Source organism: Coffea arabica, chromosome 11c (genome assembly GCF_036785885.1).
Source record: "Coffea arabica cultivar ET-39 chromosome 11c, Coffea Arabica ET-39 HiFi, whole genome shotgun sequence".
Classification (NCBI taxonomy): Eukaryota; Viridiplantae; Streptophyta; class Magnoliopsida; order Gentianales; family Rubiaceae; genus Coffea; species Coffea arabica.
This window is the reverse complement of record NC_092330.1, coordinates 32,069,430-32,184,298: the sequence shown is the minus strand read 5'-3', so window position 1 is coordinate 32,184,298 and position 114,869 is coordinate 32,069,430. Positions and strand designations below refer to the sequence as shown.

Below are 114,869 nucleotides of genomic sequence, written 5' to 3'. Positions count from 1 at the left end.
TTCGAATACCCTCCAAATAATTATAAAACTTAAATTACATAAATAAACCATAAAAATGCCTAAAATATTAAAGAAATAAATAAAAATACATACAATATATAAATACATAAGATCACATATTTTCAAGAATTTAAAGGGTTGTAGGGTTAACTCACTCTGAAGAAATGACTAAGATGAGGGAATATTGACCTATCTATGTTCAAGAATCAACAAAGGGTCAAGACACCAATTTAATTAAAAATACTTTAATAAAGAGAGTTAAAATGTAGTAAATTCACATTATTAAGCTAAACACAAAGAAACTTAAACCATCCAAAATCGCAAGCTAAATGCATTTAAGAGAAGCACAATTAGCAATTAAAGAAAAAAAAAACCATCCTAATTGAGAGATTAAGAAGCTATCAGAGTCAAAATATATTTTTCAAAAGATTAGGGTCTAAAATAAAATAAAAATAAAATTTTGGGGTCAAATTATAATTAAAATAAGTACCTAAATGAAAGAAAGTTAAAATTTTTGGATCGCAGCAGAGTTATTAAGAAACTCATGGGGCCAAAATAAAAGTTCATTTTCTTATGGTTTAAACCATCACGGTAATTGTCTGGACTGTCCCACTTAAGGCCCGATAAAGTAACGATAGATTACCTAGAAAAAATTGTAATGACCCACTTAAAAAAAAAAAACTCAAACAATTCAACTTTGTTTTTAACCCAAATAGACCAAATCTAAAACTAAATAAACCTAACCAATAGCTTTTGAATTGTTGGCCACCACCAAGTCCTTGAGGCTTAGTGGGGGTGGGAGGTAAAGAGTTCAAACCTTGCTTCCCACCAATTGTCACAATATGTGATTTTCGTAAAAAAATCCAGACAGGTGCGCTGATCCGATGGTGGTTCAGTCCCTATCAATTTTCCAATAATATAGATAAAGTGACGATGACAAAAAAAAAAACAAACAATCATATTAATCCAACTCCTTAAAACCCAAACAAGCTTGACTTAAATCTAAACAAACCCAAAGACTCAAATTAATCCAAGTAAAAAAAGAAAAGGAAACAAAAGACAAGGTAAGCATTAGCAAGTTTCGTTGGCCTCTAGAAATATTCCGACAAGAATGGTCGGAACTTCGCCGGGATCAAGCTCTGGTAGCTTATTTTGGGAACCAAAACTAGAGAAACAACCTCCACGTCACAAGAAAGACAGCCTCACTATCTATATCAACTCAAGGTTCATGAACAGGGAACAAATAGATAGATTTCCTTCAAAGCATCCAAAACCCAAAACACACAAAATGTCATGAAATATGCACTAAAATCTATTTTAAAATATGCTATAGATTCATCAAACATAAAGAACAACCTTTGACCAACTATCAAGTATAATCTCATTTGCCAAAAGTTGCCAATAACAACATACCCAATTCAAAGTTCAAGGAGCTAACTTTTAATTTTGACATTTTCTTATTTAATCAAGGGTTAATTCCACTTTGTCCCCCCAAACTTTGGATGATTACCCACTTTAGTCCCTAAACTTCAAAATGGGACACTTAAGTCCCTAAACTTATAAATACCTCCCAATTAAGGAAAATTGTTAACAAAATCCTGAATGCCGTGGTGGTCGAAGTGTCCCATTTTATAAGGGTTTAGGGATTTAAGTGTCCAATTTTATAAGTTTAGGGACTTAAGTGTCCCAATTTATAAGTTTTAGGGATTTAAGTGTCCCATTTTGAAATTTAGGGACTAAAGTGGGTAATCGTCCAAAGTTTGGGGGGACAAAGTGGAATCAGCCCTTTAATCAAACATCAATAGACGGTTAAAAGGGTCTCTATGAGGCTATAATGATCATGAAACGGGCACAAATAAAAGCAAAACATGAATCACCATGTCTAATCAAAAGATAAAAGCTTAGAACTCCTTTATGATGGATTTAACCTTTTACCTAAATTTGAATACATGGAAAAGAATAAACAAGAGTTACCATTGGTGCTTGGGAAGTCAGATTGAGCATAAACTCTGGTAGTGTATAGATTTTGAACACAAAATAGACCCAAAGCGACAGCTTCTTTGGCAACAAGAGTTGCGCCTAAGATGAATTCAATACTCCAATTTCAAGCCTTTAAAGCCGCTTTCTCCAGATACTCTCAATAGGGAAATCATTCTATTATGAATCTAGAAAACATAGGAAAAAGAATCTAACCCAAAAGGTCTAAAACAAAAGAGAAAGCTGGGGACGAATGGGGCTGGTTCATTAGTCCTAATGCCTTTTCTTTTCTGAAATTTTTCTTCTTCTTTCTTTTCTTTCTGATCTTTTGCTCTCCTATTTGTTTCTGTTACTGATCCTTTGATCACCCTTTGCTTCTGAAAAAACCTAAACTCCTTGTTTAGTAACTATTTATATAGAATAAGAACTAGATACAATGGTTGAGATCAATTCTTAGGGAGGCAGATATAGGAGGTGGCATTTTCTTGATCAATTGATCAGAAATCTTGATAAGATTTTGTATTAGAAGTGGAATGGGAAGGATGGCTGGTATAGGTACAATATCCAATGAGAAAAAATGAGAAGGAAAAAAATAAGAGCCTCCAGTGCTGTTTCTGTGATGCAAAGAAGAGGAAGTATGTTAGGATTTTTTTATGTGGGCTAAGGGGTTTTCTTCAAACTTTTCCTATCCTTTTTGTTGGGATTTGTGTGAGATTTGTTTTGAATTTGTTTTCATTTCTTTTGGTTTTTGGAGTTAGGTTTTGGGGGTTTAAGGAAAATGGGTTTTTTTCTTGATTTTCTGAATTTCCATTCTTTTGTTCTTTTTTTTTCTTGTTTTACTTTTCTTTGCACCAAACCCACAAAAACAAAAATAAAAATGAATACTTGAGATAAATAAAATAAATAAATAACTAATAATAATAACAAACTTAAGATAGACAAAATTTTACTGTATACATCTCAAAGAATGAGCATTTGAAAAACTAAGCAAATAAGGAAAAAAATTTCGATAATTATTCCCTATGAGTAAACTAGGCTAATTCTATTTTTCTAGAATTTTTTGAATTATATAACCCTACTAACTAAGACTCCTAAAATTAAACCCTACGCTAAAAACTCAAAATTTGTACTTCGAAAGGAAAGTTGACTTTTTATCCATTATAAATTTGCCCTTGAAACTATTTTTATTGAATCCAAATAGGAGGTACTTTCTTATTTATGTGTAATATCTTAAGTAAATGGATATTACACTATATAAATCCAGAATGCTAATAATCTAAACTACTTGTGGCCTGAATATTGTTTACACAAACCTAAGGGACCAACCTGTCAATAACTAAAGTTCTTACCATATTACCTTTTGTAGAGACACGTGTCCTAACACGTGTCATCACATCTTGACACATATTATCAGTATGTGTTGTAGTGACACGTGTCACCAAATGTTGACACGTGTCATAATACTATGACACATGTGGCATATTCGACCCCTCTTAGTGCTGACTCATCACTTTTACGTTTCCCTATAAATAGGGCCCGTCTTCATTTACACATCAAAAATTAGAAACTCTTACCTATACTCTTGAAAGGATAAGGAAAAGTGAGCTAAAGAGGAGAAAAGAAATAACAAAAATTGCCATAAAAGATAGGAGAATGATGCCATAATAAAGAGATAGTGTCATGAAGATGACAACCTTACCTAACACTAAGAATATTCAAGTGAGTGCCCATTTACATTTATGTAGGTATATATTGTGTCTATATAATTGTTATAATGATCAAACATTCTTACATTATAAGCATATAGTTTTGAATCTAGGCTCAATATAATAAATTATGCTAGATCCATACTAAAATCGAACCAAGTAAAATTTAATATTACTACTCTTGTGTGTTTAAATACTACTATAATACATGTCCTTACTTTGTTTAAGTGATAAATGACAATGGGACAGTGTCGAGACAGTGACAAGCTAACTTAGGATAAGAAGATTTAGGTAAGTGTCCACTGCATTCATGTAATGATAATGTTGCATTCGTATAGTTATTATATGATAACTTTCTTTTTATATATTAAACATATAGTTATAGACCTGCATTTATAGCAGTAGTTATGTCAACCTCATATTAAAATCAAACAAAGTAAAGTTAATGATTGCTATTTTTGTAAGTTTAAAAACTAGTATGATGTATGTTTTGTCTCATTTAAATGATAGTTTCTTGTTTAAGGTGAACATACTTTTCAAATTACTATATTACATATGGGATTATTTTCTTATCAAGCATGCTATTGTTTTGTGAATCTAGGTGTGTACTTTATTGCATAATAAATTTTATTTGCTTGTCTAGCTAGCTATTGTCCTCGTGAATCTGGACATGTATTTTATCACACCGAAAAGTGATTGATTGAATCAGCTTGCAAATACAATGAAGCATTTACCGGTTATGTACTTTATCGCATTGGAAAGTGCTTGCGACTTGTTTCGCCAAAGAATTGTCTCATGATTGCTTGTGCTTGGCCATACCAATTATGTACTTTATCATACTGGTACAAGTGTTATACCAATAATGTGTCTTGATCCGTTGAACAAGCAAATGGCTATGTTGAATATCACTTCACACATTGATCCACAACCCACTATTTGGGTAGGAGGTTGTCCATTTACTGATTAGTGAGTGAAAGGCATTTCCAAAATTAACGTAAGTGATTATTGAAGTAGGAGGCTGAGTTCGCGATTGCGGTATAAGGCGGAACCGGATCATCACTAATAATTAGTGCAGTATCCTTCCATTATGTTGTGATTTATCTGTTTTATGTGTTTCTTATGTGCTTGAATATACATATTCTTGAAAATTTAATCTCACTTATACAGACAGACCTCACTGGACTGTTGAGTTCATACCAAAACACTAACATTTCTTTAAGGATCGAACTATTCAAAATAGACATGAAGAAGAGATCGTCCCAACATAGCTATGGTAGTTAAGTGTATTAAAGATATATAGAATCTAGTGAATTCAAGTAGAGCATAATTTCTGCTGTATAATAGTGTAATACTATGAGTTGTAAAAATATCTTTACAGTAAATGAAAACTATTGTTAATTTTCAAATTAGTGATTGAGTGAGTCCTGATAAAAATTAGGCAATCCACCGCTAATAAAGTGTCAAAGAGGGATGGAATGCTTTATCGTTTAGGTAGTCCACTAGCAAATGCTTCGTTGTACTTATAAGTTGAATCCACCAATCACTTTTTGATGTGATAAGTACACATCAGGATTAAAGATATACAGAATCTAGTGAATTCAAGTAGAACATAATTTCTGCTGTATAATAGTGTAATGCTATGAGTTATAAAAATGACTTACAGTAAATGAAAACTATTGTTAATTTTTAAATTAGTGATTGAGTGAGTTCTGATAGAAGCTAGGCAGTCCACTGCTAATAAAGCCCCAAAGAGGGATGGAGTTGTGGTGTGACAGATGCTTCATTGTCTAGGTAGTCCACTGGCAAATGTTTCATTGTACTTATAAGCCAAATCAATCAATCACTTTCCAGTGTGATAAGTACAGATCAGGATTCATGAGAATAATAGCAAACTAGACACGTAAATAAAATTTTTGGTGCGATAAAATAGACACACAGGTTCACAAAATATATAATAGCATGCTTGATAAGCAAATTCTAGAAAAATAGGATTAGCCTAGTTTAATCATGGGGAATAATTACCAGAATTTTTTATTCTAATATTAAAGTATTTTAAGTACCTAACTTTTTGTGGTACATAGTTTTTACTGACTAGTCAAACTTGGGCGAGTATAACCCCGAACCTTATTGTACCTTGTGTAACTACAATTATCCTAGTGATATAAATTCTACTTACTAAATGCTTTATTATGTCAAGAAATCCTCCTTCATATTAAGACTATATGATCCAATTGTAATATGACATCTTTTCCCGTTAAAAGAATTTCATCCTAGAAATTCATACCTATTTTTGAGAATACTTCTGGGTATTTTCTTTGAATCTCTTCCTCTAACTCCCAAGTAGCACTTTATATTTCATGGTCACTCCATCATATTTTAATCAATGGTACTTCTTTTGTCCTCAACTTGCACACATCACATTCCAAAATCTAGATTGGTTTTTCTTTGTGTGTCAAGTCAAGCTGCAGGTGTAGTACCTAGTAGTCTAATATATAATCCTTATTTGGTTGGTACTTTCAAAACACGGAAACATGGAAAACATCATACATTCCTACTAGGTTTGGAGGCGAAGCTAATCTATATGCTACTTTCCCAATACATTTTAGTATCTCAAATGGTCCTACATCAAATGGTCCTACATCAAATGGTCCTACATACCTAGGGCTTAGCTTGCTGCCATTTATATGCTTGATGATTCCTTTCTTTGGCAATACTTTTAGAAAAACTTTGTCCTCTTCCAAAAATTCTAGATCCTTATAATAATTTTCAGCATAACTCTTTTGTCTATCTTGGGTAGTGGTCATCCTTTGTCCTATTAGGTTTACTTTGTCAATCGTATCCTCCATCCAAAGAATGGTATTTGGTATAAGAATTTTCCTTTCTTCTACTTCCTTCCAATGTATTGGGGATTGGCACCTTCTCTCATGTAATGCTTCATAAGGTTCCAGGCCAATAGTTGATTGATAACTATTGATATAAGCAAATTCTACTAGAGCCAAATACTTATCCTAATCATCCTTGAGATCCATCACACATGCTTGAAGCATATATTCTAGTATCTAAATGATCCACTAGACTGGCCATCAGTTTGGGGATTGACTAAGGTGCTAAATCTTAATCTTGTTCCAAAGGTTTCTTGTAATTGTTTCCAAAGTCGTAAGCTAAATCTAGGATCTTGATCAAAGACAATGGTTTGAGGTGCACCATACAATCTAATTATTTCATCTACTTACAGCTTGCCTAACTTGTCCATAGAATAGGTCATATTAATAGGTATAAAATGAGAGGATTTGGTAAACCTATCCATTACTACACATATTGCATCATGTTCTTTATGACTCCTTGGTAATCCACTAACAAAATCCATAGTCACTTCTTACCATTTCCTTTCTAGAACCGGTAGGAGTTGGAGCAATCCAGATGATTTTCGGTGATCTACTTTCACTTTATGACAAGCCAAACAAGTGGACATACAATGTGCAATATCTCTCTTCATGTTGTTCAACTAATAGTATTGCTTTAAGTCCCTATACATCTTATTTCCTCCTGGATGTATTATATACTTTGAACATTGTGTCTCTTTCAAAATTCTTATTTAACATAGTTAATATTTGGAACACAAACCCTATTTCGGAATTTCAGCATCCCTTCTTCATTAATTTGAAAATCCAGTAGTTTTTAACATATGAAGAAAAACCAATCTAGATTTTGGAACATGATGTGCAGAAGTTGAGGACAAAAGAAATATCATTGGTTAAAATACGATGGAGGAACTATAGAATAGAAAATGCTACTTGGGAGTTAGAGGAAGAGATTCAAAGAAAAGACCCAAAAATACTTTCAAAAAATGTGTGAATTTCAATGATGATGGAGACTAAGTACCATAAAAGTTAGGTATTTAAACTACTTTGAAAATTGGAATAAAAATCCTAGTAATTGTTCCCTATGAATAGACTAACCCTAGTTTTAAAATTTTTTCTAAGCGTATAACCCCACTAATTAAAACTCTTAAAATTAAATCCTGAGCAAAAACTCGAAATTTGTTCTTCAGAGGAAAAGTTGACTTTTTGCCCATTAAGAATTTGACTTTGAAATATTTTTATTGAATTCAAATGGGAGATACTTCCTTATTTGCATGTAAAAGCTTAGGACGTTTACTTAAATGATATTACATGGAAATAAAGTTTTGAATGTTGATAGCCTAAACTACCAGTGACCTAAATATAGCAATCAAACTTGAGAGACCAATGTGCAAATTAGGGGTGAGCAAATTCGGTACATACTGAATTCATAACCGAATTCAAATTCAATTTAGTAATTTGAAATTGGTATTTGGTAATTTGGTACAAATTCGGTATGTACCGAATTCACCAAATTTTAATATGGTATGAAATAGGTAATGAGATTATGAATTTGGTAATAACCGATTTCGCATTCAAATTCGGTAAAATGAAATAGGGTACCACATTACCGCATTCGAATACCAAATTAGTTTATAAAATTATATAATATATAGATAAATGCTATTTAGTATTAGTATATACTTCTAATATATTATTATATTATATAGGTAAATGCTATTAATAATAGTTAGTATATGGTATTATCATGTACTTATAATAATAATAATATATAATAATGTACAATATATTATTTTAGTATTTGTTAATTGTTATATGACTATAATAATACAAATATATAGTAATACATAACAATATAACATAACTATAATACTTATTATTTTATACATGAGTAACATGACTAGAATTAGATAATAATTAATACATATATGTATAATACTAAATATTAAACAATAAACATAATTAGTAATTAGAATTTAGATATTGGTAATTTGATACATCATTCATGTTTGAATTATTGAATATTTGAATGCGTAACCTGTAACTTGCAAGTATTAATGTGCTCTAAATTTACATTACATATTTAACATAAAAATTCATATTCTCTATTCACTAATCTTAAGACTTTAAGTATAGATAAGACAACTAAGCAGTATGAGTGAATGCATATAAATTGCAAATCAATGTATTAGTGTATTGACTTTCACAATAACATATGTAAGTAAATAAGTTTTATGTTGATCTGAAATAAATTATAAGTTTGTAACTAATATAACTTATCATTAATCATTGTAATTTGTAAGTTTGTAACTAATATTACTTATTATTAATCATTGTAAATTATAAATTCATAAATTATCACTAATCATTGTATAGTCTAAGGTTTATTCTAGTTTAAATTAATCACTTTTTATGTGTTTCTTAAATCATAGATTAAGGATTCTAGGTATAAGTGATCAAATAAATGCCAATTAAATTAAACCACAAAATGATTAGAACATAAGTAATGTGTTAAATTATGAATAAATTTGGGGATCAAATCAGTAATAATTTTAAAAAAACAGTTTTTTTTATAAATGAATTCGGTTAACCGAATTCATTACCATTTCCGAATTCGAAATCAGTTGCGAAATGAATTCGATTATAGCCAATTCAAAATTGAAAGCGGTTTAGATTTCTATAAGTCAAATAACCGAATTCACCGAATTCAGCTAACCGAATTACCGAATTTGTACCGTTTGCTCACCCCTAGTGCAAATAATAGATAATTCTGCCACATTCCTTCTTAAAGTGACACATGTTACATCGGACATGTTCCACACATTTTGACACGTGTCACACCATATGTGACGTGTCATCAAACATGACACGTGTCATGACCCTATAACATGTCGCAATTCTATCGCTCCTACTAATTCATCACCATCCTATCTTTCTATAAATAAAGTTCCTCCCTTCATTTACACGTCAAAAATTAGAAACTCTCACCGAGACTCTTGAGAGGGTAAGGAAAAGTGAGCTTAAAAAGAGATAAGGAAAAGCAAAGAGGGTCGAAGAAAAGAGGGAAAAAAAGGCCACAATCAAAGGAGATAGTGTTAGAAAAAGATCCACCTTATCTAACATCAAGAATGTCCATGTGAACGCCCATTTACATTTATAGAGATATATATATTGTATCTATATAAATGTTATAATGTTCAAATATTGTTGTGTTATAATCATATAGTTTTAGATCTATAATCCTATAATAAACTATGCTAGATCCATGCTAAAATTGGACCAAGTAAAATTTAAGATTAATACTCGTGTGTCTAAATATTATCATAATGCATGCTCGTATTTTGTTTAAGTGGTGAATGACCATACATGATTAATATATGATTGTTATATTATATACATAATGATTATATTTGATCATTGAATCTGTCTGCGTCTTAAATTAATTATCCATTGTGTACTTTATCGCACAGGAGAATGTTCATGTACTTGTCTTACCAAAGACAGATATCGTGATTGTATATGCTTGACAATACAGTTATGTACTTTATTACACTGGTATAAGTGTTTTTGCCAATGTTGTGCCTTGATTCATCTAGCAAGCAAGGGTTACGTCAAACGTTAGGATAGGAGGTTATCTACTTATTGGGTTGCGAGTGAAAGGCACTTCTGAAATTGACCTATTGCTCGGGAGTAGGAAGTTGAGCTCGTAATGATGGTACACGGTGGAATCGAGTCGTCACCGAGAACTAGTGCGTATTCTTCATTGTGTTGTGGTTTATTGGTTTTTCTTGTCTAATATTACTTATATCAGGTCTGACTATCTAATATTACTTATATCAGGTCTGACTATTTCCAAGTAAATATAACGTACTTACAATCCAAAAAGGAAAACATATCTTTAGCAATAACAGGATTCCCAGCCATAGGTGTTCTGAATGTATGATATACTATGCTTGGGAATTTGCAGCTGGGCTTGAATTTCTATAAGTTCTGTTGTTTGTATCGTTCAAATTTTTTTTTTCTCATAAACTTGATCAGCGAAATTAAGCTTTCAATTTTTGTACATAATCTTATGTCATAATATTGTTCTAGAATACAGTCTGTTAAGCAATGCACCATTCTCAAAAAACCGAGAGCATAATAATCCCTAACATGGTCCCTGGATCACCTGCGATGATGCTTACTTCCAGAAAGATCTACCACTAGTTCTAAGTGTACTACAAAGGTCAGTAATATCTATCCAAATATACAACTAATCATTGCATTTTTACAACAAAAACTATTGTTGGTGAACAGTTACTCTATGCAGCGAACTGACACCACAGACTGCTCAGCCTAATTTCTCCGTGCAAAGGAATCAGCTTAAGACGAGGTTTGTAGGCACAGAAATGAATTTCTGGTGAGGAACTTCAGGATTATTCCTGGGCATAACTTGTGCCAGAGGCTCCTCACAGCCTAGCTTCATGAAGGCAGCATTGGAAAGCACTGGAGCTGTACTTTTTCTGAATTTCGGTAATCAGTTCAAGCTGGTGGAGACAAAAAATAAAATAAAATAAAATAATAAAACAACATATAAAAAAAGGCAGAGAGTATCAGTTCACAGGAACAAAACACCTGATGCTTTGTAGTTTAAGCTAAAAGATGCATCCCACACATTACCTAATTTATAGTAGCTATACAATGGAACATATTGACAACTAATAGCTACCAACCAAAGAGGGGGTGAATGACTGGCTTTCATAAGTTGTCATTTAACTTAAATACAATCTAAGCAAGCACATTTTGTTTCAATTACCAAGTACAGAAAATTTGCACATCTTTGTGCGCCATTAAACACAACATTTGGGTTAAGATGGAGGAGCTTTAAGAATTCAGTGCAGGAATAGGCACTTGACATTGCAGAAACAGAAGCAAAACATGCAAAGGACAGGGGCTGAAAGAAAAAACAGTCTTACCATCAAATATCCAAGCCAGTGAAACATTATCTATTATAATTTTTTGTCAGTCTTCCCATTACAGGGGCTGAAAGAAAAAACAGTCTTACCATAAAATGTCCAAGCTAGTGAAACATTATCTATTATAATCTTTTGTCAGTCTTCCCATTATTGTCCATTTCCTGCTTCTCATCCTCGCTTTGCAAATCAAAGTGTAGGAGTGCATCCAGACTGGATATCCATAAAAAGGACATTGTTAAGAGATTTAATGTTTTAATGACAACCTTCACAAACCATGCACAACCATCAACAATAATTGATAAGAATAAGCATCCCACTAACCTGCAATTCTGAGGAACCCTCCATGATACTAAAGGTGATCCCTTAAATCTAGGTGGCAAAGACATATAGCTTTTCCAATCTTGAAGCAATATCCTGAGATCGTGAAGTTTACTATCCAGCCCAAAACAACAATTTGCATGCATGGTACAGACTTCATTTAAATCTCGGCTAGGTTCGCAAAACCCACCAAAGTATGCAGTACTCAAAAATCTCATTTTTAGTCCAATATCTTGGATAAAAGTACCATTTTTTATTATGTTAAGTACATCCTGATCATGTAAACCAGGAAATTTCTCTCTTGATGAGTACCAATACTTGTAGAACTCTATGGATCGATTATTTGACCTTACAAACTTAAAACCACCATTAGGTTTGTTTTCAACACCATCAGATATCCCTGAAAAATGATCACAAGCAATCTGAAAATCTGCATCGAAGTAGAAATGGGGAAATGGATCCCTAAACCACATTACATCAGCATCCTGGAAGAAGAAAATGAATCAGAAAGTACTAAATATGAATGAAGCAAATACTTCTAAAGTTCACATATATTTACATGAAATATCACGTTATTAAATGAAATAGGAAACGGCACAACTTAAGTATCATAATTAAATAAGTGAACCTCCACAACAATGTTTAAGTCTCGAAGATAAAACACAAACTAGTGAATGTCCCAATAAATGCAAAGAAAAATATCCAAAAGACACGTAGAGAATCCTTTCTCTATGAATACCTCTGATAAGTTATATTTGGTTTTGACTTCCTATCTTTTGAGGATTGAACATGAGATAATCTTAGAAAAAAAATTAAATCATATGATGGAGTATCTTCTCACTCTATCTAGTCCTTAAGATTCCATAAGCCTCAAAATAACACAATAGACAAAGTTAAGTACTACTATTCTCCCATGCAAAGCAAGCAAACCACACACAAACACCAAAATGACACGTTCATCAATTATGAGATGCCAATACCAAGATCCAGCCACAGACAAAATGTTGGTTCTCTGGATTAGAACTACAATATATGAATATTAAAAACGTTAATCAGCAGAATAAAAACTGGTAACCATGGACCTAATGACCTTAAAAGACCTTGGACAGGGGATTATAAATAAAAACACAATTACAGAAGAAATTGTTAAGCGCAACTGCTTAAGATGATTACAAGTGTTTGTTAATGCATATGCAGCTACCTCAAATGAGAATATTTGTGTGCCTGTATGAGAGGGGGGGAGGGAGGGAGGGAGAGAGAGAGGGAATACCGTGAAAACAAAGTTAAATCCCAACTCCAGAACAGATTGTAGGAAAAAAATCCTACTCCACATCATCTTTAAGTACGCTGGAGTCATGAAATAGGCCTCACTTGAAAAATTGACTCCTTCATTAACTAGGGCAAAGCAATGTGTATGTATATCCAAACATCGAGAAAATGCTTTCATATCCAACGCAATAATCACCAAATGATTAAGAAGTTTCCGAGTGTGTTCTCCATATCTGAAGCTCTCAAGAAAGAGATCAATAATTGAATTTGGTGAAGCCCACGCTTCATTCAAAGTAGTTAGAATTACTGTTTTATCTTCCATTGCGGCATCATTCAACACTTTTTCAAGCCTAAACTCCTTGCTGTCCTACAGTAACCACAGAGGTCAACAGAGCACGAGCATTTTATTGTCTACCATGGACAGCAAATAACAATGAGTCAAAGCATGGAGTTCTGCAAAGATATTAAACCAAGAAAAATTTTCCCTTCATGCGTATCAAACTATATTTTTTTCCAATGAACTCATGAATTTCCAGAAGAAAAAGCCCAATACCGCATTATGTGAAAACTCTGGCACCAATCTAGAGCTGCCTTGACTAAACTATAATGAGATACAACGCGAGCCAGCTTAACCACAAAGGTGAAACAAGAACTACAGAATGTACAAGTATATACAGAAGGACTTTACAAGAAAATTTTGCAGCAATAACCAAAAAAGCAACTGCAACCACTATCATTTTCCTATCTCAGTATTGACAAGTAAAATATTATTCCATTTATTTCCATTTTCCATCATCCTCTGAGAAAATTGTCAGAAGCAATCGTGCTTATATAAATCTTCTTCTTTTTGATCGTGCTCATATAAATTGTGCTTATAATGCCCTCATTGGATCAGTAAACCTTCTTCTTTTCAGCCAAAATGGTTAGTCAACTGATAACTCAGTCACTCATATAATAAAGAATCTGAACATCATCTTTATTCGTTGAATGAACATTTTGCTTAAACAATAAGTTAAGTAACCAAAACAGGATATTTCAAATAACTCAGCGATCATTTGCTCCATATGCTGTAAATATTTCTCGGAGATCAAAATTTTTAGGGGCAGGCTAGTAGGCATGGATTCTGCAGAATCACTGTTCATGGTTCTTCAACTAATCAAATTTCTCAGGATAACTAAGCATGAAGCCAAGGTTCAAAGGCCCAAAAAAAAAAAAACCAAACCCTTTATGGAGTCCGAAAACACAGTAAAAGAAAGGCCAACAACTAACAAATCAACTGATATTCCCTTCTTCTATTCAACTATATATGGAAATCAATACAATGGACAGGCACGCACTCACCGCCAGACGAGAATTATCAGAGGAAACATCGTCAGAGAGTAAGTCAGGGTTCCCGGAGGCATAGTAGTAGTAATAAACCATCGGCATTTTCAACCCAACAGAATCAGTAGCTCTATAGAGAACAAAGCAGGACAAAACCACAGCGCTTAGGAAAACAATCGCAGTAAATACTCGCCGGAGATACACGGCGGAATTAGATGCAACATCCGGCTTAATCTCGCCGGAATTTGAGGGCAGCGGCGGTTTTGGCGGCGGAGACGAGAGAGGAAGAAAAGAGGGAGAAGACAATCGACGGCGAGGAAATATATAGGCGGAGGAGAGTGGCGAAGATGATGGCGATGACGAGATCATGATGGAGAATTGGTAGAGATTCGGGTCGGATTTGTAGGCATTGGGCGTAGAACATAGTAGTCGTTACCGTGCGTGAGTATGTGAGACAGAAAGTGCGGCGAAGAGGGTAGATGCGGACTTTGTCGGTTTTGATTTGGTTTTAAAGTTTTGCGAGATGTTTTGGTTGTTCAAGAGAAACAGTAAACGTCTATAAAGAAATTTGTACCGCGGAAATTTTGAAAATTGGTGGAAATTAGAAAGTAGTGAAAAATTAACAAATAAATCTAGACATTTTTTTATACTACCTCCGTTCCACTTTGATAGTTCTGATTTTTTTTCACACAATTTAAGAAAAAGTAGTTAACTTTATTGGAACAATCAATTTAGGTAGTTATTTTTCTAAAATACCATCACATTAATTAGAGTACAACTTTATGGGAATTTGAATTGATGGTGAAAAAAGAATCAACTCTCATTAAATGGAATAGGTCTATAATAACAACAACTTACATTGAATAAAGGTATTTTAGGAAAATTAAAATACAACTACATTTTTCAATTAAAAAATGAACTACAATTTGGGACAGACGAAAAAAGAAAATAGGACTATCAAAGTGGAATGGAGGGAGTATTTAAATTTACCAGTACTCAATGCACACCCAGTGTGTGTGCAATCAAAAAATACATAATATTTATGATCAAATATTTTAAATAAAATTTTTATTATTAAACCAAGCTTTAATCTTTTAAATATTTTCCAAAAAATAATTTTATATTGCTAGTTATAATATTCAGGGGTAATTATGTTGAAAATATATATTTAAATAGTTGAAAGTAAAATTAGATGAGTAGTTATAGATAGCCCGCGCTGGGTTGGTCTGCTGGTGGAAGTAGCCTCCTTAGGTGAGTTCCACCTGGGTTCGATCCCGGGCAGCAACCCAGTTGTTATCTTCTTCAGCATTGGTCGGGCCCGCTCTGCTGGAGCGCTGTGGGATTAGTCGGGTGTAGACCCGAATACCCACCGTGATGAAAAAAAAAAAGTTATAAATAGTTAAAGTAAAAATAGTTTTTATAAGAGTAAATTCATAAAACGACAATAAATGTTAACCCCGATGTTAACACCAAACTCCTTTCTCAGGCTTTATATATAATATAAATTTTGTTAAAAAGAAATAGTAATTGAATTTCAATTTTACAAGTGTCCAATAGGCATTTTTTAGATGAACTTTTATAAGAAAAAAGTTTTTTCTACAAGTTAAAAAAAAAATATATATATATATATATATATATATATATATATATATATAGAATTTTATATCGTGTAAGTGTGTAAAGTGATCATTACACCCTTCAATCCACTGCAAGTCCATCTCCTCCACGCTCTAGGTGTCAAAATTTCAAGCATAAAATGACCATTATGCCCTTCTATCAACCTCTTGCTCAATCTACCCCGTTTACGCATAGTCAATGCCCACCTTAAAGTGTTTTAAGGGTAAGAAATTTCAAGGATGAGTGTCATGTTTGCATATTGTAAAAATATTACTAAAATGGAAAGAAATTAGATATCAAATATAAGTATACTATTAATTTATACATTCAATAAAAATTGCTAAATAAGTATTGTGAAGAATTCTTATACTTCTTCTTGCTGTTTGAAATGTTTTGCTTTATTTTATAAGCAATTGAAGTGCATATCATAGATAAAATTTAGTATAAATTTTATTAAATTTAGAGTTGTTGATTATTGTTTGCTTCTAATTCGTATGCTAAAATTATTGGCCTTGTTTGGCATATAAGTTTTTTGTCAAGTTTGTCTGCTATAAGTTTAAAAACTTTAACTATAGTAACTTCAAAAAGCTTTTCAAAGTTTTTAAACTATACACTTCAAAATATTAAAAAAAAAACATACTTCAAAATTTTTTTTTAAAATTTCTATAGTAAGTTACAATAAAATTTTAGACAAATACCTAAAAAACTCACTTGCCAAACGGGGCCATTGTCTTTTCTTTTTCAGAATGTGGAGGCTGTGAAACATGGAAACTTTTGGGGTTTTTTAAACTCTAATTATGTTTTAATCAAATTGGCCGTCTTGAGATTTTGGAGTTGGCAAAGGGATGTTTAGAGATTCAGTAGATGATTGCTTCTTCATTTGCAAATTATATAAGCGCAATCTTTTTTATTTCCATCTAAGGTAAGCTTGCCTTCTATAGTTTTTCCTAGGGAAAATTCACTTTGAGTTAAGGACACATTTCATCTCCAAACTTTTTGGTGCAACACATTTAGTACATGAATTAATGGCCCCATTTGGCAAGTGAGTTTTTTCGATATTTGTCTAAAACTTTATTGTAGTTACTGTAAAAGTTGTAGAAAAAATTTTTGAAATGTGTAAATTTTTGGATATTTTGAAGTATATAATTTAAAATTTTTGAGAAGTTTTTTGAGATTACTGTAGTTAAAGTTGTTAAAAAAACTTATAACAGACAAACTTGGCAAAAAACTTGCTTGCCAAACAAGGTCATATAATTTCTAACCATATTTAGTTCAAAACAGTAAATTGTTTAATTTGGATGGAGAAGACTCATGCGTATAGCACGTGGCCGTTGATTTGGATTGAGAAATTATTTTTACTTAATGGCCACGTGCTAAACACGTGAGTCTTTTCCATCCAAATTGAACAATTTATGGTTGTTGGACTAATATGGCCAAAAATTATTAAATCATGTATTAAATGTGTTGCACCTAAAATTTTGGGGATGAAATGTATCCCTAACTCAAATTTTAGGGATGAAAAGTGGATTTTTTCCTCCTTTTTCCTATCTAAATGGCTATTTAGATATGGCAAGCTTACAGAACCGACATGTTCCAAACCGGACATCATGGCATACTGTGTGTAATGAACTTCAGCCTGTTTGCCATGAAGAACAGAAGGAACTTGATGCGGTTGAGCTACTGATTCGTGGCCTTTTGGTCACTGTTTTAGGGTGTTTTGGTTGTTGTCTTGGTGTATAGGGCAACCCTCAAATTGCAGTCTAATCGGTTCACAAGGTGGTACTCAACAGACTAAACTTGCGGGCTGGTTTGGTGTAGTGGTTGGCACTTGGTGGTTTTTTTTTTTTTTTTTTTTTAAACTGGAGGGTGTAGTGAAGGGGCTATTTAGGTCTGTTAAGGGCTTTGAAGTTGAGTAGAAGCCTGGTCGAATGGGTTTGGAAGCCACTAATCCAAAGAGAATTAGGATTAGTTGTAGTTCAAGATGGGACTTTGTACTTGATTAGAAAACTAGGGCCGCAACTTCGTTTTGTTTTTTTTTTCTTATCGTTTTTGAGTCTGTTTTGTTCCCATATTCGTAGCTACATGTAGGGTTTTGTCTTTGGTCTAAAATCTGTCTTGCGTGTGTCCTTTGTCGCAGATCTGTTTTACTAAGTTATGCATTCTCCAAGGTTCTATTCGTGACTTACTTGTCCATGAGTCACACAGTGGCGGACTAATGGGACACTTTGGTGTCACCAAAACTTTAGCTATGTTGCAGGACCATTTCTATTGGTCACGCATGCGCAGGGACGTGGAGCGGATTGTTGAAAGGTGTGGTGTGTGCCACAAAACTAAATCTTGGGTCAACCCAAACGGTTTGTATACTCCTTTACCTATACCTCACCAACCTTGGATTGACATTTCCATGGATTTCGTACTTGATTTACCTCGATCTAAACGTGATCATGATTCTATATTTGTTGTGGTAGATAGATTTTTTAAGATGACTCACTTTATTGTATATCATAAAACGAATGATACTTTGCACATTGCTGACTTATTCTTTAAAGAAGTTGTTTGTTTGTATGGCATACCTAGAACTATCGTGTCTGATAGAGATGTCAATTTTTTGAGCTATTTCTGGAAGTCTTTATGGGGTAGATTGGGAACCAAATTGTTGTTCTCTACTTCTAGTCATCCTCAAACGGATGGACAAATTGAGATAGTCAATAGGACCTTATCCACACTCCTATGTGCAATCATAACGAAAAATCTCAAGTCATGGGAGGAGTGTCTACCTTATGTTGAGTTCGCATACAATAGGGCTATGCATAGTATTACACAATTCTCATTTTTTGAAGTTGTGTATGATTTTAACCCCTTAACTCCCTTAAATTTGTTGCCATTACCTTCTTCTGAGCATGAACTTAGATGGCAAGAAGAAAGCTGAGTTCGTGAGATCATTGCATAACAAGGTTCGTACCAACATCGAGAGGAGAACGGCCCAATATGTCCAATAAGCTAATAAGCACAGGTGCAAGCTTATCTTTGAACCTGATGATTGGGTCTGGTTACATTTGCGCAAGGAGAGATTTTCCAAAAAATGACAAAGCAAGCTGTCACCAAGAGAAGGTGGGCCTTTTCAAGTCATTGACCGCATCAACGACAATACATACTGGTTAGATCTACCTGGTGAGTATAATGTTAGTGTTACATTCAATGTTGCTGATCTAAATCCGTTTCTTGCAGGGGACAAGCACGATTTGAGGGCAAATCCTCTTCAAGAGGAGGAGAATGATACGGTTGAGCATGAGACCCATGGTGCTTAGGTAGACCCTGTAAAGGTGCCCCAAGACCCAATGACACGAGGACGAGCTAAGAGATTCAAGGAGTTGCTTCAAACCTTAGTTCATGTCGTCCAATCTCAAGAGAAACCGCCTATTGAAGGGATTGAATTGGAGGATCCTTGCAAGACTACTAAAGTGTTGCTGACAATTGAAGATGCAAGTGTTCAACCTCCAAACGGCGGATTGGGTCACTGACCTTACGGTCTATGTATTGTTGAGATAAACTTCGGCCAAGTAAAAGAAATGGGCTAGCCAAATTTCCTTAATGTTTTTCTAGCTTTATTAGGGTTTAGTCAAAACAATAAATAGCCTTAAGTGATATTTTACATTCAGTTTTTCGATATTATTCAATAAAAATTCCAGAATTTCGTCCATTGAGTGTGGCAAATTCCTTTAACTTGTGAAAGTTAGTTTGAACATTCTAGAGTTGATCCTAGGTTGTTTATTCACTTATCAATCAAGCAAACACACTTGATTGTGGCGTCCTCTACCGTTGAATCCGTTCTTGAGTGGTCCAAGTTTGGGTTCGACTCCATTCGTCTTGCAACGTGTCCTCTAAGATCCTAAGATAGCTTTCGCGCTCACATCAGAACTTCAGTTTACCTTAGACCATTCATTAAAGAACATCCTTTAATGGAGTCACCATTTTCAGGCTGGAAGCTCGAAAACGAAGGCAATGAAGCAAGAACAATATTGCATGATCTATGCTCTGAGCTTTTGAAATTTTGGTCTTCAACTTGTATGTTATGGTGTGCTAATATTGATTGAGATAAAAATCCATTATTCTTACATGGTTCATCAACTGAGTCAACAACTAAATCAACTTAATTATCTAATTGATTTTCCCTTTCTTTTCACTGTCAAAAGTTTAGCTGACAATGAAACAGACATTCAACAAGCTTAACTATGCATCAAAGAAAATAAGCAAGCAACTTGAATATCAACAACCTAAAAGTGCTCACAAAAGCAAGAAAACAAATCTAAAATGATGAAACGGTTTTAGAGTTCGTTGCCAAAGACTAGAATCATAAGTTATAGAGTATATACGATTCAATTGACTTCCTAGCCAGTGCTTTTCTTGGAATTCAAACTTTGAGATTGGATTCCAACTACTATAATACTTGTTTAAATAGTAAGCAACTACCAATAGTTTACTGATGAAACTTGTAAATACCAATCAAACTTAAGTGGCATTTTATCAAAAATTAGGCTAGTTAGTCATAAGTAGTGTGACTAACCTAAAGGAAAGTGATGGGCAAAGCAAAAGTCTTGAATACCCAAGTTAATGCTGCAAAATCGAAACATAAAACATGATGCTATTACAGTGAGATATGAATGGATACATATGTTGAAGAAAAGCTGAGTGGGATGAAAGCAAGAAACTGAAAGAAGCCTTCTCTGTGCTACGTTGGAACATGAACGAAAAGAAGCAAAGCAACCATTGGTAATGTATCTAGTGGTCTGTACTACATAACATTCAAGTTTTGCTTGTTCATAACAATTTCATCTCTAAAATGGTAGTTTATGATATCTAAACTAATCCAGTACTTTGTATTTCAATTTAATGGTTATGAATATGGTTCAAAGTCGCGGTCGCGATTGCAGTTGCGGCTTGGACCGTTCCACATCAGTATCGACATATCGGTCACGGTCTCGGCGAGATGTGAATTTTTGAAATATTTAATATTCTAAAAATTGTAAAAAATATGATAAACAAAAATAATTAAAAATTAGTAAAAATAATAAAAATTCGAGTTGACTCCGGATAATTCGGAGTGATTCGGTATGACTCGGCCATTTCAACTCTTTACGGTGACGTCTTAACGAGTTGAGTGGACTCGGCCGAATCGTCGAACCATGGTTATGAAACGATGAAGTACAACTGATAATTCATGAAAAGTTGAGATTGCTGTGAAGGACAATCTAACTTTAATGGAAAAAGTAACTATCAAATCTGACTAGGTAATTGGGAAAAAGTAGAGCAGTTGAAGAATGTTTGCATGGTTGACTTACAGGCAAATGAGAGGGAAAAGAGGAGAACCTGACATAAAGGAACCGTTTACTGTTTTTAATCTAAAATTGAACAAAAGAAATGTAAGCTTTGTTGAATAATCTATAATTCAACGGCAAGTAAAATCGTGGGAAAAATAAATACAAAGCTAACATCCAGCATTGAAGCAACAAGAAAGAACATCTTAATAAAATAATATGTGTGTGTGTGTGTGTCATTTAGACGTTGATGCATTCCTTTGATGAACAAAGGAAAAAAATTTGTCGTAATAAAGGCAAATATTAACATATAAATGAATTAAAATAAAATTAATATGAAAAGTGCATATTATATTAGGTGGCAATTTAAGTTCATTTGTACAACTTTAAATGCTAATAGAAATACGAATGAGTATAAAGTCAAATGCTACTAAATATTTTAATATGAGCAGATTAAAATAAAACAACAAAAAGAAGCATCTTAATATATATATATATATATATGTATATGTTTGTCATTTAGAAGTTGATGCATTCCTTTGGTCAACAAAGAAAAAAAATTTTGTCGTAATAAAAGCCAGATATTAATGTTTTAATGAATTAAAATAAAATTGATACAAAAAATATATATTATATTAAGTGGTAATTTTAGTTCATTTGTACAACTTTAAATGTTAATAGAAATACGAGTAAACATAAAGTCAAATACTATCAAATATTGTAACATGAACAGATTAAAATAAAATTGAAACGGCAGAATATACATTATGGCATTAATAATCTTTTTCTTTATAATAATATGAAATCAAATTTAAATATTTCTTTTCATTTTTGAAAATATGACAATTCAAAAAATACTCTCTCAAATTGACATCATAATGAATATAAATTAAAATAATGATAATAATTTGTAATTGAATTACATCTCTCAAAGGCCTACAAACTAAAAAGTCCAATAAAAATAATTGGACCTTATACATGAATACCAAGGCCAGTCCAATTTTGGTCATTGTGCCTTGCAATCCAATCTATCTACCCTTGCTTTAGTTGCTTATGAAAAGAGAGGGAAGGAATGAAAACTCATAAATTCACCAGGAGTGCCATGCGTTAGTGAAACAGCATGCCATAATAGCAAGTAGAAATTGTTATTGAAAAGGGGAAATTCGTACAAGTTTTCTTGGACTGTCAACTAAAGAAGAGGAAGAGTTGTCCTCTTGTTCTCATCTCTCCATCGGGCAAAAAAATGATTAAACTTGCTACGATTAGCAAACTCACCACGTAATTGCCATTAAAAAAAGAATCCAACAGCTAAACCTCATTAGGTTGAGCTATTCATGGATCCAAAAAAGATAATGCAAATGTACCGATGTGTTGCCAAAAGACTTCAAACAGTTTCTTTTCATTTTAAAAAATGTGACAAATTTTCCATCACTTTTTTTACGGCTTCTAAAATAGCAAAAGTTACATTAACAAAGTAGCAAAAAATAAAGAGATTGCTACAGTAACTTTAGGCACTTTTCTACAGAACTAATTGAAACTTAAGTCAATCTATCAAATATGACTTCAAATGATAATATAAATAGTAATAAATATAAATTCAAATAATGATCACGATGATAATAATATTATTGTAATTGGATTACATTTGTCCAAGGTCTAAAGATTCACAAGTCCATTAAAAATGATTGTATGACTAAAGATTCAAATGTCCATTAAAAATAACTGAATCTTATACTGGAATGCCAAATCCAGTCCAATTTGGGTCATTGAGAAATGCAGCCAACAGGTTCATGATTGCACATCCAAAGCGATGGAAGCTATATGAAAGCACAAAATTCACTTATACTGCCACATGTCAATAAGGGAAATTGCTATAGTAATTTTAGATGTTCGCTTATCTTATATTACTAGTAGGGGTGGGCTGTGCTGCGCACAGCCAATGCCCATTGAGATTAATTGATTGCTGTCAAGAAATAAGGAAAATTTATAAAACAATATGAAAAGGGAATTTTTTTTGTTTAATGTTATAAAATAGTTCATTTTGAAAAGTAGTAAATGGAAAGAAAAGTATTTTATTGAAATATGGCTGAAAGTTAAGTAAAGATATCAAAAATTTATTTAAAAGTGAAAAATCTTAAATAAACAAAAATCATGAAAAGTTGTTTTGTTTGCTTTTTAAATATTAAACGTTTTGAATTTGACAAAAACTATCACAGTTATGTTTAGACTACATTTTTCAGAAAGTTAAATATCTATAAATGAATGAACATATGTAAGCTGTTCATTCTAAATTGTAATGATAATAGAATTTTTTTTTCAATATAGCATGACATTGCTAAGCCCCACAAAAACAGGTACACTGGATTTTGAAAATAACAAAACAATATTGTTATAGCTAATGAAACTATTGATAGCCAAAGTAACGCAATAGTTTCATTATTTGATAAAAACTTAAGACTATTCCTAAGCTCATTTTATTCCTAAGCACATTTATTTTGTTATAGCTATGTCACCTTAAGTTGAATCACCATATTCATTCTCAAGGTGAATTGTGAAAAATCTTTTGCAAATTAAAAGAAAGTCACCACCAGAAAATAGAACAGTACATAACCATCTAAAGTGCAAATGAGTGAAACTCTTTTATTACCAGAAGTACTAAAAGCATATTTAAGAAAATAATAGAAGACAAAATGCTTAAATCCAAACAACACTTCTGCCTTATAGAAAGAAAAAATTCCACCATGCACAAAATGAGATTTATCATTAATTTTTTGAAGTCAAGCATCCCATGAAATTATCATCAAAAGTCAAGCCCTTTTAGGCCGTAAACAATTCCAGTCAACAACTTACATATTGGAAGGTTTACAAATTGACAGAAACCTTTTGCAAGCTAATACATGAAAAGGGATTAAAGATAAAAAAAAATAAAGCAAGATTTGCCCCAGTGGAATGAACCACTGATTATTTGCAAGCATCAAACGCAAAGCATTATTTATTGTCTTCATTCAAATGAATTCATTGAAATTAACAAATATGCAACTCGGCAAACTAAAATCAAACACCCAATTATTAGCAAATACATGAATGTCAATGGTTTTAATAATCAGTGCACAAGTTAAGACTTGAAAATTTAGAAGAAATAGAGTCCTATTTCGTATCACTTAGAACATATTTAACATAATACCAAAAGTATATAATTAAATACAAATTTCTGATAATACATAGTTGCAGTGGACAAACAAAACACATACATGTTGTAAAAGACCCACAATTTCTTGATAACTATTAAAGAACAGAAAGTATGACACAAAGTACCTTAACTAACCGCCGAATGTTAGATAACAAATCATAATGTTCGTCAGCTCAGTATAGAGACCTGACAATACATATTGAATTAGGTAAATTGGAAAAAAGAGATTGAAAAAAGGTAAAATCATCTATTGAATGTATGTGATAAATGAGATGGAAAGAAAAATCCATCTTAAAAGGCAATAATACATATTATTGAGGAAATTTGGTGTCTCCATAAGGAAAAAAAAGAGTTCTGGGAACAAAAAATTTCTTTTACTTTCCTGCAAACAATCCAATGAGGTTGTCCATGTTATCCTTTTTTTTTTTTAAGGTTTTGTAGAACTTCTAATGGTTTTGTAGTCTAGAAACATAAGAGAGAATATCAAGAGATGGAATGATTCATGACTTAACAAAGTAGAGGGGGAAAGGACCTTTTTTCCCCCCAAAGATAGCTTTGAAAAATTAATTTCCAAATCTTGATCAATTCCTAAGATTATCAAAAAAAAAAACAATTTGCAAATTTCAATAATAGGAAGCCTACAAGTAAACATAAATACTAAAGTCACAACCTATTATCCTCAATCTTAGTAAGTATGGAACTCCTAAATTGTTACATCCCTAAAAGATAATGAGCAAAAAAATACAATTTATTGTCTCATGAAATTCAATCGAGTAAAATAATAAGAGTTCAAAGAGGAAATTTTATACAAAAAAATATACAACGAAATTACTAATTTGTAAGGTGGTTTAAAAAACATAGGGAAAGAACCGGGGACGATCATGAATTTTTGGGTCCCAACCCAAGTCGTCAGCCACCAAAACCAAAGACCATCAACAAATAAGTCGCCGGTGGTACTTATTCATGGATTCTTCGCCGACGGCATTCTTACGTGGCTTTTCCAAGTTCTGGGCTTGACAAGAAACTACGCCGTTTACGTCCCTGACCTCGTTTTCTTCGGGGACTCCATCATCGGCAGACCTGAACGGACGGCAGATTTTTAGGCCGAGTGCTTGGCCAAAGGGTTGATGAAGCTGGGAGTGGAGAGGTGCAGCGTAGTGGGGTTTAGCTATGGAGGGATGATTGCATTCAAACTGGCGAAACTATATCCTGACTTGGTGGAATCCATGATTGTGTCCGGATCAGTTCCGGAGTTGACGGAATCAATTAGCATGGTGACATTGGAAAAGCTTGGGTTCTCGAACTGGTCGGACATTTTGTTGCCGGAAATAGTGCAGGGACTCAGACGGCTTCTTTCAATCGGGAGCTACGCAAGCTTATTCACCAGGTTTCCTAATTTCATCTTTAAGGATTTTCTCCAGGTACTTTGCTATATTCTTTTCTCTCTGTACTTTGCTATATTCTTTTCTCCAGGTACAATGACAATATTTTCTCCAGGACGACCATGAGAATTACCATATGACTGCTGCCTATTTTTAGGAAGCTTAATATTGTCATTGTTTTCAGCTTGAGAGCCATTTTCCAGAAGTTTTCTATCAATATTCAACAGAGGAATATTGACTGGTTCATTAGAAGATTGTTTCTTCATTTGAAAATGATATAAGCGTAATCTTTTTGATTTCCATCTAAGGTAAGCCTGTCTTCTGTAGTTTTTCTTCTCTAAATGGCTACCTAAATGTGGCAAGCTTATAAAAGGAATGCCTTGAAAAACAGACATCATGACATAGCCATTTGTAGTAGGCTGTTTGCCATGCAGAGAAGGAACAATTGTGAGAGTTAAGTTAATTATGAAACAGACATTCAATAACGTTAGCTATGGATTAAAGAGGTAAGCAAACATATTGCAGATGAACAAGTAGCTGACAATAAGCAGTTTGAATATTCATCAGCAGCCTTTGACAATCACAGGCACACAGCATATATAAATCAACAATAAGCAGCTATCAATGCTGATGAAAAGTTGTAAATATGAAGCATCAAGAAAGGCTAACAAGCAATTTATCAAACATTAGGTAGGCTATTATAAGTAATAGAACTAACCGGCAAGTAAAGCGGGGTTGCAAGCCAAAACGTTAAATCCTCAAAGCAATGCTGCAGTGTAAAAACGGAAAACATGTAAAAGAAACTGTATGTTACTACAATAACACATAAATCCACAAATACAATGAAGGAAAAGCTAAGAAAAGTTGTATTACCAAACGATGAGAGAGCAGGAGAGCAAAGGAAGGCTTGTTTATGCAGTCTGCGAACGGAGGAAAAACAAAGGAGAACAAAAGCTATTAATGTACGTAGTAAGCATGGACTGCACTATTTAATCTGACCAAATCTAGTACTCCGTATTTGAATCTAATTGCCATGAAAAAATGAAGTACAGCTGATAACTATTCAGAAGATTGACGTTTCAACCTAACTCTCACAAAAAAAAGTTGTTGTCTAATCTCATTAGGTGAAAAAGGGAGTAGTTGAAGAATGGCTGTCCTTTTTTTGACATTGTTAGAAGAAAACAAGCGGGAAAACTGGACAACCAAACAATAATATGTAAGTACATTTCTGGAGTGTTCTTAGCCGGAATCGATAACTCTGTGACCTTCTTCAATCTTCAATAGAAATAAGTTGGAATTATTTTCAAGTTTTGACTGGAACTATTGAACGTTTAATTGGAGTTGACAACTTTAAGAAACAAACGTTTAAATGAATTAAAATAGAATTGATAACAAATATATATAGCATATTAAGTCGTAATTTGAGTTCAATTGTATAACTTTAGATGAGAATAAAATAAATATAAATACAGGAAAAATGTAGATTTTATTGTGAGGTTCTAGATTTTGTGTATAATAGGAAGAAAAATGTACATTACACTAAAAAAAATAATTTTATTCTTTATAATAGGATAGGATAATTTTAAATAGCCAAATATAATTTTAAATAATACGGTTAAAAAATGAAATTCAAATATTAAAAAATTGAATTAATTTGTCAAATATAAGTTAAAATGTCAAATATAATTTTCAATAATGTTAAATAAAATGTGATATATAATTTTTAATAAATATAATTATAAATAATTTAAATGATAAGATTGAAAACTGGAATAGAAATAAATAAATTTCAAGTTAATCTATCTTGAAAGGTTAATCTACATAGAACATACTCTTATGTTTTAACAAATAGAATTTTAAATAATTTAAATGATAAGGTTGGAAACTGAAATAGAAATAAATAAATTTCAATGATAAGGTTGGAAAGTGAAATAAAAATAATTAAATTTTAAGTTAGTCTATCTTCAAATGCTAATGTACATATACTATAATTATATAAATTGTATAATTAAGTCTGTTCAAAATAATGCATCTAATTTAAGTCATTTAGAAATAATTAAATTTCAAGTTAATCTATCTTCAAATGTTAACCAATTTACTATCGTCAAATGTTAATATACATATAATATACTCATATGTTTTAACAAATATAATTTTATAAATAATTTAAATGATAAGGTTGGAAAGTGAAATAAAAATAATTAAATTTTAAGTTAATCTATCTTCAAATGTTAATGTACATATAATATAATTATATAAATTGTAATAGAACATACTCATATGTTTTAACAAATAGAATTTTAAATAATTTAAATGATAAGGTTGGAAACTGGAATAGAAATAAATAAATTTCAATGATAAGGTTGGAAACTGAAATAAAAATAATTGAATTTTAAGTTAGTCTATCTTCAAATGCTAATGTACATATACTATAATTATATAAATTGTATAATTAAGTCTGTTCAAAATAATGCATCTAATTTAAGTCATTTAGAAATAATTAAATTTCAAGTTAATCTATCTTCAAATGTTAACCAATTTACTATCTTCAAATGTTAATATACATATAATATACTCATATGTTTTAACAAATATAATTTTATAAATAATTTAAATGATAAGGTTGGAAAGTGAAATAAAAATAATTAAATTTTAAGTTAATCTATCTTCAAATGTTAATGTACATATAATATAATTATATAAATTGTATAATTAAGTCTACTAAAAATAATGCAACTAATTTAAGTCATTGAGCACATCTAAAAGAATGTTAACTTCATATGGCAAAGTGAAGCTTATATCTACCAACTAGATAAGAGAACAACTCAAGTTCTCCATTGATGCCAAGTGTCAAGGTCTCATTTGAGGAAACAAATTTCATTTCTTTATTTTGGACATTAATGAGAGAGAAATGTCTATTTGAGCCTTGGTATTGAAGTTCAAAGGCCTAATAGTTCCTCACTATTTTGGGGCTAATTGGTAAAAATAGTTGAATTATTTTCATTTGATTCTTTTGTTTGGTTTTTAATTGGTAAGAAAGGTCAATTGAATCCTTTTATGAAAACTAGCTTTTTAAATAGTTGCTAACTATTTAGGGTTATTTTTGTCCATTTAAAATTATTCCTTTTATATTTCTTTGGTCAAATGTAAATAGTTGTAGACTATTTGGGTGTCCTTTTATCACATGGGGTCCTAATTAAATATTCCAAATGTAAAAGCCGTTAGAACTAACGTGCCAGCCAAAGTCTTCCAAAGAAAGATTACTTCTCCACATCTTTGTTCCCTGCAATATAGAGCTATGACGAAGCACGTGACTTCAGTTTTTTCTCGTTCCAAACTGTGGGCCATTTTTGTACTCAAAAACAGTGAGAAAAGGAAAAGGTTTCGGCCCCTTTCTTTGGTTTGACAGGAACCAACAAAGTCAAATAAATGGTCTTATTAGTCATTGAAGTTTTTCTTCATTTAGGCCGAGTTTCCTTCCTCTTTCTTTGCGTCGCATAGCCTCTTCCTTTTCGCCGATTAGTAGCCAGCTATATGCGCCTGCAAAATGTTGAGTTTTCAGCCAATTCCTTCAACAACTTTGTCCTTCCTTTTGATTGCAACCCACAAATTCCTCCGCACGCACGTGAATTTTTGTTTTCCCCCAAAAATTAGGTCATTGAAATTTCTTTCCCCAAAATCTGCGAGCCTGCAAAATTTTCAGTTTTCTGCCAATTGTTCCGGCAACTAATTGTACTTCCTTTCGATTCACTTCCAAAAAATCCTCCTCATCCACGTGAATTCTTCTTTTCCCCCAAAAACAGCTCATTTTAGGTATGGCTATTGTACCGAGTTATCATCCATGGTACAGCTTTCAGAACTTATTATTTCCAGCCTTATATATACATTTGTTTCCCATTTTTGCCTGTATTCAGAAGAGGAGCAAACAAAATCTAGGTATGTTTCTATTTTCTCTCTTCTTATTTTTGAGTTGCAATTTTTTTACTTTGAATGTTCTTCCCTCCTGTTTATCATTGGCTTCCGTTAATTAGACACTGTCATGTGTTTCATATTATGCATAAAAGAATGATTATGATGTAATTTATCGATTAACTTATGTTTATTTTTTTCTCTGTTTTTATTGATTTCAAATGTTGCCCGACTTTTGCCAACATTCAGCCGAGCAAAGAAAATATAGGTATGTTTCTATTTTCTCTCCTTCCATTTTGAACTGCAATTTTTTTGTTTCATTGTTGTTGCATCTGTCTATTGCCTTCCGTTAATTAACGACCTCCATGTGTTTCATGTTATGCTATGATGGTTATTTTTCGGTTTAGCTTATGTTTATTTTTGCCTCTTTTTTAATTTCAAATGCTGCATGATGTTGTTACCTGTTTATGTATTGAAAAATTACATAATTTAGTGTTATTGTAGTTTGGGTTATTAAGGTAGTCATTCTATATATATTAGTTAGTTTTAGTTATTCCAGGATGCTTTGATTTTGTCATTGTTAGTGCTTTTCGCTTAGTATCTTACTTCCTTTATAGTATTTATAGTAAAATTAGATTTTGATCTTTTGTGTTTCATAATGAAGAAAAAAAGAAAATTTAGTTCAAGTTTTAGACTGATAGATGAGATATTTGATTATGCTTTTGATCTAAGCATGTTAGAAAGAAGCAAAAAGAAAAACTTAAATATGCTGACTGAGCATATGAAATTTACTGTCGATTCTTCTGTTTCTCAGCCATATTCTCCTTTTGTAATCAACAGTGAGAATGACATTTGTGAAAATCACTTTGTTGAAACATGTGTTTCACAAAATCACATCGATAGGAATCTAATTCTGCCAACTGATTGCAGAGGTAAAAATGTTTGCTTCCCTCCAGAAAATGCTGGAGGAATTCATTATACCTCTGATTTTACTGACAATCATTGTTTGTTTGCAATGAGTTCATCTTTAATCAATCTGTCTGATGTTCAGCCTGCTGGTTCATCACAAGTGAATTGCAATGAGCAATCATTTGTTATAGGAAGTCAGTTTCAGAGTGAGCAAGTCACAAATGTTAAAGGGAGAAATGGTTATTCTGAAATACCAAATCTAGACATGCAACTAACTAATTATACTCCTCCCCTCTTTGTGAATAAGCATATACCTATAATAGGTAGTACTCCAGTTATATCTTATAATAACAGGCCTCTTGAATATTTTGACACATATGCTGGAGAGGTGATAAATAAGAAAGAATATAGAAGACATGCCTACTTTAGATGGAAAAAGAAAAGATTCAGAGCAAAGTCTAGATCAATTGCTTCTACAAATATAATTGAAAAGCAAACAAACACCACAATTGTTAATCATTGTTCCTCAGTTGTTGATGTTCAGCATAGTTCTCAATGTCGTTCGAAGCATCGCAGATCATCTCTGAAAAAAAACTCAGCCAGGTCTAGAGTTAATACTTTTTAAGTTTTCTAACATGTTTTTCTCCACTGCCATTAAAATCAATTGAATGGTTTGATTACTAAATGCTGTAAAATAATTGTATTTTAGGAAGAAGGTGCAAAACAGGAAGAGCTTTGTTGGATATAATTCCTAACAAAGCTGATATCCTACCAACCCAACTAGATTGTCCTCATTGTGGAGCGAAGAAGTTTTTTTTCTGAGACAGCATATTTTTGTTGTCAAGATGGTGAAGTTGTTTTAGCTCAAAACAAAATTCCATATATCTTTAAAGACCTATTGACTTCATCTTCACAAGAGGCACAATCTTTTAGAACTCTTATTAGAACGTATAATAATCATTTTGGATTCACTTCCTTCGGTGTTAAAACTGATCTGACTCTCTCAAAAAGGAATAAAGGAATTTACACTTTTAGAATTCAAGGACAAATATATCATTTTCTGAATGATTTCAATTCAAGCAATGGTCATAGTAATAATTTACAGTTATATTTCAATGATTTTGAAACTGAAGTAGCAATCGATTAGCAGCTTGTCCTAGACTATCTGAAAGTGTAATTAGAAAATTTATGCAAGTTCTTGAGTCTAATCCATATGCAAAATTTTTTAGAAATTTGAGAGAGGTACCTAATTTAGATAACTACTACATTGTATTAAAAACTCTGCCCGGTGTTGATCAAAGAGTTTATAATAGACCAACAACTTCACAAGTTGCTGGTTTGTGGGTTGAGGGGCAAGAAAATGGAGAAACCGGCAGGCGTAATATTAGAGTTCATACCCATAGTGGTGCTTCAAAAAATATACAGTACTATTATGGATGTTATGATCCACTCCAATATCCAATACTTTTTCCTTTTGGTGATCTTGGCTGGCACCAAGGAATACCAAAGAAAGGAGCAAAAGTATATGGAAGAAAGAGGAAAAAAAAGCAACCTGTAGCAGATTTGATTTCCCCTGCAAATGCTGCTACAGCAGAACAATTAATCCAAAATGAAGAACATGGTTAGTACAATAACTATATACCATGATCTTTCATTTTACATATTTAATATTTATGATTAGACATTTAATGATGTACTATTATTATTTGCACAGCAATGGAAAGCATACATGAAGATCCAAATTTTGTGTCCCTTCGAGAATATTATTGTTATAAACTTCAGATTAGGGACAATGATGAATCTTGGTTATTACATTTTGCTCGACTTCTACAACAATATATTGTTGATCAATATGTGAAGCTTGAGACACAAAGACTCGACTTCTATAGATTACAACAAGAGGAAATTAGGAGAGAGTTCTTGAAAGGCATAATAGATGCTTTATGATCAGGTAAGAGTCAAGCATATAATGTTGGCCAGCGTATCATATTGCCACCATCCTTTATTGGAGGGCCAAGAAATATGAAACGTAAATACATGGATGCAATGACATTAGTACAAAAGTATGGTAAACCAGATATATTTCTGACCATGACTTGCAATCCTAATTGGCCAGAAATAAAAGAACACTTAATAGATAAAGAAGAGGCACAAAACAGACCAGATTTGATTGCTAGAGTATTTCATGCTAAGTTAGAGCAGCTTAAAGATGAACTTTTGAAAAAATGCATCTTTGGTGAAGTGGCAGCTTACACTTATGTCATTGAATATAAAAAACGTGGACTACTACATGCACATTTCTTGCTAATTTTAAAGTCAAAATTCAAGATATATACCCCTCAAGAATATGATAAAATTGTCTGTGCTGAGATACCAAATAAAGAGGAAAATGAACATCTATATAATTTGGTCATTAAACATATGCTTCATGGACCATGTGGTTCACTTGATCCAACAAGTGTATGCATGAGAAAAAATGGAACTTGCAAGAATAATTTTCCTAAAAATTTCTGTGAGGAAACTATTCAAACTCTGAATGCATATCCTGAATATCGAAGGAGAGATGATGGAGTTCAAATTAAGATTAAATCAATTCTTTTAGATAATAGATGGGTTGTACCATACAATCCATATCTTTTGGCTAAATTTGATTGCCATCTTAATGTTGAAATATGCTCTACAATTAAGGCAGTCAAGTACATTTACAAGTATATCTATAAAGGTCATGATAGAACTAACTTCTGTGTAGTAAATAGGGGTGGCAATTTCTGACACGACCCGAAAATATGACACGAACCTAACACGAAATTAATGGGTTTGGGTTAAGGTTTTGGAAGTTCGGGTCAGAATCGGGTCGAACCCGATGAACCCGAAAAGAAAACAGGTCAATTTCGGGTCAACCCGTGGTGACCTGATATGACCCGATGTGACCCGTTTACGAATTAAAACTAATTTAATAAACATAAAAATTATTTTATCTAACTAAACTAAATCATTCTTTTTTTCCAAAGGCATTAATTATTTAATCCTAAATGAATTTATTTAACTTGTGTGAAATTAAAATTATTATATTTGGACAAATAATATATTATGTTATTTTTTACTTTTATGCTGTTTTATTTTATTTTATATTTGGTTTGGGATAAAACACTTTTATGGTGTTTAATTTATTTTAGATTTGGTTTGAAATTAGTTATTTAAATTTTTATTACTTGATGATGTAATTAATTTTGTGAAAAATTTATTTTATTAGAAATTACAGTGATAAATTAATAAATTAAAATTAAATTTTGGGTCATTTCGGGTCGACCCGCCAACCCGAAATTTTCGGGTTCGTGTCAGATACCCAAACCCGTTTCGAGTTGGCGGGTCGGGTTCGGGTCAGCAGGTTCTTTGTTATACTTAAACCACAACCCGACCTGCCAACCCGACCCCGATCCGTTTGCCACCCCTAGTAGTAAATAATAAATCTGATTCAGAAATTGATGAAATTAAACAATATGTATCAGCTAGGTAGGTTTCTCCACCTGAAGCAGCCTGGAGAATTTTTAGATTTTGTATGAGTGAAATAAAGCCACCTATTATTCATTTACAATTACATTTGGAGAATTATCAACCAATGAGTTTCAAAAAAATAGCTAATCTTCAAAATGTTGTCAATAACTATCATTTGAAAAAAACAATGTTCACAGAATTTTTTTACATGAATATGACAGATAAAGCAGCTCAGGATCTAAATTGTACTTATGTAGAGTTTCCTGATCATTTTGTCTGATTACCTAATCAAAAATACTGGAAATTGAGAGAAAGAGGTGAATCAATAGGCCGAATAATGACTGCTCATTCTTCTGAAGGAGAACGATACTACTTGAGATTACTCTTATCAAAGGTTCGATGTCCAACTTCATTTGATGACTTAAGAACCTTTAATGGAGTTCAATTAGAAACGTTCCAAGAAGCAGCATTAATTCGAGGCTTGTTACAAAATGATAACAACCAAGAAATCTGTTTACAAGAAGCCTCACTTTTTCATATGCCCTACGAAATGAGGCGACTTTTTGCAACACTTTTGGTTTATTCTTGCCCTAATGACCCAAAGGCATTGTGGCAAAATTTTGAATCTTCTATGTCATAAGATTTTGCCAAATGTTCAGCAATGACATCTGCACAAGTGAAAAGAAATGTCTTGCAACAAATTGATGGATTTTTGCAATCCATGGGAAAAAGTATACATTCATATAATTTGATTCCTATTGGATTCTCTTATGAAAATATAGAGAATGAAACTCGAGAATTAAGAGCAGAAAGAAACATTGTCATTTCAGAAACTGACTTAAATTCAATTCAGCTACTCAATGAAAAACAGAAAAAAGCATTTGTAGTCATATCTGAGAGAATTTACTCAGATAGACCTGGTGTTTTTTTCATTAACGGTCCAGGTGGTACTGGAAAAACATTTCTGTATAGAGCTTTGTTAGCTGATGTTAGATCTAAAGGTTATCTTGCTCTTGCTACAGCTACATCCGGAATTGCAGCTTCCATTTTACCAGGTGGAAGGACTGCACATTTCAGATTTAAATTTCTAATAGATATCTTTGATGGTGCAACAAGTCGGGTCAGTAAACAAACTTCTTTAGCTGCAATGATCAAGGAAGCAAAGCTTATAATCTGGGATGAAGCACCAATGTCTAAAAAGGCAGCAATTGAAGCTTTAGATGATCTCTTAAGAGATTTAATGAATTCAGAAGAAATATTTGGGGGAAAGGTAGTTGTACTTGGTGGAGATTTTAGACAAACATTACCAGTTGTTAGAAAAGGAACAAAAGCTGAAATGATAAATGCATGTTTGATAAATTCTCCATTATGGCACAAATTAGAGAAATTGCAATTAACAGAGAACATGAGAGCAAAATTAGATCCTTCATTCACGCAGTTTCTCTTAAAAATTGGAGATGGAACACAGGAAACAGATGAGAATGACATAGTAAAACTTCCATCTTCAATTGTAGTTAACTATAATAATGAGACTGATGCAATTGAAAAGCTAATCAATATTGTGTATCCTGAATTTAAAGATCCTTCAAAGAAACTGCATTGCTCACAAAATAGAGCAATTCTAACTACAAAGAATAACTTTGTAGATGAAATCAATGATGAATTGATCAAAAAATTTCCAGGAGATTTGGCTGAGTACCTAAGCTATGATGAAACACTGAATGAAAATCATCAATCTGAATACATTGATCTTCTGAACACTCTTACGCCTAGCAATTTACCTCCACATAGGTTACTGTTAAAACTCAATGCCCCAATAATTCTTTTAAGAAATCTCGATCCTGCTGAAGGATTATGCAATGGAACTAGACTGATAATAAAGAGTTTGAGCAAGAATGTTAGTTGTGCTAAAATTGCAGTTGGTGATTTTTGTGGCAAAGAAGTTTTTATACATAGAATTTCCATGCAGCCACCAAGTGATGAACAATATCCAGTTCCATATAAAAGAACACAATTTCCAATTCGTTTGTGCTTTGCGATAACAATAAATAAAGCACAAGGCCAAACTTTAGATTTTGTTGGTATATATTTGAAAGAACCTGTGTTTTCACATGGCCAATTATATGTTGCACTTTCAAGAGCCAAAACAGCTTCGGCTGTAAAAGTCCTTATCAGGCCAACTTATTTTGATGAATCATGCACTGATCATACTAAAAATATAGTATATAAAGAAATTCTTAAAGCTTCCCAGATTACATTATCAGGTTTTAACATTCATGGCCTTTTTTGTTTAGAAATTTATTATTTTGTTTAATTGACTCTGATTTCTCTACCAATATAGGTCATCATGCCTAGACATATATCTTCAGTGCTAGACATTCAGAAAGGAGCAGAAAAGTGGACTATTCTCGCACAAGTTGTTCACAGAGGGCACAATCAATTGACTCGTGAAGTTCCATAGAGGCGAATTATGCGCTTTCTGCTCACAGATACTGAGGTATGCAAATGATTTTCTATTTCTCAGCTCATTAAATTCATCTATGAGAATATTTCAGATTTTGTATAAGTACATTTCATGATTTGTCTGTTCATTACATTTGCTTAAGAAAAAATCCTTAGTATTCATGTAACTGTATACATACTACAATATCAGAACTATAGTTTCATTGCAACTGAATACTCACCTATTAAAGTATTCATATCTATAATTTTGATTTCTGTGTGATAAATATGATATTAACCATTAACATGACAGTTATGTTTTAACTCATAATATATATAAAACTAACTTTTTCTAATCCTAATCAGGGAACAAAAGTTTCTGTTGTGACTTATGAACACCACATCAAGATCTTCAGCAAATTTCTGCAGCCTTATCAAAGATATTGGGTTCGTTTGGATTCCTTGTTTTTGCACCTGTTTTTGAAAAACTGTTTTTCACATTCCAAATGCTACAGTAAATGTGTATTTCAAAAACAATTCCAAAAACACCCATATCCAAACATTATATCAAAAACAACTCCAAATATACAAATTTAATATGTATATTTCAATTTATAATAATATAATATAAATTGAAATATATAAATTGAAATATGTAAATTGAATATGTAAATTGAAATATACAAATTGAAAATTATATATTTATATGTTATATATGTTATATATTATATAAATATTTACATACATTAATATTATACATAATATAATATAATATACATAGTATGTAATATTGTATACATAAATGTATAAATATTTATACATAATATATTTTGTACATTATATTATAATATATACATTATTAATGTACTTTCATTATTATGTACATTATTGTGTATAATAATGTATAATAAAGTTATGTATAATATATAATATACATCATATGTAATAATGTATAAATGTATATTATGTATATTATATTATATATATACAATATTATGTATATTATACAAATTGCAAAATTTTATATTATATATTTATATATTATATAAATATTTATATAATGAAATATACAATAAATATTACAAATTGAAATATTATATAAACACCATATTTATTAATATTCAAATATTTATAATTAATATTAATGTATATTATATATATTAAATATTTATAAATAATGTATTTATATATTTATTTATTCATATTATATATAATTTATTTATTCATAATATATATAATTTATTTATTTAATATATATTTTTATATATTTATAATATATTTATACAAAAAATATATATTATAAAATTATATATAATATAATATAATATATATTATATAGATTATACATTTATATAAATGTACATTTATACATAATATATATATTTATGTATATTTATAATTTACATTTATATTATGTATTATATATAATATAATACATTGATACATTTATATTAATATACATAGTATTAATTTTACATTTATACATAATATTAATACATTTATATATTTATATTAATTATATTAATACATTTATACATAATATTAATATATATTTATGATATATTAATTTATACATTTATATAATATTCATTTATAATTTATATATTTATAATAATATACACTTATACATTTCTAAATATATTTATATTATGTATTACATATAATATAATACATTTATATATTTTTATATAAATATATAAATATATTTATTTATAAATATTTATAAATGTATTATAAATGCATAAATATATATTTATATAAAATATAAAATTTATAATTTATAATTTTTACATTTATATAATATTCATTTATAATTTATACATTTATAATAATATACATTTATAAATATATTTATATTATGTATTATGTATAATATAATACATTTATAATATATTGATATATTTTTATATAAATATATAAATATATTTATTTATAAATATTTATAAATGTATTATAAATGCATAAATGTATATAAATATAAAAATATATAAATTATAAATTATAAAATACTCAAAAATATGTTTTAAAAATACCTCTAAAAATAATCCAAAAAACATCTACAGTAAAAGTTTTTCATATAGTTTTTGAAAAACAACCCCAAAAACAACTAATCCAAACGGACTTGTATTTCAAAAACGAAATGCTACAGTATTGTTTTTGAAAAACAATCCAGAAACAGCTAATCCAAACGGACCCATTATGTTTCTAATGCAATTGTGGTTCCTGCTGACCCAACATACAGAGTTGGGAGTTATGAATGCTCCTGGATTTTGAACTACAAGACTTTGATTGAAAATTATGCTGAACCTGTGCCACCTATGTTGCCTTGCATACTTGAGCTGACAAACTTCTCTGATCTGCACAAATATGCTGATTCAGATAACCTTTGCAGTAATTTTTCTTACATTATTTTTTAATTTACTTGACAGTCATTTGACATTTTATTGATTTCTTACATTCATATCAACACTTTTGTTTCAGATATTAGAGGCTTTGTCATTCACGCATTCCCAGTAAAACAGGCAGATCCAGATTGAACTTCTAGAGACATTATAATAGTGAATGAAGAGTAATCAAACCTGAATACTACCATTTTATTAAGTCATTTTAGATTAATGGCAGTAGTTACAATTTGTTTGTTATACCTGACAGGAAGAAACTCATGCTTATGACTCTCTGGAATGAATTTGAACATGATGAATGGAGCAAAATAGCAGACATGATTAGCACTGCCCCTCTAATCATAGCTTTCCGTGTTAAAGTGACCACATTCAATAGTAAAATTTTCACTATGCATTATGATTTCTCTAATGTTTGGCTTCTTAGTACTTTATGTTATAATTACTAAACCATTTCATCATTTTTACAGCTTTGTCATTCATTACAAGGTATTCATCTGGAATTCTGATTAGTCCTCCACTCCCAGATGACCTCTCTTTCAAGCAATGGTAAGTCTACTTTTTTTAAAAATTTTTACCTTAAATTATCAATTAAATTTACTGGTACATTTTTAATTTGTGTTCTAAACATAATCATTCAGGTTTACTTTGAACAAGGAAGAAATCCAAAATTTGCTTAATGCTAAAACATACAGTGATGCTAACTGTTTACTTCCTCCTCCAAATGAAGAGGATATCAAAGCAATCAGCACTTTTCAAGCATCATTTCCAATTGTAAGAGCTATTTGTTATTTTAAAATTCTGCTTAAATATAACTTTTTTGTCTCTAATTGACATTCAAATACCATTCTTGGTTGCTTGACTCAGCAAAAGGCGGCTTGGGTGCAAGGAACTGTCAAACTTGCATATGGATTCACCAAATATTGGACTACTGCTTGTGTGAATTGTTACAAAATTGTGAATGCTGACATTGACTAGATCATTCATTGTCCTTCATGCAAACAGCAAAGTGAAGTTGAACTGAGGTTAGACCATAAACTTATGCTTCTAAATTAAACATTCTTCGCATTTATTACCATATATTAATCTTAATTCCTTCACTTGACTAAAGGGCTCGCATTCCAATTATAATAACTGATCCTTCGAGCTCAATACATTGCATTATATCTTGAGAAGATGCTGAAAAAATGATTGAGTTCACTCCACTACAACTTAAGCAAGCACAGGAAGATGTAAGTACAAATTTCTTGTCTTATATTCAGCCATAAATACAAATATACATAGACAAGAATTCACGAAACCTAACTTAAAAATTTTTCTGTTGTAGGGCTTTGGAATAGATACTGAACTTAATGATGCCTTGAAAAAATACACAGTTGTCTGTTTTTTGAAATCCTATGAGACTCCCTTCCAAGGTCAACTGCAGAGAAAGAATACTGTCATCAAGGCTTACACTGCAGCTGAACTATCGCACCATCCCCTTCCACTGGCACTTCCAGAAAACACTCAAGTTTCTTCTGCACTTGGCAGTTCATCAGCAAGGCATCCAGAAAAATCATCAAAGGATCAGATGTTCACACCAACGACAGAGTTGGTACTTGAAGAAATTGCTGGAGCCAGTTCTTACAAAGAAGGGCAGACGTCTACAACCAATGGAGCAAAAAGAAGCCTTGAATTTCCAGAATATTTACCAGCAGACATACTTCCTGAACATGCAACAAAGACTGCTGAACAGTTTGCCAAAGAACCTGCAAAATCATATAGCCCACCTGACAATATGAAGGATAGTCCAGCAAAGAAAGCTAAAGCAAAGGAAGATTGATATGGTCTAATTCTGTACTTTTGTTATATCTTTTGTTCATTGCCTTGATGACTGTCTTGATTGCTTAGACAATGCCTTTTGAATTATATTATGATCCATTATTCTTTTGACTTAAAAAGTAATGGATCCTAATATATCTATGAATGGTTTAACCATCAATGTTGTAATTCAATAGGCAATGAAGCTTATTTAAACCCCCTAATATGTAACTATGGCTTGAACTGAAGTGTGTGTTCTGCTAAGACATGAATGATTGAGTTTATGTAATCTATGGTTGTGATTTGCATATTCATTATTTACCTCTTCATTTTTCAGTTGGTCATATAGATATATGGTCTCGATTGCCCAACTGTGATTGAGTTGTTGTGATAAATATGATATTAGTTGATCATATTAGTGGGTAGGCCGCTGCATAGCACGGCCAGAACCATGCTAGTACAAAGCAAAAGGAAAAAGGCCCAAAATTCATCTATTGTGCCATGTGTCAACACAACAAGGTGCTACAGTAACTTTAGGCCTTTTCTTATCTTATAGTAAGATAAGATATATATATATATATATATATATATATATATATATATATATATATTACTAGAGGCATCTTGGCCGTGCTGTGCCACTTAGAAGTTTACTTAAACATAAAGCAATATATCTTGTTGGTAAACATAGGAGAAAATTTGAGCATCAAAACAATTAAAATTTGCTATGAAGAGAAATTTCGTTTATGAAACAAAGATTTTTGAACCAATACTATGTGTGCATAATAATACCAAAAAAAGGAGAGATAATAAGTACACTACATTATCAATTTAATAGCAGCAAACTTTAATTGTGACTAAACCAAAAGTAGTCATAATACTTCTAGCAGTTTAATAATTAGAAAAGGTTTAGAAAGTCACCAAAATTTGTCACAATTTTCAACATCAATAAAAGATACAAACTTGCACATTTTTCTATCCTTTTCAAAACATACAAACCTACACATTGTTTTTTTTTTTTGTCTTTTTCAGAGAAAAAGCGAGTTGTTAATCCATCCATTTAAATCCTTTTTAATGGCATTACAACAGGTGATAACATTATCTGCCAAAAAGCTTGAGGATACAAATAACAATATTAGATAAAAATATGTACTGCCATGTTTGCAAATGTACACATACAAATTCGAAATCAACCATTTGTTTGATTGCAAAAATGTCTTCTTAATCAAGATTGAATTTTTTAACAATTTTTTTGTCGAATCACACTATAGGCTAAAAGTCACAATTTTGACTTCCACCACCAATTGCAATTCCTTAACAACAGTAATCAATTCAACTACTTGAGTTTACAAAAATTTATCAACTCCTTTAGCCAAATAGTCATACTATATCGAGTTCCACATCTAGCTTATATAAAAATACAAATTCATAGAACCAACTTAAGCAAATGATTTTAAAATCTAGTTTTACACCTTTTTTTCTTCTCAAACTATCATGCAATGAAAATAAATCACTTGTCATGGATACAAGTCAGTAACCTAAAATGAAGAGATTATACGAAATATTTTATTCATATCCTAAATTGCTAGCCCCGACAATTCCTTTACATATCATCCTTCTCATCTAATAAATAACCATTTTTCACTATTAAGAGACTTTAAATAAATCAAAATATGGAAATATAATTATCTATCTATAAATTAAGAGATTTTGATTAATTTTAAATTCAATAGACCTTTCTATTTCCTTTCCAGTTATCATTCACCATGGATCTTCACTTGTCAAATTCTTCCTCCTCCATCCCAGCACTATCAGCCTATTGTCAAATAACCATTTTAATAAATGAAAACTAAAATTGGAATGAAAATAAGTTGAGGAAAAATTGTTATCTTCCCTCAACAAAAATTGCTATCTTCCCTCATCCACTCAAACAACAAAACCCATTCATTTAGTTAATTACAGAAAAATTGAAAAAAATGCATCGACTAATTCAATATAAAAAAAAGAGTAAACGATTAAGGTGAAGGAAAAAAAAGAGAAAAAATGAAAAGAGTACAGAGTGAAAATTGAGCATGCAAATGATAGTGTAAATCAGGATGATGGTTCTTGTGGTTGTCTTTGCCAAAAAGGAAAGAGGAAATGAGAGGAAAAAAGAAAGCCAAAAGAAAAAGGGAAAAAAATAAAAATAGCTTCCTCAAAGGATTAATGAGCCGCATGTCAAAGTAGACAGGAGCCACTTGGCAGCCATCATTCACCTTGGATCTTCACTTGTCAAATTCTTCCTCATCCATCGCAGCACTATTAGCCTATTATCAAATAACAATTTTAATAAATGAAAACTAAAATTGGAATGAATATAAGTTGAGGAAAAATTGTTATCTTCACTCAATAAAAATTGCTATCTTTCCTCATCCACTCCAACAACAAAAACCATTCATTTAGTTAATTATGGAAAAATTGAAAAAAAAATGCATCAACTAATTTAATAGAAAAAAACAGAGTAAACAATTTAGGGTGAAGGAAAAAAAGAGAAAAAAAATGAAAAGAGTACAGAGTGAAAATTGAGTATGCAAGTGATAGTGTAGATGAGGATAAGGGTTCTTGTGATTGTCTTTTGCCAAAAAGAAAGGAGGAAATGAGGGGAAAATGAAAGCCAAAAGAAAAAGGGAAAAAAAATAAAGATAGCTTACTCAAAAGATTAATGAGTCATGTGTCAAAGTAGATGGGCGTCACTTGGCAGCCATAGAGATTGCTACAGTAATCTCACTTCTTTCTTATATAATAGGTAGATAAGAAGTTTTTAATTAAAAAAATATATAGAATTTTACTTTAAGTAGTGTGTAAAATGATCATTACACCCTTCAGTCCACTGCAAGTCCATCACCTCCAAACTCCACGTGTCTGAATCTTGAACGCAAAATAATTATTGCACCAATATACCTCTTGTCCAATTTAATCTGTTTATAACCTTGTTACACCTAATCCCACATGCAATTAACTTTTGTTGTGGCGACTAGAGGCGCAAAGGGAGGAAGTGAAGAGGGAGAGAGGGGAGGAGGAAGGGGAAAAAGGAAGGAGGAGATTGCTAGACCACAACTTTGGTACTTGCGAAATGTTGACTACTATAGTGATGGTGGTGGATTGAGATGTGGCAAAAGGAAGAAAAGGACGAAAAGAAAGTAAAAAATTGTGTATTTTTATGAATATTTTTGGGTGTGTACCTCGTTTGGAAACTGAGTTAATTTTTGGATGTTTATCTAAAACTTTACTATACCTTACTGATGAAGTTTTTAAAAAATTTTTGACATGTGTTTTTTTTTGAATGTTTTGAAGTGTATAGTTTAAAAAACTTTGAAAATTTTTTTTACTATTTTGGAAGTGAAGTTTTTGGCCAAGTTTTTTAGCTACTAGTTTTTTAACAACTTTTGCTACAGGAACCCTAAAAAACTTATCAAAATTTTTTACTTACACACCTTAAAATAATACAAAAAAAACTTTCCCTTCAACTTTTCTTCTTTTTCCTCCCCCACCCAACCGGCCACCACTTCCACCACCGCTTCCGGCGCCAATAACTATTCGGGCCAACTTTTGCCGGCCTTCCTCTTTTTTTTTTCCTCTCCCTCCCCTCCCCCTTTGACCGATATGTTGGTTTCCAAGATCTCTTTTTTCTTTTTTTTTTCTTTATCCCTCCCCCCTCCCCCCTCCCCTCTTTCCCTCTGTCTTTCCCCGCCACCTTCCCTATCCCGCAGCTTGGGGAGAAGGAAAATTGCAAAAAAAAAAAAAAAATTACACTCGGTTGTTGCTGCTTATCCTGCCAGCAAAATCATTTATGTTACTGCAAAACTTATGTGCAAAACTCAGGTGGCGGCAGAGGGAGAGGGAGAGGGAGGGGTGGCGGGGGAGCTTTTGCAGGGGTGGGGGAAGGGGGTTGCGGGCAGAGGGAGAGGGAGGGGGAGCTTTTGCAGGGGTGGGGAAAGGGGGTTGCGGGCAGAGGGAGAGGGAGGAGGAGCTTTTGTAGGGGTGGGGGAGGGGTTGACGGGGCAGAGGGGGTGGCGGGGCAGAGGGCGAAGGAGCAGAGGGGGGTGGCAGTGGAGGAGGTGCTGGTGGAGGAGCAGGTGGTGGTGCAGGAGGTGGGGCTGGTAGCGGAGTTGGGGATGGAGCAGGCAGGAGAGTAGGAGGAGGGGCTGGTGGAGGCGTTGGTGGTGTTGCCGGAGGTGGAGCAGGTGGAGGTGTGGGAGGAGGGACTGGAGGAGGCCTTGGCAGAGGTGCTGGAGGTGGAGCAGGCTGCTGGGTTGCTGGGAGGTTGTTGCTGCGTTGCTGCGTTGTGTTGTTGCTGCGTTGCTGCTGGGAAGAAGAAGCAAAGGGGAGGAAAGAAAAGAAAAAGGAAAGAAAGAAAAAGAAAGAGAAAGAGAAAAAGAAAGAAAAAAAAAAGAAAAGGAAAAAAAGTTTTTCCACCTTACAAAAACTTTTACAAAAAAATTTTTCACCTTAAAACTTCTACAAAAATTTTTCAAAAACTTCTACAGTGCACTACAGTAAAGTTTTAGACAAACTCCCAAAAAACGGCTCCGTTTGGATTAGCTGTTTTTGGGGTTGTTTTTCAAAAACACCACTGTAGCATTTCGAATCTGAAAAACAAGTCCATTTGGATTAGTTGTTTTTGGGGTTGTTTTTCAAAAACTATATGAAAAACTTTTACTGTAGATTTTTTTGGATTATTTTTAGAGGTATTTTTGAAACATATTTTTGAGTATTTTTAGAATATTATGATTTTTATATTTTTATATAAATATACATTTATGCATTTATAATACATTTATATTTACAAATGTATAAATGTATATTATTATAAATTATAAATTATAAATGTATAAATGTATAAATTATAATTTTTTATATAAATATACATTTATGCATTTATAATACATTTATAAATAAATATATTTATATATTCATATAAAAATATATAAATGTATTATATTCTATATAATACATAATATAAATATATTTATAAATGTATAAGTGTATATTATTATAAATGTATAAATTATAAATGAATATTATAAATATATTATAAATTATAAGTGTATATTATTATAAATGTATAAATTAATATATTATAAATATATATTAATATTATGTAGAAATGTATTTATATAATTAATATAAATGTATATATGCATTAATATTATGTATAAATGTAAAATTAATATTATGTATATTAATATAAATGTATAAATGTATTATATTATATATAATACATAATATAAATATATATTTAAATGTATAAGTGTATGTTATTAAAAATGTATAAATTATAAATGAATATTATATAAATGTATAAATTAATATATTATAAATATGTTTTAATATTATGTTGAAATGTATTAATATAATTAATATAAATGTATACATGTATTAATATTATGTATAAATGTAAAATTAATATTATGTATATTAATATAAATGTATAAATGTATTATATAATATATAATATATAATATAAATGTATATTATAAATATACATAAATATTTATAAATTATGTATAAATGTACATTTATATAAATGTATAATATATAATATATTATATTATATATAATTTATATAACATATAATATTTATGTAAATATATTATAAATATATAAAAATATATTTTAAATAAAATAAAATATTTATGATATGTATATGTAAATATATAATATTAGAAATGTATAATATATATAATATACATTAATATTAATATAATTTATATATAATATACATAATTGAAATATACATATTAATATATATTATAAAACAAAATTGCATAAATATATGTATAAATTTATACATAAATAAATGTATTTATATAAATATATAATATTTATTTCAATTGACATAATATATATAATATTATACATAATTGAAATAAATATATTTATATATAATATACATAATTGAATATACATACTAAAATACATAATTGAAATATACATATTAAAATATATAATTAAAATATATTAAAATATAATTGAAATATACATATAAAATACATAATTAAAATATACAAATTGAAATATACTTATTAAAATATACAAATTAAATATGCATAATTGAAATATATTTGGAGTTGTTTTTGATATATTGTTTGGATTGGTGTTTTTGAAGTTGTTTTTGAAATACACATTTACTGTAGCATTTGGAATGTGAAAAACAGTTTTTCAAAAACAGGCTCAAAAACACCAATCCAAACGTACCCTTAGGTTCCAAACAGGCCCTAAAATTTTTAAAAAACTTGCAGCAGACAAACTCGGCAAAAAACTTTGGCTTCCAAACAAGCATTTTAGTGTGTTTTTTAGAGGGTTACTTTAGATAAAGTAATAAAAAACATATTATCTATTAAAAACTATGCTAAAAACTCACGTTCCAATTCCAAACAGGTTCCAGTTTGGAAAAAAAAAAACTATAAACAATACCCTGCGACGCGCCGCCCACCTCCAATTTTACACTCGCCCCGCATGCATATTCAAGAATGTAGGGTTTTAAGCTGTTTATAGCAAGCTCCAGCCGAAACCCCACAAGCGTTCTTTCTCTCTCACAAACTAATACATCCCCAGGAACACATGGTTAATTGATTCTGTAGAGAGAGCAGAAATCAGTCTATATATACAAAATTTTTTATGTATATATAGCGTTTTGGTTTGAGGTTTTATTAATCTGATGATGGCGGCGGAGACGATGATGAATTCTTTGTGGGTCGGATCAGTTAAGGACCCAGAAAAGGAGCCGGTTACAACGTCCGATGCGCCGAATTCGAATGCGGCGTTGTTTCATCGGAGAATTGAGTTTCATCTGGCAAAAAAGCCGTTCAATGGGTTCAATGATGGAGGAAATAGTGGGAATGGGTTTAAGCTGGTGACTTTAAACCCGTATAATTCGAATGCCAATTTAAAATCGGAACCCCATAAAGCTTGGTCCGGGTCCGGGAAGCGCCCCTCGGAGTCTTCCTCGGAGAATCATAGCGGGTTGGATCCGGAGCTTAGCTTTACAATCACTTTCAGGAGAATTGTAAGATTTTTTTATTTGTTTTTCTATATAAAAGTTTACATTTTTCCATTTCCATTTTCATTTTTATCTAGTAATGTGTTTTTTGCTGTTTGATTGAGCTATGATTTTCTTTTCGGGAAACTTTGGTATCTTTAAAAAGCATCAGTTAGCTTCTTATAATAGAATGAATTGTGGGTTTTAAATAACTTTGTGTTGGCTCTTCATTTTTTTTCTTTGAAACAGTTTGAAGTTCTGGGTTCTGTTTATGTATCGGAAATTTATTGTCACTGATGCTAAGCATTTAGGCTTTTTAATGAGTGGAAATGTAGCATAAGCTGGATTAGCGAAAGCTATGAAGTTCTTATATTCTAAGCCTCTAATAATCCTCAAATTGCAAATTTGAATTCTTGTATGTGTATCTCTTTGCCGAGGTTGGAAAAGGAAAAATTCGTACAAGTGGGTATTAGAAAGTGTTATTTGGCATTTTCTCACTGCAACATTCAGGTACTATAGTGTAACTTCTTAAATTTTGTCAATCATATCAGCAGTATCCATGTTATACCTGTTTTCATCACTGATTCTTCTGAGGCTTCTCCCAAGTGGGTGGTTCTTGTTAGTATGAAAGTTTTCTTGATGTTATACATTCAACAAGTCAACAACTGAAAGAATTGAGGTTGAGTTCCACACCATGAATTACACTCACCTGAAATTGGGATACTGTCAGTATTTTTTTTTATTTTGTTCAGTATTTGTAATCACGGTATTTTGTTTAGTATTTGGAATCATGGTTTTCTTTTTGATGCTATAATGGAGTGTAACTTTGATTAATTACAGGGTGCTGGCTTGCAAAATCTCGGAAATACTTGTTTTCTCAATTCTGTATTACAATGTTTGACATACACTGAGCCCTTGGCAGCTTATTTACAAAGTGGTCGGCATAAAATATCCTGTGAGTCTGTCATCTTTCTCTTACATTTTCTTTATCATACAATAACCAATTTGAAGTATATGAAATGCCTGTATGAGGGATCCCTGGTATCATGTTTGTCATTTTATTCTCAATGGTGTAGTTTGATATTTGCTGTTTTATCATCCGTGGGAAAAGATGTCTGAAGGTGGGATAACATTGATGGATGTTTCAAATGTGCTTGTAAAAGCTAAAGTGAAAGAGACATAAGAGTTATGAACAATTAGATGATTGAATATGGTTCCAGATAAAAATGGAAGGGCTGACAATGTGGGATGTATAGAAGTGCAAATTAATACCATGAATCTGTCAGAATTGATTGATGTTCAAGGAATGCCCAAGAATGAGATGTAGAAAGTGCAAAGTACTATCACGATTCTTCTTGCAATTTGTGATCATTGTTGTTCTACGGTTTCTTGTCTGATTTTCTATGTGATGCATATAAATTCTGGCAGAGCTAGACTGATTTTTTCATCTTTCTGGTTTTGCAAAAATTCATCCTAATTTCTCTACTTGCATTTTTTTTCTCTTCGTTTGCACTATCGATTCATTTGAACCGTAGCATTGGTTGGCATCTTTAAGATCTTATGACCATGTATAATATATCATTTTATCTGAATTTCCAGTGGTCCTATAAGAAACATGCGTGCTGACTCGTACAGCTTATCTTTGTTAGTTCTTTCTGGTTCATATTTTCTTCTCATGGCTCATTTTGGTGGCTTATATTTTTCCTGAGCCCTGTTTTACCTCTGGTGTTCACTTTCAAAAGGATCAATTGTTTGATTCTGATTTTTGCATCTTTGACATGATGCTATGAAGGTCGTACTGCTGGGTTTTGTGCTTTATGTGCCATTCAGAAACATGTGAGCCAAGCTCTGGAATCAACAGGAAGGATATTGGCTCCAAAAGATCTTGTATCAAACTTGCGATGTATCCTGAATTTTCTGCTTATAATGTGTTCGCTAGACTTCTTGTCATGTTGTAGGTTCATCTTCATGGCTTGTAATATTATCTTATCTTGATTTAGTTCAATATGCTTCCTGTCATAGCAGTTTGATACTGCCTGACATGACTTTTTAGCATCATTGGCGATCTTAGTTTCTACTCTGTTTTGGTCTTCGTTTTTTCTCTTGCACTAACACTTGTCTGTTTTGCAACTTAAAACTTCTAGATGCTTTTAATTTGGTATTCTCCTCACTGTGGTGGAATTGCTTAGGCTTTAGATGTTTGAGTTGAATTTGGATCCTTGACAGTGATTTAGGCATATCTCGGAACTTTAGAAATGCCAGACAAGAGGATGCTCACGAGTACATGGTCAATTTATTAGAATCGATGCATAAATGCTGCCTGCCCTCAGGAGTGCCTAGCGAGTCACCCAGCGCTTACGATAAAAGTTTGGTCCATAAGATATTTGGTGGTCGCCTTCGTAGTCAGGTAACCATATCTTGCTCAGCTGCTCTTTTTTTTTTGCTTAGGGTATTAGATCATTGGCTACAGATAGAATCAGAGTCTGCCTCACTTTGGTAAACATGGTCAAATTTTTAATTAACTTTTTTATGCTGAAAGATCAAGATTTGATTGGGTTTCTGAGTGTACAAGTACCAGAAGATTTGGAGTCTTTTTTTGATTAGTCTTCTTATATTTTACAGGTGAAATGCATGCAGTGTTCGTTTTGCTCAAATAAGTTTGATCCCTTCTTGGATTTAAGTCTAGAGATAGTGAAGGCAGACTCGTTATACAAGGCACTAGCTCATTTCACTGCCAAAGAGCAGTTAGATGGAGGGGAGAGGCAATATCAGTGCCAGCAATGCAAGCAGAAAGTCAAGGCTCTTAAGCAGCTGACCGTTTACAAGGCGCCCCATGTCCTTGCAATCCACTTGAAGCGTTTTGGTTCGCATATGCCTGGCCAGAAGATTGACAGAAAAATTGAGTTTGGCCCTTCATTGGACTTAAAACCTTTTGTGACTGGTCCATATGTAAGTAGTAGGTATTTTATACAAGTATTAAGCATATAGTCCGAGAACGTTGTTTACTTCCACTAAAATCATAAGTTTTCATGTGTTCTTTTACAATGTGTATCTTGTATCTAAATATGTGACATGGAATGAATAGATTAATACACTCAGCACAATTCAAAAGCATCTTAAGGAGTGTTGCACTCTTAATAGTTTTGAATTAACATTGAATAGCAAGGAAAAAGCATGTACAGCAGATATTGCATCTTTAACTTCTTGTTGTGGTTACTTTATGTGCTTCTACTGTTGCTGAATTTTTGTATTAATCAAGTTACTTTCCTGTTTTGCATGTCATGGTAATATGAAATCCAAAAACACATCCTGGTGATTTTATTTTACTGATTACTCCTGTCTTTCTGTTTCTATCAGCTACATATCCTTCTACAGTTGTTCCAAAACTATTTTCCACCGTTAACCACCAAAGATCATGGACTTTTCAAATGTTCTGAAACTGCCCCTCATACCTCTCGTACATATTGACTAAATTACAAATATGCAAATAAACTGATCCTTTGTCGAAGGCTGAAGAGACATGGGAAAGAGGGATTATATGTTTTAAGCCCTTTGACTGATACCATGAAACCAGAAAAATGTCATTAGGTTGTAGGTGTGATTTCTGTTCTTATGGTGGGTTATAAATTATCTTTTGCATGTAGATATTCCACCATTTTTTATTTTGAAGGGTGATGCTGAAAGGGATGAGTATTGAGTAGCTGATTTGGACAGTTCATTGCTATTTATAATAGTAGATGAGTAAAGCCAGCCTAGCACATGTATTTTGTTATTAGTGTTTACCAAAATGAAAAAGTTTAAAATGCTTTTTCATGTCTATGCCAACACATTTGCATTTTTTGTATGGTATCCTTTTTTTTTCTGTTGTTAATTGTTGTATTTCTTTTCTTAATTCATTGCAGGATGGGGAATTGAAATATACTCTGTATGGTGTTCTGGTTCATGCTGGTTGGAGCACACATTCTGGTCATTACTACTGCTTTGTTCGGACATCAAGTGGCATGTGGTACTCACTTGATGACAACCAGGTACTAGGATGCATCAATTTGTCATCATTTTCTTGTACCAATTTGATTACAGAAATTTCCACCTATCATTTCTCTTACAGAAATTAGGACCTATCATTACAGAAATTTGATCATCAATTTGATTACAGAAATTAGGACCTATCATTTCTCTTAGTATCTATGAGTCCCTTTTCTTGTTGGATCAAGGGTTCTTATAGTGCTATAAATTTCCACCTTAATTGTGTATGACCTTAAAATTGGGTGACGGAGTGAAACTCCAGTTGTCTGGTGGACATTTTATTTTCTTTGGGGGGAAGTTGAAGTAACTTGTACCGAATCAGATATTTGGAGATGCACCTTTGTTTTATTTTAATTTTGAAAGCCACCTTTGGATGATGGGCAGTTTGGAACCTTTGGGTTTCAATTTGCTAAAAAGAACATGAAACTTATCTTCCTGAATCGGGGTTGCCGAATGATTTGTTGGCATTTTGTTATTATTGCATGATTGGTGTTCCCCAGCTTTGTAACATGAACTAGCCGGTCAAATCTTTCAACTTGTAGGTTGATGTTACTTTTTGGTGTTTATAATTCAGTCTTTAAAGAGGTGAAACTTATTAGAATCCAAAAAGCATGTTTTCTTCATTATGGGTTGCTTTCTCTAATGTACCAATTTGGTCTGTGGTTTTGCTCCCGAACGCAACTTACAACCCATAAATCTGATTCCAAACAAATCAAATTCTAGTCCCCAGAAAAGTGACAGATCTTTGCATAGGGTTGGATAATTCAGGTGGTCAAACCAAGTCTGTCAATATGGTAACATAATTGTTTAATGCTTTTAGTTTTATAACAGTTATGGAATAAAGTTTAGGACCTATTGGATGGAACTTGGAATAGTTACACAGTTTTAAAATTCCTTTAAGCATCGCAGTCTCAATAGAGCTTCAAGATCAATAGTTTCCAAATGAAATATAACCTTTTTTTGAAGAGAATTATGATAAAAGAGGATGATTGGCTCTTTTTAAGGAAAATGGAATTCTTGCCAAATTCTTCTATGTCAGTTTAAAGTTTGGTGTATTGTAATCATCTTGATTTTCTATGCTCATATGTTGGTACTTTGTGGAGATAGCCATGTCCAGTTGTCTATTGTATCTTTAAATGCTGTCCATCATGTGATGCATCATGGGATTAGTTTTCTTATTTTACTTGTTAGGTCATCTATGGCAAATGTTTGTGCAGGATAGATGAATTTTGGCTTCTCTGCATTGTAAACTGATACACCGTGAATTAACAGGTTGTTCAAGTTAGTGAGAGGAGGGTTTTGGAGCAGAAGGCTTATATGTTGTTTTATGTTCGAGATAGAATGTATTCCACACCTAAGAAAGTTGTTGATGCGATACATAAAGAAAGTATGGTCATAAATACATTTGGAAGGAAAACATATCCTAATCTTAATCAAGGATTGAAGGAAAATATCATGAATGGAGCAGTTGGGGGAAAGTTGAATGACTCCTTTTCTGCTACTGCTGCTCAGAAAGATGTAATGAATTCTAACATTATAAGCCAAAATCAAATGAAAAAGGATCCTGCTCAGAAAATTAATGGCCCAACAGCTCCTGAAGAAGCATGCCTAAAGAAAGACCAGCCTGCAGAAAATTCACTGAAGGTGCCACCTGTTGACAGCCTCCCCACATCAAATATTAATGGTGGAGATTGCTTGGTGCAATCACTTCCATCTTCTAAGGGATCTAATGGCTTTGTTAATTTTGGGAATTCTAGTAACTCAGGCAGTAGCGGTGGCATAGAACTGACTACTGCTATTGTTAAGCAAAAAGACATCAATAGCCTCCAAATTTCTGCCGGAAAGAACAAGACTGATTGTGTGGTCATACCAACTGATGGAAATACGAAAGCGAGCACTGGTAAATATCTTAGTGATGCGGTTGACAGACCAGCTAATGGTAATGTCCTCCATAGATCTCCTCAAGATACATGTGTTCCTTTGGAGGCTAATGCTGGAAAGGTACTTGATTTGCTTAGATTATGTTTTTTATTAGCTTCTATTTCGTATTTTACCTGCTCTCTTGAAATATATGCCATCTGCTCTCTATTTTACCTGCTCTCTATTGCATATATGCCATCTGACTTGCCCAGTATCTGCAGAATGTCACATTACTTCAAGCATCTTTGGCATATATGTTGTCATTTCTGATTGATAATTAACCTATCTGGAGATAGTGACGAATTTTTACTTGGCCAGCACGGTCAATAAACAAAATTTTATAGACAGCCACGTATTCTAGGCCTTCCCGCCCCCTCGGATCGCATATCTAACCAAATCTTCTGTAGGTCGGATGTTTCCCAGACAGTATTGGTGTAGCTGAGGGAGGTGCTCAAAAAGTTCGTGATATCAAAGATCGAGCATGCCAAAAACCAGCAACAAAACACTTGCTTCGCAAAAGGGCTCTTAGTGACAGGCTGCATTTAGTAAAGAGGAAGCCTTTGAAGCGCCCTGTTACAACCAAGCATCTTAGCAGAAACATCATTTTAGGAGCAGCCTTGGGACGGAGAAAGAAGAAAAAGAGGGCCAGACATTGTTCCCCAAAAAAAGTGGATGGGAATCATGTCCTGTCAGATCTCGGGCCATCTACTTCTGAGGAGTCGAAGACTTCGACCATAAGCTGTTCAGCGTACCCTCCAAGGGGCTTCAAATCTAATGCAGATGAGAAAGATAAGATTCTTGGTTTGAAGGGTATTACAGACAATGCTGACCTTCTCAGGAGCGTGAACGTGAAGGTTGTACCATGTAGGGATGAAGTTGGTCAACATGAGAAAGTTCCCTTGTCAGATACACAATCACGCAACAGATATTCCACCGCGGGTGGAGAGTTATTTGATAATGGAAAATCATGTGGCTCCATGCACAAGAAAGGTGAAAAGGTGGAGAATGGTTTGATGAGGATTTCTGCTGATGGTTTGGAAGAGACAACTGGTGATTACTTGCATAATTTTGTCTCTTTAGGCTATTAGCTCAATCTAGTTTTTATCCATTGACTCCGTGCTGGAGCACTGATTATCACTTGTCTTTTGATTTGATTGATTACAGTTGCACGTTGGGATGGTGTTGAATGTTCTCCTGAAATTGTAGAATCCAGAAGTGTGGAAAATCTCAGAATTGGTTATATTGGGGATGAGTGGTAAGTTAAGTATAAATTACTGAGATATTTGTGTTGTTTAAACTATTATTGTTATCGTAAGAAGGTTCACATTCATTAAATAAAAGTATGCAGCTTAATTTGTTGAAATCTGGTTTGGATGCTGCTATCTGCTCATGAGTAGCTGACTCATGACTTGCGGGTGAATTTTTCAGTTCATTCTACTCCGTTATTTTGGGAGCCCAAAATTCCTATAGCTTGACTTTATACTTCCATAATTGTAGAAGGGTTAAAACTCGGTGCTCTTCCTGTTAAGACATGTTCAAATTAAAATGGGCTTATGAACCAAATAAAACGTCTGGGCCTACTTGTTCTTTTAGCTGTTTAAATACTCGTGTGGACATGTTCTCTTGGATGAGTCTCCCTTTTATATATCTATACTTCTGTAGGGATGAGGAATACGACCAGGGAAGAAGGAAGAAGATTAGAGGCTCCAAGCTCACATTTGATGGAACCAATCCTTTCCAAGAAATTGCGACGCACAAGGCAAAAACAAAGAAAGCAAAGCTGGACCGATCTAGCTCTGCGAACCAGCCATTCAGGATATGATGAATCAGAAGCACAGGTCTAGAATTTGTCGAATTGAAGAGAATTCCTCGTATAGCGGCATATCTGCATTTTTCTGTAACGATTGTTGCTGGCCAGAGCCGAAGGGTGGTCGAAATCAGTATTAACCAAATATTTTTAGTCAATATTATTGTTCTCTTCCCCCACCCAATAATGTAATTCGAGACTTGCTTTAACTCCCAGCGTTCTTGTTTGAGTTACCTGCCAGGCTGCCTGGAAAACAGCTGAATTTTTGCAATTTATGTGGAGATATGCTGAGGATTGACCAGCCTCTCTCCATAAAGTTTTGTTATCTGAGCCTCGGTCTTTTCTTGTGAGTGGAGATTTTGTTCATCTGCTTGCTTGACTGGCAACACAATTGCTTGCTTAAACTGTAGAGATTTGTTCCTTCAGAAATAGCATGAAAACCATGAGTTAGTAACTGTGGAGAAATATCTGCAATAGACACTAGACAGAAATAGGGAACTGGGCCAGCGACATCAGTACTTTGGTGGGCACGTCAATTAGCCAAATTATGACACCGTGTTATGTTTGGATTAACTGTTTTGGGGGATATTTTTGAAAATTTTACTATAATAGTGTATATGAAAAATTTCTACTATAAAATTTTTTTGAAATATTTGATATATTATATGAATGAGATGTTTTATGAGTTATTATGTGTTGTTGTAGTATTATATTTAAAAAATTTATTTTTGAAAAAATGGTCAATCCAAACGGACGATTTCTAGGAGAATTGTTGGGACCAAGTGCAATTGTCATGTAAAAGGACTAATATTCTACTTTACATATTGAGCAAAATCATCATTAGTTTTAGGAGATTGCAAGGAAAGAAATCACCAGTAACAGCATTTACTAGGGATGACAATGGAGGCGGTTGCCCGCGATTGCAAGGAAAGAAATCACCAGTAACAGCATTTACTAGGGATGGCAATGGAGGGGGGTGCCCGCGGGCAACTGCCCCGCCGGGGTAGAAATGGGGCGGGGGATGAGGCAACATACACCCGCCCCATCCCCTGCTCCGTCCCCCGCATAAAAAAAGACATACGCATGCACGCGCGCGCAAACACACACACACATATATATATACAAAAGTAACAAAACCTCTTATTATCCCCCTTAGTTCCTTCTTTGTTCCCTCCTTCGCAGCCACCGTCATCGCCTCCCATTCCCCTCAATTCTAATCACTACTCAATTAATCATAGGCACAAAGGAGAGAGGTGAACTGGAAGGACGCGTGACTACATTACTTAAGGACATCAAAAGGTCCACACACTTATTGATTCTGGGACAGTAGGACGAGGCAATAAGGGATCTGGTCTTGATATTGCCAATTTATTGAAGCCATCACTTGGACGGGGTGAGTTACAGGTAATATTTCTTCCTTGTTACATGCTTTAGTATGCATTATGTTACTGAATACTCATTGATACCTGGACAAGAAATCATGTTATACTGGTATGATCATGGATATTGTAGGCTCATGTTTCTAATCTTAGCTTGGAATTAGTAGCCGAAAATTTCTAATTTTTCCTCGCGGGGAAAACGGGGCGGGGGCGAGGGGAGTTATTTGACAACGGGACGGGGGAAGGCTCCCCCGCCCCATTGCCACCCCTAGCATTTACCAATTCTAAAGGTGTACGCGAAAATGAGTTTCAGCAACTTCCCCGCTAAATATTCTTACTTTGCTGACAGATTGAAAGTTCAAATTCTGTTCAATCCAGACAGCAGAATTGCACTGCTGTTAGCTAGATGCAGGGTTCAACTTCCTTTGGTTATCTTCCTTTGGAAAATCTGTTGCTCCCCTTTTAAAATCCTTCCAAAAGTAAGTTTGGTGCAGGACTTTTTTCATTATTAAAAGAAAATAGAAAGACTAAAAACACAAGAATTGAAAATCTTTTTTGTGTATAAAAATGAAAATACAAATTTTGGCCATGATATGCAAATTGAAAGATGCATTAGAAAGAGTTCTTCGTGGAGTACAAATGTAAACTCATTATGAATTCTTTTAGTGTATAATTTTTTTTTCCTTTTTAAACTTTGCCCACTTCCCCCTCCCCTAATCCCCTCCTACTCCCGAACCTAGCGGCCAAGTTCGAATCTTGGTCTGCCTGACCAACAAGAAAAGTTATTTTGCCAAATGAAAAATTCAACGTGATTCGTAACCTTTTTTAAAACTAAATAAATGAAGCATGTTGCGATGCAACAGCCAACTAGATTCTATGAAATTAAGATTTAGCAATAAAGTATGGTTCAATTTTATTAATTATTTTTTGAAAAGGTTTTTCATTAAAATTTGATGCTTTTCTGTTTGATCATTTGATTAAGAAAAAATTACCAAATTTAAATAGTTATGTGATTTTGCAATTGATATCTGCAGTTCAAGTTTCAATTTTCAAAGATGTATACGCGAGTGAACAATTGACAAGTTGGTCAAGAAGACAAATATCTTTTGGGTCATCATGTTACGGGTAGAATCGTCCCCAAATTCGACGGTCAAATTGGTCAGCGGATTTTTGGTTAGAAATGTAAATAAAATGTTCTTCTGGGAGTAAAGTGCCTATTGATTGCATCTAAAGCGGAAAAAGTGCAAATGACCTCACACTAATTCAGGAACTGTAATTAATCCCTATAAGAAAATTAAACGCTACCAAAGAGATCAAATCTCACCGTGCCAACATTTGAACCTGTTGAATAATGAGAATTGCCATTTCCTGGTACTCTACTGTCATCGCTTGGACTAATTTCACTTTGTTTTTTTGAACTTATATCACTTTTTTATTTTACAACCTAAGCTTTAATTTTGAATACTTTATACTTTAAATTCTTAATTTTGGACACTTTACGCTCTATACTTTCAAGTTTGTCCAATTTAAGCCCAATCAATGACAACTTTAGTAAAATTAACGGTATAGGAAACTCAACAAATTAATGATAATGTGCAAAAAGTAGTCAAAAGATGTCAAGATATAATAATAAAAATACAATAATATATTATTATTAATTTACACCATCTTTTATCTCATTAATTTTGCTAATAATATTAGTAATTGAGATCTTATAAATCAATGATAATGTACTAAAAATTGTCAAAAAAAAATTAAGTGATCGCAGTTAGAGTAATTTTCAAGTTCAAACCATCGACATAACTATGATTAATCGGTATTTGAGACTTTTAACATGAGTCTTCCTTTTTAAAATATATATATATATATATATATATATATATATATATATATATATATATATAAACTGCCCTAGCTTCATTCAAGCTCACCAATGCCGCCTCATCCCGAGAAGTATCATACTGTAATTGGCGCTGCAACATAACGCCTTCAGCCTCCCTTACCTTTTGGAAAATGTTGCAATATATATCCTTATTCCATTTCTGTAATACTCTCCTTGTATTCATTAATTTTCGATAGAATACATCCAAACCCGAACCATGGACAGGCCTCTCCCATGCCTCCTTCACTACATCCAGAAAAGTCTTGTGTTTAGCCCAAACATTCAAGTACCGGAAACCACCCTTTGCAGCCATCAACTTCCCACACTTAATCAAAAGAGGGGTATGATCCGATCGTCCTCTAGCTAAGTGGGAAACATGTGTGACATCATATATATATATATATATATATATATATATATATATATATATATATATATATATATATATATATAGGTAAGATAGGATTTAAGAAACGGAAATGGAGGAAGATGAGATTTGAACCTAGGACGTTTATGTTTATGTTCTGGGGTTTGATTATAGGTGTTCAGAAAGAATCGAAAAAGCGGGTAATCGAGAAAATCGAATTGGTCCAAATCGAAAAAAGAGTAACCAATCATAATTTTTAAAATATTTAGGTTACTCAAAATTACTTGAAAAATTAGGTTAGAGTATGATTTTCAATTTTTAAAAATTGTGATTACCTAAACCTACCTGCATATGTATAAGGTTAGTTAAGATAACCAGTATCAAATCTAAACAATAATTATTTAGTCATTTACTAATAATTTAAGTTATGAGCCCCATGTCATTAAATATTTTATCTTCACAACTTATAAATTTGTATATTTAACCGCATCTTCCATTTACCTTTTTTTGCTTCCCACATTTGATGCCACTAATTTTATTTATTCTACTACTTTATTTTTTTTTGTCTTTCTTCAAAATTTCTTTTCCTTTCTCATAAATTCTAGGGATAATTGCAGAAACCTCCCCTGAGGTTTCTGACATTTGCACTGACCTCCCTTGTGGTTTGAAAAATTACACTAATCTCCCCTGAGGTTACTAATCTTTTACAAATTCAGTCCAAAGGATTAAAATATTATTTTAGGAAGTGAAATCAGAATTTTTTTACCAAATTTGTCCTTTGTACTACATGTCCAATGAATGACAAAGTACTATAAATCAATTAACAATTAATAAACTTTAAGGAGTATAATTTATGGGCAAACACGCATTACTCATTTAAAGTATGTTGACATAATCAGCAACATCCTTCAGATCCTGGCTCGAAGGGACTAACCGCCTAGCCCATGACACCCAGGGGTGCAACCCCTCATGCTGACCGAGAGTGGTACGGTGCTTTGCGCTGCCATTGTGGTTAAGGAAATAAAGTTGCGTTTTTACTAATAGCTATAGCTTTTGGTGCAATGGTAAGCGCTTGATCCTGACAAAGTACCGGCTTTTTACGGGTATTTTACTTTCAAATATTTAATTTATGATAAATATATCAACATTTGTAAGTAAAATTCAAAAATTGTTATAGTAATATTCTTGTAAAAAAGAAATCGATAGGTTATTTATTTAATATAAATAAAGTACCGATTTTTTACGAATATTTTACTTTCAAACATTTAATTTATGATAAATATATCAATATTTTTAAGTAAAATTCAAAAAATGTTACAGTAATATTCTTGCAAAAAGGAAATCGGTAGGTTATTTATTTAATATAAATTAAATATTTTTTTAAAAAAAGAAATGGCCCATAATGTATTAATTCTTCATGGCTTTCATCCATTACATGAGTAAAGTATTGGCTCTTTATGGGTATTTTATTTTAAATCATTTAATTTATGTTAAATACATAAATATTTGTAACTAAAATTGAAAAAGTATTATATTAATATTTTTACGGAAGAGAGATTGGTAGTTTTTGTATTTAACAAAAATTAAATATTTGAAAGTAAATACAAATATGTATTTGAGCTTAAATATTTGTATTAAATTAAATGTTTGGAAGTAAAATATCCATAAAGAGCCGATACTTTAAATAGGTAATGCGTATTTGCCTATAAATTATACTCTTTAAAGTTTATTAATTGTTAATTAATTTGTAATATTTTTTCATTCATTGGACATATAATACAAAGGACAAATTTGGTAAAAAATTCTAATTTCACTCCCTAAAACAATATTTTAATTGTTTGGACGGAATTTGTAAAGGATTAGTAACTTTAGGGGAGGTTAGTATAATTTTTCAAACCACAGGGGAGGTCAGTGCAAATATTAGAAACCTCAGGGAAGGTTTCTGCAATTATCCCTAAATTCTATCCACTTCACCACTCTAATTTTTTTTTAATTTTTAATTGTTTAGAACTTACACATTTGGTTGTGAAACAATTTGATATCTTTAATAGAAAGTGAATTAATAGTTTTCAAGAAGTAGAGAAAACGAAAAAATTGTTCAAAATATACTCTCATTAATTTAAACAACTATTGTATTATTTTCTTTGTTAATTTAATTTATTATCTTGAATCACCAACTAATTCACATGTGTCACACACCAATCTGTCCAAACCGTGTCTTGTGTGAGTTGTTTCATCGAGAATTCGATCCTTAACAGTGGTACTCACTTAACTAGGCTACTACTACCAGACCAAAGCCCTGGGGACAATCGCTATTTGCGATTAGGGTTAGTAAAATTGTAAATGGACTGGTTACTTGCTCCATAACCACCCCCCTAGACCTGATAGTTGTCTTCTTGTTACGATTTTAGTTTTATCAAGTCACAAGGTTTTTTTTTCCCCTGAAAAAAAGTCTCAGGGTTTGATGCGTAATTTGGCCTAAAATCCAGTAACATTAATTATAATTATCCCATCGCAAAAAAAGAAAAATAAAAAACCTCTTTGGGCAGCAGGCTTCTTCCCTAATTCTCCCAATTTCCAAATTCCATTCAGATAAGGACTTAACTTCTTATTCCCCAAGAAAAAGAGCTTGAAAGGGAAAAATGATTTGGAAAAGGAATTAAATGTGATATATCCTCAGTCCCTCTACAAGGTCCCTTTCTTTCCCCTTTCAAGCTTAATAAGTTTGCGAGAGAGAAAAACTCAGTATACTTTATTAAACAAAAAAAAAAAGTAAAAACGATGGACGGAGTTTTATCTCCGGCCGATCAGCAGAGCTTAGTCTCTTCGTTTCTGGAAATCGCCGTCGGCCAAACTGCCGATACCGCTCGTCAATTTCTTCAGGTCGGATATACACACTCCCTCTCTCGCTTAGGGTTTATCTTGCGGATCTGATGATTTATTGAATTCGCATTGTTGATTTTTGTTGCTATAATTGTTTCCTTTTTGGCTGAAAATATGTTGATTTTTTTTTTTTGTTTCTAGTGATATTTCGTTAGTGTAAAAGGTCTGAACTGTTTTCGGTACTTGTATCTATTTGATGATGATGAATGATATGAAGAAGATAATTTGAGCAAAAATAGTTAATTGATTGAAAAGCTTAGAAGCTGATTATCTCAATTTGACAGTTATTCGAGAATAACTTATGAAGGTTGCAGCTAAGATAAACCTGCAAAGTCTGATTTGTTGTATGTTATAATAGAAATATGGGGTTCTGCTTCTAGTGGCGATATGCATGGTCCCGCTTACGGGGTTCAAATCAATACATTATAAGAAGAATATCTATTTTTGTTATTATTTTTTGGGGTTTTGGAGAAAGAATTGTGGGATTGGATAAGGATTGAGATAACAGAGGGTTTAAGAGTATGGTTCTTTTCTGTTGTGCCATTTATCAAGATGGTGTTTTGCTATATTAGAAGTTTCTAATGGTCGCAGAATATTTGTGGCACTTATGCTGGCTTGTCCCATTAATGCAGTAAAAAGGTAGTCTTTTTAGCACTAGGAAAAATGAAACGTGATGAGAATTCTGGATTTCCTTGAGAAATAAAACTGGGATGTTTGAGGTCTTCCTTTTTTTTTTTCTCTCTTTCCTTGGACAGTGTATATAGTTTTATGATAGCTCTGGAAATTCCTCATCAAGCTGATAAAAGAAACCGTAAAGTTCTACTTTGAATGCAATTGTTTTGAAATAAAGCAAGATGCCTTTCACTTAGATAGACAAACTGGGATGTTTGAGGTCTTCCTTTTTTTTTTTTCCTCCCTTTCCTTGGACAGTGTATGTAGTTTTACTTGATAGCTCTGGAAATTCCTCATCAAGCTGATAAAAGCAACCGTAAAGTTCTATCGGTTATATCTAGCTAAAAAGACAGCAGACTTTGCCTTAGCTTCTTAGAATTGAGGCAATGCAATAGCTAATCCTGCTTGTCCTTTGTAACAGAGTTTGTGAAAAAAGGTAAGATGGACAGGCAGGAAGTGTAGGATTTTGTTTTTGAAACATGATAGGTGGCAATATGTACTCCTTGTTAAATGCGTGGATGATGAACTTCTTATATTTTAAATATAAAATGATGAAAAACTTGAGTACTTCATTTGATAATTTACTGTCTTACATACCCCTTTTAAAAGTTTTCAACGATGATACACAATATTTCACTTTATATATAAAAGGGAGATGCACCAATGTTGCTTTTTGGCTGCTTCAGTTACTGGGAATTTCCTTCCTACTTCCATCAAACATGAGAAGCACCCGTGCATATAGAATAACAATTCTTCTTTGTTGCATGGACCAACAGTTACTTCATTCACAAACTTTGTTCCCAAGCAATATAGAATTTTTGCTAACTTCGCTGCCTGTAATATGTGTCATGTTGCATACCAGTAAACAGATTGACACCTCACACCCAATCTTGAGTGCACATAACATAGATGAAAAATATTAACTCTAAAATGTAGAAGCAAAGCTTAATATTTTTTAGTAAGGAAGAAACACATGGAAGATTTAAAGCAATTGTTGAGCTCAGTCATTATGTTGAAAATCTGGTGCAGTATTTGTTATTCTTACAGTGGCATTTTACTGCTGCAATTTAAGAGACATTTAAGGTCAATAAATTTGTTAAAGAAACTTATGGACATTTAGAGGTAAAGTCTGTAAGTCTTTCAAAATACATTTACAGTATTTTTTTTCTAAATGTTGACTGCTGTACAGCTTTTTCCTTCAAGATTTATTTTTGGCATTGGAGGCATTGGTTTTAAATGTGGAAATAAGTTGTTGAAGTATAGTTTGTAGTTGTAACTGCATTGATTTGTGAAGCAAATTTGAGTATGTTAAATTGGCTTAAACATGGAGGAGTTGAATCTAATGAATAGTATTTGCTGCACGTAAAAGAACATATCCTGTTATCATAATTTAACCAGGCTGGGCCTTTAATTGCATCTCTAACAAATTTTGAAAATACGAATACATTCTGCAGTGTAAAGTTCACATGAATGATTAACTTGAAAATCTATTGTTAAGTATAAAACTTAAAGAGTTTGGTCCCTCTTAAAAATTCTGTCTTGATGTTGGAGTCCTAGCTTTTTTCATTGTGAACTTCTTGTTCTTATTTGTGATCTGAATTTGATCTCTTTGTAAACTAGACTCAGTAGTTATTATCTTTTTTCTATTGAGTGCTACTTGAAGTAGTGATTTGCAGTTGTGGTAAACTTTGAAGAGGAGGCTTTGGCCTTCAACGTCTTTGAGAATTATTTGCTATTGTTTTAGTCAGGGAGCCAAACTTTGGGGGGTCCATATATATCAATGGTTAACAAATTTAGAATGTTTGACCTTTTATTTAAGAGTACTTTTTTGAGTTGTACTTCCTTTAAAGGTGGATTAAATAAAAGGTCAAACATTCTCATGTAATCCACCTTTAAGCCTTTCAAAAATAAATCTTGAAGAGTTGTACTTCCTCAGATACATCCTCATGTAAAGGTGGATGACTTTTTTCCTTGTTTCTAACTGTTGGAAAGTTTGCTTTCTGATTATGTGAAAATTTTGATAGTCAATATTCCCTGCTGCAGGCCACAAGTTGGAAGCTTGACGAAGCTATTCAGCTTTTCTATATAGGAAATGAGGGTGGGGCGGCAGCATCATCTGCACAATCTCCACAGTTGGAAAGTGATTTACCCTTGGATGATCCAAGCTTGAGGAGGTGAAAAAAAATTTATATGGCTAGATTGTCCTTCTATTGTTTCTGTGTCTTCTTTTTTTATCCTCTTCTCGTTTCTACTTGTTTTCTGAGGATGGATAAATTTTTTGGAAAGCTTCAAAATTGTGGAGACTGAATGTAGAAATTAGCATCTCCCAAACCATAAAGAAATTATACATCAGTCTAATGCATTTCTTTTACAACATGGCTTATTACAGTGGAACAAGAACAGACTTGGAAGATCAAAATATAAGACAAGGTGATGGAGATGATGTACGGCCACCTTTACCTGTAATAAGGGATGTACTCTATGACAACACAATGCTTTTTGGGTATGTCCTGATTCCTGGCATTCGGTGTGCTTTTCCTGGAATAGTTGAATGTTAAGAGCTGTTAATTTTAGCATATGCACTATTTTCTTCTTTTGAGCTGTGTTAGTGATGTAGATAACCTCATGGATGATTGTTCCTCATGCTTTTATGTGAAGAGGTATTTTGTATTACAGATACCTAAAATACTTTTGTGGGAAGAGGGATTACATTTTATCTAATTTCCTTCTCTCCAGATTCAGTTGTTCTTAAAACATTTATTTGCAATTGTTGTGGAAGAGCATTTCGGATATATTCAATCTTAAAAGTAATCGTGCTTCATTTTTGAAGACAAGACTGAATTATGGATGTTATATAGTGAACCTCTGTTAGTCAACCAGAATTTGAGAGATTATGGTACTATGCGAATGCCCTCCTTTGGGACTGAATTTTTGTGAAACAGACTTGATCAAAATGAGGTTAATTACTTTAGCATGTGTTTTGTTGTTTAGTTACTTTTTTTGTCGCTATAAAACTTTTTTTTCCTCCCTTTTCATTTTTTGAAGTGCGTCAAGAATGGGGGGTTCATCTCATGAAGCTCGTGCAGTAGTTCCCTTCCGCAATTTTGAGGAGGAATTGAAACGACCTGGTGTCTGGGAAACAGAGAATGGTTCTGCATCTACTGTGGACAAGTCTCAATATAATCTTGCTTCGTTATATCGTCCTCCATTTGCTTTGATGTACCAGGGATCCTTTGAAAAGGTAAATGGCTTAATTTGGAAGAGCCCTGCAGTTTTTTGGCTGAATAAGTGTTTTTTCTGTTGATTCTTTTTTTGATTTTCTTGGGGTCCTCTTTCTTTTTTAATATTTTCGAGCTCCTTAAATTGTTTAACTTTCTAGACCTCTTATCATTTCCCTAAAGCTTTTGTAAAGGTGTTTCAGTGGTTTAACTAATTATACAATTGTGAGTATTTCTTATTTGTGGCCAAGTGGAACAGACCGGAGAATGCACTAATGGAATGTGTTGGTCAAATTGATCACCAGGATTCTAACTTTATTATAGAGTTTAGGAACAACATATACCCCATCTGTGAAGGGAATAAAGGTGAGCTCAAGGAGGTCAAACTTCAGAGAGCAATGAATTGTTTTTCGACTTGTCGTTGGACAGGAGAGTTCTCAAGTAATATTAAATGAGCTGATAGAGTTCAAATTTTCTTTAGGCAATTTTTGCATAGTGAATATGATCATCTGTATGTGTTTTGATAGGATCTAGGATTGAGTCTCTGGTCCCCTTCCTCTTGAAGCTTCTGGAATGTTGTTAGTCAGCGCCTGCAAAGACTGGTAGATTTCTAAGGATATATGAAGAAAGAGGGTAGTAAACTGGAGGTTGTGATTGAATGGTTGAAAGTCTCTGTGTATTCCTGGACCTTTGCAATATTATTGTTCAAGATTCCTGAATTTGTGCTATCAAGCTTCTTGGTTTGTATTAGAGTCATTGATCACCCAGCGCAGTCCTTTTGTTGGGATGAGTCCATGAAATAAGGGAGATAACTATTCAATTCAGAATGGAAAAAGGGTCCCCTGGGAAGGGGGTATAAGTTTGGGGTATGACAAGGAGAATTCCATTTTACCATGTGAGGCACCTGTATACCTCATGTCCTCATTGATGGCAGTTTGGGTATTTCCTCTGGCATATTTATGCTGTAGTTCGTTTGTATCACCACTTAAAATTTTGAGGTTAAACCTTTGCCATGGAATCTGACAATAGTTTTGGAGATCTTGTAACTCTGAAAACAGGGAATGGAATTACTAAAAGTGTTTTAATTGGCAAGCTTATAACTACAGACCAAGTATGGTTTGACTTATTGTTTGGGAAGGTAAAGCTGTTATGACAGGAGGCACCTAGGTTTGCAATCATTTTTTTTTTAACTTGTGCAGTTTATTTTTAGTACACTGTGTTTCATCAAAGAGCTCCACTAAAGGATAGCTGTGATTAACTTATCGAATAGCTGAATTTTCGTTTCTTCATCTGGAGCTCTAGGTAACTGGTACACTTGGCAAGTTTAAGATTGGAATGATGCCTGCTACTTCTGTAATTGATTAAAGCCCACCCTGTATTCAACTGCAATGGTGATTCTTGTATTTAAGGCTATCTTCTCGATGGGCAAATTTTTTCTGGAATCACAATAAACAATTCTCACAACATCCAGATGTAGTTACAGTCCTTATTCAAGATGAAATTTTTTTTTTGGGGTTTTGGAAGATTTATTCTTAGCAGTCTTTTATTTGTTAGGTGGTCGGATCATTCTTCTTCTCTATCTCCTCCTCGTTCTTTAATTTTTCTTAACAAATCCTCACACGAATCTTCATTGCAACCTGACTAATTCTTGTTGGACTTTTAGTGAGGCGCTTTGTTGTGGAAATGTGATCCTTTATTCTTCCTGATTTATATTTATAAGAATATTGCATGTCTGAATTGATTGTAATGGATTGTGGTTTCTGTATTTTATATTGATGTTAACTATGTTCTTTTTTTGTTTTGCAGGCAAAAGATGCTGCTAGATCACAGAACAAATGGCTTTTGGTAAATTTGCAATCTACGAGGGAATTCAGCTCGCATATGGTAGATTTTTCTGATCTCACTTAGCATCCTCCTTACTCTCTGTTCTTCTTCAACCAGTTCTTTTATGTGGGCTGACTTCCACCAATTTTGCTATTTACTTCTTTTAAAGCTCAATCGTGATACATGGGCCAATGAAGCTGTTGCTCAAACTATTAAAAGTAATTTCATCTTCTGGCAGGTGTGTTTTTCTTCTTCCTCGTAAAAAGTTTGTTCTGTATAAAATTTGTGTACCTCTCAGACTCTTGTATTACAAGTTCTTCATTAACAAATGACATATTTACATCTGTCTTAATCTCTGTCAATCAACATCAAATGTTGTATGTATGTGCATGTGCGGTGGTTTTTTGTTTAATTAAATGTGCAAGTGTTTATTTCGATGCTACTAGAAATCATTCGATTTTTCAGAGGTATTTTCCATGCTTTCACCCTTTTTTTTGCTTGTTTGACTATGTTCATGATGCCATTTTTATTAGGGAGAGGAGATTCTGTTTCTAGGTCAGATGTGGCATTAATTAAATATAGGGGACATTCAAGTTTTTTTAATTTTGAATAGTTCTATAATCTGATATTTCACTTTTTAGCTTTTGAGGAGCGTTATCCCATCTAACACCTTTATGTAAAGGATGTCAATCACTAGTGTAATTGGTATCATGACCACTAGACAAGGCACTCAGGATTAAGCTAATAAAAAAAAGTTGGATATTTTCTTTCCACTAGACAAGGTATCACTAGCGTTGCTTTCCAGAAACAGAGATTGATGAATCACCATGTAGGAAATGAAGCTGTCAAAGGTAGAAAACTCCTTTAGGTGATTTATTGGTTATTGAGGTTAAACAAGCTTTAAAATGATTTCCTGTGTGAAACCGCTTCTATTTTTCTTCATTAGTTAGGAAACTCAATGTGATTGCTGTGGTTCTTCCATTACCTTTTTTTTCTGTGATGTCATTCGTATATACAGGTATATGATGATGCAGAAGAGGGCAGTAAGGTCTGCACCTATTACAAATTAGATTCTATTCCTGTTGTTATGGTGATTGACCCTGTGACGGGTCAAAAAATGCGCTCTTGGCGTGGAATGGTTCAACCAGAAACTTTGTTGGAGGTACATTAATCATGCTTGTAGTTTGTAGACAAAGATCATGTTCTGCTGCCTAGAACCTTTTATGTTTTTTGCTTTTAATAGTTTCTAAGTATGAAAATTATAATAAATTTCTGTTGACTGCTGTAGGATCTTTTACCTTTTATGGATGGTAGCCCAACAGATCATCATGTGAATCTATCTCATAAACGGCCCAGAGAGAGTCCTGTCATTCGTCCTCACCGAGTTCAAGGTTCCTGAAATCCTTTTTTCTCACCAATTACTTTCTGAGCTTTTTTTGGCTGTTTTTTCCCCATGCTATATAGTATCTACTACTGCATTCAGTCTTTCTCTACTTTGATTAAATCACTGTTTGTGCAACAAAAAACAGAAATTATGGTTTCTGTTCATTTCAAATTTCTATATCTATTGTCAAAACGATCATTGTTGTTTTTTTTGCTATTGTACTCATTCATTTGTACTTGCTTTGAATTTTCATGTTATATTTGCTGGTATTTTTGAATTTCTTATTCTTTAGAAAGTGGTCTGTTGATCTTTGTTGGTTTTCCCTCGAAATCTTCTGCTTTAATGAATTTCTTTTATAACGATGACATGCTACTAGGACCGTATGATTTTGTAACTGCAGTAGCAGTAGCTTTAAAGGATGAAACTACTACACATTATTAAAGTAATAGTTAATTCAGTCAAAAAAGAGCTTGAGGAAATCTAAAATGAAAGACTGCCATAGTTGTGCTCATGCTACTGTTAGGGACTTTTTTTTTTGGTTGAAGATAATTGGCCTATTTGTAAGCTGGTATATCTCAATTAGGAGTCTTTTCTAGAGTTTTACTAGTATAGAGTGTTTGCCAATATAGCTATTTTGCGCAAAAATTAACACAGAGCCTATCTTGAGCCTTGGTTAGTTTTGCAAAATTTTCTAGGATCTTATATAGCTATATAGTTGTCTTATTAGATTTTTAGACTTTATTGCTTTCATGATTGGATGGGGAACATTTGCTTCCCTTTTCCCCCTATATTTTTGTGTGATGAAAGCGGGATTGCAGTATGCATCATAAGATTTTTCAGTTAGATTTGCCTTTAGCTTTTTTGAGATTAATTTTTTTTGCAGATAGATATGACGAATTAAGTTTAGTTGGTTATTATTTTGTTCTGTTTCTTGTCTAATCCCCTGAACGCTATCTTGTTGATCTCTTTCTCCATTGTTACTGCTCACTGTCGTGAAACTTATTCTTCTTCTGCTAGAGTTAGTAACCTGATCCTGTCTTTGAGCAGCATGGTGTTTAGAACGATGGAAATAGTTTGCATAAGCATACTATGTTTATTTGTATTAAGAAAGAATGTTTATCTGCTGTTGCATAATATTGTTCAATTCATTTTGTTCAGGCGGCACAACTGTAAGGCCTAGAAATAGTGCTTCTCTTAAACTGTAAAATAGTTTTTGCTATATCTATGAGATATGCACGAAAACATTCTTCTTGTTGCTTTGTGAGATACTGTTGATTAACTCCTTTAAGAATAGCTTTCTGAGATATTATTGACTAGTGCTCTTATCCTACAAAAGCTTTAGTGATTGAAAGCTGTTTTTGGAAAGCAAATTTTGAACGTGCATTTCCAGAATATCTTTTCTGACTGTTCTAAAGCAGACCTACTTACACTCACTTAACAACATGATCATCACATTTTTCATGATTTTTTTTTTTGTGCTTGACATGGTATTAAATATCCATGTGGTGCTTAAAGGTCATTGGTGCGGCTTTTAATTTGTTTTTGAAGCTTTGAAAGCTCAGTTTAGGTGCCCCATTATTTTTGAATTGCTAACATCTTCTTCCACTGATTATTCCTGTCTTAGTTGTCCCTTTTTTTTTTGGTTAAATATCCTCTTTGACATATTTTGGGTACATTTAAACTTCTATTGCACTCATTTTACTTTGCCAAATGCTGCCTTGAGGATGACAAATGGAAATTGAACCGGAATTTTTCTTGGATGTCAGGTGAGACTGAAGAAGATGAGGATATGCTTCGGGCATTGGCTGCTTCAATGGAAGGTGTGAAAGATATGGATAAAAAGGAAGCTGATGATGTTGACGAATCACCACAAACATTGTTAACCAAGAACCCTGCTTATCCACCACTGCCTGAAGAACCCAAGGGTGACAAGAATCTTCTCTGCAGGGTTGGCGTAAGGCTTCCTGATGGACGCAGACTTCAGAGGAACTTTCTTCGGTCTGACCCAATTCAGGTAAGATTTCGATCAATACTCTTAGTAGTACTGAAGTGTTGTAATTTTACTATTATCACTCCTTCGGGGACCTTATACATCCATGTTCATGTGTTGATTTGGTTTGCTGAATGTAAAAAATGGTGAGGATCAGTCATTTTAAGTCGTGGAAGGCCATCAATTTGAAGGCAAATAGGAGATTGTGCTTTTGTTTTGTTCTACTATAAGGATACGGTACTACTTTTCCAGTTGTATAACAAGCAGAATTTTTCGGTCCTGATTTATGATGATTAAGTGACCAACTGATAGGGTTTTGAGCCGCCGGTTTTTTACCTGCTTCTAATATAGGATTAGCTATTTACGAGCACGTCATTTCAAATGCTGTCCATTCCATTTACCTAACTACAGTGAAATTCACTTAATGCTCTTAGTGCTGTCAATTTGGAAGCCGCTCTTTGCTTATTTTGCTTTTTCTGTGGTTTCAGTTGCTGTGGTCATTCTGCTGTTCTCAGCTGGAGGAAGCCAAGACAAGGCCATTTCGCTTGACACAAGCTATCCCTGGGTCCAAGTCCTTGGACTACAACATAGATTTAACATTCGAGGCATCAGGGCTTGCTAACTCCATGATATCAGTTACATGGGAATGAAGACAAGGTTCAGACTCAGCGGCTAAAATTGTGCCAAAAAGCCTCTGTTATTTGACTGCTGTAATCTTGTAGCATCCCTTCTTTTGTTGCTATTTCCTGACTTTTCGAGTCTCTTGGAAGGGAAGGCTGTGGAATGATTGAAGTTATACGTTCCCCTTGCGTATCATGTAAATATTGGACAGTGGATTTTCTATATTTATATACACATATATATATCTGAGAGTTTTGCTCCTCCTCAATCTACGTTTGGTTGCTCTATTAAACGCGCTTTCTTACCAAAGGTAGAATTCTAATCTTTAAAGTTAAAAAGTGGCTCTATTTCAGTCTACATTTGTGTGTGTACGTGTGTTGGGTTTTGGGGGGGGGGGGGGGGTATATACATTGGATTATTTAAAAAATCTCTCTGAAGATAATATCACGAGGCGTGTGGGAAATTTTAAAAATATTACTTACCCCTTGAGTTAGAGATTGACTATTATAGTATACGAATTGACAAAATTACCTTCATGATATCACCAATTCTTTAGGCAAAAAATATGGAAGACAAAACCCCTAATCCCTGAAATAAAACAGCTATTTTTACAATTTTGTAGCAACTGTTAGGGAAAAAAAATCAAAATAGTAAGAACAATGGCTGTTGGAACAATTATTTTTGCTCTTAAATCCAACCCACTCCCCCATTCAAATTTCTTAGTCCTTTTATGCCGACTTTAGACTAAATCAGCCTCATTATTCTAACATTTATCAAGGAAAAAAAATGGTGGAAGAGAAAAAAAGGTTATTTTAGCAATGAGTTTTGCATTTAAGCATCTCTGCTTTCCACTTTTAATTCTCATATGTTAATATTACATTAATTTACCCTTGCTATTCTAACAACTATTTAGGCCGCCAAAAAAAAAAAAAAAACGGAAGAGAAAAAACCAATCCATTAAAAAAATGGGTATTAGAACAATTATTATTTCTTTTAAATGCCCCCTTCCTACTTATTGTGATCCTAGGCTAACCTCATATTAAATTACCCTCAATATTCTAGCCATTATTTAAGCAAAAAAAGAAAACATTGAAATTTGTAAAAATTGGCTATTGTTATAATTACTTTTTTACTTAAATACCCCCTTCACTTTTAGTCCTCTTATGCCAACTTTATATTCAATTAGTCTTGTTATTCTGACAATCATTGGTGCAAAAAGAAAACAAAAAAGAAATTTAAAGAATTGGAAGAGAAAAAAGTCAAAATCGATAAGAAATGACTGTCTAAAATTTCTTTTTTGTATTCAAACATATCTTTTTGTCACTTTTTTTGTCATCTTATGCCTTTCTTATGTTAAATTTCCCTAATTATTCTAACAATATAGACCCACAAAAAAAAAAAAACCAAAATCGATACAATCATCAAAATTGTTTTAATTATTATTGTACTAAACACCTTCCCTGGGCCCTCAACTTTTTAAGTTTATGTAAAGCTTCTATTAAAAATTAGTTTGGTTGAAAATTTAAGGTAGACAACTCAAAAGGGTAGATTTGGAACAAAAATACATCGCTATCCTTAAATGATTATTTTAAAAATATTGTTGTATTGTTGGATGACACTAATTGTTAAATGATACGGTCTGAAGAGAGAGGTCGATGACTTTTTCGGAACCTCAAGGAATATAAGTGATATCGAAAATCTCAAGGATGGTTCTGAAAATTTTCCAATATTCATACGTAGTCTTTGTGAACTACATGGTATAATTTCACATAACATACGTGAGCTAGGATTGCGTGAATTAGGATAGATTTATGCAAGTTCCAGTATTTAAGATAGCTATCACTCCCATCGAAATGGTCATTTTTGTTTCCTAAAGCTAACATGGAAATAAATTTTCATACTCCATTTTTGTTCTCCTATGCTCTTACCATTTTTTGTTGCATGACAAAGCTTTGAAATCTTTGTTTTATGACCACAATTGTGAAGCCTATTTTGCGTATATTGTTCAATCATTTGGCGGACTAAAGAAAGTTGTGATTATGCTTCACACATGTAAAGTTTCGTTTCTTGTACGAAATGTATTTATTTTTATAATCACAACTCTATTTACTTAAATTAATTAAAATAATCCTTATTTGCCTAAATCAACATAGGATGATGGGTGAATTACGTTGATTAAAATTATGAACTCGCATTAAACAAGGCACAAAGATATTATCACAAAATAATAAAACTAATAAACAAGGACAACAAAGTAAAAGGGTATGTAAAAAAATGTAAACTGTCCATTTTATAGTGTTGTTTGGTTATGTTTACTTCCAATCTTTCTCAAATTTAGTGATTCTTTCACGAGACTGTATCTTCCAAAGAGTAAGACGACAACCTTTGTACGATTGAGGTAATTCAATTCAATCTCCTTGAGCCTCACTAGCTCATTGAGATTTGGATTATAGTCCTCCCTTGACAAACTTCTCTCAAGTACAAGGAAGTTCTCAAATTTGAACACTGTTGTTGATGGACAATTTAAGCTATCAAATGTCGATTTTGGGTAGCTATCCAAGATCAGCTTCCATCTAGTTTTGTCATTTGTGGCATGACTATTAAACAATGAAAACTATGTTCAAAATTTTCTGATTGAATGTGACTTAGGCAATGGAAAGTTGGAGTTTTAGGATAAAATGTAAATGCTCCATCTAGAGGCTAAAGGATTATTTACGTGTGCGTGTGCATATTTGTCTGTGCTTATATCTTTTTAGGAGGTTATTGAAAATCATGATTTAATCAGATTAATTCAGCATTTACTATATAGTTGAATTCTATTTCAACTTCTCTTATTCAACCATACCAAAAGTTTGTATGTATATGAGTATCTCTTGTTTTTTTTTTTCTGGTCTTTACTTGTCTTATCCAGAAAATAATGAAGGCATAATGCATGCTTCCTGATTGAACAAATAAGCTACATAGATGAAATTCGAACAACTTATTTCAAAATTAAGTACAATGTCAAATCTTGGTTGCTGGGACATGTGAAAAGAAAAAGAGATTGGGGAATAGTTCCAACTACGCTAGATAATAGTACTCCAGCAATATGAGACTTGTGCAATCTGTAATATTGGTACAATATCTGAAACTTGTTTTCACCCATGACTTTTGTGTCAAAATAGCTAATTTTCTTGATCTGCAGCTATAGGAGATACAGAAATGCATTCCAAGTTTATGGCCTTCTTAAGCACATAATCTACCAGCTTGATTTCTTCATCACTTCCTCCAAAGTTGGTTATCCACACATTCTGTAGTGATTGTAAGGCATATTCATAGTTGGCTTGCTGCATGTTATAACCGCTTGAAGCCTTCTTTTTATCAACGTCCCAAAGCTGCATTTTTGTGGAAATCTCAAATTAGATTATCTCCACTTCTGAACAGAATTTAGCAATTTCCCATAAAAATGTTATTATGAGGACTTTTATTGGGAGGATGGGGGAGAAGATTATGCCAGGAAGGGGAATAAAAACTACTACAATTCATTTGTCATTTCTTGAAGAGAAAACAAGATTTTAGATACCAAGTTGAATTACATGAAATAAAAATAAACATGTTTACTATAAAGAATCATACAACCTAGAAAAGTAGTACCTTCAGCTTGATTTGAAGTGAATCCACATGGACGAGCAAGGTCCCAAAACGGACTGATATAGAAAGTATGCCTTGAAAAAGATCGATGAGATTAATTGATACTTCATCTGTTTTCACTTCTAAATGCTTGACATAATTCAGTGGAAGTTCAGCAATTTCCTTGAGCATCATCACACACTAGCACAAATCAAAAGAAGTTGCCATTAGCACAAATAAGTGACTGATGTACAAGAATTCCTTCCTTTTGGAACCTTACCCTAGCCATTTCTTAGGATTATGATGTCGATATAATATTAGAATGCCAAAATGTTTGCGTGAAGGAGTCCATACAACAACATAAAGAATATAGTATTTGATTTAGTAATTCATGCAAGCTTAAAATTCAATATGTATTACTTAAAGCATATACTTAAAGCATACTAGTATACTAGTAAACTAAACTAGTATACTTAAAGCATTAACAGTACAAATTTCAATATGTATTACCTTAAATACATCATTTATGTGTGTTTTTATACCATATCTTGCTAAATCTATGAGATCAACACAACAAAATCGAGAAACAAAGGATACACATTACTTAGTAGCATTAATTATTTTTATTTCGATTAATATTAATAGCATTACACACCATCGTTGCCAACTTTTAATTTGTATGAAATCATAAAAAATTACATACTCATAGTAGTTTTGCAATCTTATCATGGAGGAAGATGGTCAGAGGGAAAACAAAAAAGGGGTTTAAATACTTCCCAATCTAGTCATCACATAAAGTTATGAAGCAGGTAAAATCAACCATGCCAAAAGAGAAGGAAAAGAAAAGTACGCATACAATTCTACAAGGGTCGCCCAGCCAATCAGATGAATAATTAAGTTGATAATTACATGGGGACACCAAGTTGAAAAAATTTGTTTAGTTTTCGAATAACTTTGAATTCCCAAGAGAAGAAAAGCTACAAATGTCAGTAGAGAGAATTGATTATATTAACGTAGATAAACAATATGTTGTGTTCTATATACATGCTTTATGAAACCTACATTGGTAGCTATGTGAACAAATGGAAAAAGTGACAAAAAGGACATGATTTTCAAATAATAACATTCAGGGTTTTATTGATGTTGCAAATGCTGAACTCACAGAAGACTAAGGAAATCAAAACTAAGAAACAGGCTCTATTGAGTCAAATTAACAGTACTATACAATTGAAATTGAGTAGATAAAGAATACAAAATTTACCTCTTCACAATCATGGATGAGCGTCATTGTCATGTCACCTGCTGGGGAAAACATCTGAAGAAAATCTCTTGTGCGGTGAAGTTCCAATATATCATGGGAGTGAATAAATCGCGTCGTCAAACTTAGTTTTACTTCAACTTTGTTGGACGTTAGTGGTCGAGAGAACTTCACCACTGGCCCTTCATACTCGAGCACCAAGAGATTTGTACACACAATTTTCCAATAATCCATGTATTTGCAGTTACATATGACAAGACACTTAACTGTTGAGCTGATTACATGAAGTTTCCTGAGAGTCTTGCAACACTTCAATTCCAAGGAGACAAGGTGCGGGAAAAATGCATTGGTGCACCAGAAAGAACCATCAACTATTTCAATATCGGAAAGGATGAGTGTTCCAAGATATTTGAAATAAGGGTCCTGAAATGCCTTAAATTCCAATCTTGAATGTTTCAAGGACACAGTATCAAGTTTCGTAGCCTCATGTTCATTCCCGACCATTGAAGCTACAAGAACTCCAGCTCTATTCATCAAGTAGGGACCCTTATAGAAGAATCTCTGGAGGTTTGGTAGATCTATTTCAATTTTCTCCAAGAGTCTGTTACACTTGACCAAAAAGTAGCTTATTTTGTTGTGATGAATCTTGGCAATTTTAAGCCCAAGACAACGCATCAAAGACAGGTTTTCAAGAGAAGGACATGCATTGATTAACTTGGGCAGAAATTCATCTCCAATAAGAGCATTTTTGATGGAAAGAGTCCTCAGGAAAGGCAAGTTCAAAACTTTGTAGGAATATCCAAAGTTGATGCCTACCACCTCAAATGATTTCATAGATGAACAATGAGAAAAGATTACCTCTGGAAGTACATACAATGTGTTCCAACAACTACGATATTTTCCATTTGAAAACCTCAGGTCAAGAGCTTGCACATTTCCCTTGGTTGCTTCATCAAGAACTTTGTCTATCAGTTGGTCGATTTCCCCGTTACTAGGAAATGTCATTTGAACACTGAGTTTTTGGAGATGAACCATTTGGCGTCGCACCAAGCATAGCTGCAAGGCTTCCACAAACTTTTCTCTAGATGGATAATTATCTTCATTGAGATCAATAATAGGAAATGTTGTGAAAAGCATATTCCAACGTTTGGATAAAAGTGACATGCTCCAGACATCTTCTATAGAGAGCAATGAGAGAACATGGTGATTCAAGTGGTCTGGTAGAGAGCTTAATCTGTCAGCACTTGTCTCATCTTTCTCTTCTTTTGTCTCTTGAATCCTATTATTTTCATTTCCTTTCCTTCTTTTGCATACCATTTCCATTCTATTTGTCTTGAGAAGCTGATGAAATCAAAGGAAGGACCAATTTTGGTTTTATTAGCAAGCTTTTTTAAAGTTAAACTAGTGAAAACAATCAAGAAAGAAGACGAGTAAAAAAACAACCTATAAAATACATCTACAAAATTTTCCCAGAAAGACAATTCATTAAATCAATAAAAGATTCAAAGAAAACAGATAGCATTTGTAGGTTTTCGTACCTTTTCAATCAAAAGAAGAAAATATTCAGCAAATGTTGAGAGTTACACTAAGCTAGAATTGAACCCGAGTTCCTGTGCCTCCCCTATTTCCACTCCAAGTGCCAAAGTTCACAGCATCAAAAGATGATATATTAGAAAGAAATGCAAATGAATGGGGGAGAGACAAAGAAAACAAGCAATGGGATAGCAAATTTCTTCCTTGTATGCTTGTGTACCTATATAAGCGATAAACTAAACTAGTCTTAACGGAATAAATATTTTTCATTTAATATGCTATGTCATCCTTCTTTCTACCTAGAAATCGAGTAAATGCAAATTCAACAACCTTTCATGGTTATCCAAAATTCGAACTAGATGGATGTTTGTAATCCCAACCATTCTTTTAATCTTGAACTCAATAAGGAAGGGAGTAATTATAACAAAATTTTTTTGTTGTTGATTCTTATGAGTAGTGCTTCTTCATCTATACTACCTATTAGTACTAATGATTGTTTGTAAAAGAAAACACCAAGTAGCTAGCTTAAAACAAAGAATTTGTTTTTACGGTTTGATCAGTATATCGAATAGAAATTTTGTATGCGAAGGAACAATTGGAAAAACACGGACTTAAAATTGTATAAAAAGCTAGTCCATCAATTCAGTATTTTCTAGACATCATTTCAGGTTTTAATTCTTGATTTGAAGAACTAGATAAGAATAATATTAGACAAAAAGGTGAAAATAGTTGCGGCTTCTAATGGTTACAGTGTCTGAAATAAATTCAAGGAAGTTTGATTGAATGAGAATAAACGAAAAAAAAAAAAATACAAGAAAGCAACTTATAGCTTTAATTCGGCATTACTAGATCGTACGTGTGAACTTGAGATTGCCTGTTTAGACTGACAATTTTGTGAAGAATGGTAGAAGCTTTGAACACGAGAAGTTTTCACCACTATTTTGTTGTTTATACAATGACATGTAATAAGTGATGTATACCAGGAAATATGTTACGTAAATTGTACCTACCAATTTTCCTTTTTTTTTTTTTTTCTAGTTTTGGCATCATTCACAATCTTTAATCTTTTAGTTGGACATTTATATGACAATAAAGAGTGAATCTCCTAGTATTAAAATTTACAACCAATCACATGTGGAGAAATGAATCAATTTAATTATGTTCTTAATAGGATCCATACGGTCATGAACAGCAAATTCATTTTAACTTTTTTTTGTAGAGTGCACTTTACTTCTCACATGCTGTGTGAATCATAATGTATGCTTTAAGCTATTAAGGAAAGAATCTTGTTGGAAAAAGATTAAGTGAATGTAGTGCTATCAATTAGGTGGATTAAGGAATTTTTGTTAGTTACCTCAAATGTGAAAGTTAGTATATCTTACTTTACACAGAGGGAGAGCCATTAGTTGGATGTAAACTTTATTTTTTAAAAACCTTTTAAATGTTTAATTTTACCCTCACAAAAATTTAATTTTACCATTCTAATCTAATCACCTGACCATCCATAAGCTTATATTGCCAACTAACGCAACCACAACTAAATTCCACCCTAATTATCTAAATTCATATTGCCTACATAACCACCCATGAGTAATATATCTATCAAATTAGTTTTAACATCCTATTCAAAAAAAAAAAAAACTATTAAAAGATCAGTGTTTTTTCTATTCTAGTTGATGAAAATTTTATACTCAATTGTTTTATATAAGAAGTGATTTGTTACAAAATTGAAAAGACAAATTGCACAGACGTCGAGTGTGCTCTCGGCACTAGTGATTACTGTTATAGTAGAACAAATTTCTTGGTGTTTAACGTATATGTTATAATTAATGAGCTTCATTTGAGGGGGAGGAGGGGAGGGTTTGGTAACTTTAGTTGAATGATAAGATGGGAGAAATTGTAAATAAAAGGTCTCGAATTCAATACTTCCTATTTACCAAAAAAGAAAATTATAAAGAAAAAAATTTGTTGGAGGTTTTTTCTCCTTTGGGATATGCTAGAGTTGCAATTATAAGTGAGCATGTCCATTACTGTAGAAAATAGTTACTGTGCAATGAATGGTTGAATTTTCAAAACCACACAAAAGCAGTGCTAAATTAAAAAAGGATACATATTCAATTTTGTTAAAAATCTTGAAATCAATAAATCCTTCTATTTCATTCGCAATCAAATAACAGTGTGACAACCACAATTTTGCCGCAAACTCAAATCACGCGATTATTGGATGGTGATTAATTTACTTTTAAGTAACTGGGGATGTGTATACGGTGGTTAATATCCTGATAATATTATAAAATTTTATTTTTTTTATTCTTTTGGGAAGCTTTCGTCTACATTGATTTTTTATGATATCTCCTGTATTTACACACATTCATGTAGGTTGCATTAATCTGCTAATTTTCCATTTTTGTTTAGAATTAATTTACTTTTAATCATATATGACGATACAAACAAATTTGTATCTTGTTGGAAGTGCTCTGAACTATTAATAGTTGATTTGGTAAGAATTCTTAGGAAATAATTTAAGGAACTTGCTTGTATAGTCTTCAAAGCTCCTGGATCTCAAAATACAGTTTCAGCTCTCCTTGTATTAGGTTAAAATTTTCTAGGTACAATGTCAGGAAAACATCTCAAAATAAACACAAGTTTTGACTGGAAACGTACTTGGACAATTAATGAAGCATGATTTGCCAAAAAGCTTCTTCAAGAAAGCAAATAAAATGGATCAGAATTGAAGGAAAGCTTTAATCTTCCATCAGATACTTTCTTCCAGGAATGAATGAATATTGGGCTGATTATTTAAAAAATGAAAAAAAAAGGGATCAAATTAAGCTTAATTCATGAAGAAATAAAAAGAACCCCCATTACCAGAATGTTATATTTTTGGCGTGGATCCTCAAGAATTACTAGAGATTTTAAGCACGAATGGTTCAGTTAAGCATTTTAAAACAGGACAGTAGAATGGGAGAAGTTTTCTCAGAATAATATAAATAAGCAAGGACTATCTCGCTGGTTCCAATCTTTTGGGGGATAGTCAAAACAATGATCTTTTTACTTCACATCTATTCACTCCATATTCCACCTCCACCTTTGATTATCTGACTTCTACAAGTTCTGTTACTGACTGAAGTGGGATGTAGAGAAGCAAGCGACAATGGATAAAACTAGCAGAAATGTGTCCTAGCCTCTACGTAATTGATTCGGAAACTGTATGCCTTCGGAACAATGCAAATTTGCAGAGTCACTCATTTGTAAATTTATAATTCACTATGGAGCTTAGTTCACAAATGAATGGAATAGCAGAAACTTGAAAGGCGATTGTGTTAGAAGAGCCAAACTTTAGTAGAAAGTAAGTACAAGTCACGAAGAGAGTAAAGGACATTGATTTTGAAAGTTCACAATCATGAGAATGCCTGAAAACGCATTATTATTTTTTTTTTTGACAAAAGGAGATCCTAAGTCTTAGAAGGGGAAAGGGGAGAAGAGGAGAGTCTGAAAATCGAATCAAAGTCTTCACGACCATCTGACTAATATCCTTACCAGCTAAATTATGAAAAGAGTAAAGGACATTGGTTTTGAAAGTTCACAATCATGAGAATGCCTGAAAACGCATTTTTTTTTTTGACAAAAGGAGACCCTAAGTCTTAGAAGGGGAGGAGAGGAGAGTCTGAAAATCGAATCAAAGTCTTCATGACTATCTGACTAATATCTTTACCAGCTAAATTATGAAGAAAGTAAAGGACATTGGTTTTGAAAGTTCACAATCATGAAAATGTCTAAAAACGCATTTTTTTTGACAAAAGGAGACCCTAAGTCTTAGAAGGGGAAAGGGGAGAAGAGGAGAGTTTGAAAATCGAATCAAAGTTTTCATGATCACCTGACTAATATTCTTACCAGCTAAATTGAGCCCTCGAGACCCAGAAAACACACTTTATTTGTATGCTCCAAATAGAAGACGTGAAGCTACCTTTCTGCTTGAGAAACTGTTCCTTCTTTGCATATGTTTATATTGGTGGAATAGGTTATTTGATCTTAGAAAAAAATTCAGTTCACATAAAGAAGTTCAATTATGAAGGTGGGAGCTGTATGTTCGACATGCACATTCTTAGTTGGTTACATACCCTAATCATGGATAGCTAGATTAGAAGAAGAACTGAACTTCAATAGTAGTTTGCCTGTCAATGTTATCAAAAATACTGCTAGTACATGCAGGGGGAGCTGTCAGGTGGAAAATTATAAACTTTAGAGGAACATTTTGCAATTTGATTAATTACGCATTACAGCAACCAGGATTAGGATTAAAAGAGCAAATGACATTAAACTAGGGTTAGAGAGGCAAGATTGTCGAAGGGATTGCTAAAGGGCTTCTTTGTCTTCAACAAGATTCAAGATTGAAGATCACATACAGATATATGAAGGCAAGCAACATTCTATGTTGTGTTTGCAAATTGCAGAAAAGGACAAGCCATGCTTCCAACGTTTTGCTTACAAGAACCAAGTTTGCCACATAAAAGCTTGTTATAAGCAAAACATTTCAAAGGTCCATTAATAATGTACAGTAATCAACCAACAATATATAAAAAAAAAAGGTTAATTTTCCCAGAAAAAAAAATTATTTTTGCATGATTGCAAAACTAGTATAAGATACTCATTTTGGAACATTAAAATCTCATACAAACTAGCCACATATTTAGATCTCCTTGAAACCCTATAATTTTTGCTATCTATTGGACTGTGTGGGAAATCTACTAACATTAGGGAAAATTTCATTAAAGACCTGACTTGATCAGATTTTGTGCCCTAAAAGGTTGTTAAACTCGTGTATCTTTAGTCTAATAAACAACCTCAATCGGCGTAGACCTTGCAATAATATATTAATTTAGAAACTGCAACATTTTTTACGAAAACCAATATTAATTAATGATCATCTACAATCCTTTCCTCGACCAATAATAAAAATATATTGAATAAACAGTGACAAAGGCTTCAATGAAGGCTTGCAAGCACAAGAATATATAGATAGTATACTCCAATTAAAAGAACAACATCTACATTTCACTTGATCTCTATAGTTACATTGCTTGATGCTCGGGATGCTGAGAACAATTGCAACTTGATTAATTGAAATATTCCAGGACTCAGGTGCGCAAATATGCATCAGCTGAAGAGCTTGTGCATTCTTTAGGAAAAACTTCACCAATTGAAGCCCTACAGAAGTCCCAAATTTATAATAAGCCAAACTTTTTAGAGACTAAAGACAACACATTGAGGCAATGTCCTTATCACTTTCAAGTCATCGTGGCTCCAAGATAATGTCGACCGAATACGAAAACAATTGGTTGCAACAAAAAATCCCAATACGAGAATTTATAACAACAATCTGGTAGGATTGCAGCACTAAGTACAACTTTAAAGGAAAAAGGGACTAAATAGAGAAGGGCTTTGATGCTTACTAAATGAATTTAAAGATACCAAAGATCTGATGTTCTCGAAAGAAAGCCAATAAGTGTTGTTTTACTATCCATGAAGTGGAACTCAAATTTTAGATATGTGAGTTGATGAAACATCTGAAATTGAATCTATATCTCCAACTCGGTCCAATACCTGCGTAGGACTTCATGCTTGAGCATAAGCTAGCTAGACATTGCTATAGCTAATTACTGGCTTGTTTTATTACCAAGAGAAAACAGTTATCATAAAGGCAACAAATCAATACAATGTTTTGTTTGTCCTAAGCAATGTTGGCAAGAGAGACAGGTCATAGTTAACTACTATAGTTGCTCTATCACACGAAATTATGTTAGGAAGATAGTTCTCTACCTTTTTTGTTATTTGTTTTCTTATCACTAGAATTGCTAGAAAAGAGAATGAATTGAGTAAATATCACAAATATGGGTACAATATTATGGGAGTTTCAAAACATTTTTTTAACAAACAAAAAGAGCAGTTCTTAATTATCTCAGTTGTAACTTGATTATAGCACTCATGTCAAGTTTCCTATACTAAAAATATATCAAAAATATGCAATGAAGTAATTGAATCAATCAAAGCACATAAAATAACCATGGCTTCTCGCTTAAAACCAGTTGACAATGAAAGAGTGGCTCAGGATCATATATATTAATGTGGCTGGAGTTCCTTGTTAATCAATGTGAGACATTTTATTTATTAACACCCCTTTGACACATGCCTGAATTGACTTGGACTTGAGGTACAGGTGAGTGGAACCTTAGAACCCTCAAAACTACAGGTTTTGTGGACTCGAGGTACAGATGAATATTAGAGCCCTAGCTAGAATCTTCAACTTGGCAAGAAAAGTCTGAGTCACCGGTGAAATTATAAACAGGTCGACAAATAAAACTTGAGGTTCAACTCTAATATCATATTGAGTAACCTAGGTTTTTACCTTAAAACTAATTTGCAATAATTGGAGTGGTTCAAAATCTTATTAGCATGATCGGAATTCCTTGTTTAATCAATAATGGACATTTTCTCTCCAAAAAGTTACTATCTTATGTACAATACTTTCCTAATGCATCATCACCTAACATTGCCCTAACTAATCTTCAGTGATAGCAGTACAATTGTCTTGTTTGGATCTTCTACTTCGTGCAAATAGAAATTTTTTCTCACATGGCGGAGTACAATAGATATTAGTGCCCTCTTCATTTTGCTATTATAAAGGATGATATTCCATTTGAGATGAAAATTTTTTATTTTCCTAAGCTGTTCAACTCCTCACATACCAGATTATACAAATCTACTTGAAGAATTCAAAAATCTAAAAGGTGAAGTACGGTGAGTAAGTTTTATAAACACACAACTCGATCTTCGCCAAAAGATTCTGCAATATGAAAATTTCACGTTGGAATCTTGATTGGATATGGTAATGGTTGAAGGATTGCAAATGATATTCCAATGTTGACTAGTGGATTGACCGGAATCATTGAGTTGAAATTTCAATTGTTACCATCTTGTATCTCGATTGTAAAATAGTTTAAATTTGGTCATTGAAAACAATTGTTTTAGCTAGATAATCATCTCCAAATTTCGTGCTCTGCGCAATAAATGCTTCATCTCTCAGTTTGCAAAATAACGTGGTAGTCAAAATTCTGTAGAGATCTAGTCTCTATACGTCTACTTACTTAAAATCAACAGTTAATACGTTAAGGCTGAGAAAGTAGCATTAATACTACATTGTTTTAAGGTAGGTTCCGTCATGATTTATGACTTAAATTGACGGAAAGGTTGAGATATTGCATTTATTGAAAATTCGTAGTTGGAGAACTAAAAGCATACAAATCAAAAGTTCTAAGGCGATTCAAGTTTTTTGCTTAGAAGTTTATAGAAATCTTGATGAATTTGGTAAACAGTGAGAATCTAACAAAACTAGAACAGCATTGATTGGTAGTTTGTGTTTGACTATAAAGTTTTATAAATTAACGCGTAAGAAAAATTATGGCTCCGAATAGATTACGTGCTTTTGAGGATATATAGGTTGTTAGGTGTTTTTGGGAGTGTTTTTGAAAATGTATTTTAAGATATTTTTAAAATTTAAAATTTTAGTGGGCAATTTTAATTTTTTTTTAAAAAAAACCTTCACCACCCACCACCACCCATTCCCTCCCCTCCTCCACCACCATCACTGCCCCTCCCCTCCCCCCTCCCCCCTCCCTCCTAAAATTAAAAGGAATGTTAGGAAGAGAAGTAGTCCTCGTCCAAGGTACTGCTACTACTCGAGAGATACTCCTCCGACTTCAATTCTTGTCATTTAACAGTTGCCCAGTGTTGATGCCATTGCCACACATGCTGTCCCTAGATGAGTTAGACGTCTGGAAGTGCCCGAACATGGCATAGGCTTCGATCTCCAATCTCGGCAGTCTTAATTCCCTTCAAATTGAGAGTAGTCTCGAAGGATTGAGTTACTTTCCGGAAGAGATGCAACAAAATCTTACTCTTCTTGTGTCGCTGGAAATTCGTAGCATATGTGACGTATGAGCCGTGCCAACAAGCTTGGCTAGCCTCACAGCTTTGAAAAGCTTAACCATCATAACTGTACTAAGATGAAGTCTCTAGACCGGGCGTAATGGAGGGGCAATGTTATTAAACTCGGATCAGATAGCAATTCAACTAAACTATTAAATTAGGAGTCAATTGGTTAAATCAGTCGGATCATTCTTAAAAATTTGCTGATGTAAGTTTCAGAAATATTTAAATTAAGTTCTTGATTATATTTGACCAAAAATACAAAATGTTACAGAATTATTAGACTTGCTATCATATATACACCTAAAAATTATATATAAAAATGTGAATTCATGTCTAAAATATGTACATTCTCCAAAATTATTTGAAAAACTAAATTAAAACAAATCATATCCAATTCGAGATCTTTTTGTTGGGAATATGGCTTTATAATGCAAGTTGGAATAACTGATGATAAATTGATAAATTGATAGGGATGAAAACTTCTCGAAATCATTTAGGAAGTGAGTGATTTTGATGTTTACACTAAGTAGGTAGCCGTTTTTTTATTCCCATTAATAAATGAAAGCTTTACAATTTATGTAACTCAAATTATGTTTTAGAAAAACAAGAAAGAAAAGTTTGAGAACTGGGTTCAATAGTTGAACCGAGTCACTGGTTTGGCCGATTTTTTATGATTTTAACTGATTTTTTATCCAAGTGATTTTGTACTACTAACCAACTCAGAAAAAGGGCAGTTCACGATTGGACTAATCAGACCGGCTAGTTTAGTCAGGGTCTAACAACACTGGGGAGAGGGAAGGGAAAGAGGGAAGAGGAAGAGAGAGGAGGAAGAAGGGGGAGAGAAAGGAAGGGGGAGAGGAGGAAGAGAGGATGATACTAAAGGCGATGGAGGTAGAGGAGGAGGGGAGATATGGTGGCAGTGGTGGTGGGTAGTAGGTGGTGGAAGTGAGTGGAATTAAAAAATGTTTTAGAATTTGATAATTTTTTGTTATTTTGTTATTTTTATTTTTTTAAATTATATTTAAAATTGTGTATGTTTTTGGAGTTGTTACCGTAGACTCCACAAGTAAAAGCAACTTTGGAAAAAAATTGCTAATCCATATGAAACCATAAACAAATTGGCTTAAGCCAGGAACCAAATCAATCAAATCGATATTGAGTTACTCAACCAAGCAGTGGTGGAGCCACATATAGTTGAGTATAGACAATTGCCCTCCCTCCAACTTTTGATTAAATCATAAGATAGCCTTAGAAAATTTGAGAAGTTTTTAAATTGCATTATGTTTGCCCCCTCCCTAAATTTTTTTATAGTTGCATTATCCTCTTAACTATTAAAATATCATAATGATTGTCTTTTGTTAGACTCTTATAACTACTTCAAGTTATATAATGATTGATCCATTCGGATTGAAAGTTATTTGAAAATTTTCTTTTACTAGAACAATTTTTTATGCGAAATATGTGAGATGGAAAAAATGTTGAAAAACGTGTGTTTAAAACACATAATAAATTCTTATTTTTAATTTTTTTTCTAAATTTTTTATGCTCCTAACTCAAATAAGTGGAATATTTAACCGTTAAATTAAAGTCATAAAATTAGATTTAATGGTACATGTAACAAATATATCTATCAAACAGTGCTATCACGTAGGACATGATAACATTGCACCCCTTGGAGTTAGGGTCTTGGTTCCGCCACTGCAACCAAGAGTATACTAACTGTACAATCTATTTTCAAATGCACATAAAACTATAAGATAATATAAGGATTAAAGTTCCAACAAGAAAACGTTAAAAGTTACATATATCATTGCTGCAAGCCACTCCATGGTAATATATAATTGATACTAAAGTTAGAACATCAACCTGGGGCCTATAAAATTCCATGCAAGACTAACAAAAAAAACATTGTTAAAATTCGATATTTAAATGATTATCCCCCTCTGGTTCTAAAAATCTTTGATTGAGCAAATTTAAGATTTCTTTAGATAGTATTAGATGCTATTGGTAAAAGGGAGTTAGGCATGTATCCAATATTTGCTATCCTCCTTTAACACTTTAACTCAAGAGGAGTATTCCTTCTATTCTATTTGCATTGTTAACTTCATGTATCTAAATTTCTCACTTTTTGCTTTAAGCAAAAGAAGCAAGAAAAACATAAACCAAGAAATTTGGTCAATATGAAACATAGAAAAACATATTGACAACTAAATAATGTAGCATCTTAATTTTTTTTATTAAAGATATCGAGTAAATATTAGCATGTTATTTAGGAAAATGTTGACTTGGCTTTCCCTTATTTTTAAACAGTAACAGATTCTAAATTATATAGGCTTTACCCTTGTAGATAATAATAATAAATTATTGACCGTAACACTAGCATCCAAACCATTATATAATAACATAATCATACCGAAACAAGGTTGGGTTGGGTGGCAAGATAGGGGAGATTGCAAGTAGGAGGTTCTCTATTCAAGGCCTTCCACTTATTAAAAAATAATAATAATCATACTACAAAAACTATAAGCTCAAACAAACAAAGATAGACCAAAAGAGGCTCATCATCAAATTAATTTTGGACATGTAAAACCAAGATCTATCTCAACACATTCCCTATAGATGTAGCTTTGATATTAAAGATTATTGTTATCAGCAATCCAAATAGAAATCCTAATTTATTCTAAGAAGTTGATGAAGTAAGACCTGACTTCTTAATTAGTGCTTTAAAATATTTATTTATTTTTTACTTTGGAGTCTACTCATGCTTTTCTTTGCCATAGTACTCCAATGTCATGATCAAATCCTCCACATTCCAGATAGCCTCGGCTTCCTCATCATCTTCATGGATTCCCGAAATCCATATGTCTTTGATGTCCATTATTGATTGATATGGGCTCAATTTGATTCCACGACACTCGATAATCACCTACAAAAGTAGATAATATTATACTTCACAATTTTATAGATATTTTAGAAGTAAAAATTAGGAAATTGTAGATACATCTCTCTTTCTCTAATAAATCTTTTAAGTTTGTCAACTATAATATGTAATTTAATCCTTTTGTTGTGCGAAAAAAAGGAATATCCTGAGTAGGTTCATGAGTTAAGATAAGTTTTTGTCAAACGTTACATCAAATCATGGTATAATGCATCAACATCCGTTATATATATAAATTAATTCATGGTAAATAAGGAGGAATTTAGATTTCCAAGAAAGACATTTGAAAAATTTTACCTCATTCGCCTCATCTAGTTTGAGTTTTTGCAAGAGATACTTTTGGATGACAGATACCGTTATCTCCTTATTCCTGTACCATAGATATAGCATAATAGTTAAGTAAACGAAAAGAGAAGAATATCTTGCACAAAGATTAGTTGTGATACTACTTTAAAAACTCATAGTTGATATCAAATTGTATTATTCTACCACAATCGTCACAAGAATGAAGGTTTGGATGAGACAAAATTGCCATACTAATAGTAAAGAAAGGAAATTGTTTAACATAGTACTTTGTTTCAAACGAAGTTGACTAAGAATTACAATGTCTTATTGCTCTATTGAATATTCTAAGCAAAACAGACACTTTAAAATTATATTTACGCAATTGCATTACTTTGGATTGCTTAGACATATACTTGATTTGGGTACCAAATTAAATGCAAAGATCATTTAAGATAACTAATTAAAAGCTCAAAATTGGGAAATTAAACTTGTCACTTTCTACTACTAATTAATAAGTCTATATATTTAAAGGGTTATTATCATTTAACCCCCTTCAACTATATCACTATTATCAGTTTATCCCCTAACGTGTTATCTTTTAATCACTTCACCCCATAAGTAATTCAACTCAACATATTAAAAAATTTTGGACAAAAATATCCTTTTATTCTATAGCATTACTATATTGTTATTATTACTTTATTCCTTTAAATTATAGTGATATAATCTCTTTAATCCCTAACATTATTTTCTAGGCATTTTACTTCATCGTTAATATAACTAGTATGGTCAAAATTTTTTAAATATATTTACCCTTTTAAATATATAATTAAAAAAAATTGAAATGATTATTCTTCTTTTTTTTTTTTTACTTTAAGAGATCCAAAAATATAAAAATAAAAGCGTTTTCTCAAATTTCTTTTTTCACACTTATTAATATTAGGAAAAGAAAAAGAGATAGGAAAAAAGGAGACAGAAAATTAGATTTTGCAAAAAAAAATATAATAATAAAGAAAAATTTAACATTATCGTATTAATTTAAGGTTGTTATAATTAGGATTGAAACCTGGTGGTAATAAGTAAAGTAAAATAATTTTAAAATAATAAAAGTATTTAATTCTTTCTTATTTGTATTTAAAAAAAAAAAAGAATTGAGTTCTGTCTCTCTCTCTATCTCTCCCCCCCTCCCTTTCCCAATCTTTCTATTTTTTTAATATTAATAAGATTGCCAAGAAGAAAGAGATTAATACCTTGACTTTTTTTCTTGTTACTAAAGAGGAGAGAGCCACTCTAAATTTTTATTGTTTTTATTATACAAAGAGGAGAGTACTTTCTTCTAAAGTTTTTTAACTTGCTAAGTTGGTTTAATGGTGATATAAATTGTTTAAAAAATAACTCTATGGGGTAAATTGATAATGAAATTATAGTTTATGGGGGTAAAGTGATAATAACTTTAAGGGCTAAACTTGTCTTTTTACTTTAATTAACAAATTCCGTTAATTTTGACCGTTAGTCTTGGGGATAAAGTGATTAAAAGATAACGTTAAGGGGGAAATTGATAGTTGCATCGAACGTTAAGGGGGTAAAGTGATAATAACCCATATTTAAATGAAAACTAAGTTAGATTATAAGACACTATACAAAAAGTTAGGTCACAATAATATAAATAGGTTTTCAGACTAACACTTGTGCTTCCTACATAGAAATGACACATAAAGAATGACCATTTCCATGCAACAAGATATGTACATCTTCTTATAGAAATATTTGTGGATTTGTTTCATTGATAATATCAACTTTTTCTTATTGCATACAACTCTTTGGGATTGCACTTTATGAACCATAAATAGATTAACTTGTCCTACTAAAACTGGTCATTTCAACAATTGATATAACCTAAACCTAATTCGAAAAAGTTTGTTGTTGTTTAAAATGTTCTTTTTCAACTTGAAGTTCTGCTGAATGCTTTACCTTTTATTGTTAAGGATGATTTTTTCTTTTTTAGTTATGATACGGGCAAAGTTAATAATACTTTGATTCATTGTGGAGTAATAATATAATATTACTATTGAAAATAAATGATTAAAAATACAAAAAAAAAATCACATAAGCCTTCATAATCAAATTCATTTTAAAAGGTTTAGGTGCATGAAATAGATACGTAAATTAATTCAATAAAATGTAAGTGTATGTAAACTTCATATGAAATATTGTACAAAACATGGAGGTATATGTTTTTCAAAAGGTTCCTATATCCTATCTTAGTAGTACATTGGCATTTTCCTCAATTTCTTTTAAACCAGGATTTTTACTTATTGGTGAGGCATTAACAATCATATATATGATTTCACGACATTGTTCTTCATTAATTAAAAGTAATCGTTGCTTTGCCTGTCTTAACTTCCACATCCTCCCATCTTAGATAAAATTAAGTAATTTGAAATGTATTAGAAGAAAGAGTAAAATTGGTAGAAGAATACATATTGCACATCTACAACGTATGGAGGAAAAACTAACATTATAAAAGGGCCAACAAACTTTTTAATTTTTGCAATACAAATACGATTTTCCAGGAGTTATAATCACAAACTTTGGCATGTTTACAGAAACCTACTTTTTGCTTTTTGAGGCTTAATAAGTCTCAAGTTTCATAACGGCGTATTATATTTTATTATATTAAAGTTCCTAAGAGTTTGATCCCTTCTAATTCCAAATGTTAGAGGCCAATGTAGTTAAAATCTAGAGTAAAAACAATGTGAATGAGTCCAAACAGTTGATAGGAAGGTTAACTTAATTTAGTACTAACCCAGAATTCTTTTCTTGTAAATACTTCATTGTGATTTCTCCTATTAAACTGAGTGGTGTTTTCATATTCTTTTTTTTTTTTCGGTAGATGGGAGCGGGAAGGATGATTTGAATCAGAGATCTCTAATTTTTAGAGTTTCAACTTTAGACTAAGACTTCCTCGGAAGTGTTCTCATATTCTTCTAAGTTCAAAATGTGTAGACTTTTCTTGATAGTCTAATACGTATCAAGATTTTTTAAAGTATATACAAATAAAATTTCAATAACATCTTTTTCCACGAAGCCATAAGCATATACCACAGGAACGTAATACCAGAATTCTTTAATTATTTTCCTACCCTAAAATTTTTTGAAAAATACTAGATGTTCAAAAGAATCCTCAAGCATATGATTTTTCAAAGCGTTGCATAACATAAGGTGCCAAATTAATCACTTAAACCCTAAGAATTATAAAATAGATACATAAAGCATTCATCAAAGATTTTGATAGTTAAACTTTTTCACTGAAAGATTTGTAGGACATAGAAAACATGTGCTTTCTGGTATACTTTGACCAAGAAATAACTATTTAGTGTAGTTTAAATTGAAAAACACTTTCTTTAGTAATTGAAATCCATAAAATCCACTGTTTCTTATAAATCCTCTACTTGAATATTTCTTTGATTGGTAATACTAGCTAAGACTCATGTCTGAGTATGTAACATTTTACCCTTAAAAACCTAATATTACAAAGTAATAGAAGAATATTATTACGATGGCTTGAGTCAATTGAATTGAGAACCCTAAAAAATATTTGATAGCTATGGCTTTTTGACCACTACACTTCCCAAACTTATTTACTGTTTGTTCTGCATCTAGCTGATAAGTGAATATTTAACGTACATTTTGTATGAATTTGGCATTAATTTTTGGTATGTTCTGAGAAGATTAAGCCATATTTGAACTCTTTTGGTGATAATTGCTTAAATATTGATTAAGGTTTCAAAAATTGATAAATGAGTGAATTAATGCGTTAATCTTGTGAATTTGTGAAGGTAATTGATGTATGAAATTCATGCACAAGTTCAAAGGAATATAAGGGTCATCCAGAGGACAAAGTACACAAGAAATTGGGAGCAAAAATGAAGAAAAAGAGAAGAAGTGAAAAACTGGAAAATTACTCAACACGGATCCGAGCTCGGATCCATGTGTATAAGAGGGATCCGACCCCTCGTCTGTACTTCTGGCGGAGAGCATCCGAGGTCAGGACGATCCGACCTCGGATCCATTATGAAATCCCTCGGATCCTGAAGATCCGAGCTCGGATCCATTTTCACTCCTCGGATCCGAGGCTCGGATCTGTCTCTTTCCTCAGCAAGTGCAACAGCCATTTTTCTTTACCTTTTTCACAACTTTCCAGCTATTTTGAGGGACAGAAATCGGTGGCACATGCTTCTGCAACAAAAGAGAAGACCAAATGAGTATGGACAAAAGGAAATATCATATCTTTGACTTCTTTTTACAAAATCTGAGTGGAGAAAATTATGAAGTGAGAGGAATGGAATTTCTTCCACCTTTTATGCAGAAACACTGAGGAGAAGCAAGGGCATTACCATACGTAGCTAGTTTTCTTTCTTGTATCTAGTTTTCTCTCTAGATAGGAGTTCTTGGAGAAGAATTGGAGAGCTTCACCTTCAATTGGCTAAGCTTTCTTTTATCTTTCTTATACTTGTACTTTATGAGGTTTTGCATTAATAAACTTGTGAGTTTGATTGTTAAATCATTCATGAGTAGCTAAACTCCTTCATCTAGGGAGTAGATGAAACTTATGGCTAAATAGTATAAATTGAATGTGATTTACACTTGTTATATCTTGTATTAACTTGTCTACTTGTGTAGCTGTGGTTACTTGCTATTGATTGATCACCAATAGTTTGGTTATAGTTGTTATTGTTCAATGAGAATTGGTAATAACAATGGAAACACATAAGTAGAGCTTGAGTTGTATGTTCATGAAAATAGAGACACACTTAGGTGGATTACTTAGCATTTCATGAAATAAAACAGAGTAGTAGTAGTATTTCACCATGAAAATAGGGAAATCTATATTGCTTTAGGCCATTTCATCATGAAAATGAGACTTGGAAACTTTGGAAATGAATCTCTAGTTAAGCAAGAATAATAGCAAGAAGTAAATCCATTCATTTGTGTTGTTTATGCCATAAGTGGAATCTACATCCCTAGAATCTTCCTTAAGTGAAATTTCTCTAATTGCATTCAGCATCTGTTAAACTAGATTTATATACCAGATTTGTAAATTACAGCATTAGATTTTCTCTGCTCAAATTAATTGTTAGTCTAAATAATAGAGAAAATAAGGGCTTAGTAATTGTTTGAATTGCTCCTCGTGGGATCGACCCGATACACATCTTCTACTACAATTGCGACCTGTATACTTGCAGTCCAACGGGTGTAAAATCGGAATTAAACTTGCATTGATACAAAATATCCCGTCAAGTTTTTGGCGCCGTTGCCGGGGAGCGGCAATATTAGGGCCTCATCATCTCTATTAATTTAGATAAATTTCATTATCTTTATTCAAGTTGTTGAATTAAAAGTATAAAAATTTTCTCTTGTTTTTGTTTGTAGTGTATGCACCGATCAAATCGAGGAGTTGTACATTTCGATCCGAAAATTGAAAGAACATTACGCAGACAAAGGAGGAATACATCACATCAAGAGGAACAAGGGGTTTGGCAGCCAATAGAAGATATCTTGATAGAATTACAATTTGAGGAAGAAATGGCAGAAAATGAATCAAATAGGAGAATTCTGCGAGATTTTGCTTTACCGGGAGCACAAGGATCTCAAACTAGCATTGTAAGACCAACGGTAAACGCTAATAACTTTGAGATAAAACCATCACTGATTCAAATGGTACAACAATCTCAATATGGAGGTAATGCTACTGAGGATCCAAATTCTCACTTGTCAACATTTCTTGAAATTTGTGATACAATTAAGTTTAATGGTGTTAGTGAAGATGCGATTAAACTTCGATTGTTTCCATTTTCACTAAGGGACAAGGCTAAGGTTTGGCTACAATCTCATCCTCCAAATACTTTTACTACTTGGGATGAATTAGCTAAGGCTTTTCTTAATAAATTCTTTCCACCTGGAAAAACTGCTAAATTAAGAATGGATATAACTAGTTTTTCTCAACAGGAAGGAGAGACATTGTATGAAGCTTGGGAGCGCTATCGGGAATTGCAACGAAGATGCCCTCATCATGGTCTACCCGATTGGCTAGTAGTCCAAACATTTTACAATGGTCTCACCTATCCAACAAAGACACATGTAGATGCAGCAGCGGGAGGAGCTTTAATGGGAAAGACAGCTGAGGAAGCTCAGCAATTGATCGAAGAAATGGCTGCTAACAACTACCAATGGGCAAACGAACGAGGTAATTCAAGGAGAACCGCAGGTATGCTTGAAGTAGATACCTTGAATATGTTAAGTGCAAAAATGGATAATGTGGTTAAGATGCTTAATAGGCAAGTTGGTTCTAGTTCTAATCAAGGAGTAGTTGTTGCAAGTTGTACCATTTGCGGCGGAGATCATGATGATTTTATGTGTTCTAGCAGTGAACAGGTTCAATATCTCAACAATTACAACCGTCCACCCCAAAACAATCCATACTCCAATACTTATAATCCAGGATGGCGTAATCACCCGAATTTTGGATGGAAAGATCAAGGGAACCAACAAAGACCAATTAATCCACCAGGTTTTCAACAAAAGCAAACACTGCATGAGTCCAAACCAGCTTGGGAATTGGCAATCGAAAAGCTAGCCAATGCATCAAATGATAAAATTGAAAAGTTAGCTAGTGCCACTACTCAACGGTTTGAAAGAATTGAGGGAAGAATGGACCAACTCACTAATATGTACAGGAATGTTGAGGTCCAATTAGGCCAAATTGCCAATGCGGTTAATAATCGCAACCAAGGGGATTTACCTAGCAAAACTGAAGTGAACCCAAGGGAGCATGTGAAGGCCATAACCCTCCGTAGTGGTAAGGAATTAGTTGAGCCGCCAGTAGTTGGAAGTGGAAGAGAGTTTGAAAAAAGAGAGAATAAGAAATTGAGTGAGTTAAAAGAGGGAAGCAAGGAAGAAAAAGGGAAAGAAAAGATAGAGGAAAATGAACTGCAAATGGAAGATGCAACACCAATTCCTCTACCGGTGCCATTCCCTCAAAGATTGAAGCCTTCAAGAAATGACAAAGAATTTGAGAAATTTGTCAACATTTTTAAACAATTACATATTAACATTCCTTTTGTGGATGCTATTTTGCAGATTCCTTCGTACGCGAAGTTTCTCAAGGAGATAATGACCAAGAAAAGGAAGTTGGTAGACAGTGAGACAATTGCATTAACAGAAGAATGTAGTGCAATCATACAAAACAAATTGCCACCCAAATTGAAAGATCCAGGGAGTTTTACAGTTCCTTGCACTATCGGTAATGTAGAATTTTCTAAAGCACTTTGTGACCTTGGTGCAAGTGTGTCATTGATCCCTTTAACTGTGGCTAGGCAATTGGGGTTGAAAGAGTTGAAGCGTACTAACATTTCCTTGCAATTGGCTGACAGGTCTATTAGACATCCAATGGGCATATTGGAAAATGTGCTCATTAAAGTGCAGAAATTTATTATTCCTGTCGATTTTGTTGTTTTAGATATGGAGGAAGATGTAAATGTACCTATTATACTTGGTAGACCATTTCTGGCCACTGCAGGTACAATAATAGACGTCAAACGAGGTAAGTTTAAGTTTCAAATCGGTGAAGAGGAAGTGGAATTTGATTTGAGTAAAGTAGAGAAATATCCCTCTTTTACCGACCATGTTTATTCGGTTGACATATGTGATGAATTGGCATTAGAAATGAGTCAAGTAAATCTTGATAATGATTCTCTTGAACTTTGTCTTAATGGTATAGGTATACAAGAGGAACAGATTGAAGAAATGACTGAATTTTTGCAAGCACAAATTCCTTATAAAAGGAGAAATGCATACGAGGCATTAGGACTGAGCAAAGGGCTACCTCCACCATCATGTGAGAAAGCACCGCAGCTTGAGCTTAAGCCGCTGCCTAAGCACCTCAAATATGCGTTTCTTGGAGAAAAAGAGACATTGCCTGTGATTGTAAATTCAGCATTAAATGAGGAACAATTAGACAAGCTCTTACGTGTTTTAAGGAAGCATTTAAAGGCTATAGGATGGACAATTTCTGATATCAAAGGAATTAGTCCAACTATTTGTATGCACAGGATTTTATTGGAAGAAAATTCTAAACCAGTGGTTGAGACTCAAAGAAGGTTAAATCCAAACATGAAAGAAGTGGTAAGAGTAGAAATCCTTAAATGGTTGGATGCAGGTATAATTTTTCCAATTTCTGACAGTGTGTGGATTTCTCCTATCCATGTAGTACCAAAGAAAGGGGGGATAACCATAGTACATGGTAAAAATGATGAAATGATTCCCTCTAGAGTTGTGGTTGGTTGGCGAGTCTGTATTGATTACAGAAAATTGAATGCAGCTACTAGGAAGGATCATTTCCCTCTTCCTTTTCTTGATCAAATGGTAGAAAGATTGGCCGGATATGAATTTTATTGTTTCTTGGATGGTTTTTCAGGATACAATCAAATAGTCATTGCACCAGAAGATCAAGAGAAAACTACATTCACTTGTCCTTACGGTACTTTTGCATTTCGAAGGATGCCTTTTGGATTGTGCAATGCACCGGCCACTTTCCAACGATGCATGATGGCAATTTTCTCTGATTTTAATGAGAAAATTATGGAAATCTTCATGGATGATTTTTCTGTATTTGGATCTACTTATGATGATTGTCTTAACAATTTAGATCTAATTTTGCAGAGATGTGAAGAAACAAACCTTGTACTCAATTGGGAAAAATGTCACTTCATGGTTTGTGAAGGTATTGTGTTAGGCCACAAAATTTCCTCAGAAGGTATTGAGGTTGATCAAGCCAAAATAGAGGTTATTGAGAGAATGCCTCCACCAACCAATGTGAAAGGCATTCGTAGCTTTCTTGGACATGTGGGATTCTATCGGCGGTTTATTAAGGATTTCTCCAAGATTGCTAAACCATTATGTGAATTACTTGCAAAAGATGTTCCTTTTCACTTTAATGATGAGTGTGTACTTGCTTTTAATAGGTTGAAGAAGCAACTTGTCTCCGCACCCATCATAGCATCACCGGATTGGAGCTTGCCATTCGAATTAATGTGTGACGCAAGTGATTTTGCAGTTGGGGCTGTTCTTGGGCAAAAACATAATAAGCGACTTCATGTCATTTATTATGCAAGTAAAATGTTAAATGAACCCCAAGTTAACTATGCAACAACAGAGAAGGAGTTGCTAGCAGTGATTTTTGCATTGGATAAATTTAGATCATACTTAGTAGGATCTAAAGTTATCGTTTATACTGACCATGCAGCACTCAAGTATTTGTTAAATAAGAAAGATGCAAAACCGCGATTAATTCGATGGATTTTATTGTTGCAGGAATTTGACTTGGAGATCAAAGATAAAAAAGGATCCGAGAATTTAGTTGCAGATCATCTTTCTAGACTGGAGAACATGCAGCAAGATGACCATTTGTCCATTAAAGAAGAATTTCCAGATGAGTTTTTAATGGCAATTTATAAGTCACCATGGTATGCTGATCTAGTTAACTTTATAGCTAGTGGAGTGATACCAAATGATTTGAATTCTCATCAAAGAAAAAAATTCTTAAATGATGCTAAACATTACTTTTGGGAGGAACCATTCTTTTACAAACATTGTGCAGATGGAATAATTAGAAGATGTGTTCCGGAGGAGGAGGTACATAGCATTTTAATGCATTGTCATACTCTTGAAACGGGAGGTCATTTTAGTACTACTAAAACTGTAGCAAAGATATGGCAATCTGGATTTTATTGGCCTACTATGCACCAAGATACTAGAAATTGGGTGAAAAGTTGTGATCAATGCCAAAGAACCGGTAATATCTCAAGAAGGAATGAAATGCCTTTGACTACATATTTGGAAGTTGAGTTATTTGATGTTTGGGGCATTGATTTTATGGGACCATTTCCTAGCTCATATAATAACAAGTACATCCTTTTAGCAGTTGATTATGTCTCTAAATGGGTGGAGGCCATTCCTTCACAAACTAATGAGGCTAAAGTTGTGCTTAAGTTCCTGAAACGGAACATATTTTGTAGGTTTGGAGTCCCAAAGGCAATAATAAGCGACGAAGGTAAGCATTTTTGTAATAAAGCTATTGACACTTTGTTGTTTAAATATGGGTGCAGGCATAAAAAGTCACTCCCCTATCATCCTCAAGCTAATGGACAAGCGGAGTTGGCCAACCGGGAAATTAAAATCATTTTGGAGAAAACAGTAAACCGATCAAGAAAGGATTGGTCAAACAAGCTTGAAGATGCTTTATGGGCGTATAGAACGGCATTTAAAACGCCGTTGGGAATGTCTCCATATAAGCTTGTTTATGGGAAAGCATGTCATTTACCTGTGGAAATAGAACATAGAGCTTATTGGGCTGTTAAAGCAATTAACTTTGATCTTAAATCTGCAGGTGAAAAGAGAATGCTTGAGTTAAGCGAATTGGAGGAATTGAGGTTGATTTCGTATGAGAATGTCAAAATTTACAAAGAAAAAGTGAAATTTTGGCATGATAAACACATCCTCCCTAAGCATTTTGAAGAAGGGCAAAAGGTTTTGTTGTTTAACTCAAGGCTTAAATTATTTCCTGGAAAGCTTAAGTCTCGATGGTCCGGTCCATTTGAAGTGGTTCGCATGTTTCCTTATGGAGCAGTGGAAATAAAAGGAGAAAATGGTGCTCCATTCAAAGTAAATGGCCAAAGATTGAAGCTCTATTTGGCCGGAGAAAAAGTTCCTAAAGGAGTAATTTACTCCTTAGGAAATGCAATGGAGAATTAAAGAAGTTATAGGAGAGTCGAGCCAACGACTATAAACAAAAGCGCTTGTTGGGAGGCAACCTAATAATAATTGTGTATTTGTGTGTTTTTATGTGTTTCTTACATTTTGGTGTGATTTAATTAACTAATTAGATGTATTTCACTTGTTTGTAGGAGATACGGGAGTTTTATCATCCATCTTGGAGGTGCACTTGAAGAACATGTTGGCAGGGAGTTTTTCTTACCAGATTGTGTTTTAAGTGCTCAAAATTCCCATGCATATACATACATTGTGCATTTCAAGTATATTTAAGTGAGTTTTGGTGATATCATGGTTATAAAGGCTCATGGACTCATTTGATATACATTTAATGCTCAAAAATGCCATTTTAGTGTAAAAATGCAAAAATGATCAAAGAACCTCACCCCTCGATTTTCAATGTAGATGTGTTTGTTGTGTTTTGAGAGGTTGGATATTATGTTTATGGTATATTACATGTGCATGGGACGTTGGAATTGAGAAAAGGGATGTCCAATGTGTAATTTGGAATTGGCCGAAAAAGGGAGAAAAAGTTTAGAAAAATTGCAGTTTCTGCAATTAGTGCAGAGAAATGAAGATCCGAGCTCGGATCCTAAAAAGCCAGACAGATCCGACCTCGGATTTATAGATCCGAGCTCGGATCATTTCCAACCCAGATAGATCCGAGGGCTCGTCTGTGTTTCTGTTGAGACTGATCCGAGCCCTGTCGGATCCGAGGCCTTCCAGAACGGATCCGACCTCGGATCCTTTCGCGATAAGAATGGAAACGAGGCCTCGGTTCCTCATTTTCCAGATTTCTTTTTTCTCTCTATCCGAAACCCTATCCCCTTTCCTCCAATCTTCCATTTCATCCATAAAATTCCCAATTTTTCACAATAAAAACCTTCCCTAACCTTTTGTGAGCATTAACCCTCAACAATTTGGAATCGAAAACATCAAATTGAGGGGTTTTGATCTTCAAGACATGAAATAGGGCCAAACTAAAATCTTGCAATTTGAGGTCGAATTTGGGCTTGGTTGTTCTCCATTTTTGCATCATTATCATCCTCCATCATCACTCCATCTATTTGAGGTAACAATTTGCGAATTTCTTTGACAGTTTATAATTTTTTATTTTTCTAGTTTTTGGGAATATTATGATAATTGCATAGTTGTTGGACTTCCTTGATACAATTGTGCTACATTGCTCTTAGATAGATTGTGATAACAATTTTTTATGTTTATTTAGGGAATCATAGATTTGATATTATTTTGTTGAATTTTTCTAGGTAAATGGACATGAATTTGGAAAGATATATATTTTGGATTTTAATGCTACAATTATGCTACATTGTGATAATATATATCATTAGTAATGGTTGTTTGATTAGAATTGAGAAAATTGTTCTTATGGTGATAAATTTTGTTTTTTTTTAAGGATATTGTTCATAAGGCAATGGGGAGATGTTGTGTTAGAGCACATTGTCATTGATAGTTCATTTTACTTTCAAATTTTATGCCATTTTTACAAATGGTATTGATTCTCAACGTATTGGAAGTAGTTTGCATATCATGACAACTGTGTTAATAATTTTCTTTCTCAATATGAGAATTGGATTCGTGAGCTGTTAGGTAGCATAATTGCTTGAATTTTGAGGTTGTTGGCAGGTAGTTTAGCCCTTTTTTCAAGAGGAAACTCTGCCGAAATTTTCTTAAAGTCTTGTTTATTAGTTGCGAGCAAGATTAAAATGTTTTGAATGCATATTCATCCTGATTGTGTGTAGATATCATGGCTCGCACAAGGAGGGCTATCATTCGTACTCCTACTCCTTCCTCAAGTGAGGAACACACACCTTCTGTGCATGAGGAGTCGCCTGAGGAAGAATCTCCTTCGCCTGAATCACCACCTCGATCTCGCCGGAAGACAGCGTCTACTAGCCGTGATGAGCCACCTCCGGACTACGATACCACACGATTCACATCACTTGAGAACCAACAGTGGTATGAAGCCGGATTGGACAAGGAGATCATAATTGAGAAACACTTGGCACCGGAGGTGGATGCGCACTACCACATTTCGACAGCATTTAAGAGGCTTGGATGGGAGAACATCCTTCAGTTGCCCAAGCACTACTACCCCAACCTGGTCAGGGAGTTCTATGCCAATGTGGAGAACAAGCAGAGCCACAGTGGCAACCTCATCGTCTCATGGGTTCGAGGTAAAAGAGTGACTCTCAATCGAGATACATTGAGACACTTCGTCCAACTCAAAGACGAAGGCGAAGATGTCAAACTGACCAAGGAATTCAAAGCTCGAGACCCTTGGCAAGTGGGAGAAGCCGTGGGACGGCTAAAGGGTCAATACCGTGAGCGAGGAAGTTCGAAAAAACTCACGGTATATGCCGATTCCTTCGAGCATCGGTACCACCTGATTTTCTACCTTTTTACCTTCAATGTGGTACCGAAAAAGAGTGGCAAACGGGAGATCCGAAATAGCGATCTCTATTTTCTGGATAAAATGATACATGGAGTGGGTAGGCAGTTGACTGGTATTCCTCTACCCAGCATTATCATCAGCTATATGCGAACCACAGCTCGTATGAGGGCCGGCGAGACTTGTTTTGGATTTCCTCGGCTGCTATCCCTCATCTTTGAGAAGCTCAAGATTCCCATTGGAACCGAGAGAGCTGTGGTAACTAGGTCGGCCGAGGAGGTAAATGATTCGTTACTCAAATCCTTGGGTATTTCTACTGATTTTGGAGCTACTTTGGTCCGGGACACAGGAGAAGCATCGACTTCCACTCAGCCTCCGCCTCACACTGAACCACAAGCGGAAACTCAAGAGACGGAGGCACAGCAGACTCTTCCTCCTCCGGTTCCACGACCGCCTCCTCAATCGCGCTCCAAGTGGCAAGAGCTTCTCAATGCTATTTGCTGTATGGAGACGCGAGTCGTCGAGCGCATTGACCAGACGGAACGAATGATGACTGAGCGACTCGACCGACATGATCGCCGTCTTCGTGCGATCGAGGATCATTTTCATATTCGACGGTCCCCTACACCGACACCTCATCAGGAGGAGGGCCATATTGGTACCTCACAGGGTCCTCATGGAGCCGAGGAGGCAGTAGACCCTCGTTCCCAGCAGCCATGATGCTTTTTAGCGCATTAGACCTTTTATTTTTTTTATTTTTCTTTTCTTTTGTTAAGACAAACTTTGTAGCTTTTATTTTTCTTTAATTTAAATCATTTTGTGCTACTTATGGTATTTGGTACCCTTGTTGTCTCATTTTGGACAGAAAATGGATGAGCATGATGATTAAAAGATTCAAACGGCATCACCACTTATTTTGAGGGAAGTTTCAGTTCTTTTACCTTCCTCTACAATGAGGACATTGTAGATTTTAAGTGTGGGGGAGGCATTACTTATCTTATGGGTGATTGTGTGTTGAAATGCATGATTTTAGTTGTTTATGGCTTAAAAATGTTGGAATTATATGTGGAGATAGTCATGAGGATAATTTTTGTGAAAATTGAGGTTGTTGGCAGGGAGTTTCATCCATTTTTATGGGGAAACTCTGTCAAAATTTTTCTAAAATATTTTCCAATATTTCATTACAATTCTTCCATAAAAATGGCCAAAATGTTAAAATTTTAAGTGTCTAATTCTTCCATTGGATAAAATGCTATGTGTATTTTGGAAAAGTTTAGTTCTTATTTGGCCTGGAATGAATTATTATGCAATTAGGATATTTACATTTTAGAAAGTATATTTGGTTAAATAAGAAAAATTATGCTTAGAATTTTGCAAAATTAATGAGATTTATCATTTTTACTTAATTTTATAAGTAAGTGATTGATATAGTCAAAAACAAGGCCAAATTCTTCCTTTATTATACTTAGAGGGAAAAAGAATTAAAAAAAATCATAAAAAAAATATATATATATATATATATATTATTATTTTTTCTACTCCAATGATTCATATACTGAGTAACCGGGGGTTGGCATTTACAAATGTTGACATTCGCGTAAAAAGGTATTGGAATTAAGAGTATGCTTAGCAATTTAAATAAGTGAAATGTTGAGTAACCGGGAATTTTCACCTAAAAGTGTTGATTTTCGCGTAAAAAGACATTTTCATTATTTAAATAAGAAGAAATGTGAATAAATCCCTCTAAATTGATAAGTTTTGGGATAAGGAAGGCCATAAAATTGACTATGTGATTTACTTATTTGTGAAATTAGGATAGAATGAGGGAATTGATTTGAATTTGTTGAAATTAAGGCATAATTATTTTTATTTAATTAAATATTATGAGTATTTAGTGTAATCTGAGAAATGGCATAATGATTGGTTTCTAGGTTTTTGAGAAATTAAATTTGACAAAAGTACGTATATTGTTTTATCTATTGAATATTTGAAGTAAGTTTTGTGTAAAATTGCTTGAGAACAAGCAATGATTCAAGTGTGGGGGAATTTGATAAGTGAATATTTAACGTACATTTTGTATGAATTTGGCATTAATTTTTGGTATGTTCTGAGAAGATTAAGCCATATTTGAACTCTTTTGGTGATAATTGCTTAAATATTGATTAAGGTTTCAAAAATTGATAAATGAGTGAATTAATGCGTTAATCTTGTGAATTTGTGAAGGTAATTGATGTATGAAATTCATGCACAAGTTCAAAGGAATATAAGGGTCATCCAGAGGACAAAGTACACAAGAAATTGGGAGCAAAAATGAAGAAAAAGAGAAGAAGTGAAAAACTGGAAAATTACTCAACACGGATCCGAGCTCGGATCCATGTGTATAAGAGGGATCCGACCCCTCGTCTGTACTTCTGGCGGAGAGCATCCGAGGTCAGGACGATCCGACCTCGGATCCATTATGAAATCCCTCGGATCCCTCGGATCCGAGCTCGGATCCATTTTCACTCCTCGGATCCGAGGCTCGGATCTGTCTCTTTCCTCAGCAAGTGCAACAGCCGTTTTTCTTTACCTTTTTCACAACTTTCCAGCTATTTTGAGGGACAGAAATCGGTGGCACATGCTTCTGCAACAAAAGAGAAGACCAAATGAGTATGGACAAAAGGAAATATCATATCTTTGACTTCTTTTTACAAAATCTGAGTGGAGGAAATTATGAAGTGAGAGGAATGGAATTTCTTCCACCTTTTATGCAGAAACACTGAGGAGAAGCAAGGGCATTACCATACGTAGCTAGTTTTCTTTCTTGTATCTAGTTTTCTCTCTAGATAGGAGTTCTTGGAGAAGAATTGGAGAGCTTCACCTTCAATTGGCTAAGCTTTCTTTTATCTTTCTTATACTTGTACTTTATGAGGTTTTGCATTAATAAACTTGTGAGTTTGATTGTTAAATCATTCATGAGTAGCTAAACTCCTTCATCTAGGGAGTGGATGAAACTTATGGCTAAATAGTATAAATTGAATGTGATTTACACTTGTTATATCTTGTATTAACTTGTCTACTTGTGTAGCTGTGGTTACTTGCTATTGATTGATCACCAATAGTTTGGTTATAGTTGTTATTGTTCAATGAGAATTGGTAATAACAATGGAAACACATAAGTAGAGCTTGAGTTGTATGTTCATGAAAATAGAGATACACTTAGGTGGATTACTTAGCATTTCATGAAATAAAACAGAGTAGTAGTAGTATTTCACCATGAAAATAGGGAAATCTATATTGCTTTAGGCCATTTCATCATGAAAATGAGACTTGGAAACTTTGGAAATGAATCTCTAGTTAAGCAAGAATAATAGCAAGAAGTAAATCCATTCATTTGTGTTGTTTATGCCATAAGTGGAATCTACATCCCTAGAATCTTCCTTAAGTGAAATTTCTCTAATTGCATTCAGCATCTGTTAAACTAGATTTATATACCAGATTTGTAGATTACAGCATTAGATTTTCTCTGCTCAAATTAATTGTTAGTCTAAATAATAGAGAAAATAAGGGCTTAGTAATTGTTTGAATTGCTCCTCGTGGGATCGACCCGATACACATCTTCTACTACAATTGCGACCTGTATACTTGCAGTCCAACGGGTGTAAAATCGGAATTAAACTTGCATTGATACAAAATATCCCGTCAAAATTCACTTCTCCGGTCCCAACCCCATTCCCTACCCTATACCCCTCCCTTCTCCACGCCCCTCCTCCTTCCACCATAAACCCCCCCTTCCGTTACCAACCACCTCGCCATCGCCTGCAACCAGATGCCTCTTCCTCCCCGTGCCTTGCAACCCTCATAGATGGCCATCCTTTGCAGCCACCTCTCCACCATATTATCAATTTATGTTTATGGTCATTTTTAAAATACATCTACAGTAAACACAAGTCTGAGACCCTTCCTTTGCCACTTTTTATTTTGGGAACATCTAAGACTGTCATTTAAATACACCTCATCCGAAGATAGTGGCAAAGCCAGGAATTGCACGTAGGGGACGAACGAAACATGAATATGAACTTTAATATAAACATGAAATGGATCAAGATTAAATAAGTAAATAAAATTCAAGCATTCAAATAAATATTAGTGATAATATTTTGATTGATTTTTGGCTCTAGGAATTTATGTTGATTCATTTTTGATAAAGCAGATAACATTTGGATAATATCGAACTATTTGAAGTGGTAACCATAGGAATTTGAACATTCTTGGATGTAGAGATTTCAAATTTACAGGGCTGAGCACTGGTTTCAACAAAAATTAATCCTGTTCACCATAGTTACAAAATTCTCAAGTCTCGACAAGTTACTAAATAACTTGAAATATCCCTAGCATAATAATTTAAAAGTCTTAGATTTCAAAATTTCAAAAGCTTATTTTTCATGAATGTAAGTATATCTATTTTTTTGACAACTTTTTCTATTATCAAAATTCATTATCAAGTCTAAAACATTCTTTTAGTTTTTCCAATCATTGTAACAGAACAAACTAAATTCAATAGCACAGCTAATTGAAAAATAGAAGAGGTAATTGTGAATTTGTCGTCCAAAATGATATTTTATTTTACTAATGAGGAAAGGATAAATATTGCCATATAAAAACATCCAATAAAATCCAAACTTGTCTAAATAAGAATACAAAAACTCACAAAATTAAAGTTAAATTAATGAATGAAAATATAAAAACCAAAATCTAATGGTCAATTTCTCTATTTCGTTAAAAGGAAAAGTTCAAAAAAATTACCAAATAGCTACATTGGATTCTGGAGTCTTGGGAAGATGAACTAATGAAACATTATGAGCAGAATAATTCAAGGATAAAAGTTGGGTAAAAGTGAAAACCAAGACTTACATGAAATGGTTTGGTTGTCTTGGAAATGGGAAAAAAAATAATTAAATGGGGATAAAACAATAGGTAATGGTGGAATAGTTGGATATTAGGGGATTTGCGGAGCTATTCATAACGTGGAGACCTTATAATAGCAATTGTCATTTCTAGTATGATAACTGGATGAGCTCAGGTGCTTTCTACCTTAGAGTGAAGGCAAGGAATTCAGCAGTGTTTGAAGGAATTACCAAGGATGCCCAATCTATCTGTGGAGCAGCTTTTCAAAACTTGAAGGATGCCTACTAGTTGCAATTTGGTGAATTTCATCAGGTCACGACTTGGCCTCAGTTCTTGAGATTGGTGGAGCGGCGAGCAGAAGCGTTTAGGATTCGTCTGGTTCATTCGCAATCTCCAGTCTTGGGAACGTTTAAGCTAAATATAGATGGGTGTTCTAAAGGAAATCCGGATCTGAGTGGTGGAGGGGGGATCCTTAGGGATGTTTCGGGATCCTTTATCTTTGCGTCCGCAAGATGCTTTGGCTATGGGACTAGCTTGCAAGCTGAAGCTAAAGCGTTATTGCTTGGGTTGCAACTGTGTGTCCAGAGGAAGATGGTAAGGCAGCTGGTTGTTGAATCAGATTCGAGGTTGTTAATACAGATTCTAACGAATAATTCCCAATGCCCATGGTCAATTAGTGGTGAGGTCGAGCAGTGCTTCACACTTTCTAAGGGGAGTATACAATTCAAGCATTGTTACTGACAAGCCGATAAGGTGGTAGATATTCTGGCCATTGTCGGGTGTACCCTGTCTGAGTCAATCTGTCTCTATGAACATCTAAGTAGCTTGCCAGGGATAGCCAGGGGCGAATATCGTTTGGATAAATTGGCTTACCCATCTATTCGAAAACGTCGCATTAAGTAAATTTCTTATATTGGGCTTGTATGTATGAGGTCAGGTTTATGCCCCCCTCAGGAACTGATTTAAAGTAATAAAATTGGGGCTGGCATCCCAACCCCAGCTCTGGGGGTTGCCAAAAAAAAAAGGTAATGGTGGAATAGTAGGTCTTTTTTCCTGTTTTATTTGTGTTTTGAGCTATGGTTGGATATCTAAATTGGGATTCAATTTGTTTTTAATTTTTATGTAATAATTGGCATGCTGCACTTGTCACTACTACTTGACTTGGGGTTTGGGTTGGTATTGGAATTGAGCATTTCTCATGTTACTATTAGACACATACACAAAAGTTAAGGGGACAAACTTATAGCTTTCTTAAATTTCAAGAAAGTCCTTGCATGTATGTATGGAGTTTTTTAGCAGATTGCCGGTGGCCCTCCCCTGGTCAACTTCTACCGTTATCCAAAATTGTTTATTGAAAAAATAAATAAAAAGAGAGAGGGAAGTTACAGTTGACGTGCGCGGGGTATACATATAATATTAAGCTCATTCCAATCAAGTTTTACATTTATAAATTCCTAAATACCCCACACGCGATTTATCGCAAGTATACGAATCGTGAGCGAGTATAGGGTATTAAGGGTCGATCCCACAGGGAAGAATGCAATTACCGATGTTTTGAAACTCCTTTATTATTTAGACTATCACAAATATAAAATTTATGAAAATAACACTAGAAAGCTCCTAGAGATATGGAATTCCTTACTACTCTTGCAAATGAGATTACCGGTTAAGTGAATTCTATTATCTTGACTAGTTATGGCGTAACTTCCTAATGTATGTGAAACCAACTTTCGTAGTGAATCAACTATACTTGTAATTAAGCCATACCTACTCTCGTGGTTATGAAATTAACTACAAGTTCATTTCTTCTATGAAATTACATGAAACAAGTCACTTAAGCCACATAGGTGCACCTCTACTTTCGTGAGTGTACTCCCTAGGCTTATCACTTCTTTGAACTAGTGTTAAATTCCAATTTTCATTGCAAACTTAACACCTTATGATTATCATAATTAATGGCCAGTTAATCATGATTATATAACCAAAAGTGATAAATAACGTGCTCAAAATAATATCATCAAATAGCCAAGTAAACCTCACAAACCAAATATAGCAAGTTCAACCATAACTCTAGGCATAAACTTTAACTAAACATAATAAAAACACAAAGCCAACTTGTATTATAATTAAACATGAAATCCAATACAAGAGAGAAAGTAGTAGAAAAGATATCACCCTTGTCACATGAGATCAACCTCTTCATCTTTGTTCCTCCAATCTTCATCCAAATCTAACTACAAATACAAGATGGATAAACTACTCTACCTATACTATACTAATGAACCAAGGAAACTCTAGTGAAAACTACATTTCTGGTGAGTTTCTCTAGCCTTCTCCCAAGTTATTTTGAATCCTACAAGTCCATGGCTATATATAGATGAATGCAATCAGGAAATGAGGCTTGAAACATCCCTTTTACAGCTGTTAATTGGTTGTCATACGTTCATCCATAGCTGTAAATTGTTGAAAGAGAAAACAGGTTGTACCAGCAGCTATTTCTGACCAGAATCTGGCTATTTCAACTGCTATTTTCTCTATGATGACAGCTGAATTAGCTCTTGTGCAAAACATAGCAGTTGTAGTCCATTGAAATAGCTGTCCAATGCCTCAAGAATCATCCAATTTGGAGCTGTCTAGACCGAGATATGGTAAAAATACCACTGACTGGTCAATTCCGCATTTTCAGCTCTCAGCAGCAGACTTTTACTTCTGTATTTCGACATTTTGACCAGGAAAACAGTCGAATTGGACTTTGATGTCTTCACACAAAATGTAGATCTGTCTCTTAGCTTCGAAAATGGTTCAAGAATCATCTCAATCCAATGCATGTAGCTCAAGATATAGCCAAAATACCAACAGATGCCAAAGCTGACTTTTGTTTGATTCTTTTGTTCTTAAATTGCATTTCTCAGCTGAGTTGAATTTCGGTATTTCAACTTTTGGACAATGAAAACGGCTGAATTAGATTCTGATGTCTTCATACCAAATTTAGATCTATCTCTTAGCTTCAAAATGGTATAAAGATCTCCTCAATCCAATCTGTGTAGCTCCAGATATAGTTAAAATACCAAAATGTGTCAGAGTTGTCAAAGCTGACTTTTCTTGATTCAAATTGCATTTTTCCTTTTACACTTCATATTTTATTTTCACCATTTTAATCCATCTTCAATCATCTAAATATCTTCTCAATGCACTTTATTTGATGATTGAATCATTAAACCTACAAAATATGAAGTTTTTACCATAAAAATCAATAGAAATGCAATTTTCACACTTTAACCACAAAATGCATATTTTCACTAGAATCTTAGTTAATTATTTATAAAACTAAATAAAACACACCAAAACTAATTAATAAAGCACACTAAAAATACGTAAAATATACTCTTATCAACAGTAAAAGTTTTCTAAAAGCATCCTAGAAACTAATTTAAGTATGGATGTAATATCCAACAAGAAATTTGCTTTCTCTTTGTAAAACAAAGGAAAATGTGCTTTTATTGAATAGATCCTTAGCATTGTTAATACAGAAGCCATTACATCATTTGAAAAACTGTGTGAAAAGTTTGTTCATAGAATTAGATTCTTAGAATAGGTGTCGAATTTATGACCTTACAAGACAAAGTCATATGAAGTTAAATCTTTTTACTATAAACTGCAGATTCTAGCATGTATATTGTATTTACTATCATTTAATTCTTCTAAATGATATCATAATTGGCAAATGGTAGCTAAATATGTGTATCTACTCTTGCCAAGATTCAAATTTTATACTCTTAAAAGCTTTGAAAACATTCTTCTAAAAACCAAATTTTCATGATTATTACCACCATTTATAATTCAAATTTTCTAGGCTCGACCGTCACCAATATCTACCATCCCATTACCTTTTTACACAAAAGAATTCTAATAATTACTAGAGTTACTAGTAATTGCCAACATTACTGATATTACTAGTATTAATAATACTACCAGTTGCTATTAATATCACTAGTAATTGCTAATGCTACTAGTAATTACTTATATTATGAATACTATTATAATTACTAACATTACTATTAATCACTAAATTAGTAGTAATTACCACTATTACTGCTATTACTAATACTACTAGCATTACTAATTAAATTAGATTTCCTAAAGCTTGAATTCAATACAAATTGATTTAGATTTGTATTAAACTAAATCAGACTACTAAAATTATATGCGCTTTTAATTATCTAAATCCCTGGTCATGACTAGATTTGGGGAGGGGAAGGGAGGGGAAAAAGGAGGGAGAGGATGTGAAAGTCGGGGTAAGGAAGACAATGGAGTAGAGTAGAAGGGAGAGAAGTAAAAGAGCGAATAAAGAATGAGGAAGCTAAGGAGGGGGGCAAGGAGGCAAGCAATGAAGTGTGGAGAGAAGAAAAGAAGACAAAAAGAAGGAAATGAGGAGGAAAGAGGATAGAGGTGGTGACGAGCAAGGATGGGGAAAGAGACGAGGGCATAAAATTAGAGGGAAGAGAGAGGATAATATTCCAAAACTTTTAAAACCATCCTAAAAAGTATTAAAATTCAAACTTGCAGTTTTTGTAATCCATACATACTTTTCATACATACTCTTCTAAACATGTCAAACGAACAAAAGTTTTCTATGAATATATTTAAACTAAAGTTAAAAAGAATCTCGAAAAACATCTAATCCGTTCATACTTTTCATAAGTTCAAACTTCCTACACTCGAACATGAATATGAAACTAACAAGTGTCAAACGGAGTAGGAAAGAGAAAAATGCAGTTTTTGTATCCAAACTTTGACACTTGAGCTGTTTTAGTCCCCAAACTTTGGACAAAAATAAATTTGGTACTAAATCTTTCAACTTTTGAGCATATTTAGTACCCTTGATAGATTTTGTTTCCAAATTGCTATTGAAAAAAGTCACATGATAGTCTCATATCCAGTAACTATTGTATAACAAAATGTCAACAAAAAAGTAAAATAACCTTCTGACACTAAGTGTCACGTAAGATATCCTTTTGATACTAAGTATTAAGTTTAAGGACTAATAATTTTATCAAGTAAAATATTCTTTTGATACTAAATACTAGAATATCTTTCTGACACTAAATACTAAGTTTAAGGACTAATAATTTTATCAAAAGGATATTTTACATTTTTTTGTCATCTTTTTATACAATAGTTGTTAGACATGTGACTATCACATGACTCTTTTCGATAACAATTTGGAAAAAACCGTCAAGTGTACTAAATGTATTCAAAAGTTCAACGGTTGGATACTGGATTTGTTTTTGTTCAAAATTCAGGAACTAAAATTGCTCATGTGTCAAAATTTGACTATCAAAATTGCATTTTTCTCAAAATACTTGCAGCACTCGAACATGAACATGAACCAATTAGCATCAAACAAGATACGAATAAATGCCTAAACCTAAAGATGAAATATAGTAGCGATATTGTGTGGCTCCATCTCGCTTGCACCTATCCAACTGCTCAACGCCCTTTTAATAAGATTTTTTATCAAATAGGTCTTGAAGACCTCCAAATGCCACAAAAATCCTTGTAGTAATAAAGGTCAGACTGTGGGAAGAGACGGGTAACACGAGATAAAAGAGTGATTTTTTGGAGTAAAAGCAGCGGCAATCGAATCTAAGGAGGTTTTTTTTTTAGTGTAAACGTAGAGTAAATAATTAAATTACACCAGGCAAATTTAGAAGCTAAGATAATTATGTAGACAGCTAGACAACTACGTGCAAAAATTCCCACCATAATCAATTTTATCCCTTTTTTTTCTTACCAACCAATACTCACTCTTAATTATCTTAACCAATCACAATTGTCCTTTTTTTGGGGTTTTAGGAGAATTACTAATGTTAGAGGCTGGAAGAGTGCAAATTTATAAGTTTTGGCAAATCTGTAAATTGAAAAATTAGGCAATATTCATCAAATATTTAAATCATTGTTTGCATGTCCACAATACGATGTCCCTTAGATAAAAATTGAGAGGGGAACAAAATTATAAACAAAAAAAAAACAGAGAAGCACATGGAGTAGTTATTATTGGTTACATTCTCTCTCTCTCTCTTCTCGGTAGAAATCATTTGTTGCTCTCATATCTGCTATACCCATATATGATGGCTTTTCCAATCCCATTGACAAAACTAATTTTTGATCATATTCAATCCATGGTTGTCAAAATCACGATCCGGATCGTAGGATCGTACGATCCAGAAAAGAAAAAACGATCTGGATCACATGTAGAGTCACAAATTGCATAGGATCCAGTAGGATCGAGTAGGATCGGTAAGATCATGTAGAATCGTACGAGCCTACCGATCCTACTCGATCCTACAATTTTTTGTTACTTTGTGAAATATGAGGCTCTATTTTGCAAGTAAATGAAAACATTTAGGGTAGGTTTGTAATTTACCAAAGAATTGCAGCCTTTAATTGCAATGTTTTAACAATTTTACCTCAAAAAGTCAAAAAAAAACTCCGATAAGAATCATCTTCTCCTCTCTGTCGTTTCTTTACTTAATTTCTTCTTCACTCTTCATTCTTTCCTTTTCACCTTCTTCTCCACCATTGCCCAAGAACCCTAGGTTATCCGTTATCCATCAATCCACCACCGCTGCCTACCAACAAGACGAAATCGTTGCGGCTTCTACCAAGTACCAACAAGGCTTGAAGCCAGATTTTGGCGGCTTCAAGAGGAAATCTCTTCCATGAATATCCGCTGGATTTTGGCATTTCCAAATGAAATCTCCTCTGTTGCTGCCGGATTTTGGCTGTTTCAAGCTTCAAAGCTTCAAGCTCTAGCACGGTAGCACCTGTTCTTCTCCAATTGATAAGTGACTAATTTACGTAATAATTGAATGACATTTTATGTTATTTTTAGTCACTTTGGTTATATTATTGAAAGAAAATGAATCATTTTGGCTATAATTGGTGAAAAATATTCTTAAGTGATCAAATGAGATTATTATCATTTTTTATTGCATTTTGTGCATTTTGACAGCTTTGACACATCTTTGTATTTCGACTATAACTTGAGATATAATGATCGGATTAACATGATTCTTAAACCAATTTGAAGATAAGAGATAGCTACAACTTTACTGAACACATCGAAATCCAGCTCTAAGGTTTTTCAGGTCAAAAAGCTGAATTACATTAGCCAATTTCTATTAGTCGAAACTGAAACAGGGCATTGAGCAATCAAGGATATTTCAGTCATTTCTTAGCCTACACAAGTCCAAATGAGGTGAT

At 33.2% G+C, this 114,869-nt stretch overlaps 6 protein-coding genes, 2 long non-coding RNA genes and 1 other non-coding gene across 25 annotated transcripts; 4 read left to right on the top strand and 5 right to left on the bottom strand.

Moving 5' to 3' along the window:
* Positions 1–566: 566 nt before the first annotated feature.
* On the bottom strand, positions 567–2,772 carry LOC140017027 (uncharacterized). Its single transcript, XR_011823329.1, has 2 exons — positions 1,975–2,772; positions 567–899 (listed from the first exon to the last, which is right to left on the bottom strand). It is a non-coding gene; the product is annotated as an uncharacterized lncRNA (long non-coding RNA).
* A 7,815-nt stretch (positions 2,773–10,587) lies between these two features.
* LOC113715665 (uncharacterized protein At4g15970-like) lies at positions 10,588–14,927 on the bottom strand. 4 transcript variants are annotated; one of them, XM_027239934.2, is made up of 6 exons: positions 14,428–14,927; positions 13,088–13,453; positions 12,166–12,302; positions 11,821–11,913; positions 11,589–11,709; positions 10,588–11,070 (listed from the first exon to the last, which is right to left on the bottom strand). In XM_027239934.2, exons 1-5 carry the CDS (start codon positions 14,776–14,778, stop codon positions 11,622–11,624), a joined length of 1,035 nt encoding a protein of 344 aa, XP_027095735.1. In that variant the 5' UTR covers positions 14,779–14,927; the 3' UTR covers positions 10,588–11,070; positions 11,589–11,621. The 4 variants fall into 4 exon arrangements, with proteins under 4 accessions (XP_027095735.1, XP_027095733.1, XP_027095736.1 ...); XM_027239932.2 differs by having other exon boundaries at positions 11,821–12,302; XM_027239935.2 differs by having other exon boundaries at positions 11,821–12,302; positions 13,088–13,448; positions 14,428–14,630.
* An 11,463-nt stretch (positions 14,928–26,390) lies between these two features.
* LOC140017023 (uncharacterized) lies at positions 26,391–27,194 on the bottom strand. Its single transcript, XR_011823312.1, has 2 exons — positions 26,787–27,194; positions 26,391–26,682 (listed from the first exon to the last, which is right to left on the bottom strand). It is a non-coding gene; the product is annotated as an uncharacterized lncRNA (long non-coding RNA).
* A 1,982-nt stretch (positions 27,195–29,176) lies between these two features.
* LOC113715768 (uncharacterized) lies at positions 29,177–41,181 on the top strand. 13 transcript variants are annotated; one of them, XM_072071288.1, is made up of 12 exons: positions 29,187–29,849; positions 30,072–30,090; positions 36,568–36,723; positions 37,035–37,115; positions 38,911–39,059; positions 39,150–39,237; positions 39,321–39,445; positions 39,538–39,616; positions 39,709–39,841; positions 39,935–40,092; positions 40,179–40,299; positions 40,395–41,181. In XM_072071288.1, exons 11-12 carry the CDS (start codon positions 40,255–40,257, stop codon positions 40,887–40,889), a joined length of 540 nt encoding a protein of 179 aa, XP_071927389.1. In that variant the 5' UTR covers positions 29,187–29,849; positions 30,072–30,090; positions 36,568–36,723; positions 37,035–37,115; positions 38,911–39,059; positions 39,150–39,237; positions 39,321–39,445; positions 39,538–39,616; positions 39,709–39,841; positions 39,935–40,092; positions 40,179–40,254; the 3' UTR covers positions 40,890–41,181. The 13 variants fall into 13 exon arrangements, 12 of the variants coding, with proteins under 12 accessions (XP_071927399.1, XP_071927389.1, XP_071927388.1 ...); XM_072071287.1 differs by having other exon boundaries at positions 39,150–39,445; XR_011823255.1 differs by lacking the exons at positions 39,150–39,237; positions 39,321–39,445 and having other exon boundaries at positions 29,178–29,849.
* Positions 34,888–36,687, top strand: LOC113716037 (uncharacterized). The gene is made up of 2 exons (XM_072070094.1): positions 34,888–36,447; positions 36,568–36,687. Exons 1-2 carry the CDS (start codon positions 34,888–34,890, stop codon positions 36,685–36,687), a joined length of 1,680 nt encoding a protein of 559 aa, XP_071926195.1.
* Positions 41,182–47,381: 6,200 nt separating the features above from the next.
* Positions 47,382–55,966, top strand: LOC113716996 (ubiquitin carboxyl-terminal hydrolase 23-like). Of its 2 annotated transcripts, none has more exons than XM_027241611.2 (10): positions 47,382–47,915; positions 48,729–48,843; positions 49,681–49,791; positions 50,123–50,295; positions 50,511–50,837; positions 51,791–51,916; positions 53,187–53,915; positions 54,242–54,884; positions 54,999–55,089; positions 55,497–55,966. In XM_027241611.2, exons 1-10 carry the CDS (start codon positions 47,568–47,570, stop codon positions 55,654–55,656), a joined length of 2,823 nt encoding a protein of 940 aa, XP_027097412.1. In that variant the 5' UTR covers positions 47,382–47,567; the 3' UTR covers positions 55,657–55,966. The 2 variants fall into 2 exon arrangements, with proteins under 2 accessions (XP_027097412.1, XP_071926585.1); XM_072070484.1 differs by lacking the exon at positions 47,382–47,915 and adding an exon at positions 48,175–48,398.
* A 5,889-nt stretch (positions 55,967–61,855) lies between these two features.
* On the top strand, positions 61,856–72,129 carry LOC113717118 (plant UBX domain-containing protein 7-like). The gene is made up of 10 exons (XM_027241777.2): positions 61,856–62,152; positions 64,868–64,998; positions 65,214–65,327; positions 65,870–66,065; positions 67,849–67,926; positions 68,036–68,104; positions 68,885–69,028; positions 69,155–69,257; positions 71,017–71,264; positions 71,729–72,129. The coding sequence occupies exons 1-10, from the start codon at positions 62,051–62,053 to the stop codon at positions 71,888–71,890; spliced, it is 1,347 nt and encodes a 448-aa protein (XP_027097578.1). The 5' UTR covers positions 61,856–62,050; the 3' UTR covers positions 71,891–72,129.
* A 2,896-nt stretch (positions 72,130–75,025) lies between these two features.
* On the bottom strand, positions 75,026–78,045 carry LOC113716036 (uncharacterized). The gene is made up of 3 exons (XM_027240337.2): positions 76,732–78,045; positions 75,495–75,671; positions 75,026–75,235 (listed from the first exon to the last, which is right to left on the bottom strand). The coding sequence occupies exons 1-3, from the start codon at positions 78,043–78,045 to the stop codon at positions 75,026–75,028; spliced, it is 1,701 nt and encodes a 566-aa protein (XP_027096138.2).
* Positions 78,046–95,446: 17,401 nt separating this feature from the next.
* Positions 95,447–95,553, bottom strand: LOC113717494 (small nucleolar RNA R71). The gene has a single exon (XR_003454410.1). It is a non-coding gene; the product is annotated as a small nucleolar RNA R71 (small nucleolar RNA).
* Positions 95,554–114,869: the final 19,316 nt, after the last annotated feature.

What these genes read in the sequence shown, in the direction of transcription:
- LOC113716036 (XM_027240337.2), bottom strand. Translation starts at nt 78,045, where the DNA reads ATGGTATGCAAAAGAAGGAAAGGAAATGAAAATAATAGGATTCAAGAG. An exon ending in TCATCCATGATTGTGAAGAG is followed by an intron (nt 75,672 to 76,731) that starts GTAAATTTTGTA and finishes GATTTGTGCTAG; the next exon opens with TGTGTGATGATGCTCAAGGA. An exon ending in CACTTCAAATCAAGCTGAAG is followed by an intron (nt 75,236 to 75,494) that starts GTACTACTTTTC and finishes ACAAAAATGCAG; the next exon opens with CTTTGGGACGTTGATAAAAA.
- LOC113716037 (XM_072070094.1), top strand. Translation starts at nt 34,888, where the DNA reads ATGACATCTGCACAAGTGAAAAGAAATGTCTTGCAACAAATTGATGGA. An exon ending in CTGATCATACTAAAAATATA is followed by an intron (nt 36,448 to 36,567) that starts GTATATAAAGAA and finishes CTACCAATATAG; the next exon opens with GTCATCATGCCTAGACATAT.
- LOC113715665 (XM_027239932.2), bottom strand. Translation starts at nt 14,778, where the DNA reads ATGATCTCGTCATCGCCATCATCTTCGCCACTCTCCTCCGCCTATATA. An exon ending in GATTTAACTTTGTTTTCACG is followed by an intron (nt 12,303 to 13,087) that starts GTATTCCCTCTC and finishes TTCTTCTTCCAG; the next exon opens with GATGCTGATGTAATGTGGTT. An exon ending in AGGGTTCCTCAGAATTGCAG is followed by an intron (nt 11,710 to 11,820) that starts GTTAGTGGGATG and finishes ATGGATATCCAG; the next exon opens with TCTGGATGCACTCCTACACT.
- LOC113716996 (XM_027241611.2), top strand. Translation starts at nt 47,568, where the DNA reads ATGATGGCGGCGGAGACGATGATGAATTCTTTGTGGGTCGGATCAGTT. An exon ending in CTTTTGTGACTGGTCCATAT is followed by an intron (nt 50,838 to 51,790) that starts GTAAGTAGTAGG and finishes AATTCATTGCAG; the next exon opens with GATGGGGAATTGAAATATAC. An exon ending in TGGTTTGGAAGAGACAACTG is followed by an intron (nt 54,885 to 54,998) that starts GTGATTACTTGC and finishes GATTGATTACAG; the next exon opens with TTGCACGTTGGGATGGTGTT.
- LOC113715768 (XM_072071292.1), top strand. Translation starts at nt 40,255, where the DNA reads ATGATTGAGTTCACTCCACTACAACTTAAGCAAGCACAGGAAGAT. An exon ending in TTAAGCAAGCACAGGAAGAT is followed by an intron (nt 40,300 to 40,394) that starts GTAAGTACAAAT and finishes TTTCTGTTGTAG; the next exon opens with GGCTTTGGAATAGATACTGA.
- LOC113717118 (XM_027241777.2), top strand. Translation starts at nt 62,051, where the DNA reads ATGGACGGAGTTTTATCTCCGGCCGATCAGCAGAGCTTAGTCTCTTCG. An exon ending in ACCAGGGATCCTTTGAAAAG is followed by an intron (nt 66,066 to 67,848) that starts GTAAATGGCTTA and finishes TTTGTTTTGCAG; the next exon opens with GCAAAAGATGCTGCTAGATC. An exon ending in AACCAGAAACTTTGTTGGAG is followed by an intron (nt 69,029 to 69,154) that starts GTACATTAATCA and finishes TGACTGCTGTAG; the next exon opens with GATCTTTTACCTTTTATGGA.